At 42.7% G+C, this 124,493-nt stretch overlaps 1 protein-coding gene across 1 annotated transcript; it reads right to left on the bottom strand.

Annotated features, from left to right (window-relative positions):
• Nucleotides 1-10,289: 10,289 nt before the first annotated feature.
• On the bottom strand, nucleotides 10,290-103,931 carry SMOC1 (SPARC related modular calcium binding 1). Its single transcript, XM_054400217.1, has 13 exons — nucleotides 103,911-103,931; nucleotides 99,280-99,451; nucleotides 91,801-91,913; nucleotides 81,930-82,029; nucleotides 79,366-79,413; nucleotides 58,409-58,498; nucleotides 52,914-52,994; nucleotides 34,208-34,400; nucleotides 33,229-33,311; nucleotides 29,642-29,747; nucleotides 19,555-19,802; nucleotides 11,030-11,100; nucleotides 10,290-10,295 (listed from the first exon to the last, which is right to left on the bottom strand). The coding sequence occupies exons 1-13, from the start codon at nucleotides 103,929-103,931 to the stop codon at nucleotides 10,290-10,292; spliced, it is 1,332 nt and encodes a 443-aa protein (XP_054256192.1).
• Between the last annotated feature and the right edge of the window lie 20,562 nt (nucleotides 103,932-124,493).

The following is a 124,493-nucleotide window of genomic DNA, read 5'->3' as shown; positions in this document are numbered from 1 at the left end:
TACATCTGCCAGTGCTGCTTAGCACCCAGCAGGAAGACAATGCTCCCATCCTGCCAATGAGTTTGTTAAAGTATGCAGATAATTAGCACCATGAATAGATTTACTCACACCTCCCTCACACACACCATCCCTGTTCTTGCCCAAGGGATCTGTGCTTTGCCTGGCAGTGTGTGGTGTCAGGGACAGACCAAGCCTGCCTCAGGCCCATGGGGCATCCCAGCTTAGACATGGAGCCTACAGACATGATGTGAGGTTGATAAGCTCATCAAATGTTCCTACTGCACCTAAATTCACCACTGTCCCAGACAGTATGGATGTGGCAAGCAGAGTGGGAGCTGTGGCTAAAGGGAAATTCATGACCTACCTACTCCTCATGGCTGGGCACACACTCAGAAACTGTCTCAGTCTGAAGAAGGCAATAACAAAAATAACACAGCTTTAGGAAATACTTGGAAACTGGTGTGAAAAGTAGGTGAACTGAAGAAATAAGCCATTAAAGCAAAGATTATTTTCTTTTAGGGTGCAAGATGAGAAGCTATAAACTGCCTCCCAGGAAGGTGCCTCTGCCGCCTAAGAACAAAAGCTTGCATTACAGAAACAGGGCTCTCATTTTGTGGAAATTACTGATGTGCAGTGTGGGTGCATGGAAAAGATGTATGGGAGAAAAAAAAATCTCCATACAAAAGCTTCAACACTCAGCTCTGAGTCCTGTAGGCACATCCTTGGCACTAAGACGTATTGTATTGAGCATCTCCATGCCTCTGTCAACAACATGGTCACCCAGCAAGCTCTTATAAAAGCTATCAAAAGAGATCTGATTGCCTCCTTTTCTTCAGGAGCATCAGACAGAAGAGGCAATGAGTGCAAGCTGAGGCATAGGAAGTTCCATGGAAACAAGAGGAAGAATTATTTCACTGTAAGGGTGACAGAACACTGGAACAGGCTGTCCAGGAGGGTTGTGGAATCTCCCTCTCTGGAGATATTCAAGACCCATCTGGATGAGTTCCTGTGTGATCTGGTATAGGTGATCCTGCTCTGGCAGGGGGGTTGGACTAGATGATCTCTTGAGGTCCCTTCCAGCCCCTAACATTCTGTGATTCTGCGCTCTGCAATTGTGGGTTTGGTTTTTTGACTCTGTTTTTTAACTTCTTCTTTCATTCACAAAAGGCACAGAAAACAAGCAGTGACTATGCTTGCCATAAGAGCACTGTGTATGTTTTACAGCCTTTCAGGTTCCACGTTTGCTCCTTTTCCAGCTTCCAGGAAGACATTGCTGTTGGATTGCTGCCCGCTGGGTCTCGCCCTGTGTTTGTGCACTCAGGCCAGCTGCCTCACAGCAGGTCATCACACACTCCTCTGCTGAAACTCATCCTGTTGACCTGCATTATTCCTTCAATCTATCAGGCGTTCTAGTCCCACCCTCAGTTGCTCACAGCCCACACACCGCACCCCCACCTAGCTATCACCCAAAAATTTTATAGCAAAGAAACTTCCTAAAGCTGCTGCTGAAAATACTGAATAGATCTCGACCCTGGACAGCCCCTAGATACAGTTCCACAGAAAGCTCTCTGAGGCCGACCTCAACATATTGTGAGTCCAAATAGGTTGCATTTCCTCAGCTCGCCCAGAATATCTTCTGGGACAGCGCCAGAAGCCTTACCAAAGTCAAGACAGATCACATCTAGTGCAGCCCTCCCTAGCCATGAGGCTAGTTATCCTGTCAAAGAATAAAATCCAATCAGTTTGATATGATTTGTCCTCAGAAAACATCAACAGACCCATTCCAGCCAATTTTTTACTAATTTATAAATACATCCAGGGGATTAGAACACAACTGTTCAGTAGCTCACAGTAGCTCTTTCAAGTTTTCACATCAAGACGTTAAGACATCAGCTCTATAATTCCCTAGGTTTTTCTTCATCTCTAGAGAGGTATTGCCATGCTATCCTTCAGCCCCTTGGAAGCTCACATGTAGTCCACAATGCTCCAGCCCCTAGCCCATGTTTTGTATTATTCTTTTTTATGCTATGGGATGTTAAAGAGCTCTTGATCCTTTTTATTGCTCTCTACTTACACTCCCTTCATTCTCAGGATAGCTTCTTACTGTGACTTTGACCACAGCTCTCAGAGCTGTTTTGTCTTTTAGGACATTTCTTCAAAGATCCTGCTCAGCAGTTTTTTTGGAATCCATTGATACTGATACTTGACATTTTATTTTCTAGAGTAAGTACTTTAACTCATTTTATAAAGGTCTGGTATCCAACTGCAGTTTGAGGACAACAAGCTTGCAGCAGACATCAGAATACTTGAAACAATCCTAACAGCTCAAGAGATGCAAAAAAGTCATATTCACATGGGCTGCAGGTGAAGAGACCCAAGTTAAGCCACCTTCATACAGCTTTGTCTGTTAGAACCTGCCAGCTCATAGTGAGAACATCCAAGTCACTTCAGAAATAGCTCTATCTCTTCAGCCAAATGCTGCGTCAACTCTTTTCTGACACAGTGAAGTCAGCAGGGAGTACTTCAGTGGTCCCAGCCAAAAATCATGATTGAGGGATGCAGCAGTGCTACTTTGTGCTATGCAAGGCCAGAGTTGCACTTTATAATGGGACACTGGACATTCAACCTCTGCAATTTTTATTGCTTGAAGCACAGCACTGAGATACTAAAGCAGAATTCGTTTCACCCTTCATTCATTACCAAAAAGCAGAGAGTTGCACTGTTTAGTACTAGGACTGAATTTGTCTATTTTTGTAAGAATTCATCTGTAAGCCAGACTCCCAGACCTTGCACTCTGAGCTTCAAACTAAGGCCACTTAGTTGTGAATTACATGCAGAAAACCTCGGCTTGCTACTTGTGCTGGCACTAGAGAAGAGACAAGGTGCAGAATCCTCAACCTCTGCAGGAGCCACAACCTTCTGCCTCCCTCATCATCCAAACAAAGACCTCGTGTGCTCCTCTGCCTGGAGCAGAGTGCAGGTCAAGTTCAGGAAGGGAGCAAAGAGCCACCCACCAGCAGTGCTTTGTCTTCAAGGCAAGGCCGACTAGCTAAGGACACAGCAGGGCTGTCGCTCCTCTGCCTGGGCTGAGAGCCAGAAGACCCTCAGCCCAGCCCTGATGTGCAAGCATAATACAGGCCAAACGTTCATTTTTGCTTTTGCAAGATGTTGGGATATAGGTCTGTGCCACAACAGGTAGCACAGTGGTGTCTTCTGAATAAAAGCTACCCACCCCTTGGTGTCAAACACAAACCCAGTCGTTAGAACCAGTGAGCAGGTGCTCGGATACAGAATGATGGAAAGCATCATTGCCCCCAGAGCAGCCAGCCTCAGTTTTCCAGCAAACACTCTACACAAAACACTTTCTGTTATACTCCTAGTCCCTGAAGTGGTCCTATTTAACCCACTTTGTTTCCAAGGTGTTTTCTAAACTAAGCACCACCACTTCTGTAGATCCCACTGTCCAATTTAATATCAACTTTTGGAGGGCTGCCAAGTTAATTTTCCTGTAATGGCTTAATGGCTTGTGAGGGCTGGCTGCTCAGAAGTCAGAAGGTCAGCATTCTGCATGCTGATTTTGTTAATTGCCAAAGATAAGGGGGAAGGAGGCAAGGGCTGGGGGGGGACAAGAAGTCTTCTGGCAGCATCACTGCTGGAAGCAGAGGCAGAAGCAAGCTCTTTGTAGTTCTTCAGGCTTGCTTGCACCAGGGAAAGGTGAAGGCCTCAGAGTACCTCATGATGACCCCCAGAAACAGGATGCATGACCAAAGGATTACTCTTAAAAAAAAAAAAAACAAAATCTTTTCCTATTTTTAAGTCTTGCAGAACTCCAGAGATTACATCTATGGCTTCTCCCCTAACCCAAAGACTTGTTACCTTGGTAATACGAGTCAATTTGCTTGGTTTGCCAGTTTATTCTTGACAAATCCACACTGGCTGTCACTCATTCCTGCATTTTCTCCTTCCATCACTGAAATTCTATCTAAAGACAATGGTCTTAGCAGGCCCCTCTCTGCTTATTGACATACAAACTACTACACAAGCAGAAAACACAGACACAGCACCACACTGAATGGCAGGGGCTGGAATGGACCTCAGGGGATCATCTGGTCCAAGTCCTCTGCTAAAGCAGGCTGCACAGGAATGTGTCCAGGCAAGTTTTGAATCTCTCTAGAGAAGGAGACACCATAGCCTCTCTGGGCAGCCTGCTCCAGCTCTGTCACCCTCAAAGTGAAAAAGTTTCTCCTTATGTTTAGGTGGAACTTCCTGTGTTCTAGTTTGTGCCTGTTGCCTCTTGTCTTGTTGCTGGGCACCACTGAAAAGACTTGGGCACCATCTTCTTGACACCTGCCCTGTAGAAATTTATAAGCAGACTAAACAGCCCCAGGTCTCTCAGCCCCTCCTAGCCCCTCCTGACAAAAGAGATGCTGCAGTCTCCTCATCACCTTTACAGCCCTCCATTGGACTCTCTTCAATAGCTCCCTGTCTCTCTTGAACTGGAGACCCCAGAAATAGGCACAGTACTCCAGATGTGACCTCACTAGGGCAGAGCAGATGGGGAGAAGAACATCCCTTGACCTGCTGGTCACACTCCAGGATGCCACTGGACTCCTCAGCCACAAGAGCACACTGCTCTTGTCCATCATGCTTAACTTGTCCAGCAGGACTCCTAATTCTTTCTCCATAGAACTGATTTCCAGTTGTTTTCCAAACCTCCCTTTGGAACTGCAATTGTCTCCCTTTCAATAAATGAGTTAGCTCATTAATTGCTAGAGATTTACACACAATCAAGTGAAATGACATAGACAGTGTTGAAAAAAATGGTCATACCTGCTTCATAGGAAGGGTGCATGGTCTTCTCTGTCACGACTTGGTGCTGCAGGTTCTGATGAATGTCACCTACCCTGCAGCCTAGAAAAATCATGTTTTACAATAGCAGCAGCTTCCCAGCATAGCTTGTTACTTCTCAGCTCAGAGGTCGTGGACAACAGTTAGCAGATACTATTCCAGGCTCTCATGCTTAGCCTGCAAAAGCGAAGCATGAAGGCTCCCATGTGAAAGGGGATAAGCAGATGTGAAATGCAGTTTTTGATCCCTAGTTTAGGGAGACAATGCTAAGAAATTGCACTTGGCTATGGGCCCCACAGAAGGTGGGGGCCATAGCTACGCTCCTGCTGAAGCTTCAAAGTTTCTCTAGGCAGCCAGGAAAAATTCAGGCAGCTCTCATCAAACCACAGAGAAGCACTCCAGGGCATGTTTTCATTCAGCCTGGAGGCTTACACACAGGAGAGAAAAACCCAAGGACCACAGACCCCCACTAAAGACTGACACATGATTGTGAGCAGGGAAGTCCCTTTCCTTCTCCCATGGCTCTGTGTAGATAGCAGAATATTACGTGGAAGAGAAGTTCTGGAAACCGCGATTCAGCAAGAAACCACCACAGGACACTGGAGCAAAAGTTATCTATTTTATTACAAAACCAAAATCAAACAGATGCCTTTCAATCTAACAAGCAATGGCCTTGGCAGAAACACGCTGGGCCAAGGTAAGTTCAATGTAAACTCAGGTGGCGGAAAGCGGCAGCTTCACACCAGTGAATCCCACCACGGTGCAGCTCCCTTCAACACACTACGCTCTTGGAGGATCAGCCAAAAAAAGAAAGGCTTTTGCTTCTGGCAGGAAGAGCAGGTGACTTGCACTGTGGAGTCCTGGTTCTCTTCTCTGTCCCAGCTGTTTTCAGCTGTCATTCAAAGTAGAGCTGAAGAAGCTCAGGAGGACTTGAAGGATTAAGAAAAACATGCCTTGGATCTGCTTGCAGGCACAACACTGACACTCTGGCTTTTGGAAGATGCTACTAATGCAAAGCAGAGCAGAAGAATGCTCACCACCACCAGATAAAGACATGTTTGTCCTGACAGCCAGGTGGACTGGTCAGTTATCTGGCAATAAAAGCAACAAGGGAAGAGAGGAATTAAAGCAGTTCTCTCTTCTGATGAATACAGCCCGTTTGGACAAATTGTAGAATGAGTTATATGAATCAGAACCAGTACTGCCTGCATGATCTTCCAACACACAAACTCTGAACACATAACCTAACCTCTATTTGGATGTTACATAATCATGCTGGTTGGGTCTTGCATGCTAATGTACAACTGTTGCTAGAAGCTTCTTATAGGCCCAAGCAAAGCCAGCAAGCCAGATGAAGGGACTTGGACTTGTCTCTTGAAAGTAAGGAAGAAAGCAATATAGTGCTTGGACCCAAATCCATCCACAAAGTCAGCATTAGCCTAGCAACATGAACGCCCACCAGTACCAAAGCTAACATCAACAGCCACCTCTCATTTGGCTTCCTTGAAGAACTAACCCAATTTTAATTGCAAAGTACATGTGAATGCAGGCCTTTGGGAGGGGAAGGAGACAAGCATGAGAAAAAGGTCTGCAGATGGATTTATGGGACAGGCAGAAACACTGGCTGTTTGACATTCCACATCAAAAGAAGCAGGGACTTCAAGCAGCTCTCACTGCCCCTACAACCTTGTGGGGCACTGCCTAGTCCCAGTGGCTGGCTGGCTCACAGAGCTCCTGTAGGCACCCAACTGGCTGATTTTGCTGGATACAACTATACATTAAAAACAAAACAAAACAGAGAAACCCCACACACACAAAACAACCAACCCAACAAACCAAACATCAACCCAGTAGTCAGAGCTTTCAGTTCCTAAAACTAGCATATTAAGAAAGGAGAGTTGGGTTTATTGCTATTATTTTCTGCATTTGAATTAATTCTTTACTCCTACGATAGGATTAACGAGCGGCTGGAATATTTTTAACTATACACTAAGCCAAACCATTTCAACACCAAATATTGCCCTGGGCATTTAAAAAGGGAAGATGCAATCGAGTAGATGGGAGCTTGCAGGCCTAAACCCCACATACATTGCATGTGAGAAACCATGAAGGTCCAGCAGCACAGTCTGGTCTGCCCAGGGTGGTGGTGGAGCCTCATCCCTGGGGCTGTTCAAGCAGCATATGGACCTGGTACTTAGGGACATGGTTTAGTGTTGACCCTTCAGTACAGGGTTGAAGGTTGGACTGGATGATCTTCCAGGTCTCATCCAACAAGATATATTCTGTGATTCTGATCTTGCTAAAGAGACAACCTCTTTATATTATGGTGGTGCAATGAACACTTTAGAGTTTACCAGAGGTGTTTTCAACCATGCCAAATGCTTTAATTAGCTCAAATCTACTCCCCAGAGGAAGTTATGACTACTCTTACACAGTTATTTATGGTTTGCTTTTTTATAAACTTTCCATGTTGTCAACAAAGAACTAACTAAACTGCACCAGATGCTCCTGCTGTGATGTGTTTATCTCACGCTATCATCAGGATGACATGGCACAGTGAAGATGCTGTTGCAACCTCTTTAACCAAGGCAGTGGGACAAGCCCAGTCTCTACAGTAACACAGTGCCCTTAGAAACAGTTGTTGGTGTGTGATCTTGTATTACCACAGCATCTCATCATCTCTGACTGCAGGTTCTTAGTCCAGAAGCAAGTGGCATGACCATAGCCAGGTCTGAAATGGGAAGCTGCTCAGGACACTTCCTATGAGCTAATAAAGTACTACTACTGTCTGGAAATACACAAAGCAAAATACTGTCCCACTGTACTCTGCCCAAACCTAGCACTCATTGCTGATGTGGGTGTCACCATCCTACTGCTGTCTTTACCATGGTATCTGAAATTAAGTAAGCAACAACTTTGGAACATGGCCCTGTGGCCTCCAAGAACAGCAAGCTTCTCAACCCAAGCCTTCATGTTATTGTGATGTGACAGCAGTGTGTGATTAACACAGGAGGTTCTGATAACAGTGACCTGGGTGAAGTGGATGCTCTCAGCTTGCCCATCCCACTGTGCAGGAAAGGAGCTTGGGATTCACAGCCACCAAAGACACAGTCATTGCAGACACACCTTCACCAGTAAGCATGGCCCAAGCTGTAGTGGTAAAACGTGAGTAAACCATACTCTCGGAGACCAGCAGCATGATTGTGTCTTTCTGCACTGACAAAAATGTTCTTTGCTCTTCAGCAAAGCAACAGGCAAGGCTAATGCTGCTTTTAGGAGGCTTCTCAATATCTTTTATTGTTGTACAACATACAGATGGAATGCTTTATAAGAGAGGAAGATGCAAGACTTCACTCTGCTGACACTACTAGGCCTGTGGCTCCCACGTCCTTCCCACAGTGTTGGATTCCCAAGGCATGGCACATATTTGCTACACATGTCTTCTGAGCCTGGATAGCAATGAACTTGCAATTCATTTCTGCCCAACTTGCAACAGATGCAGAAAGTACTTTTGTATAGCCTTAGTACAACCCTTTTCTACCCCTACTTTAAGAAGTGCACCAACACTGAGGTGAAACCAGCGCTCACTCAAAAGCCCAGTGGCCTGTAAGTAGTACAGGGCTTTGCAGTAAGAAAAGAAGGGGTTCAGCTGCTCCCAGGAAGCATTTGGTATCTGGGCCACTATGTGAATACCTGCAAGCACAAGTCACACTGATATACTTACTCCTTTCTGCATGGGGTGTTAAGCTTTGCAGCTGATAAATGGTGGCAGAAATGAATGCATTACTGTAATCCACTAAATGCAAAGTGTCCCTCTAACCCTAACAGCTTTCAAAAGCAAAGGGAGGAACAGAACAGTGACTCCAACCCCTATACAAGACAACTGTACAATTTACATATATATTTATATACAGTATATAAAATTCTCTTTGAGTCCCAGAGAACTCAGTTTTACTCATCAGTAGCTGTTCCGATTTTAAAAAGTCACGATCCTGCTATCCCTTCCCCCCCCCCACTCTCCAAAGTATTGGATAATGGCATTGAAAAGCAATTAAAAACAAACCCAAACCAATTATTAAAAAGTGCAAACGTTCTGGGTGCCACTTCTGCTACGCTGGATGTTGCTGATGCTGCATGCTTGCTCACAAGCAGCAAGGTGTCTGTCCGTCTGTCGCTGGATCTCTTTCCTCTGAGCTGGCTCCTGCCTTCCCTTCTTGTCTTCTGCAGCTACACCAGGCGACCTACTGAAAGGGTTGGGGAGGCAAAGAGTCAAAAAACAACAAAACAGAAGCAGGGACAGTGAGGAAAAAAAGGCAAATTAAAACCAGAAGGGCACCTAACTGATAACAATACAGTACAGCCTGTGCTGCAGCCACGGCCCCAGAAGGCTGAGATTGCAGAGTAAGCTGTGAGGCTGGAAACAACCACGGGCTAATGAGACAGCCTTGCTGAAAAAAACCCTTCAATGAGTCACATGCAGCCCTAGGGATTGACTTATTTTTAAACATAACTCACCATTTTCCTCTCCCTCCCTCTCCTTGGAAATAGGCATGCAGTCTGAGGAAACAACAGGTGCAGCATCTCTTCCTCTGCTCTCCTGCCTGCCACAGCTGGTGCAGAAGCCCACCAGGCTGTCCTGCCACCATTTCCTCATGTGCTGCAGCCAGCAGCCAGCCTCCCCTACATGGCAAGCAGGCCTTGAAGGAGGCTGGCATCCAAGGCAAGGATAAGCCACCTTTTCCCATCTCTGCAACAGCACAACAGAGCAGTCTCCCGGCTCCATGGTTCTTAAGAGACCTGCCTGCACCAGGCACTCTGAAGCCTACCAAGCTACTGAATCTGCAGACAAGATACAGCATCCTGGGAGCTGGAGATCTCAGGACCTGCTGAGTTATTAGTGTCCCAGTGGGTGGTGTAGGGGTGCTGCCTGGTGTTTCAGATAATGCACACACCCTCACGCTCATTTCTTCAGAGAGCTTTTGTTAAAACCCCTATCAAAGGATTTTAAAGAATCAAAGCTCTTACAGGATCAGAGCAAGAGCTCTGTGGATTAATTACAGGTGAAAACATGCTGGAGAGAAGACAGAAGTATGGATTTTGGTTTTGGAAAGGAGAAAGGTTAGCAGACAGGCCTCAGAGGGACTGATGCTAATTGATATTCCCTGTTACAGGGGGTGAATACTGTCAAATGCAAAATCATTCCAGATAGTCCTACTTGAAACCACAGAGCTCTGCAGCAAGCCTGCTCACAGTACTCAACGACCAGCTCATAAAAATAGTGGATTGTCTTCAATGTCTATACATGCAATGCAGCAAATGAGCAGGGATTACCTGTCCTACACTGGCTTCTGAGTGACTAGGAAAGAAGTTGAAGCCACAGTACACAATTATTTGAATGCTTCCACTCCATTGTTAGCAGTAGACAAAAATCACATACAGGCTCAGAACTGGGGACACACCAGGAAACATCACAACATTATTGCATGAGGGTTAGCAGATCTTTACTTTCAGTTCTTTGTACCAGATAAGGTACCCAGAAAGATAAGGAGGATAGGAAGAGGTATGGAAAGCCTTCTGTCATACAGAGCCTAGGTCTTTTCAACACAGAAAGAAGTCTAACTAGACATGTTGGAGGGCCATAGAACAACAAATGGCAGAAGAAAGATAGGCAGAGGAGAACTGCTCATGTTTCTCACAGTCCAAAATGAGAAGCACCCAATGAAACCATGAGGCAGCAGTAGGTCTAAAAGCAAAACAAATAAAAGCTGTTCTTCATGCCCAATGAAAGCATGATGTGATTCACTGCCACAAATGCAGAGGGGAGCAGACTTTCACCAGGACAAAGAAGAGTCTGCATGGGAGTCCAGGGAGTCATGTAAACACAACAAATCACCTAAATCATTGCTTGCTAGAAGCAGAGAGAATAAAGTTGGAAAGTGTTCATCCCATAGCTGCCATAGACTATTCTAATTCCTTGGCAATGTACTGCCTGTCTCAGGTAAAGGCAGTGCTGGACTTTGAAGTGATGCACAGAGCTGCATGTCATTATATTCACAAACACCTTTGGTTTCCAGCTGTTTCTATATTGTTGTTTGCAAATGGAGGAGAGCAGGAGAGAACCAAACTTGGGACATATGGTTATTGGAAGAGGGAAAAAACAAAAACAAAAAAAAAAGGAAACATTTTTGACAAGATACTCACTGAAAGGGTTAAGGCCTTGTCTTTTTCCATTGGGGAAACCACTCAGGCTACCTGTAAAAACCAAGAACCACATTAAAGGCAAAAAATGCCATAGCCTCCCCACTCTCTGCTGCTGAAGAGCAGGTTCAGAGCAGCTCCTCTAAGCCTGCACACAGTAAGCACTCCTTAAGATTCCAATCCAAGAATCAGACTGTGCTTGAGGTGAGAGATGCGCAATACCTAGTGAATGTCATGAAATCCAGAAGTTTGGTGTGGGCAAGAAGCAACAATTACAAGGTTAAACTAGACTGTAGAAGGAAGGAGAAAGGAAAGATGCAAGCAGTGCCATAAAGTTTCCCAAAACAGTTTTTGTTAACAGAAAACAAAACAATGCCATGGAGAAATGGGACAGCCAGAAAAGAGTGAAGGTGTAGGTAATACAGATAGCCCAAGTTTATTAAATCTTTAGCTTGGACCAAACAATCAAATAGGTGCTCAAATCAAAGACCTGAACTCCTACCTGGCAGAACGGCAGGGACAGGCTGCAGAGCTATGGCTGCAGCATGAGGTACAGACATACACACCCTTCACTAGATGGAGCCCGTGACAAGGGCTCACACTTCAGCAGGAAACCTGTTCCTACCATGTGCTGGGTACAGACAGCTCAGAGATTACAGGAGCTCTCAAAAGCATGCCACATCTCCTGCCAGCTGCTTGGCCTGATTTCAGATGAGGGATTAGCTGGAAATGGGAACTCCTGCTCCCAGCCAGAAGCTGTAAGTCTGTTGCCATCCTCCAGCCCAGCCTAAGACTTCTCTTTGATTTGTGCATGCATCTGATCCAACTGCACAGCTTGCTTTGCACATTAAGCACTTTGCACAGCCTGAGCTAAATCACACTTTGGTCTGCAAGAGCAAGATGAGCAGAAGCTTGGAGAGCAGGGGTGAGCCTGGGGAAGCCCTGGGGGATGGGAGGTTGGGCTGCAGGACAGAAACAGAACCACTGGGAAGGAAAAGAGAGGGAGAAAGGAAGGTGGTGGTGGCTGAGTTTGAAATGGCTAGCAAAACACAACCTGTTGGCTTCAGAAAAAGACCATTAATCAGAGAAGCTGTACAAAACACAGAAAGCTTCTTCAAGGGCCCTGAATGCCAGCCTCCTACCGGCCATCTGCCCTGGTGAGATCAGAGGAATCATCACTCACTTTTTTCTGCACCCACATATAAAAAAGCAGAGCACCATTGCCAAGAGGCAGATTCCTCCAGAGCTAATTGAGACTATTCTGGGAGCTGGCAATAAAAACCCAGGGCCTTTACAAGCCGTGGTGGCCAGGCTGGTCTTTCACCCAGGGCCCTGGAGGGCACAGCTGGGCCATGCCTGGCCAGGCTCTGGCTGGCTGCCTGGGTGAGCCAAAATGCATCTGAAAGAACCCAGTGCAGCTAAGCAGTGCATTGCTGTGAATGAGACCTACTTGTCTTTGGAAAGAGTCAGGGAGCTGCAGGTCAGTTGATTGAAAAGGCAGGGAACGTCCCTAAAATGGCAAGGAAGCTCCAAGCTGGGCAGGGCACACCTTTCCATCAACCTGGAATAGTTCTGTGCTTTCCCCATGCCGGGAAACTACCCTGAAGCCCAAAAGACAGAGAGCATTGTCTTCAGCCAGCTGCCTTCAAGATAAACACAGGTCATCCACCCATACCTACAGAAGACAAAACCTTGCCAAGACAACACTGCACCAAGCATAACGTTGACATGAATGAGGGAAAAGTATGGCAGATAACGAGAGCAGGTTACTAACATATACCTGGGAAGCTCTTGGGTGCCATAAGGTTCATAATGCAGAATATTTGCTCAACCTTGCAAGTACACTGTGTTTTGGGTAGCAGTTCTAGCCACACTTGATTAGTCCAGGTGTCCTTCAAAAGGCAAGGCCCCAAGGAAACCCTGGTAGTTTTTTATAGGTAGAAGCAATTCCTCAGACTTACCAAGCAAAGGTTTCACCTTTCATGAGGGCAGGAACACACTACAACAAAGCCTTACCTCTTGTGTTCTCAACACAATGCTGATGTCCTGATTCATGCTAACCATCAGTAACTTTCCTAAAGATTAAAAGCAACAAACTACAGCTCCTCTGTTGAGCTCCAGAGGGGATAATCTGAACAAGGCAAAAATACCCAAGCACTGAACCAGCAGAGCTTGTTTACATTCCAATCTAATTATATTCCAATCTAATTATCTAATTAGATGTACTCTGAATTTCCTTTTTCTTCACACAGCCACTACCTGGTTACAGATTTTATCTCAGACTGTTACCAGCTTTCTATCATTATTGATCCAGAGGCCTTTCCCAGGTGAATGCTCCTTGTTACCTGCTCCCACACAATTGCTTGCACAGCAGTGATGCAGAACAATTTGGATTGGAAGGCAACTTTAAAAGTCATCTAGTCTAACCCCCCTGCATTGAGCAGAGACGTATATAGAGATAGCCTCATTCCTAGAAGCCTCACAAGCACACAGAAAATCAGTTACTTATGCAGACACCAATAAGAAGGATCCCAAACACTACTGAACTAAAACTGCTATTTAGACTGTCCATTATTTGCTCAGCTCCAGTAGAAAGTGATGTACTGTTTAATTACACTCACAGACTTCTTAATTAAGACATTTTGATCCTGTTTCTGGACTGTGCTCTTGGTAGCTGGCTGTTGGCAGAGGCAGTAGAGCTGGGTTCCACCCCAGAAGTCCTCATGGTCTGTGAAGCAGGCCCAACACCTACCATCTGACAAGCTGTTGGATGGCAAAGCAATCACGGGATCTGAACTGGCAGAAGGAAGCTTCCTCCCAGCTGGCAGAGGGACATTTCTTCACTGCTTAATCCCTTAGCTCCTCTTTGGGCAGCCACAAAATGCTGACTTTGTCTTCTGAACTTGGAAGAATATAGAGGTAAAACTCAACTCCAGCATTTTACAGCCAGCACTAGTATAAGCCTACAGTCCTCCTCTCTGAGATCACTGAACTCCAATTAATCTTGAGTCCAGTAACTTTCCAGCAAAGCTTTAAAACGCATGTCCACCTTCTCTCAAGAATCCTGCCTTTGGACTAACAGAGAGGGTTAAATTTGTTCTTTGATCACAGATGGCTCTCCCCTTAGCCCAGGTTGTGCAGACTGCACTGATGAATGTTAACATTTAACAGGCAGTAAATCAGTCTGTTTTCCTTCCACAATTCCTCAAACAGACAATCTTAGATCAAATGATGGCAAAGACTCCTTCTGGCATACTTTGAGCTACAAGCCCTCTCATGTCTCTTCTGCCCCAATTTAAGAAATCATTTGCAGGGTTGTGCAAGTCCTCAAAGACTGCCTCTATGTGCCTAGTCCATTCTGAGATTGAGGAATGGCATTGTTCCATCCCCTGACAGAAACACATCTGGATTAAGCAAGTGTTTGCAAGAACTATGCAAAGTGGCCACTAGACCTAGCAGTTTTACTAGTAACTTTCTAGGTCACTGTGCTGGTTTTGGCTGGGATAGAGTTAATTTTCTTCACAGTACCTAGTATGAGGCCATGCTTTGGATTTGTGATGAAAACAGGGTTGAGTAACTCAGGGATGTTTATGACTGCTGAGCAGTGCATAGACACAATCAGAGCCTTTTCTGCCTTGCTTACCACACCACCAATGAGTAGCCTGTGAAGGGGTCAGGTGTCCCAAGTAAACAAAGGGATATTCCACACGATATGAGGTCATGCTCAGCATATAAAGCTGGGGGAAGAAGGAAGGAAGGAGGTGTGGACATTTGGAATGATGGTGTTTGTCTTTCCAAGTCACCAATACATGTGATGGAGCTATTCTTTCCTGGAGATGGCTGAACACCTGCCTGCTGATGGGAAGCAGTGAATGAATTCCTTGTTTTGCTTTGCTTCTATGCACAGCTTTTGCTTTTACCTATTGAACTCCCTATCTCTTGCTTCTGGTCCTCTCCCCCATTCCACAGAAGTAGCGAGTAGCTCTGTGGAGCTTAGTTGCCAGAGGGGGTTAAACCGTAACAGTCCTGCTTGGCACCCAACATGGGGCTCAAAGGGTTTGAGATAACAACAGATTTGACTGGAGCATACTAGATTGAATTTCCAGCTCTTATTGCCTGTTGACTGGTTCTTCTGCTTGCCATGGGGCTTGCTTGCCTCACTGTGTGCTAGAGTCTAGTGTTCATTAGTGCTGCTTTTAGCTTTCACTGCTGTGCAGCTGATCATCTGACTCTGACGTACCTGGGAATATTTTGATAACAGCACTGATGAGGTGTCTGGGCTGGCAAACAGCCAAGGCATTGCTGCTTCTGCGCTGCTGTACTGGCCAGGCTGGAACTCCAGTGTGAACTCCAGTTGTGACCTGTGCATGAGTCCACATGGGAGCAGAGGATCCCAAGGCATCTGCGGCCGTGAATGAGTTCACAGCACAGCAGGTATATCGTGAAGCATCTGTGGCTGGGGTTATGTCTGTGCCACAGCAAGTATACCTCTGATTGTGCTGTGGTCCAAAGGTAAGGTACACACCTTGAAGCATCAGTGACTGTGCACAAAGTCATGCTGGAGCACCTTAAAATGTATGGCCACGGATAAGGCAGGTATGCCTGAGGAGGGACTTTAGCCATGAGTAAGGCCATGTTGGAGCAGGTTCTGTTCTGAAGGGACTGTGGTTGTGGGTAATGCCACACCAGAGCAGGTATATCTCTGAAGGCATTCTAACCCATGGATAAGGCCATGCTGGAAGAGGTGCACCTCAAAGCTAGAGGGGCTGTGGATAAGCCTGTGCTGCAGCACATACACCCATGAGAAGAATATGGCTCACCGATAAGGCTCCACTTGGAGCAGGTGCACCCATAAGGGATCGCAGACTGTGGACAAATCCAAGCTGGAGCAGGCACAAAGGCAGGAATTCATTGCAATACTAAACCAAATGGTCTAGTCCAAAGGGACCAGGTGTGGAGACTGTAATGGAAAGATCTTTAAATTGTTGTAAGCTGTGACTTGAGTTGCATATTATGGGAATTACTAATGCAGGAACCACCCAAATGAATGGAGAGGAGGAATTATAAGATGCAATACAAGTGCTGACCTGAACTGGCTTTACTGCCTAGTGACTCCATGCACACCATTTCTCCTGTCCTGAGTGACCACCATAACAGAAAGAGCCCAAGGTGAGGGACTAAAAAGGCCTTTTTATGGACATTTGATACAGACTAAGGAAATATTATCTGTGTATTATATCAACAGATGGGACACAGGGTGGTGGTTAATGAGGTTTTGTTGGATGGTGTGATACCTGAGCATGATGTAAATGCAGTGGAATAAGGGGTAGGGAATGTACTGATTTTGGCTAGGATAGAGTTGCTTTTCTTCACAGTAGCTAACATGGGGCTGTGCCTTGGATTTGTGCTGGAAACAAAGGTTGATAATACAGAGATGTTTCTGCTACTACTGAGCAGTGCTTAGACACAATCAAGGCCTTTTATGCTTCTCTTACCACCCTACAAGTGAGTAGGCTGTAGGCGCACAAGAATTTGGGAGGGGACACAGCTGGGACACCTGACCCCAAATGCAGACAGAGATATTCCATATATGATGTCTTGTTCAGCATATAAAGCTACGGGAAGAAGGGAGAAGGTGTGGACATTGGGAATGGTGTTTGCCTTCCCAAGTAAACACAACACCTGATGGAGCCCTGCTTGCCTGGAGATGGCTGAACACCTGCCTGCTGATGGGAAGCAGTGAATGAATTCCTTGCTTTGCTTTGCTTGCACGCACAGCTTTTGCTTTACCTGTTAAACTGTCGTTATCTCAACCCACAAGTGTTCTCACTTTTGCTCTTCTAATCCTCTCCCCCACCCCACTGAAGGGAGTCAGTGAGTGGCTGTGTTGTCTACAAGAGTTAAACCACAACAGTCATCATAAAGATGAAAAGAGTAAGGCTTGCTGGAGGACTAGACAGATGTTTTCCTCACTGGCTGGCAACACCCACATAGTAGGTTACCACAGGCATCAAGAACCTGCTGAGGAGGGAAAGACAGAACTATGCATCTCAGACAGACTTTATCTTAAGCTGCAGAGAGCTCAGGTTCAGGTTTATCCTTATGAATATCCCAGCTGAATCCTGTCTAGTGCTCAAGAGGCAATACAAGTGTGAATTTACCTATGCCCTCTGACTCCTTCAAGCAACACTTTCCACATTTGGATGGAAGTGGCCACAAGAACAACAATACCACCACAAAACAACAAAAAAAGCAAAACTATGTAGAAGCCTTTACATGTACTTTGTTTTCCTCAGCATCTCAAACCCTGCAAAATTTGTATTAAATTGTACTTTCAAAATCATTACGAGTGCTCAGCTTGCCTAGCAGGAGGCACACTCACCTGGAATGATGACTCACTTCACTTTAGTTCTTATGCTGCTGGATATTCAACTAGGATTTGGAACATCTGAGCAAATTCATTTGTAATGAAGTATATCAAAGGGAAATTATGACCTTTCCTTCCCTCCCTCCAACCCTTCCTCATACCATACAGACCAGAAAAATCCTTTCTAGCAAACCTCTGTTGAAACAGAAACATTTCTATCAAAATTTTTGGTTTCACCTGACTGGCAAAAGTATGTCATCAAAAAGGCTCGCAACTAGCTCTTGGCTTGGACCCATAGTGACCTCAGCCCCTGCAGATGTTTGGAGGCCACAGTACAGAAAAAGAAACAAAGAGCAAATACGTGACCTGCATGCACCCATGACCAGGATAAGAGAAATCTGGAGAAGAGGTAAGCTACTGGTTATTTCTTAATGTGGAAGTTCTTCTGAATACAAAGCAGAGCAAATATATCATCTACTACCTCACAAATTCATGACTTCTTACACAAGACCCATCACAAATTTGCATACTGCACCTCTAGAGCAGTCTCCCTCAGTTCTTTCCTGCGTGTTCATACCTGCTCCCTGCACTCTCTCCTCTATTGTTTTTTAGCCCTCTTCATCCTTTAGCTCCCCTTGGTCCTCCTGCCACATAACTTACCCATTGATCTTTGATTCTCAAAGCCTCTCAAGCCTTTAGTAGTTATGGGGAGCTGTATGATAAAACAAGGTCAGAGCCCCTTTTTGCACACACCCTGTCCTCATACAATGGAAGAAACCATGAAAGGTCAAGGTTGTGTTCTCAGCAAATAGTTGGGCAGTCAGGCACTCATAGCAATGCCTCACTGCTTTCTTTTCCCTTCACATGGGCTCAGAGAGTCACATTTTATTCCTTCTCTCCTTTTTTTTTTTTTTTCCCATAAACTAAATTTTGAACAGTCGGTTGGCCAAGGCAGCAGATTCCAGAGAGTCTTATTCCAGGCCAAATAGCAATAAAACTCATTTGGCATATTTGTCTTGTAGGGAAAGTAATAAAATTAAGGAATAAGGTTGCTATTTTGGTATGTCATTCCTCAGCAAGGTACTGATGACTAAGAAAAAAAAAAAACCTCCACTGTGCTAGGGAAGCTGATTGCTTCTCACAGCTGACAAGTCATGCAATGTGCTTATTATGGTAACAAAAAATACTTGAGAAGCAACTAGAAGAGGCAACAGCCCAACACTCAAATGCACTGACTCCCTTTCCCACTCATGTCAGACCTGAGGAAAGAACCAAGGACAGGTTAAGAGGGGAGAAATCAAGCTCCCCACTCTTCCCAACTGGCATAATGGTTATAACAAGAGCTATTTGCACAGCCAAACACCTGCACAGGAAATTTAGACCCCTAGAATCTCCCTGTTGGCCTTCTCCTGCCAAGCAACTCTGCCTGCAGTCGAATATGGCTGATAATTATTGAACTTGGGTTGAGCAGTTTCAATTACTAAAATTTCCAAAACCATCACTTTAGTCCATGTCCTAGCAGAAGATGAGGTGAGGATGAAAGAGAGAGAAAAGGAAGGAGGGTGAGCTGGCTGCTCAGGTTCTAATAAGAAATGAAAATAATATGTTATTGTTATGCCCTGTTTCTCCCACAATCTTAAGTGCAATTTAACTCTATAAAGGGGCAATAAGAACCTTGCACTTTAAGTTGCTCCCTCTGTGTTATCCACTTTCCTGCATGCTGGATTTAGCAACGGAAATAAATATTATTTCTGTTAGCCAGCAGGGTCTCTGAAGAAGGACTGGGTCTGGCTCATACATCATCCAGACTACATGGTTGAGAGAACAGAATATTGTTAGCAGTGTAGTGCTCAGGACAGACCTGATCTGAACTACGGTTTCAAAGAATATCTATAGTACAAGCAGGGTTCTGGGCAAGGCTCATCCTCTTTGCCTTGTTCCTGCACAGGGCTTAGCTAAATGGTCTGTGACAAGGGATATAAGACAGAGCCATAACATGAATAATGAACTACATTTGCATGGCAGGGTATTAATTACACTCATTCTCAAACAAACTGTGGCACTTTTGAATCACGTGTGAGTTTGCTGTAACTCCATGTTGGTCTTGTATTTACATGCAGCAGGGAAGGAAAAGCACTCACCTCCTTCCTTGCTGACTCCCAAGCACCCCTTCAGCTCCTGAAGTGAGATTGACTTGTCTTTGTTGAGGTCACAGTAGTCAGTGAACCGCCGGGCACATTTCTTGGGCTTGGCTTTCTTCTTGACATAACGCTTGAAAGGCTTCAGCTCCCGCTTGTTGATGTCATTGCTGCTGTTGTTGTCCAGCTGACTGAAGTACCAGTGCACCACTCGCTCCTCCAGTGTGTGGCTGGGGTCTGGCTCAGAGAATCTGGAAGAGAGGAAGCACAGGCCCCTGACAAGTGGCTGCTCTCACCACCACCATCAAGCATACGCTGAGGAAGCAGAGCTGCTCACCCAGCCAGACATGCACTATGCCATATTTGAATCAGGCAAGATGTGCAGGTCTTACAATCTCCTCCTTCCAGCTGGGCTCTTTTGAGAGAGATGAACCTTTTCTTTAAATGTCCTTTAGCATTAACCAGTGGTACCAGAGATTCCTGGAGACTGATGCCCTCAGCAGGTCCTCACACCATTTGCTGAAACTCTGCCTAATCCTAGAAGGATCTCCGGTTAGAGGGCAAGAGGCAATCTCCATGGTTCTTTAGACCCTTGGACTCCCATTCAAGTTACCATCAGGAGAACCACTTAGCTGTCATGGTAGTTTGCAACAGCAACATCTAAACTTCAGAAAGGAAACAAATTCATTTAATGCAAGACACATTCATGATTTGAAAATGTCCATGACAAGATGCAACGTTCCTGCCGTATCAGTTTATGTGATCTGAACTCCTGTGCCTCATTTTCATCATGTTTAATGCTTTTCACATGGTTGATTTATACACAAGAATTCCACAGCAGACAAGCACCACAAATCCATTAAGAGCAATACTACAAAACTGGCAGCTTCAATATGTTTCATTTCTTACTCACTGTGACATTACAAGTTTGGCATTATTTGGCTCACATTCTCTTTCTGTGGGCAACAACAAGCAATCTCAGAGAGGAGAAGAGGGGCAGAAGGAAAAGCAATACTTAAGATTCACAGATACAAGATGCTGGCATTCGACATCAAGCCACCACTGTACAGGCACTGTTGTGGTGTAACACTTACATATCTGGTCCTCTGCAGCAGTGGTTAGGGCTTATTCCTCAGGGATACAGGGAACCAGGAAAGAAATTCTAAGGGATTCCTTAAAATTTCCTCTAACTTAGTCTTTCTTCTCTCCATGTAGTGACTGTGCCAACAGGGAAAGCTGAAATGGTGCTGAAATGAGGCTGAGACTTAAGCTTTTTTCCTCCCAAGAATAAAGCATTTCAGTACATGGAAATTAGTAGATAGTTAGTTAGGCACACTACACTGGCATTGGTTGGTCTGACTTATTCCAGGAGACACCTCCAGCTGCTAATTCCTTCCCCAGCAGTCAGAGAGGGATAGCTGCGTGCTGCCACTAGCCAGATTCTGGTGTGAATTTGGGGCGCTCTAGCTGATGGGGAAATACAAACCCAGGTACCTTACAAAATGCATTTTAAGACTGTCACAAACCTCGTTTCAGAAACAGGTAGGATATATATTTAATGATTACAGAACAGGTCTTTGTTGGGAATTAAAAGGGAGAAAATTCTTTTGACCAGTTTTGCCTCTAAAATACAGCTACAGAGCCTGAAAAATAAGAAAAAAAAAAACCTACTCCTTCCATCATGGTACTTTAAATCACTAGTAAGGAGGAGTCTGCAACATTCAAAGAGAAAGCACTGGAGTTTAGGTGGAGACCTGAGATCCAAATTAACTTTCTCTAATAGCTTTTAGAAATGAGAACACAATTTAGAACGGTAGCTCCTATACGGAGACATCTGGATCCTCAAAATCAGTAAACACACACAGTAGGGAGAGGCAAATAAACCATGCAGTATTTTCCCCAATGTTTTATTTGAAACTATCTCCTCCATAATTTAATTCTCAGCTGAAAAAAAGCCTGGCATTCAGTCACAGCATCTGGTCAGTGTACAAACTGGTCCCAGATAAATACTGTGAGGAAGGAAGAAGAGGTTGGGAGTATGTTTGGCTTACTATGGGGAGCCAAAATACAAGGCCATCCTGGAGCCACCTGTGGACAAGCAGAAACTGTAAAAATCTCCCCAGGAAGCTAAGGGAGTGCCCAGATTTTCAGAGCCTTGAAACTGAATGTGAAGACCAGGGTGACAGGAGAGAATAAAAACACATCCTGTGGCTTGTTTTTATGACATTTATGAACGCAGCCAGTGGCCTCTGCCTTTTGGAAATGAGCTGGCTATCATTTGAAGGCTAGAGTGTTTCCAACAGCCACAGGGAATTTCTGTATTGTAAGGGAAATTATTCTACTTTTGCTGAGATAGAAGAATAAAACCCAATATTTTTACATGCGAGACTCTCCTTGTCTACACCTTGGCCAGCCCCTAGTTTCCTGAAGGCCCACAGCTGGAGAGGCAGAACTGGAGAAAATAACAGAGCATCTTAGAACCAACAGCAGGAAGACAGACAGGGGCACAAATTTCTCTCTACCTGCTGCAGTGACACTTAGGAGGACCTAAAAGTGCCACTTTTTCAGAGGCACACAAAGGAGAAGGTCTTAAGAGTTACCAAGAGAGACTACATAAGTTTTGTTCAGCACTTCCATAAAGAAAATCAGAGAAATCCACTGGCTAATACAAATACATTGACTCATGAGGTGACAATATATCCATTTTTGCCATTACAAACATGAGAGCCCATGTTGAAAACTGCAGCATGCTGATGAAGCTAAAAGGAGTTAGTTTAAACTATTGTAGGAGGAAGGAAGATATTGCCATTTTGGAGTTTTTTTTCACTTCCTGTTGGCTGGCTTAGTGGGACTGCAGTTCCTGAGCTGGTTGCCTGCCCCTTGTGATGATCATCCATCCAGAATCCCAGAAGAAGGTGGTTCCACATCACCTCAGCACAGCCAAATCTCCCTGGCTTGTGAAATTACATGATGTACTAAAGAAGGCTGAGGTTACACCACCATACCCAACCATCCTGACTGACAGCTACCCAGGCAAGACACTTAAGCACCATCCATAAAACGTGAATTGATGCAGTTTCACAGCACTGCTAAGCCACCTAGCTTTGGTGATGTGCCATGACAACAACCATACCTGCTGGGTCAGCTGAAATCAATCTGGGGGCACTACTTGTGCTGCAAGCACAGGCTTGGGAGTATCCCAGGTGAATTTCCCTCTGTTACCTCTCCATAGCTGTTGCAAGAGAAATACACCAGCCTTCAAATGCAAACTTCATTTCTTGGCCGCCTTCTCTACTTATTTGGACCATAAAGGAGTCAGAAAGACCAAGAGAGAACAAAGCTGCTTTGTACATTCTCAATTGCCAGCACAGAAAAACATATCTAGTCACATAAAAATCCACTGAATTCCAGTCTCTCACTCCAATGCTGTTGCAGTTCTGTAAGACCTGGTAAAGACAGACATTACCAAATGCAGACAGCCTTCTCAGTCTCCATGTGATGACTACATGACAGCTGCACTTGCTTTTCTTCCTAAATTGTTCCTCTTTGGCAAAACAATCAGTTGTCAAGAACGAGTGCTGGGTAAAGCAAGGAGCTTTGTGCAAGTGGATTTTCCAAATATGATCTGCTCTTGCTGGATTGCTTCCATACAGAAGCCAGCAAGTTTGGCTCCTTCATGCAGCATAAGCCCACCCACAGCCTAACAATGAAGAGAAGCATGGACTGTCATTAACAGCCTAGGACAGGGAACTGCCCTCTCAGCTTTCCTATGCATTTATTGCTATCGAGCATATAGTGTGCTCTAATTAGGCTTTTGCTCCTCCTCCTGTATAACACGCTATTAGCTCCCTCATAGGAGGAGGATATTTTCCTAGGTGGCTTGTGCTTGGAGGTATGTGAGTTTAGATGCTGCTACTCTTAACAATACTATTTTCCAGTCAAGACACACGTCCACAGAACACTTTCATATCATCTGGTGTAACTGGGGTACAGGTACAGAGAGGCTGTGAAAAGAAACATGGACCTGCACTTCTGCAGCTGCACTGAATTCTGGAGCAGAGAGAGAAGAATATGCCAATATATCGAAGAGACATCTTGAATGTGCACTTTGCATGCAGTCTGTAATGCTTTCCAGCTCTGGAGGCTCCACACAAGAAAGGAGGTAACACGGTGGGAAGGAGCAGGGAAGAAAGGGAGGTATATAGGGAAAACTATACAAAAGTAGCAAATGTCAGACAATACTCACATACAGAACCATGTACAGTGTGCAATCCCATTATCCTGTACAAAACTGTGCCATCAAAGTGTAATATATATATCACTAAATTTTACTAAGTGAACTGTCCATTGGTCCTGGAACATTTGGAGGGTTGCAGTGGATGCTCATTTGTTTGAGGACCTTACAGAATCACAGAATTAACCAGGCTGGAAAAGTCCTTCAAGATCACCTAGTCCAACCTATCACCCAACACCATCTAATCAACTAAACCATGGCACTAAGTGCCTCATCCAGAATTATTTTAAACACTTCCAGGGATGGTGACTCCACCACCTCCCTGGGCAGCCCATTCCAATGGCCAATCACTCTTTCTGTGAAGAATTTCTTCCTAACATCCAGCCTAAACCTCCCAGGCTGCACCTTGAGACTGCATCCTCCTCTTCTGTCACTGGTTGCCTACTCTTTTGTAATACAAGCATTACGTAGCAGCAACAGCAGCTGAAGCAGGAGAAGGGCAGGGGAGTAAGGCCAGCCTAACATCACCTAACTGGATTGCAAACTATAAAACTATACAAAACTATATAGACTATAAAACAAAAGGAGCTATTCCAGGATGAAAGAACACTAATGCACAAGAAGCTGCCAGCAGATTAGAAAGAAAATTTAAAAATCAGTCCAGCTTCTAGTCCTACCACACAAGGTATGTTTGTGGTCAAGGTTAAAGTTGTGGGTTTCTGTGATTTGAAAATACTTTGCAAGGATGCACACCTTGCTTGGTGCTGCTGCTGAATAAAAAACAGATGACAGTGAAACTAAAGAAGGACTGATCTTGCCAGTCAACACCAATGACAGCACTGACCACGTTCATCAAGGTGACTACAGGGAGTGGTGGAAAGTGATGATTTAAATTGAGGTAAATTCAGAATTGTTCTTGTTCTGCTTCCATTTCTTACTTGTTTTGTTGCACTCTGCAGTCATGCTCTAAAGACTGTAACAGTGGAGCATGGCTTGAACCAAAGAGGGTTGCTCTAACAGAATTGTAAAAGGATCCTTATTTGTTTTATCATTCTTCCTTTCCTGTAACCAAAGAATAAAGAAGACAAAAAAACTATGCTATGTTCAGACAATAGAAAAGTGTACTACATGGTCCAAATTGATTACAAAGAATATATAGTTCCTCTACAGTTAGAGCTTAAGTTATCTTCCTATTACAGGCTCAGTCTCTTCCTCTCCTCCAGCTGCATATGAAATATTATTCTGAATGCTTTTCTGAAGATTGTGGGATAAATCATTTAAAAGGTGTGAAAATCACCTCTCTTTACTGTTCCAACATCCTCCTCTTACATGAACTCTCCCCTATTTTTAATTAGGCTAGAATTTCCATAGGAGCACAAAGAAGTTGGCATCCAACTTCAACTGAAATGCAACAGGAGTTGGGCATTAACTTCCCTGCACTGTTTGAAAGTGTCAATCTATATTAAAACATGGCTTGGCTTCAGAACATCCTGGAGATGTGCTGAGCTGTGCTTGCCTACTTCAAACTGCTCAGCTACAGCATGAAAGGGAACCTTGGGGGCAATTTCCTGAAGCACTTTTTAGGGATATTGCATGGGGTGTAATTGGCAACTTAAAATGGAGGGACACAACAGCTGTGTTACATGATGAGGGTGGCTCTTGGAAGCTCCCTTTTAACCCTAGGTTCCACAGGGCAGTAATATTTCTGCTGATAAGGTAATAAGCCATAGTGCACACATTTTGGCAACTAAAATTAATTTCTGGATTAGCAGGGACCAAAATGTTTCTCAGATCAGGGAAACTCAAGCTGGGATTCCCATTGCTCTATTTTAATTTAGGCTCTGTGTGATATGAATATGCTCAAATTAGAAAACAGACTAAAGTGTACTAAAGCAAAGACTAAAATCTAATAAGTGCCATTCTTGTTACACAAGACTTACACAATTTCAGCTCTGCATTTTTTTTTCAAAAAGGATAGCAAACACTGCTTAATAAACCAATTTCCTACGAGCGCTCCCTTAATTACTCTGAAAACATACAGAGTTACTACATAAACTTAAGAATATTCTTAAGTTTTACCAGAGATTTTCTGCTTCAAAAGTCTAAATGAAGTCTACTTGGCTGTTTTGCTATAATATAAACCAGGGCCATGAGGAAGGGAAGTTCTCATCTCATTTACATTATTGTAAAACAAGAGTAACTCAATTAAAGTCAATAGCTTTGAACTTGCTTAAACGAGACAAGACCTATAAGGGATTACAAGGTTGTTTTAAGCATGCCCAATAAAAAAAGTCTTATCAGGTTTTACTTACATGGCCTGCAGCAATCCAAGCTGTACAACCTTGCTTTGCTGCTACTAGACTGTTTTTGTGTGTGCCAAGGATCAAGTGTGTAATTTAACACAGCTCTGAGTAGTATTTTAAAGGCAAGTTCTCTATCATCTCTCCCCACGCACCTCCCTACCCTCCCCAGAAAAGCTATATGGACATTAATTGCAAAGCTACAGATGGCTTGGCAGCATAAATTGGTACATTCTTGAAGAGGAAGACACTCAGCAAATGCAAGAAGTTTTCACTCACACGTCCAGATTCCAACTGAAGGCAGCAGGGTAATCTAATCTGGTTTTCTGTGTGTCATGCAGAAAGTGAATCGAATTTCTCTTAGGACCACAGCTCGTGTTTGACTAAAGCAAGTCTGTCTGAAAGGCATCACACACACGATGAAAGCCTTAAAGAGAAGGAATCTGCAACCTCTCTCATGACTTCATTCTGTCTTTAAAGACATTTTGATCACAACTTTGTTTATATTCAGCTAATCATGTTCTTTCCTGCTAGGTTAAAGAGCCTGCAGAGCCTTTGTCCCTACGGAGATGATCAGATTATACAAAAATCATGTTTTCTTTAATACCCTAAGGAAGGCTGAGCTCCTTATGACACTGACCATTAGGCTTTTCCCATCCTTGCCACTTTGGACAGTCTCTTCTCTGTGTTTGGTCCTGTATTTAACATTGATACTAAAGATGCATAGTACAAGCAGGTATCATCTCTGCTGTCATGAAGAAACATCAATACTCCTCCTCTTCCCTAAAACTCCTACTTGCTGCTTCTCTGATTCTATGATTAGAATATATTGGACAATAAATGAGGCTAACTGGCATGGGGGTACAGCTTGCTCCTTGCCAGGCTTCCCCCTGCAACAGGCACGAGCTTTGCTGATGATATGTTAAGAATTTACCTCAGATCATTGGATGCATTTGTTCAAACTCTAAAAGAGGCCCACGAGGATGAAATGATGAACGCTGTAAAGTAACAGAAAGAGGCAGGCTACAGAGGGAACCAGTGTATGTTTAAAGACAGAACCTGTTCTGCCATCTTTATGGCAAAAATCAAACAGTCTGCAATAAGCAACACTTGCCTCAATTCAGAAAACTCGCATTAAGATGTTAAAACTGACATTATGAAAAGCCAGATAGCTGGATCCCCAGCTTTGCTTTCAACTTGACCTTCTCAGCAAACCTGGGCTAGGGAAATACAGGATAAGCACTGTCATAAAGTCAGTATTTTATTAGTTGTTAAGGTTGGAAATTATTTAGACCTATGATTAACCCTATAAGTAAATATCCCTTCATCTTGGAAAGCAGCTTTCATTTCTAGTGCCAAAGTCAAGTTAGGTCATGCAGACAACAGTAGATATTAGTGAGGAAAGGACTCAGGACATGCCATCCCTTGGGAATTTTGGAAATCAGGACTCATTGCACAGAGACAGCTTCCCAACTCTGCAAAGTCATATGAAATGAAAGCTGCACTGATTAAATTTTTTATGTAAGTACCAAAAATTCCTTGAAATGCCCCTTTTTTTTCTTTTTTTTTTCCCTTTTTCTTCAAAATAATGGCATGGTGAGATGGAAAAGCTTGATGCATGTTCTTTGGGATATGTGCTTAGCCTAGCTGATGTGCATGGAAGCTTATGCCAGAGCAGTTTCCTGAATTCAGTGACAGCTGTGGGCAGGCAGAGCATTTGGGTAGTAGAAGTCTTCTGCCTTACAAAGGACAGCCTGCTAAAAGATGTCTTTTTTTTTCCAATTGCAACTGGGCTTCCAACACTGGAGCTGAAAATAAATCAGCAGGACGACTGTGAGAAGAGCTGAGCAATGAAAAAACTCTTCCGGAAAGGCTTCTATTGCAAGTTGAGGAATACAAAAAGCTTGGACAATGTTAGGAAGCAAGCCTGCTGGTTTATAGAAGTGCAGTGGGAGCATACATCTCTGGTCTCTACAATACTGATTTATATTAAGCTTTGTTTTAAGAGTGATGATTACATTGACTGGGTTTCAGTGCCAAAGATGCCAAATAAACACCAAATACTCTCTAGGGTTTCTTGCTATGCCTACCCACTGCATTTGAACCATGCAAACTAGAAAGAATTGACATTGGAATGCTCATGGCTGGGAGCGAACGATGCATTTCCCATCCTTAGGGCATTTTTCATCCTGTTTATATGAATACAGACATGCTAAGCCTATACGACTAATTCAAAGGGTCACAGCATAGTCAGTATGCAGGCGCTCAGCTACTGGCCTGACTTGTAAATCAAGAGGCACAGAGGTGCCACCCAGAAAGTTTTTTTGACTTAGAATTATAGAATGCTTTGGGTTAGAAGTGACCTTTAAAGGTCATCTAGTCCACCTCCCCTGCAGTGAACAGGGACATCTTTAACTAGATCAGTTTGCTCAGAGCCCTGCCCAATCCGATCTTGAATGCTTCCAGGGATGGGGCATACACCACCTCCCTGGGCAACCAGGACCAGCATTTCACCACCTTCACTGCAAACCATTTCTTCCTTATAGCCAGTCTAAATCTACTGTCATCACCTCTTGTCCTGTTGCAACAGGTCCTGCTAAAAAGACCATCCCCATCTTTCCTACTCCTCCCCCCCAACACACACGTCAGTCTTTGAGTACTTAAAGATAACAATGCTTCATTCTATATTTTGATAAACAACAGCAGGGCTTCAACATTACTCTCACCAAGTTAGAGGAATACCCACAGATGTGCAACATGCACAAAGGCATCATCTCTTCACCTCCTTCATCTCTACACTCCTGTAAACAAGAGCACAACAGTTGTTGTGGCATCCCTGTGTGCTAAGCTAGCACTGACTCCTTATACAGAAGAGGAACCCAGAAGCAGAGAAGCTTTGCCTGGCTGAGGCAACACAGCACTTTTTATATCCCTCAGTGGCCTGTCCTGCCACAGCATTGCAGCAGCTGTGTAAAGGGGCTTTGCTGTTACCAAGCAGAAGGGGGAGACAAGCCCTCAGCTTTTCTCTGGTTACCCAGAAAGGCAGACTTCTGCCCACCTCTTGCAACAGGCCTGACCTGCTGCTGGTCAGAGGAGGAGAGGGCCATGAAAAACAGCTCCTCTCTCCTAATGGGCTGGCTCCAGCCCCACAGCAAAACCACAGTGCTGGTACTGCCAAGAATTTGGTTTGCATTCTTCACTCCCTATGGTAGCCACCAGGCCACACGGTCTCCTTCAATCCATTTGCATTTTATTAGGTCTTTTCATGCACCAAGGGACAAAAGAACAAGCCACTTCCTCCCACTGAGCAGTCATTTCACACTTCAAATGGGCTATACTAACCTTTATGGCAGAGCAGCTGCCAGGGAGGAGGGGTGGGAGAAAGCAGACAGGACAGAGCAGTTTCTGAAGATGCAGCTTCAGCTTCTTACCCAGCAGCCCAGAGGAACCCAAATCTGCACATAGCAACACCTTTCCCTCCTGCCCCCACCTCAGGGGCACCCAGAGCTCTGCAGCCACCTGGGTGGAATTCAGCTCAAGTGTTTTCTGGACTCACCTCCCACCCCCAGTAGGTGCTGCTGAGTTTATAGCCTGTACCATGTCTGTAGTCAGAGCATCCAGTAAGCTGGTAATAAATTCAATTTTCTTCCCTTCTGGGCAGCCTGTAGAAAGAAAAGAGGAGGTTTAATGCAAGAACACACGGGATCAGTCTCCCACCCCAGTCCAGTATGGATCAGCCAGAACCTCCTTTGTTTGTAACATGGTGGCCATAACCACAGTTCCTAAGGAAAGGCAGAAAAATCCCTCAGCGGGTTTCTTTGAGCAGAAATTGGTCCTGCTGCTTTTGTGCAGGCACACACAGGGTCACCAACAATATCTGGCAGGAAGACCATGTGGTTAGCTCTATAGCCTCTCCCACTTCTCTACCAGCATAACCACAGGGATGTGCTGGAAGTGCCTGGCAGACAGGAGTTCCCATGGTGACACTTACAGAGAAGCTCACAAAACAATTCATTACCTCCTGGGTCATCTTCCTTTGCAAACATGGCTGTCTGAGGTCATAACTGACAACTTAAAGCTTCCCAAAGCAGGAGCCAAAGCAAGGACTCCTGCTTGCACTCTCCTCTTCAGTCACAGAGAGTGTTGCCTGCCAGCAGCTACCACAATAATTCAGCTCTTTGCATGACCACACTGCATGGGAGATACATCAGTCTAAGTCAACACGTGGTAATCACCCCCAGTCACTGCTGACTTCAGCAGGACAAAGAGGACTGAAGACAAGCTTGGTAACCTTTTCCATTACTTAGTACTGAGGCCATTTAGTTCCCCACCATCACAACCACAGACTGTCAAGTCTCCCGCTCTTAACAGTGCCAGCCTGTTATGATACAGCTGTGAGGAAATTCTCCATCTCCTCAACTTTGAGAGAATCTATGCTGTTCCCTTGCTTCTTAAAGGAGCAAAAGCATGCTTCATTTATTACCATGTCAACACTGGAACAATTGCTCTAACCTACCAAAGAAAGAGCACACTGAACTTCAAGCCACCACCTCCAAACCCCATCACCTCCCATCCCATTGTCTTCTGACGTGATAGAGGAGCCATCACCATATTCCCCACCTCTTCTCTTTCCCCAAATCACCTTGCACTTAGGAGGCAGTCAGCCGACTAAGGCAGCAGACATCAGAAAACAGCCTCCCCAGCAGCACATAGCAGCGTCAACACTTTCTGCTTTTCTCAGACAAGCAGAGAAGCACGTGTACCCCAAACAGAGCACCCAAAACTTAATGTGATCCCTAGACAGCCAAAAGCAGCTTGCAAACTGACCTGACAAAACTCCCTCCTTTGCAGCTTTACAAGCTCTGTTGGTAATAGTTAACCAACAGTCCCTCGCCTGTCTCCATGCTATGTGCATTACACACACACACACCCCTCAGCACTTGTTTGGCACATGGTCCAGAAAATGTCAGCATTGTAATGGGTAAGCTGCTATGGCAGCCAGAGTAGACCACTCACTTAAAGGAGCTTTTTGTTGCAGTAATGAGAAGGCTGAAAAACCATTCGCTAGAAGTCATCTCCCTGGGGCCTCAGCATCTCACCGTCTGCAGGAATTAGCAGCTTGCCATTTGCTATGTGCAAGCAACACTTTCCCTCCTTCTTTCATTCTTTTGGCCACAGTTGTGACAGTCTGTGAAGAGGCTACACGTAGGTGTGCAAGGATCTGAACTTGGGTCTCCCCTACTTTGGCCTCTGCAGAGTGTCTTCAGGCAGGCCAAGGAACACACTGCCTGCAGTGCCAAGAGTCTGAAGAATGGGCAGACTTCTAGAAGAAGAATTAGGCTTGGGGTCTCCCTTACAGAACTGAGTGCAAATGGAATGATCAGTCTCAAATTGAACTAGGGGCTTTGCTTAAAATTAATTTCTCCTAAGAAATAAGAGTAGAAAAAAAAGAGTAAAGAAATATCCTTTCTTACTCTCTGCAGTTCTGGCTCACCAGTGAATTTCTACATACAAAGGGCAGCTAATGAAATAGACCCCAAGTCTGCATCAAAAGAGCATACAGCACAGCATCTCAGGCAGACAAACCAGGATCAAGTTCTCCATCTCCTAGTCTCTCCACAGATGAGGGTATTTTTCCTAGCAAGAACCATCACGCCAGCCAATGCGGCTAAGCACAGAGCTGAAAGTTTATTCAGACACAGGAAGGTGGTTTGAGCTAAGAGGGGAACTTGCCTGGAGTCTGATGCTGGGATCAGACCACTAAGCTACAGAGCATCATGTGTCCTCTTCTGCATCAAGCACTTCCTATCCCCTTGTCACAAGGGGAGGGAGAAGGCAAACAAAACCATTCTGTCTTCCTGAGAGATCAGAGAGTTCTCAAAAAGGCTGCAAGCAAAGAGTTTTTACAGAGGAGTTCTGGAAATGCAGAAGAAAAGTGCAGGGAGAGGCAGTAAAGCAAGGAGAGAAGGGGATGGAGAAGAAAAGATGTAAGGTTAGTCTATTTTAGCATGATTTCCTAAGGAAATGAAACAATGCAATCATTTAGCTGGTTTCCCTCCCTCTACCCCCTGAAGTAACACTTGAACCAATTGGCCATTTTCATTTGAATGTGAGAGGGAGGCAGACAGAAAATTTCTACTTGGCTTGTGAAAATGAGGAGCTGCTTTAGCAGCCCAGCTGAAGGCAGGGTTGCTAAGCAGAAAGCTATGGTGCCCAAGGTCAGAAGCCAGCAGAAGAATTAGGAGACACAGAAGGCAAACCTCAAACAAATCTCATTTGCTTTGCTAATCTGCTCAGGGAAAACTCACTTTATGCTAGCCCTAGAAAGGGCCATGAGAAGATGAAGTAGGCCTAGAGCTATCAGCTCTTTTTGCAGAGTTCTTGGTCTCTACCACTCCCTCATGGTGGAGAAGGACCCCTTGTAGATTCCTCACCTAGGAGAGCAATGGCTGACCTGTCAGCAAGGGCCCCTCACTCTACTCCTTGGAAAGGCAATGAGAAGGAAGAACCAGAGCACCTTTTCGAGAGCTGCACAGACGTCTATGCCCAGCACATCTTCCTAGCAGAAGGCAGGTAGGCAAACAGTAAATTATGTCACTTGTTACTGTTAAGAAGGAAAATAAGAACATAAAAACAAGCAGCAATGGGACATAAAGTGGGTCCCAGGTAGAAAATGAGGGATACCTTAGTGCGCCAGGAACTCTGCCCTGCCTGGTCCTTGCAGTGTCAGGGAGCCAGCTGGTCCATTGACAATGGACAGCTGTATCCTCTTTCATTGCTCAGGGAGCACCTAGTTGCTGAAAACCCCTGTTAAATGGAAAAGGCCCTGTCCTGGCCAGGCTTTTAAGAACAGCTTTCTCCCCCCAGAGGACTTCCAAGCACCCATGTTTCTTTTCTGAAAATTCTCATCCCAGACATGTTTTCAAAGGGCAGACAGGCTATAAACTGGCCCCAGGATACTCCCAGCCTTTTCCAGTTACTGCTGAAACTGGAGGTGAGCCAAAATAATATAGAATAAAAGCTATGGTAAAACATGCACAGTAAGGGAAATCCCCCATCTCCTCAGTAATATTCTTGGCCTCTTAAGAGTCCCAAGGTGAGACAAGAGAAGAAGGCAGAGACAGGATCTTGTTCCTCTCTGACCTGGAAGCTCTCTGTCCTTGAATGGATCATCAATCTCTGTGCTCTTCGATCTGGCATCGCTTTCACACACTGGGGTCTCATAGCTGAAAAAGGAGAATAGCAGATGCTAAACTATGTGATATACCTTTAGTGTCATCAGATGGTTGCTAAGGGATTGTGTCTTATCTGCTTACTGCAGGGAAAACCAATAAACCTGTAGAAGAAATAATACTCTCAAGCATCTGTCTGCTTATGGACAGTCAACAACAGCAGCAGAAGTGGAGAGAGAACTGAGAGCACCCTCTGGAGCGCCTTACCAGCTACCAGTCCAAACCCACAAAGAGCACAAGGCCCTCTTCCAATTCTACTGGGCACAGGCTGAGTTTATTTTCAAACCTGTCCATGCTCTGCAGAATCACTATCTAGCAGAGTAGAGGTTCTGATTCCTACTGGCCTGTTTTTATAACATGCCAGACCCACAATTTGTTTTCAAACCTGAAGGGAGAAAAGATTTCCCAGACAGTTTTAAGATACAGAGTAACTTAAAGCAAAATCTATCACTGGCATACAAGTCTATCAACACACAACCAATCAGCCTTCTAAATCTGTACTGGTCAAGGTCCATGTGGCCACAGCATGGAAATAAAAAGCAGAAGATAATACAACAAAGCCACTTGTCTTTTCACTGCTCATGCCCTTGACTTGTCCTCTTGAGCAAAGCTCTAATTTCTGCTACCATGCAAAAGCTGTAATCCTGAGAGAAAAAGAAGGTGGCTGTTTGGCATGGATGCTTAACACAGAGGCAACTAAGGGCAGTAGTTACTATGCACCAACTCCTACAAAGAGGGAGCTGCACAGTCACATTCAATAGCAAACATCACAAAGGGCATTGCTAAGCTCTAAGGAAGGTAGTACAAAGCAAATTGCTCTAGAAATAGGAACTTATCTGATACAGCAACAGTATTTTTCATACCACATCTTCTCCATGCAGGCATCTTACCGAGTGGAAGTACCAGGCAAGGGGCGTCCTGTGTCCACCAGGACACACCAGCAGTACCCAGTTGACTGGTGGCATTGCACTGGTTTGTAGAGCCCTCCAGGAGCACACTCGGGAATGACGATACCCTCGCGGGGGTTCTGTCTGGCCTCCTCCAGGGCGCTCTGCCTTTCCTGGTCACAGGAGTGAACTTTCTCTGGAAGACGGGATGGAGGTTGGAGAGAACAGAGAAAAGAAGTCAAATCAACATCACCTTCCTCACCTCAGCAGAATATGGGCATCCTTCACATCAGCAGAGCTTTGTGTCTGTTTCCTTCTCAGCAAACACAAGCACGTCTACATCCCTAGGAACCTGTGGACTTCCGGGTTGAAAGCTTTTTTCTGCATTTAGCTGTGACACAAGAAGATTATGGATTCCAGATACTGACTGCCAAGTGCACAGCAAGCCAGGAACAGCAGGAAAACCTGTTCCCATTCACATGGGTCTTGGAACAGAGCTACTAAATAACAATAAGCAAAACAAACAACTGCAGCCATGGGGTAAACACTTCCCAGGTGACATTTTTGCATCCTGAGAGACCCTAAATTGTAAATTCTATTTTCCAGTTAAAGAAAGGAGGCAAACACCCTGCACTGCCTAACCATCTCTTTCTCCAGACTGCAACATACTCTTCTCACTCACTAGCATCTCTCCAACATGATTCCAAGAGGTACAGAAAGCTATTTTAACACTGCATTATCTAGTGCAGAGAGCGCCTGCACACACTGCTGCAGGGAACAGAAAGGGATATCCCATTCGACCCACACTGCCATCATCTCTCCAGCACACTCCAGCCTTGGCCTCATCTGGAAAACAGTGGGCACCCAACATGGCTTCCTACCAAGGGGTAGGCAAAACTCTGTCCCTTAATAGCTTATTACACAGAAATGGTCATTTCCAAAGATAACATCAAGCAGAGAACAGAGTACACAGATGGCACGCACTGAAGAACAGGAAGTCCAGAAGTGGCTATTGCAGCTAGCCTGATACTTTTGACCCTAACACTGCCTCTTCAGTCACTGCCTGCAGAGGAATGATGGATGTACAGAGGTGCCAGAGAGGTTCTGCTTATTACATGGACCAGCCATCAAAAGGGGAAGATACACACAGACATTAAGACTTGTTTGGCTCAACAGCCAGAAGTCCTCAACTGCTGGTCTTCAAACATTATGGCTCTTTGAGGAGTAGGAAAACTATCTCAACTTTGGAAAACACTGAAGGTATCACAGACAGACAAAAACACATGCATATAGGACAGAAAGCAGTCAAGGCAGCTGATCAGAGGATTTAAAACATGTCTAAGTCTAGGGTAAAAAAAGGCAACAATATAACTCATAGGAGAGTGACAGAAAACAGAAACAGTTGCTCTCTCCTTCCCCAGTTTTCCACTCCCTCACAGATCATGGTTTTTTCTTCTCTTTTATAAACCAGCCACATTATCTGAAATTCCTTGCCACAGCCAAGAATTGTCTAAAGCTTTTGATACAAAAAATGCTTCAACACTGACAGGCAATGACACCATAGGTTCATCCCAGACCTGCAGATGTTTGCATGTTCAGCCAGCAGACACGACATGACCTCAGCATCCTGCCCCTGGGAGAGGCTCAGCACACGACTAACACATGCTCACTCTATGTATTTTGCCTGCCTGTCTTCTGTACCCCACATCTTATATTGGTGACAAATTGTGGTGCAAAGTGCAACCAGAATTCCTCAGCCTGGTACCAGCAGGTACAACACAAAACACTCCAACTGGTCTGCACAGCTTCATCTGAGTACAGAATGTTTTGGGTACCAGAAGCACTGGTTCCTGGTTTCTAATTGAACTATAGTAGTTAAAGAGTCCCAGAGATTCAGAATAGTCTCACTCTCCTCCATTTCAGATCACTGTTGAGGCTGGGAATGTGAAGGGCACCTGAGCTTTACCACACACAGATCCACACAACCGAAACAGAATAAAAACTTCTAAGTGTTGGCAAGTCTGACTCAAGCAGAGAGAAACTTGATCAGGAAGGAGCAGGAGGGGATAAAATCAACAAAAAATGAAAGAGAACTCAAGCCTCAGCTGATATTTAAGCTGACTTCACTTTGCTGACAGATTTCACATCACAAAAAAAGGCCCTGTGGCTGTTCCCAAGCTGTACGTGGACAGAGAAGCCATTGACTGAGAGGCCAGCAGGCTCCTTAACAGGCCACTTACATCACTAGAGGCCATAGCTTTGAATTGCTCTGCTGACAGCAATTCACACCTTGGCCCGCAGGTGAAGAGGATCATTCATGCAGCACGGGGAAGCAAAAACAGGGGCAGAATCCCCTATCATCATTTTATATAATAAGCAAAAGGAAAAGAAAAAACAAAACCAGAACAAAACACTTCTGATGAAGAGAACCACATTCCAGGAATTTTTCTATCTAAATCTCCAAAGCTTTCCGAGTGCACGAAGTCAAACCAAGATCTCTGAAGTCCTGCGAGTCTTGCAAAACTAGCACTAAAAAGTACTCTGAAGAAAAAAATAAAGCGTGGGAGGTGTGTGTGTAAGCACACACACACACACACACAAAAAAAAAAAGAAAATAAAAAAGTGCCACTATTATTCAAACCAAGGAAAATGGAAAAAATAATAAACGTCTTTCAGCATTGTTGTAGTGTGGTGGGCTGAAATTCTCCTCCCACAATAACAACTCCAGACTAGCTCAGTTCAGAAGCAAATGAAGCTGTATTTTACAAGCAAAACTGCAATCTATAATGAAATGCAATTAATATGTACAAATATACACTATTCATAACATTTACAAATATGCATAATTAACAGAAAAACACAACATAGCTCCCTGGCCCCGGAGGGGCCTTGCCTCTTCCCCTGCCTTCCCTAGACCCCCCTGGCAGAAGGAAGAAAGCCAAGAAGCAGAGAAGTTGTTAAACTTAGCTTTTCAAGGTCAGTATGCAGGTGTGTATCTTCGAAAAGCAAAAGGCCAGAAGAGAAACGCAGACTGCCCAGCAGAGAAACACCAGACAGACAGACAGACAGGGAGGCTGCCTGTACTTTGTTTTGAGTACTGACTCTTAAACATTTCTCTCTCTCCAATGGAAGTGTTTAGAATAACCATTATTTCTCTTTCTTACACCCAATTGTGATTTATTTACATTCTTTCACTTTTCTGCTCAAACTCTGTTAGAAGAAATTAAAGGCACAGCCTTAAAGCCATCACAAGCATGTACCTTATTTTACAGACACTTGTAGTTCGGTGTTCAAATCACACAGAATAAACAGAATAAACTCACACACACCTTTGTCCTATGCCACAAAATATTCTCTGCAAATAATAACAGAAATCTGTGGGAACTGAACAGTCACAGTATTTACCACCAGAACATAGAACTAATTGGTAGTCACTCCTGTTGGAAGGGTGTCGGAAGGCTGAGCAAAGCACAGCTCACAGGGTTTGAGCTGACATCGAACAGGTGTAATGATGCAAAATCTGCCATCGTCATCCGCGTTCAGTGGCTCTGCGGATGGCAAGGACAGCACTACAAGTGAAATAGCAGGGATCAGATTTTTCTCATTTCTAGCATACATCTAGAAATAGCCACTATGAAAGCCTCATCTATTCCATTACATCCTGAAGAATATATAAAGAGACATAGTGGGACAAACCAAAGGCCCAGCCTGTGTGTTTCACCTCTAGCTGTGGCCAAAAGCAGAATCTTAGAGAACAGAGGAACACCACAAGGAAATGCTTCTTTCCCCTACGGGTTTCATCTCTCAATCAGTTGTGGATCAGAAACTTGCGGATGGGTACAGAGTTTGTATTTAGTGAGCAGCCAGTTTGCCATGTCTCCCCTCACAAACTTTTATTTACTATGACACTCTGCAGCTAGTTCTGTGGCTTGACTTCATGCAAGTAGAACACAGCACATCCTTTGACTTGATCTAAACCTGACTCCCAGCTAGTTTGCTGACCCTAGTTTTTCTGAGGATGAAACAGTGAACAGTTTGCAGTCTCCCTCCCTGCCTCATTGCTTGACAGATTCCTACTTTGTATCTTTAACACGAGGAAGAATCCCAGCTGACCTAGTTCTTTCTCTGAACCCTTTTCAGTTCCACCATACCTTCCCCAAACTAGAGGGCATCAAAATAGCAAATCTTTGACACTAAGTGGATGCTCTGACAAAAGCCCTGTTCAAAGTTCCTCCAGTGACATATGTCTACTAAGCAGAGGAAAAGTATTAGCTAGCACTAGCCCCTGGAGAGGGTCGTTCCTCCAGGCTACCACTCTAACAGCACTTAATTTCTTCAAAAAATAAATATGAATACCAACAGTTGGGGTGTATTTCAAAAGCCAGCAAAATCAGCTGGAAAATCCATGCCATCAGCTTCCCTAGCATGGGACTTGGCATGAACTGCATACACTGTCACCCTGAAAGATGGTCTTGTAGGTAATGAAGGGACCATCAAATGCTAGCCCAGCTCCAGGACACTGAAGTCAGCCTGTTCCAGTCAGACCGCTTACTGGAAACTCTGCTGTTGTTGCCAAGGCCAGGTTTATGGAGGACAGTGAAAGCCTATGGCCAAGCTAGAAGTTTTAATGCCAGCTATGAAATTAAGCTGTCATCCTAGCAAGAAGCATGTATTTATTAGATGTGCAGGGTACTTATAAAGCCTGTTCCCTGTTGAAGTTAATAGGGGTTGCAGGCACAGAAAGACGGAACAGGTTTTCTTTCTTTCCATTTAAGCAGAGAAGAACATTTAAGACAGCAAGTCAGTGAGACACAAACAGCCTTCCTAGAACCAGCAATAACATTATACACTTTTTTTTTCAAGGCCATGTTGTATTGCCCTGTTTTCTGCCATCTCTGTTTTGACTTAAGACAACCATCAGCTAAGCAGCTGAGTAACACTTGTCCACTGGCTGTTGCTGGGGAGGGAAACCCTTGGAAGACAGCAAATCTGGACTACAAGAAGATGAAAGACAACAAGAAGATAGGGAATGCATGTGCACACAAAGGAGAGAATCACTGATAGAGAGATGCATTTTACCTTAACTTCTCAGGTCTAAAATTCTGTTTGTTCCCTCTTACTTTTCACTCCTCCAAACATGTCTTTAAAGTGGTGTCTCTGAAGCCATAAGCTATTGCAGAAAAACAGGGCTTGGACATCTGCAGTTGAACATTATTTATGCAACAATTTCCCCCTAGTAATGGCCTTCTGAGCAATACATGGTCAGATTCATAAAAAGGTCTCTCATTCCTGGTCCCTTAAGTACACACATTCAGGCAGACGTCTAAGTGCCTGCAAAAGAAGAATAAAAATGATGGATGAGGAAAGGGACTCATCTAAGTATCTGATAAACTAGACGGTTATTAAAAAGATGGGATGTTTGTTTACCTTACAAAGCTGAGAAGAGAGGATATCTAGCAGCATCTAACCAAAAGCGTGTGCTTAACACTTCTCATGCTCAGCTTGCAGGGCAAGATGCAATGTGCAGCTCTGGGGACAAGGCAGCCTCTCCCAGCTGCTCTCTCCTGACACAACACCTCTCATTACTATCAGAGCCAAAGGACCAGCCATCACTCACAAGGGCTGCAATAATGCTGTGGATGATTAGGCTGGGACATAAAGAAGCTCTGCCATCTAAGCACAGCAGATTATTTTTTTGAACAACACTCTTCTGCACTCTTTTTTCTTAAGAGGGGAAAAGCGACACCATAATCGACCACCACAGAGGGATCCCTGCACCCTTGAGAGACAGGAATTCTTCTTCCAAACCAGGCAAAAGAGAGGGTCTAACCTTCCTCTGTGTTCCTACTCAGCCCCAATGAATATGTGTGAATAGACTAACCCCAGAGCTACAGGCTATGCCAGACAGGGCAGATTTGCTTTTCTTTCCCTCTCTCATTTCTTCAGTTTTAATGAACAAGCATTCATTAGAAGGGGAGGAAAAGGTCTTTTACTGAAGGATTCTTGACCAATCCCAATTGTTAGTGATGCAAGACTAGTATGTCTTCAAAACACCATCTCATAAAAATCAAACACATGCCTCTGCCAATTTTTTTTGTTCCACTCCCAGCTTTTGCCTCTGTAAGAACTAGTGCAGCACAGAACAAAAGACAACAGTATGGATATCTAGTGCCAAGCTCCTATTGACATCCTGTGCCAATCCAAATGTGAGGACTAAGTCTCTTTGTGCCTCAGCTTTCCTCTTGTCAGAGAAATTGTTTGCCTGCTTTCTAGAGAGTGATTTTTCATTTTTATTTAGTCTGGCAGTGAAGGACAGCCTTAAACTGGTTATTTTATCATAGCATGCACACCAGCTTAAAGGCGTTTTTACACTGCATAAGGGAGCTCTAACATGAATAAGACCCTTAGAGAACAGATGCCTCATCCCAGTACAGAGCTTACAAAAACTGTAGCAGAAAGCACAACCCCATTCCATAAGGAAAGTTTGCCCAGGTTCTATCAGCAGTCCAAATCTGCAGCCTTTCCACCTTGGAGGGGAGAAACAGTTTGAAAAGCCTTTGGGTACTCACATGCACAAGGGCTTGCAGGACTAGCAAAGCAATGTGGTGAATAGGCACTAGCTGCCTGTCCCAGAGCAGGGCTGTGAGTGGAGGGACAGAAACAACCCCTTCTGTGTTTACTAGGAGCACAATAACAGCTGAGCAAATATGGCTCGTGGGGACAGCATAAATCTCTCTGCACCTCTGTCAGCCATCAATACTGCTACCAGCTCCTCCCTGCTCTGTCTGGGACTGTGGTCCTTCCAGGGTATTCTGGCTAATGTAAATGTGAAGAGAAGAACAAACACTGCAGGTGTTCCCACACTCTACCATTTGAGTGGTTCTTGCTTTACCTCGGTACTCAGTTTCATTTCTCAAGGCACAGGCTACAGAGGAAGTAGAGATTTCTACACATTCCAGTGATAAACAACTACAATGCAAAGGTTTAACAGGTGGCCTATAATTTAAGAAGAATGCATTGTTACAAGTGGCTCATTTAATTTCAGCTATCCAGGAACACATCCTTCCCCTGCCATTTCCCCTGCCATATCAAGGTGATAAAGCTGCACTGTACTCCTGCCAGTGTTATGTGATGAGAAGCCTACTCACCATCTACCCTCTAGGCTGAAATAAGGTGGAATGACTGAAGGAGGCACTGTCCCAGAAATCAGAGTGAACTTGCAGGGGGACTTTATGATGCATAACTTGTGTTCATGTTGCAGAACCCATGGGCACTGGGTGATCCTCAGCTAGGAAAGAAATCTTCTCCAGAGGATTTCCAAACCACAAAGGAATAAAGCTCCTGAGCATCTTGAAAGCTACCTGTCCCTGCGGGGCTTAGACTCTTCCTACCATTCCATCTGGTACCTGGGGGTGCTGGTCAATAGTAGGCTGAACATGAGCCAGCAATGTGCCCAGGCAGCCAGGAGACCCAATGGCATCCTGGCCTGTATCAGGAATAGTGTGGCCAACAGGACAAGGGAGGTTATTCTTCCCCTGTACTCAGCACTGGTCAGGCCACACCATGACTACTGTGTCCAGTTCTGGGCTCCTCAATTCAAGAGAGATGTTGAGGTACTGGAACGTGTCCAGAGAAGGGCAACAAAGCTGCTGAGGGGTCTGGAACACAAACCCTATGAGGAGAGGCTGAGGGAGCTGGGACTGTTTAGCCTGGAGAAGAAGAGGCTCAGGGGTGACCTCATTGCTGTCTACAACTACCTGAAGGGAGGTTGTAGCCAGGAGGGGATTGGTCTCTTTTCCCAGGCAACCAGCAGCAGAACAAGAGGACACAGTCTCAAGTTGTGCTGGGGGAGGTATAGGCTGGATGTTAGGAGAAAGTTCTTCACAGAGAGAGTGATTGCCCATTGGAATGGACTGCCCAGGGAGGTGGTGGAGTCACCATCACTGGAGACGTTCAAGAGGAGACTGGATGAGGCACTTAGTGCCATGGCCTAGTTGATTGCTTAGGGCTGGGTGATAGGTTGAACTGGATGATCTTGGAGGTCTCTTCCAACCTGGTTGATTCTACAATTCTGTGATCTCCTCAGCAGTCATTCACACAATTCCAGCCCCCCTAGACCTGTAGCCAGACTAGCTGAAGGATGGCAGAAGGAACAAAACCTTTTGATTATGGCTACAGTACATCATCCTGGCAAAAGAACTGCAAATAATTGCAAGGTCATACAGGATGCATTAGACTGGCTCTGATTAAATTCTGGTTTGTTAGAGTATATTGTAAGCTATGTCATTCTCATCAGCAAATAAGGAACCTGTAGACTACATTCAGTTTCTATGAGATAGTTACCTAACACTGGAGGTTAAGAAAAACATGCTCTCAGAGTAAAAGACTTTAAAAAGTTCTCTGTGAAACAGTTCTTCAGCATTGAAAGGAATCATGTGATCTGTCTTGTATCAAATTAAACTACCAATTTGGCTAGTGGAACACAGCATCCAATTTGCAGACTAAAATTCAGGAAAGAATTTAAAGTCATCTCGATAAACGGTTTTAAATCAGTGTGATTCAAACTTGCAAGTATGAATCATAACAACCAGCAAGCAGAAATCCAGTGCATGGAGAGGAAATCACTGCTGAGACAGTGAAACTCATTAAAAATAGTCAAGAGCTTAGGTAGACCACAAAAAAAAAAAAAAAAAATCAGTAATTTTACAACACTGTAAACAACAAGAACAACAAACTAGGTCATGTAGTAACAGGGTCCTCACATAAGAAACAGATACTAAGGTCTGGTGACCAGCTCTGGGCAATGCACTTCCAGGAGAGGTGGAATGTTTGGCAAGAGTGCAGAAGAGAGCAAAAGAAACAGGCAGAGGTCTAGGAAACTTGATCTATGAGAAAAGGCTGAAAGAATTCAATTTGTTTAGTCCAGGGATGAGACTCTGATACTCTGAGTCTTCTGATACATAAAAGCTATTACCAAAAGGTCAGAGATCCTTTTTTCCTTCCCCCATGAAGTAATTCAAGCAGCATTTGGCTTACTCAGAGAAAGGAGATTTAAGTTTGGTATAAAAAAAGCCCTGGTTCACTCACTGGAAAAGGTAGTGAGATCCCTGTCACTGCATTCAGAACAGGCTGCACGTGTCAAAGCTGCTGTTAACTGGATTATGACCCTGAGTTAGAACAGGGAGGAAAAATATTATGTGACCTCTTCAGGCCTTTTCCACTCCTCTCAACATAGACTGAGAAGATTCAGCAGATCTTAGGTGACTGAGGCAACCTCTTGGCAAACACAGCGTAAAACCTTGAAGATATTTGGGTTAAATTTCCAGTTTGGGGTTCTGATCCTCCTAAGGCACCTGGCTTCCACATTCTGTAGCTGGCCAGTACCTTCACAATGGCAACAGCTTCTCCATTCTAAGCAGAGGAAGTTTGTCACTAAAATGCAGCCCTCTTCAGTTCTTTACATCAGGACAGTTCCTCAGCAGTAGGAAAACTTTCAACCTTAGATAATGTCCATATGAATTTTATAAGAAGCTCCCCAGAGTCTGTGTTTTTTCTTCCCTAACTCCTCTTTTCTACTTCATGGTTTCTATGCACAGCTGGCTTGTGGCATACTCAGCTTTGATATAAGCTACCTGTCTTCAGACATGATTAGATGAAAAATAAATGAATGTTCCTCACCACACTTTCCACACTGAGAAATACTATTCAACAAAATGAGAAGCCATAGGTGCTTGCACTAAAGGAGTCTTAATATTGTTGGGAAACTATTTTCACTTCCACACCTGTTTTTAGTAGCGTTGGGACAATGAGCACAGCAATTGTTGGAGGTACTCTGCAAGGGACTCTGGCTAAAGCATACAATCATACTAATTTTACAGTACTGTAAGCACACAGTTGTAGAATACCAAATAAAACACCTGCCTGTCACAGGCAGGTAAAGTATTTCAGACTGGTCTTCCTAACTACAGTCACTTTGCTGTTTTTTTAATGCTACTGCTGGTGAGCCAGAGGGGAAAAAAGACAGGTTCACAGTGTGATGAGCCTCTTAGTGTAATGACAGACCAGCTTTTTTCCTGCAGGATTTAGCACTTAAGGAGGCAGAGGGAACTGCCTTGGACAGGAGTGCTAGCTGAATGCCCAAGAGTGAGTGCTGTCTCTGAGAAAAGCGTTCAGGCTTTGGAGATTCAACGATGTAACATACAGGATTTAGTCATCAGCCACAGCACAGAAAACTGCTCCCAATACATTAGTGCCATGAGATGGAGGTAACCCTCTTCCCCGCTCTAGGTTGAAAGGCAGTGACTACAAAGTGATTCTGTAGTTGGGGTGAGTGTTCTTCCCCAGAACCACAGCCTTACATGTGCAACAGTCCCTCCAGCTGTGGGATCCCATGCATTCTTGGGGTGGAATGGGGAGGGAATTGGGAAGGAGGGGGTGTCCCAGCTCTAGAAAGGAGCTGTAGCTTTGTGCTATCAGCCTGCTCAATTAGCCCATGGTGATGTGGGAGATACCAGTAGGATCTCAGACCAACCCCTGTTATAACTAGTGAAACCAGAGCAATGCCATTTCATTTACCCAGAGTGAGGGTAGCCAGCTGAACACATCTTCCTCCCTTGTGTGTTCCAGACTGAACGATGCCTTGCTTTTTAAAATGTACTTCCATCTCCCTGCTTGGCTTCAAAGGTAGCTTCTCTACCCAGCCCTCTTCCTTGACTCTTCAGAGACAGGTCTTGGGGCCTTCTACCAAAAGGTCTGTCCAGCTGTTTACACACCACTTCAACAGCCTTAAAAGCATGCTGTTAAGCCACCCTTGGAATGCACCACAATATATACCCAGCAGTTCTCATTGACCACTTATTTTGGTGGCCTGGCCACATGCAAAAATGAGATAACTACAAAGAGAAAGGGAGGGTGAAGATGGCACCTTTTACTTATGGCCTCTCTCCAAAGTGTACACAGGACTCTTGCACCATAGCTCACAGGTCTGGTCTGTGGATATCAGTTTGAAGGTAACGAAAACACAGTTGACACACAAGGAGGTTGCAGCAAGTTGGGTGTTGGTCTCTTTTCCCAAGTAGCAAATGACAGAACAAGAGGAAAGGGCTTCATGTTGCTCCAGAGGAGGTTTCAGTTGGATTTCAGTAAAAATTTCTTCACAAAGAAGGTTGTCAAGCACTGGAATAGGCTCCCCAGGGAAGTGGTGGAGTCACTATCACTGCATGTATCTAAAGGACGTGTGGACATAGTGCTTAGCAACATGGGTTTGTGATGGACTTGGTACTGCTAGGTTAAGGGCTTTCAACCTTAAGGGTCTTTTCCAACATAAATGATTCTACACTATCCTCAAATGGGCTGCTCCACGAGGCCTACGATATTCTTGCAGAGCCTCACACATTTCCCTTCTTATCTACTCACTTCATCTCCAAGACTGACCAAAGTGGAGAATGTGGAATGGAGCTCTTACCCCTCACAGCCTTGTGCTCTGCTAGGTGGTATCCTTGACTTCCTTGGACAATGCTGGGATGAGCAGACACTTAGGGATACACTGACTTGCATACCACTGAACCCTTTTTTGGTCAGTTGTCTCCTTGCAAATTACTTGCAAGTCCCATCAGGTCTTTTGGCTTGTGGAAAAACCTAGGAAAAAAAAATCAGTGCGACCCCTCCAATATGAACCAACTTCTGTCAAAAAGCAAAACACACTCCATAAAGCTGACTTCCCACTTTTCAGGTCCCTGGGCATCTAGGTAATGTCTGGTACTAGAGCTGATTTTCTTTCCTTTTCCCTCCAAATTCTCAGTGGTTTTAAATGCAGGGTTATGAGGTGGGGTTTGTGGTTGGTTGGGTTTTTGTTGGTTTTGTTCATTTGTGGGGTTTTTCTCTCTCCTTTTACCCCAACTTCTTGCACTTTCGCCCTTCTCCTATTTTTCCCTGTCCACTCACCTTAACTGGCAGCTGCAGAGCAGCAGTTATGACTCCAAGTCCAGAGTCATTTGTTTTCTGTCTTTGGGGGATAAGGAGGGGGACTGACTGAATTCTTTGGGAATGATTTATCACACAGCACTTAGGGGGAGCTTCATTTATTTACCTAGCTGCATGTGGTTTAACACCTATGGTTGCCTGCTGATTATTATACAACGTTATTTTTCCCACTTGTATACTTTGCACCTTTTCATAGAGCAGATTAACTGGTCCCCTATGGCATGTTATTTATGACTTTGTTTGCTGGCTGTCTGGGAAGGGTCCTGGTCCTAGATTCTTCCCTTCTCTCTGCCTCTGCTCCCTGCTACTTACTCCTTCCTTCACCACATAGACCATAGGAGAATCACACTTGGGCATCACCTATACAGTACCATCTCAGAACTTCCAGGAAGGAGGAAGAAACAAGAGAAAGAAGCATCAAATTCGGGCTTGCAAGGAAGGAGGAGCTCACCAGAAAAGAGGATAGAGATTTGCTGTGAATATGTAATGGAATTAGGAATTTCATATCACACTGAACAGGAACTTCTCCTGAGATAACTTTATTTGATATCAAGCCAGAACCGAAATCAGAATGAATTCAAAGCCAAACCAAAACAAGCCCTAACAAAAATAAAGGGTGGGAGGATTAGTACAAAGATCTGAAGATTAATAGTCCTGGCAGGTGAGAGAGTAAAGTGGCAGTTTTGACAGGTCAGAGGAGCACTGTATTGGCAGGCATTGGCTCAAGATGCAAGATAAGAACCAAGGAGGACACATTAACAGAGATGATAGAAGAAAACAAGAACTTTGAGTTCCCTCCCATGTACTCTTGCTCTTGACATCATCCCTGACACTTCTTTTTGCCTTTCCAGCTATTTGGAGGTGCAAAAGCCACTCCGGGGTTATGCCAGAGGAGATGAAAGCATCAAAACGTTCACCAAGAGGACTGCAATCAGCATTATGACAACACTCCAAGGCACCAAAATTCTCCAGTTCCAATGTCACTCTAACATCTTATTCAGAGGTTACTAAAGCACAGTTGTGCCTGGCTACTTATCCTTCTCAGTCTGCTGTCCTGCTAAGTGAGATCAACTTTTGCTTCCACCCTTCTCTTCCACTTGGGGTCCTGGATAATTAACACTAACCAAACAGAGTTTGGGGAGAATCTACAATCCTGTAATAACCCTTTGGAAAACAATATTAACTGAACTAGCATAGAGACAGCCAGTCAGTTTTGAACACAACTAGTTTAGTAGTAGGAGAAAGTAGGAGAAAAGTAGCAGAAGAAGAAGCAGAAGCCCATGGTCTCACATGTCTTTAACTAACAAAGTGGGGAGTGCTATGCACCAAGGGTAGGACAAGGCAGCTAAGAAATAAGTCTGAGAAGACAGAATTAAAGACAGATGAAAAACTGCCCCCATTCAAAAGTGCTTTGCTTTGAGAGACTGATCTGAATCTGCCTGCAGTGTTCCAGATTTCCAAGGCTAAGGAAATTCGCTCCAATTTCAAATAACTACCTACTCAATACTGTGCTATCTCCCCCCTTCTGAAAAACACTATAGGACTTCAAGCTCCTTGGGTTAATCCTCACTGTCAAAAAATGAAGTCCTAATAATAAACCCAACTTGCCTCTAATTTTGGCTATTGTTTCTGCATCCTGCCCAAACTGCCATACTCCTTTTTAAGAGCAAACCAGCAAGCCCTGCCCTGCTGTATGTTAGCTGGTCTCACCTGATAATGACTCAGGGGGAACTACACTGATTCTCCATGTAGATGGGCTCAAAAGGAGACACTTTGTTAATGTATGAGATCCTAGAAAGACTCCATACATAAGGCAACATACCATGAGTTGTTTCCCCCTAGCAGTAATCACCACTCCTGATCCTTCAGAAAAACAACAAAATGGTATCACTTCCTAGGTAATACTAGAAAGAGTATTCCATTCTGGAGTGCCGTGTGGGTTTTCTTGCCTTTTTTTTTTTTTTTTCCCCAGCCTGCAAGTGGGAAAAAAGGAAGAAACAGACAGAACCCAGGTCCTGGTAGTACACTTGACATAATCACATCCCATCTGACAGTGCAGATGTGTAGAAACTAACTGTACCCAAGAGCACACAGACTCTTTGGGATAAACACTGGAGTGTGCTTCTGCTACTTGCAAAAGCACACAGAGGCATGCAGCTTTCAAGCTGCTTTTTCCTTTAAGAAGCCCTAAAGTTTGGGCTTCAAGTGAATTCAATTAACAAAAAGAAATGTGAATACCACCATTCTTGTTTTCAAAGCTCATTTACACTTACACTCCATCTACTAAGAACTCTTGACAGCAGAAAGCTCCATCACTGGAAAGCTGTCACATGAGAACCCTTGCACGATGCTTGGGTGCCAGAGCTGAAACAGAATAGGCCACACAGAGTTGGCTCCCATTCAACAAGCAAGATTTTGAAATAAACAGCTATAGGTTTTTCTTCTTTTCTTTTCCTTTTTTTTTTTTTTTAATAGGCAAACACAAACCTGTCTTCAGCTGGTACTCTTAATATATTACTCATTCTTCCTTTCAAATAACGTCATGTTCAAAACCCCAGTGACTGCAGAATATTTACTTGAGGCTGCTACTGCTGGCTTCTCTAGAGCTGTTTATTTTTCCATGCATGAGCTCATTACATCATTCTGTGGTTTTCTTAAAGGTTGTCAGGGTAAGCTGAATACAGGCTGTGATCTCTTGCTAACTAAAACCAAATCACTAAGTAGCACAAATGGATTTGGAGACAACCCAGCTCTGGAAATGAGGAACAACCATGGATTCCCCAATAGTGTTGGGGGCTCCCAAACAGGCAGCCATTAGCTTTATTTTCTTAGAAGTGTTTATCAAGTATTTTCCTAGATTAATAGAACTGCCAAACAGTAATCATTTGGAGTGTTGCAGGCTGAAATAGGTTAGAGGGAAGAGGCTAGAAACAGTAAAAGGAGAAAAGACAGTTCCCACCTATGCTGATTATATCACTGCAAAAGTCCCACCTGTATCACCTCCTTGCTTTGGCAGTGTTAGAAATAAGTGACACATCACAGGGGGCAGTGCTAAATAAGAGGAATAGTTTGGGGTATGCATGAGTGTGCCCATGGGTCGTGCATGTTTGGGGAGGGTGAAAATCGATTCAAAACAAACATCAAAAAAGGTTTATGCTGCCACAGCAAACAGAACACTGTTGACAATCTGAACCTCTCACTTCCATGAAAACATGAACTGACTTTTGGGCTTTTAGGATTCCAAGTCAAAACTAAGTGTAGAAAAAAAACAGTAGCTTTTCTGCTACTCAGCAGTCCAGATGTTAGAGCACATGCATATTTTGGTTCCTGCCTCTGGCTGAGAAGAGTTGAACCTGCATCTCACCATGCTGAGAAGGATCATTTCAATTGTTTAAGGCAGGCTGATGTAACAGCACTAGCAATGCTGTTTTACTTAGCATAGAAAAATTCACTGGCAAAACGCCTGGAGACATACATTCTCGATCAAGTGCTCTTAATCACCAAGCTAGAGTAATTCTGCTTTTCCTGATCTCTAATTAATATTTACACATGCCAAGCAAAACAAATGACCCAAAAGAGAGAATTTTTCTGGAGAACTTCTCTTTGCCAACAGTAAATGGAAGGTGGGACACCCAGATCTCAGATGCAGCTCTTACGAGCTACAGGTGGTGTGTGCAATGCAAGGCATCACCGGCTCTGCAATGCTCAGCTACCTGCCGGCTAGCTCACAATGAAGCCTAACACTGACCAGAGAATGACAGCAAATTACAGAGCCTGTTTGTCTCCATACAGCAATTCATAAATGGCTGGTAGACTGATGGTGCTGGCTTTCCAGGATGTCCAAGATCAGTGCTGATGCAAGAGTAGCACAAGTACTCTGACAGTAGTACCTACTGGACCTTCTGTTCACCGCGCAGCACAGGGCTATACAACCACTGCAGGGAAGGAAAGAGATCAGGGTTAAGAGTTTCAGCATACAAACTCCAAGCAACAGAGCAGGCTTTCAAGGACTCAAGACTAATGAAAAAAAGACAAAAATAAAAGAGTTAGACTGGCTATCACAAAACGAAAAATCCTGAGATTTTGTTCAGACAGCAGAGCAGCTTCATGTGGGAAGAAGTGAAATCTTTATTGCCCAGTGAATTTATGCTACACTAGAAAATACTGCTCTTCATACACTGCATTCACTAGCCCTAAGACAGCAGATAAAGGTGAAAAGAGACCTTGTAGGTTCATCTGATTTCAGTGATCCCATTAAATTGCTGCAAGAGGATACCAGGCTGTATTTTCAAGATAGGAAGAGCAAACTCAGAAAATATAGCTGAATACCAAACAGAACACCAAAACAAAAAAATCCAGTCTTGTGCTAGCAAACTGATTTCAACTCTTCCAAAATAAATGAAAAAAACACCCCAAAAATCAAAACAAAACAAACCCATAAAAAACCAACCAAACAAAACAACAGCAACAAAAAAAAAAAAAAAATCAAAAACCATTACAATTTTAAGTTGTCGATGGCCAAAGCAATTAAAACCCATCCCTAATTTTGCATGTTCCATCTCATGACAGCATCATCTTCAGCCAAGCCAGACTTGAAGACACTTGAAGAACCAGATTCTAACCAGTACTTATCCTCCCCAGCTCTTTGTGGTTTGATCCCACCTACCCTACCTAGCCTTTTAACATATATGATAAGTTTGGAAGGAAGGAAAGTATCAAACAAGCAAACTGAGCTTCACTGGTAGAAAGAAACAGACTAAAGCAGCCCACACTTAGTATCAGCTCAACCACAACCTTCTTCCAGTGAGGCAGCATTTTTTGGCATCAATAATTCAGTGTCAGAAACAGAGATGTCTATTTCTTTGTGGAAATTTGAGGCTAAAAATTGCTAACCCAGTCTCTTAATAAGATCCTACAACAAATGAGTGCCTGTCAGTGCAATCAGTAAGACTGAATCAGATGAACCACACAGCTCCTTTTAGCTTGCTGTAGAAACCACCTCCTCCAGACTCCAGAAGATCATTTATTTTGATATATAGCATGCACCCACAATAAGCTTGTTTGAATAACAGAAATGACGTCTGAACCAATTCAAAAATAAAAAGTGGACAAAAGTAAACTCACAGAAGAACTCTTCCATGAACAAAACTCAGCTTTACATCAGACAGCTTCCTGAATGAATGCCTGAACAAACTGATTCCTTTCACAAGAGGAGAGTCAGCCTACTTTGTCTCTGAAAGGCCAAGAAACGGTGGCAAACAGGCTCTCAAGTAAAAGACCTTCCTGTTCCCAAGTCACTTTGTAGCATCCCAGAACCCACATCAAGTAACCATCTACTACTGCTACCAGGTTTGCTGCACTGGAAGGAAAGCTAATCTCCAAGATAGGTAAAATCTATTAACACAGGATTTGAATATTAAGCTGTCACCTTCAATTACACTGTGAGCGGTCCCAGCAGCTCACAAACCACACACTGCCTTTGCTGTCCCACAAAAGACATCCTTAAAGAAGAAGGACAATACTCCCACATCAGTCTGAAGCTTCTGGATGATTTCCACTGGCAGCTCCTAGACAGACCACTCTGCTACAAAAACAGTCAGGAGGTGAGGCACAGGCAACTTGCTAAAAGGGGTCTGAGCAATGCTGGATGTCCTCTTGGTATGAGCTCTCCTCCACTAAACAGCAAAAGAATCTCACCTAATCTAGCACTGATTTCACCCTACAGTTGGAAAGAAGCACAGGAAAGTTATGGGAACTGCTGAGTGCCATGAATGTTCTCTGGCTAATCCAATATAATCCAAACACTAATACCAAGTGGTGAGGTACTTCAAGCTATCACAATTTATCCATTCCAGGAACGAGAATTATTCCTAATAGCTGTTCTATGCATATAATATTTAATAAAATATCATCAATAGTAGCAACTCCTATTTAAACTCTCTAATAAACCCATGGTTTCTTAAGGCAATTTTCTTCTTTTGATATCCCCTTTACCTTCTTTCTTTCTCTCACTTCAATGAAATTAGATCAGACAGAAACCATTCTTACCAAGAACCTCTCACTGTCTTCTTCAGATTCTTCTAGTTTCTTGTGATTTCAGTGACCCCACCCTCATCTCCAATCTCAAATTTTACATCTTAACCTTACAGTTCTTTTCCCCCACTTGTGTTCATGATCTTCACTGGTTTTTATGCTTGGGTCTGCCTTTATTTTTGTAGGTGATAGTGTGGATAATCTCAACATTTACTTAAAGTCCAGACATAAGTAACCTACTTTCAGTTGTGAAATAATCTAATCCCCAGCAGAGAAGAACATTGAAGCTTGTACAAAAGAAGCCACTCTCAATACTTTCTCAACTTCTTAGACTGAAACCACAGCCCAGATCTCAGAGCAAAATACATCATCTATGAAAGACATCTGAGAAGCAAAGACAATAAAGATGGCAGATGGCTAGGATGAATTATTAGATTACATAATTTGAGGTTCCCCAGTTATGGTTTAGGGAAAAAAACATCCCTCATCATGCATCAGCTATGGCCTTGAGGACACAAAGGATGCGACAAGGAATTATTTTATAGCCTGCACTTCAAGCCCTGCAACACTGAAAAGCTGCAGGATAGCTACAAAGAAGGAAGAACAAAACACATACAGACAGTGGGGCACTGAAATATAGCTAAAAGAAACTTTATAGCTAAAAGAAACTTTATTTTTTTAGATGGAACATTACCTGAATTCCTTATACTGGAGCTGTTCAGTTTGGAATCTTTGATGACCAAGTGCTTAATCCAAAGGGTTGGTGCTGTGATTTCTGAAAGAAAAGGAAAAAAAAAAAACCTGTCCTAAAGAAACTACAGTAACCAGTGAATGCACATGACTGTTACTCAGGAGGACAAGATGCTACAACTTTGTAAAGATTGGCTGATGACGTCTTATGAGTCATTATTTGTAAATCTTTCCACGGGGTTATGTCATTATCTTCCTGTTCCAGAGTACCTTCTCTGCTGGCAAGATGTTTTTGGTGGGTGTTTTGTTTGTTTGGTTCTGTTTTATTTTGCTTTGGGGTTTGTTTGCCTATTTTTTTTTTTTTGTGTGTGTGTGGTGTTTTAACTCCCTCCACCCCCCTACTTTCTAGATTTGCAAATCTAAATCATTTCTCCTCGAGACATATTTCAAAGGCTTTGTTGTGTGCTATAGTATATATTGGTTTCCACTAAATTACATATGAAATTGAGATTAAAATCAAAATCATTTCAGACCTCAAATATTGCTTTAACAGCCCAGTAAGAGCTGACCACAGTCAGTTCCCCAAAACAAGCAACAACAAAATCTGAAATAAACAGGCAGAGAAATTAAGATATTTCTGGAAAGACTTGAAAGGATGTCTGTTAAAGAAACAAGATCTGGTTAGGAAAGCATGTCTGATGCACTAACCTAAGGCATCCAAACCTAAATGTGTGAAATAGTGCTGAGAGCACCTCCCTTAGGGTGTTAAAATCCACTTCAAAACACAGCAGAACCTGCCCTAAGACACTGAGATGACACCACATCAGTGTTTGATTAGAACTGAACACAGCAGTGCTCAGTACCATGGACTAAATCTCCTAAAGTCATATTTTCAGGACTGATACCTGAAATTTTCAGACATTTCAGAAAATTTCTGAAAAGTTTTAAAGTTTCCACAAAAGAATGCCTTAAATATTAGATCTGGGAGTATGTTCTAAGTTCCTCTAAGAAGTTTCACAAAAGTTTTCCTGCTCCCGTATTGACATCTACATGAATGTGATTCAAAGGAAAAGCTGGACAACTGCAAGAAAAACTGATGAAACATTTGTAAGAGCAGGAAAGGAAAACAAAAATGATTTTTTTCCTTCTTAAATGTTTTCAGCTACACTGATTGTAGGCATTACTGTAATCATGCTCAAGACATTCTTTTCACATGGAAATATAGGTTGAACACTGATATTCCAGCAGTAGCAAATCTAATTAACAAAGATCACCTTATCTACAGGTTTCATTAGACTATTTTCCTGGGATCTACCAGAAATTCTGTGGCCAGGGAAGTGATTGTCTTCCTACTTGGGCACTGGTGAGGCCACACCTTGAATCCTATGTTCAGTTTGGGGCCCCTCACCACAAGAATAGTATTGAAATGGAGTTTCTTCAAAGAAGGATAAACAGGCTGGTGAAGGGCCTAGAGCACAAATCCTGCAAGGAGTGGCTGAGGGAACTGGCATGTTTAGCCTGGAGAAAGGGAAGCTCAGGGTAGACCTTAATGCTCTCTACAAGTACCTGAGATGAGTTCTTAGCAAGGTGGGCATTGGTCTCTTCTCTCAAGTAACAAGCAACAGAATGAGAGGAAACCACCTCAAGCTGCACCAGAGGAGGTTTAGATCAGATATTAGGGAAAATTTCCTCCCTGAACAAGCTGTTAAGCACTGGAACAGGCTACCCAGGGAGATGGTAGAAATCACTTTCCTGGGAGGTGTTCAAAAGACAAGCAGATATGCTGCTGAGGGACACAGTTTAGTAGTAACCTGGTAGTGATAGGTTAACAGTTGGACTTGATGATCTAAAGGGTCTGTTCCAGCCAAAATGATTCTGAGTCTATGACTTCACTAAATCACGATGTGCTCCTATAAATAAACATATCTATTTACTTTAGGTTTTCTTTGAGGGAGAACTACATCAAATTAAACACTGGGTAAGAGGTAGGAAGAGGAGAAGCACAAAAGCAGAAAAAGTCCCTATCCCAAAATCCTAAATCTGGGATGAATTAGTTCTGGCTCTGCACTGCATGAACTGAGTATGTCTAAAGCTGAAAAAGGAGGAACAAAGACAACAGGTGCCAAAAAATGGATCAAGGCCTTTAGAAACACAACAGTATGTACCTTTAAGTGAGGCTCTAAGGTGCAGAAAGAGGAATTGTGGAAAAAGAAGAGAAAGAAAAATAATCCTTTGGGATCTACCACAAAAATGCATTTTCCATCTGGTTAACCTGGACCTGTTGTGGAATACAGGTAAGCAATATAGACTCCTCTGAATAACAGATCTGTGGAAAGAGTAGATTCTCACTGAGTTAAGAGCTGAAGTTTAACAAAGAAGACACTTGAAGAAATCATTCTTTAACAAATTAATACAACTCGCACAATGAAAGTAAATAGAGGATGGATACAAAGAAAACAGTCTAGATGTGCAGGAGGGAATAAAACTCTTTAAAATTTAAAACTACAGCAAGGACCATTAATGGAATCATAGAATGGTGTGGATTGGAAGGGATTCCATGATAATAAAAATACTCTTCTGCAGAAGAGAACCTTGTCTTAAGAGGAGATTCACCATAAGCATCACTGAGATCTGCATTGTAAGAAAGTGAAGTAAGTTTTAAATAGATGGCTCTCTTGATTCAAGCCTTGGACCAGGGAATTGTTTTGCCTTCAGAGATGACAGTGGGGAGTAGGAGGGGAACTTACTATGCCTGAAATGTGAATTTTTCATCTTCCAGTGTAGGTGAAAACATGAGAAAGGTGAACCTTCAAACTCGGAGATGTTGAGGCCCAAGAGATATCTCACATTTCAGGAGCAGTTGCGTGTATTAAACGCCCTTTGGAAAATGTCAGCCCCTTGTCGATTAAAAGTAGGCAGCCAAAAACAAAGTATGAAAAGAAATCCCATGGTTTTGTTGTCCATTCACATGGCTATCAGCTCCAGCCTGGTTGCTTGACTTCGAGGGCATGTATTTCAGGAGCCTGGCAGAACTCAAATCCACTGAAATTGAATGGGATTTGGACTTTAACTCCCTTGGACATGTATGAAGAGTTCAGACCTGACAGGTGAATGGATAACTGTTTTGTTCTCAGTGTCTGACACAAATGTCAGATGACAGTAAAGTACAAGCCATTCTTCATGAAGACCTACCCGAGACACTGGAAGAATATTCTAGTGAAGTACTACAATATCTTTTCTCAGACAGAATCAAGGGATTACTCAGGATGGCATCCTGAGATGTCTCGTCCAAATTTCTGCTCCAGACCAAGTTGTTCACAGCTTTAGCTGGGTCAGAAGAAAGGACAGAGTACCACCTCTCAATCTGTTCCACTGCCTCACTGTCCTCACAGGGTCTAAGTTTTTCCTTATATCCAGTCTAAACACTTTGTTTCAGTTTATGGGTATTGTCTCTCATCATGCATTACTGTGAAGAGCCTGGCTCCATCTCCTTGATAAATCTCCCTGAAGGTATTGGAAGTCTGCTCTTAGGTCATCTCTAAGTCTTCTCTGGGCTAAACACTTACACTCTTCCTGGTGTTTCCATTTTAAGCCACCTTTGGAGACATCACACTCAAAGGTAGTGGATCTGACTTATGGTCAGATCCAGAATAGATTTTCTCATACTTATTGCTACAATCATCGCTGAAATCTAGTTAGTCCTATTTTACTAAGAGGGGTGACAAATATAGAGTGACAAACTTTGCAGAAGTTATTCATTGATGCATAGCTTGATTAACTTGCCTGTCACATTGTCTTCTCCCAAGTCACAAGGGACACAGTTAACACAACAAGAAGCCATTGCATTAGTCATTCTGTAAGTCTAGGAGATAAGGTCCTGCATAATCTACTGCAAAATTTGTGAGAGGCAATCTTTTCACACTCTCCAAGCCCATTAATCAGACTTGATTTCACCTACACATCAATGCAAAGGTTTTTGATTGAAAATGCTTTTCATACAAGACTGGATAAGCTTTTTTTCCAGACTCTGCCTGTCACCAGACGGACCAGAAAAGGTCTCTTCGGGTCTGTTCACTGCACCATTTCACAAGAACTTTGCCCACTTCAATTTGAATGACCAAAACATTGAGTCACTCCTAGAAGGATCTTCTGAACAAGATGTATTAACCAGATCAGCTCACTCCTACATTTTACTAGTACATTCTTTCCTTTGAATACCTATGGGCACACTGACAGGGGAACTTACAGGCCAGAAGTTTGTGATTACAAACAGCAATTTAATACAACATCAGCTTGCTGCAAAGAGGAACTTTCTTTTGATATAAACAAGAGATAGTCAGCACAGCTTCAGTTTCCTTTGTTTATCTGAGAACGGTTTTTGCTCCAAGGGCTTTGTTTTGTTTCCTAAATCTCATGAGAAAATTCTTACAAATCTACAAGTGACAAGATTACAGCATCCTGCCATTAAATAAGCTTATTTTAACTACAAAAAACCACCCCACCCCATCACCTGATTTTTACAAGCAGGCAGGAGGTATCAACAGCAACACCTACTCTCACTCAGTAGTCTCTGCTTCTGGCTTTGATCCAGTTTAAAAAAGTGTTAAGCAGAGCAGCTCAGTATGAAAATGCACAGGGCTTTCCCTTCACTGCCTTATGGTCTGCAATGTCAGGTGGGTCACACAGTTTGGACTTCAGCCCACAACTTGACTATAACGGCTGTGGCTTTCAATCTGTAGAAAACCTGCACTACATCTAAGCAATCCTGAAGGCAGGCAGCTGCTGATAGCCCATTGACTACCCAAGGACCACCATCCCCACTGGTATTCATGCTTGCGGGGCTGTACACAGCTTGAGTCCTCTGTGCTGACAGACACTTTACCATTGCTTCAAGGCCTGCAATGGACTAAGGTCTGCTATTCCCTCTCCAAAATAATGTAATTGCAAGATTATCCCATTTGAGAAGGGAACTGCCTTGGTGGGCCACGGATTAAGTGGGCCCAGGACACTGACTTCATTTGCTTAAACAGTATGTGCGTCAATGAAAGTAATTGCTAAACAGAGAAAACTCCCAGCAATCTTCTTCCAAGTCAACATTCACAAGCTGTGGTTTAGCACTGCCCTCCCTTCCCTGAAGCTGTAACATGTTGCAAAGGTTATGAAACTCCAGCCCTGGTGTGATGAGGGTGGAAAGTAAGAGGGTAAATAGAGTCTAAAGGAAGTTGCCATTTCTGACTTGATGCATGACACCTTTTCCTCCAAAGTTACTCCAGGAATCTGGTCGGCTGGTGTTATTCTTGGATTCCAGGGAAGAGGGGAGGATGTACAAGGATTAAGGAAAATGCCTGAGGTCCCAAGGGCACTGTGAAATTTGGATAACTTATGAGATTCACTGGCTTTTCTGCTTTGCAGGATAAAGAAAGCATTAGAGCCATAAATCCTAGGGAAGAGGGAAGTAGTTGGGGGGTTTGTTGTTGTTATTTTAAAGAATGCTCTTACCTTCTCCATCGAAAATCGGCTGGGTTTCCATGGTAGGCGTTGGCTTGGAACCATCATCTGAATTGAGGGTTAAAAAGAATCGAAAAGAAACTACCATTATTGAGGTAAATACTATCTACTCTCCAGCACTGTTGAATGATTGGGATTTGTACATGGCCCGGCCAAGCCCAGAAGAGAAAGAAGACAGACAGAACAAAAATCGTCAATTAACAGCAGTAACACTTTACACAGCAAACTCGCATCAAGCACTACCCTCCCACTCTCGCCCCTCTCCCTCCACAAACCACTGGTGTGCATCACATCGCAGTCTCCCCTTGTTGCACTGATCAGGCAATCACCTTTTAGTTTCAGGTGGCCATTTATCACCCAGAGGCCATTTCCTGAGACAGCAGAGGTCTGCAGATTGCTGCCCCACCGTGTCGTTCTCCTTATTTTTGTTCAAAACAAAAACTCTTCTTCTGAAACTTACCTGTGCAGAACCTGGTACCAACATTCACTGAAGAGCTGTTAGAAAGGCACAGTCAATAGCAAATCTTTTGTCTTACAATGTCTGCATCAAGCTGTTCTCCAATTGCAATGCTGTGGCAATGTCTTCTAATTTTGGTTTTGTTTGCAATTTTTTTTCCTCCTTTTTGGAATGCAGTGACTTTTAAAACTGGCAATTTGTAACAACATTTTTTTTGCATATGTTACAGGCAAAGATGACACTAGGCATCAGCAAAGCAAGCAGTAACCTGAAATGTAAAGTTACATAGCAAAAGTCAGTTGTAGGGAGGAGTCTGTGCCAGAAACCCCAGGTTTGCCACTGTCTCCACAACTATCAGATGCACAGGGTGGCCAGCATTTGAGGAAAGGTACTTGGGACAGCCCATCCTAGAGGGAGAAATACCTGCCTCTCCCTTATAATTAGTTCCCCATTGGATAGGGAAACGAAAGGCAGAGATGGAAAACAGGGGCTTGTAGAGTACTTTTCCATCCATAACTGTATTTGCAGTTTTACAAAGTGAGAGAAATCCTGAACACCTCTTCCACAGATCATTAATTTTGTGCATTTCCACAGAAAGAATTTTAATTCAGAGAAAGCAAAATGGTGCTGGTAACTCCATTTCAACTTCAGTGATTCACTGATGTAAAGGAGGTTGACAGCTATGAGCAATGAGAGATCCTGTTGTCATTTTCCCTTCTTCATCACTATATTTGTTTCTATGCTTGACTGCAAGCACAGCAAAAAATATTTGGAAGAAAAATACTTACTATGCCTCAGTCAACTCTTGTTCTGAGTTTTCCTGTTATTGGGTATTACCAGTAACATGTGTAAGTAGTATTTCCCTTTAAAAGCTTGAGCAATTGTTTTATTGGAAAAATTCCCTGAATTTTGCTTCATTTACAAGAAGGAGAATTTTGCTTTTTAAAAAAATGTTTGGATAAAAGTAAACAGTTGGTCTTCAGTTGTTTTTTTTTTGTTGTTGTTGTTTTGTTTTGTTGTTGTTTTTTTTTTTTTTGTCAGAATAGGTTGCTCTGCTTCTGCAATATCCCAGAAACCATAGCTATGGTGTGTTATTTATTTAGAATGGCACTTCATACCCTAGTGAAGCAGTGAGCAGTCTGTAACCTACATGATTGGCTTTACGGACTGAGAAACCCACTCAAAAAGTGCAAAAGATACTTGCAGAACAACTGGGTAAGTGACCAATTCTTCTGTTATATAAAGACAGGAAAATACCTGGCATTAAAAAACAAACAAACAAAAAAAAAACCCAAACAGTATGGTAAGTTTATCCCTATTGTTCTCATGAACACTTCTGCACCAAGTAATTACAGAATTGCTTTCAGATTTGAAGGAGCAACTTGGAAACCGACAATGGGGCAAAATTAGAAGTGGATATGAGCCACAGCACTTTATCCAAACCATTATGTGAACTTTGGCAGAACTCTGAATGCTCCAGGTTCAGGGGGTATTCTTTAGACTTGTGTGTGCGATGAACAGAGACTAGCAATTACAATTTGGGAAATGCATTCTTCTAATGAAAGAATTTTGTAGCAGTTTTTGTATAAATTAGCTATTAAGCTACCAGAAAGTATAAAACAGTGATGGAATAAATGCAGCAAATTGACAAAAACACCAAACCAACCTTTGAACTGAGGAGTTTAAGTTAATCTCAGTAAAGTGTCTCTGTGACCTAGACAATCGTCTTCTTGCTAGGTTACTAAGGCTAGACCATCACTAGACCCACACTGTAGCAACACCCAACACAGTATTAGCAGTTTTGCAAGTAGAGGGAAGTATAATTACCCTCCTGTTGTTCAAGCAAGCACAGTTCTTTTGTCACACATACAGGAAAAAACACAATAGACAAGAGCCCTGTAATTACAGTCATCATATTTCCAAAATCAAAAGCCAGGGATATTTCTGATTATTTTTTTAAAGGTCACGAAATAGTCACATAAAAGGCAAAAAAAAAAATCCCAAACGAACAAACAAAAAAAGCACTTTATTAAAAACATCATGGTCAGTTCCCAGCTGCCAGCTTCTTACTCTGGAACTACCAAATCCATTTCTTAAACTAGAGAATTCTCAGTAGGTATTTCAAATTAGCTTATAGTAAAAAGTTTCACTGCCATTCCCTTTAGGCAGAAGAACAAGCCTAATACTTGTCTACTCTCACTTAATGCACTGTTCACCACACTGAACGCTTGTTCCGCTGGCCTTTTTGCTTCTGGCAAACATGGAGTAAGCTCTATTTCACATCCCTAAAAGTTTGGAATAAGCATTTTTGTACCCCTTAAAGAAGCACTGTTAACACAGAACAGAAAAAATTCAAAGCTATTTCAGAGACCTGGAGTCTGTGACGTACAAGATGTACAGGATATTGTTACTTTGCAGCCAAAAGGTAATGAGGGATGTTCATCAGGTACAAATAATCCCTTTCTTCAAAAAGCATTAAATTCCACATTTTCCAAAAGAAAAAAGTGTAACTGCAATAGTTCCTCATGCAGAGCATGTCACAAACAGAGGGATCAAAGCAGTCAAACAAATGTTTCCTGATCCCTCTAAATGGCAATGCTTCTAAATCTGGAACTCGTGGACTCCAGAACGATCAAAGACCATTTTCCTTGGTTGCAGAATATTCTCAGAGCCTTGGTGCATTGACACGGCTCTCTATGTTTTGCAACCCAGCAGGAATACCCACTTTTTTCCCAAGACAACCACTGAATACAGACAGCATCACTCAACAGAATAGCTCCTGATGGTATGTCACACTACAGCCATAAAACTCCTTCCCAATAAGCCTGTTTTTCCTAGGGTACACTCACAAAATTTTAGCTGTTCTCTGGATCAATTTGTGTCCACTTAAAAAATGGCATTATCTTACCACCAGTAAGAGTGAAAAAGGCAGGCCCAAATAACACTCCCTAAGCCATTTTCACAAGAAATTACCAAAGCAATAAGCCAGATGCCCACCTGCACTATTACTGTCAGAGACTTGCAAATTTAAGAGCAATTCTTTTGATGTCCAGACCTACTGCTAGTAGTGGGCAACACTCACGCTTCTACTAAGACTCCCCTCCCTTAACTTTATCCTTGTAGAATATCTAGTAAGCATCCACATCTGGAATGACTACAGTGCACACTGGAACTAAGGGACAAGGAGCTTGAGTTCATGCAAACATGACCATTAAAGAGATCTTTTAACTCTGAATGCCAGGCACTGGGGCCATGCACAACTCGAGTTACATCAGGAGAAAAATAAACTCCTTGACACAGAAGCAGCATAAATTACAATGGAAAAACATGGAGTAACTGCCTGCTGCTGTGAATCACTGTTCTTGCCTCAAGCCACCTGACGGAAGCTGGAGAAAGGGGAAAAATTAGATGACAAAATTAACCTCCCATATAATGTCTCCTATCCAGGAAAACATATCAACTGCAAAAGCCATCTGTATACTTGCACCACCACACGAACACACCACCTCTTTATATGCAACCTCAACCTCCAGTACCTCATGTTTGTGTTCTCACTGCAATCCGTGAGTCGCTCTGTAAACACTCCTACCATTTTAAAGAGAGCTAGTGCTTGTGGGCTCAAGCATCCAGGCATCCTACACAACCTAGTCTTTTTTGTAAGTCTACAGCTTGAACATCACTGGTTCCCAGACAGAGTCAGCCTCATAGAGAACAAGAGGATGACACTCACCTGGAGTACTGTGTGCAGCTCTGGGGCCCCCAGCACAGGCGAGACAGGGACTTGCTGGAGTAGGTCCAGAGGAGAACCACAAAAACGATCAGAGGGCTGGAGCACCTCTCCTATGAGACAGGCTGAAAGAATTTGGGCTGTTCAGCCCGGAGAGGAGAAGGCTTTGGGGAGACCTTATAGCTACATTTTAATATCTGAAGGGGACCTAAAGGAAGTCTGGGGAATGGCTGTTTAGAAGGACTTGTAGCCATAGGAGAAGGGGCAATGGTTTGAAACAGGAACAGGATAGATTTGGGTTGGACATAAAGAAGTTCTTCACAATGAGAGTGGTAAAATACTGGAACAGCTTGCCCAGGGATGTGGTTAAGGTCCTGTCTCTGGAAACACTCAAGATCAGACTTGATGGGGCCCCAGGCAGCCTGACTTGGTTGCAGGTGTCCCTGCTCATTGCAGGGGGGTCAGACAAGATGACCTCTGAGGGTCCCTTCCAAGCAGATGCTCTCTGTCAATCTGCATAACAAATTGAAGTGCATAGCTCTGCCCTGGGAGAGGACAGCCTTCTTCTAGTGCCCAGTGGTTCCTTCACTTACCATCACCTTCTTGGTTTGGGGCGAGCCACTACAGAGTGTAGCTGAAGCTAAATAGGACACTTGGAGCACAGAGACAGGACAATGAGTGAATTCTTAGCATGCCCTGTTTGATGCAGCAAACCCCACCTTTAGTGAGCTGTCAGACTAACAGGAAGGGAGAAGAGCTTTTCTATGCTTGAGCCCTCCTGAAAGACTTCAGTCACACATACCCCTCTCTGTGGCTTTACTAACTCTGGTCAGATGCAATCAAAAGCTGCCAGGTCAACTCTACCTCCCTTTATTTGTGCAGTTCCTAAATCTTGAAAAATGCAATCTGACAACATTGACATTTTCTTGTACTACCCCCAGGCTTAGAGGTGTTGTCTTAAGTGTTAAAAGACAACAACAAAACCTGTGTTTGCACTACAAGGGATCTTACACAAAAGTCCCTCCCTGTATCGGAGGGGTGGAGCAAATTGTTGCCCTAATCAGAATCTTTCCCTACATCAAATGGGAGTTTCAGCAAGTCATAATTAATTTATTAGTCTACACAGCTTTTAGGCAGAGACATACTGCCAATATAAATGCAGAAAGTTAGTGCTCAGGACAAAAAAATGTGAACTTCTTACAATCCAGCCAAATCAAGATAAATTCTTGCCAAGCAGCTGAAATGGATAAATTCTTGCCAAGTGTACACAGACACTCCTGCCAAGTTTTCACATCCCCTTCCACAGAATCATAGAATCATTTAGGTTGGAAAAGACCTTTAAGATCATAGAGTCCAACCACTTCTACGCATGGAGATCCCACAGCTAAGAAAAACACCCAGCTTTTTAGACCAAATCAGCAAAAGCAAGTTCTCATTCTTTATTGCCTTCATTTTAAGAAACACCAACGATGCTTTCCCTATGGATATAACAACCCACAAACACTTGGACACAAACCAAAACAGGGAGTTCTGCTTTAAAAAAAAGTGAAAACGTACTTAAGTGCTGCACATGAAAGGGCCCTGTAGGAGTTGTTTTTGACTGCAGAGGTCCATTTGCACTGTCACTGCAGTGACTTTTCCCCTCCTAACTCAGCTATTCTGTGCAGCACACAGGCACAGGCAGTGTTTACTTCAACGCCGCATTCCAGGCATCATCCAGATCGGACGAGGAGCCTTCCCCTGTGCCTTCTGGAAGGCATTAGTTCCCCCCGCTTCCTCCTCACATCTCTCTCGCAGGTGCATCGACATGAAAAAAGCCACTCAAGCCCTGAGGACTTTGTGGTCCAGTGCAGTCAGTGCATTTGTATGGCAGCACAATTCTTTGCCCTGCAAGAAAGCCTGTCCCACGCACAGACAGCTGGAAGTAACTCTGACCCCCATGACACGATTCAAAGCCTCCTCTGTTTGGCTTTTTGATTCCTGATTGACACGTTCACTGCCAGGCAGAGATAAATGCTGCTGGGAGGACAATGTTGATCTGCTCTGACTATTCTTGTGAAGGACTTTTTCAGAATAATAAACAAAACACTGGTGTGCTTAAGTGTCTGAATAGGACTGGAGATAGACAGAGAGGGGACCGGCGTGCTTTACAGAGGCTGGCAAGTCGATTGAAGAGTTAATTGTCTGGGTGTACAATGAGTTTATTCTGGCCACAAACAAAGAGCTCCCTCTTGCAGGGCCTGGTCCTTCAAAAGCAAACGTGTCAAAGGGGTCTGGAGCAGCACTCTGTATTAATAGCAATGCTCTAGTCTCTGGGATTCAGTGGCTTTAAAACCATTGCATGCCAAGGTTCAGATAGCATCTCTCTAAAATCCGAAGTCCTCACTTACTGCTGAAGTTCTCAAGGTACTTCTACAGTAATTAGCCAAAACAAACGTGTTCTCTAACTTATCATTCTATGTACCTTTCAAACAGCTCCTTTTGAAAAATAAAGGCACAGCAAGATAATACCCTTCAGATATCTTCCCCAAAACGGGTCCCAGTTTTATATTATAACACGTATCATTTAAACAGGAGTTGGTTTAAAACAAGTGGTCCTAAATGGCTCACTCTTGGGAAGCTACAGAATCCCAGCCCACATCTGTACCTGCATTTCAGAGGTTGTGCTGTAACAGGTCAAACCAACACAATGTCCAAACACTCACCCTCCCTCTGGGAAAGTTCAGATCCAGATTTGAACTCTGCAGGTTGAACCAAGCCCTAATTACCACTTAAATACCTGACTCATTTCTGTGAGGTAAGCAAACCTTTCTGGGGAGAAAAGGAAAACAAAACAAAAAAAAAAAATCTTACTAGTACTACTGCTGCATGGAAGACAATGCATCTGAAAGCTAAGCCATTGCTCTTTACCACTTTGATGGCAAACCTCTTACAGATTTTTGTGCCAATACAGAGATAGGCATGTTATTCTAGGAAAAAAAACAGCCATGAAGGCTCAGAGAATTAAGCTGAGCTGGTTGTGAACTTTCTAGTGATATACATTTGCCTCAGTACTCATGAAAAGTTGTTGGTTTAACTTACTCATAGCAATGCAGCATTCCAAATAATAATTTTCCTCAGGTATATGGGCAGGCTTCCAAGCAGAAGACAAAGCAAGAACCTTAAAATAATTAAAGCCAGCCTTCAGAGCACTCACCTAATTCCAACTTGAGATTCACCCTTTGCTCTCCTGTTTCTTGGGCTAAGATCCCAACTAAAGTGGAGTCAAACAGTTTGGGAGGACAGCATGGAACCACAAGCTTGTGATCTCTCTTTTGTTCTACTCTAAGCAATTAATGAGGGGTTCAAAACCTTGACATCTCTGAAATAGGATGGTTTCAGCCATTTTTTTCTTGAAATCATGATTATTAAACTGCAGTCTTAACCAATTTTTCAGGCTTGAAATTTTGGCAAAGAATCATAGAATGGTTTGAGTTGGAAGGGACCTTTAAAGATCACCTAGTCCAGTCAAGAAGCAGCACTACCTCCTGATTAGGCTGAATACAGAAGTAATTCAGAATAAGGTACCTGCACACAGTCCTGCTTTTCTGAACTTAACTAGACTTTTCGGTTCATTTCTGGGCCACAGTTCAACGCAGAGATGATCTTTTCTATCAGAGCAATTTGTCCATAAGAGATGGGCAGAGGTGCAGATGAACAGATTTCAGTTTAACAGAGCACTTCTAAGGTCAGACGCAAGGAAGCCTGGATGGAGAAGACTCGTTGCACATAGGTTTACCTTATTGCAGTTTTACAATTTTCAGACTCCACAGACAAATTCCTATTCAAAAGGTAAAAGAGGTCTCTTCAAAGACTTGTAAGTAATACGAGCATAAGGCCAGACTTGAACCTTATCTACAAAAATAAGAAGCAAGTAATAAAGAGAATGGAAATGAGCTTGGCAATGGTTTTAACTGTCTTGATTTAAGGCAAAACTTTCAATTTACTCCCAGAATGGCTCAGACTGTCAGAAGAAGAAAATAAGGAAAAAAAAAAAAAAGGGAAGAAACCCATTCAAAGGCTCTTGAGGAAGCTAAACAAAAACATATGATTTGCATCTTATCTACTATTTCCAGTGTACCAGATTTGACTATTTCTTCCTTTGAGCCAAATTTCCCCTTTCCCTCATGGGCAAAGTGTCATAATTCTTTGGAATAAGGTAATTTTCAATTTTCTAACTATCAATTTTCCTGGTATTGATGCATCTTTTCTATCCTTGCTGTTGTTGCTGTTCTTGCCACCCTGCTGAGATAATCAAAAGAGTCATTTCTTAATGACTGTGAAAACCATGCAATACTTTTACCTTGAAAAACAATCATATACCAAATCCCATGGTGCCAGGATACCACCTCCTCTGTATTTTTCATATACCTCAGGAAATCTGCTAGTAGCAGAAGAGACAACACTAAAAATCCTTCTTCGGCCTGCAGTCCATTGTCCCCTCTGTACAGCTCATCTAGAAAGGCTACACAAATGTCATGCATTTACATGTAGACCTATTTATTTCACAGTAGATAATTTCAGAAGGTAACTTTGCAGCACACAACTCGTGAGTCCATCCTCATAAGCATGGTTGAAAAAACCCCAACCAATCAAACAAAAAACAACACCACACACCAACCCAACCACTAGTTCAACTGCTTGTTGAGAAACGAGAAGTGGAGCAAAGCTCAGAGCTGCAGCTGTTTCCATCCAGGCTCTGCTTTGGTGATCTGGTAAATTTTCAGGCAGGATTGCAACCTAACTGCTGTTTCACAACTTCTAGCCATGTTCTGCAAGTCTAAAGGCAAGAACCTGCAACTACCAATAAGCATGGTTATTTTCCTTACAGCAATTTCAGTGGCATTGAAAGCTCACCTACAATGATACACAGGAAGGCTGTTGGAATACCTTCAAACCAAAGGAACCCATATAGGCTGCAAAAAGAGGCTCCTTATGGAAGTAAAGAATATTTTTCATTCAGCTGCATACTTGGCTGTCCTTCAGACATCTCATGTTATCCCCTGCTGATATACATATCCAAGGAGAAATGGAGGGACAGCTAAAATAACCAAACACAGATACACAGCATTAAAAATTACCTGTTAGCAAAAATCATGACACATTTTTATGAAGGACAATAGGAGCTGGCTGTGAGGATGGCACGAGTCTCCAAGCCTCATGCTGACCAGCAGACACCTTCACAGGTCAACCAGCATACACCTTCACAGGTCAACCAGCATAGAGCAGCCTTGCTGTGATAAATGCAAACCAGCAATTGTATGGCTGTAAATCCAGCAACTCTTTTTCTCTAGAGAAAAGGATCGAGGTAACAAAGAGGAGAGGATGAATAGGAAGAACCTCATTCTTCTTGGAGATAAACAATTGAAGGGAAATAAATCAGCTGTAATAAACAGCATATAAAGAAGAATTCGACTCTGTATCTGTGTAACAAAAATTGTATCCAAGTGCCTATTAATACTGGCTATAACCAAGTTACTTTAAAAGGTCATGCCAATCCTTTTAGTCTGGCACTAAGCTTCACAGGGAAAGTGGAAAGGACTGACTGAACACAGTAGAACAGGGCAGCAATATTATAAGGGCTGGGTAAATCACAGTCCCCCTTCAGCAGGTTTTGGTATACACTCTATTAGGAATGTTTTCTGGGGCTTTTTTCCAGAGCAGAAACACCTCCAAAGAGTCAGCATTACTTACACTGTGGAGTGAGTGATGAAATCAAGGAATCAGCAATAGCCAGCATTGGGAAACTTAAAAGTTGATTGAAGGAAGGGGGAGCAGAGGAAGAAAGGCTGTGGGTTTTTTTTACAGCTTCTTACTTAGTAAAAGAATACTTTATCTCACTCTGTTAGCACTTGAATTAGGATAGATACTGCAGGATTTTGAACCACAGAATCTTAATTTTGAACCATCTTCCATGTGGCTCACTGCCTTGAGTGACACTTGAAATAAAACAGGGAGCAGAGGAGTTTCTGCATGAAGAAGTGTTTCACTGAAGACACTATCTCATAACAAGATTTTAGCACTTAACATTGCACCAGACTGGAAGAGAAGCTCACAGAAAGCTCTATAGCTCTATCAACAGCTGCCTAATCCCTGCTGGCAAAAGCAACACCAATCACATGATTGTTTAGTTTAGCCTTCCTGGTTTGAATCTACCTACAATACCTCATATGCCTTCTTTCAGGAGCCTTTGCTTTGATGTGAAGTACTCTGTTCCCTGCCTCCCCCACCGCCCCAACCCAACATGCACACCCCCTCCTTTGACTATTCCTCCCAAAAAGCTACTCAGAGCCCCATCCCAAGGCACAGGGGCTCTACCTTGCCATTTCTAGGCTGTATGAGAGGCCAGATACCTGCAGCCGTGGAAAGGGAAGCACAACTGAAAAAGCCCACAAAGACATTGTGATTCTGCTCATAAATTGTTTTGCTGAATGAAGAGAAAAATTAACAATTGTTATGCAAGTCTCATATGAGCGATGATCAGATCCCTAGCTGTGAAACGTTCCAGAAGCTATCTAACATACAAAGCAGCCTGGGGCTAGGGGCATGAAAGGTGTGATTGGAATCTCACAGTCACTCTCTCCTCTCTCACCAACATCACACATTCCCTTTCACTCCTCTCCTTCCAGCTCTGGTCTCTTCAAGACAAAGGCTCTATAAATTCCTCTATATCTTCAAGAAATATGGTCTATAAGTGGGGGGTGGAGACGGCAGCAAATTTCCCAGATCAATGGCCATTTGAAATTCAGACATATGGCTGAAGCCCTACAGCTGCATGTGTTAATTACCACACGTGTCCCCTGTAAAGCAGTCTGTTAAACACAAAAAGAAAACAGAAGAGAAAAGCTGTTCCAGGGGATTAAGTAAATAGTCTAAATTTTTGACCGTGCTTCCCCAGACACACACCCGTGAAAAAGAACACAAGCCCCCTTCCTTTCTCCCGACACCTGCATGCTGAGGAAGCACAACACCCCTTCCATCTCTAGCCACGTGCACTGAACCTATCTCAAAGGCTGCTTTCCCCCTTGCAGCTCCCCTTCCCAGCCTCTTCTCTTGCCAGCCCCTCTCCCTTTCTCCTTTAGAGGACTAATTCCTGGCTGACAACCAGACTACCCTTGGGCTTACAATACGCCTTTTCATTTCCTCGCAGGCAAAGAGAATGGATACCTCACTGCTATGTCTGTATTGCATGTGTGCAAATGAGGGAAAGGGGGGGAAAACGCCTATGTTTTTTCACCACTTGTTTCTGCAGGTTTCCCCCACCAGGATCATTAAGAGTAGAGGTTCAGAGCTCTACTGAGTGAGTACAGTTCTGCTCTCTAACCCAAGATCTGAATGTAGCCTAAAAGAGTTGTTGTATTTGATTATGAAACTGAAGGAACAGGGTTTTTTCTATATGAATTAAGTAATGGAGAAAAATGGAAGGGAGCAGAAACACAGGGTAACTGAGCAATGCTGGAAGGACTTCCAAAGCATCTAACATGCTTCAGAAGGAGATCTGTAAATACAGAACAAAGTATATCTCAAAAATATGCACAGGGGTACAAAAGCGACAACCACATTCTCAAAATTAAAATGTTTCTATTTTAAGGGGAGAAAGGTCATTCCTCAAAGTTATGGACCGCCAGATATCTATAGACTGACTGTTCAAAACAAAACAAACCCCAGACAAATCATCTTAACTATCATCGTTTAACAGTGTGTTTGTGAGCAGCTGAACAGTTAAGATGAAACTTGTCAAGCCTTACACTTGAGAACTGCTTTGCTGCACGACCTAAAGGCCTCATCAGCATCCGAGCACCAAGCTTAGCACAGTGACATAATAAAAGACACAGCCCAGAGAAATTAAGTCTGTTCAGAAGGCTTTGCCCATCCTTAGCCTTTATCAAAACATTCTGCAATACAACTTCCTTGTTGTCAACATAAAACCCCACATGAGCACATGGAGGCAAGCTATTATTCCAGGTAGGTCTGTTCTAAAGAAGTGTTAATTCCCACAGATGCCATCTCAGGATCATCAAAGAAACATCGAGGCTGCCTCTCCAGCTTCCCTTATTTACAAGCATACATGCTCTGCATGCATTCAAGCTTTTGCAATAACAATTTCATAGCTTATCTCACTTAGAAACCTTGACAGCGCTCATGGGACAAAGGAGTTGAAAGGAAAACAATTCCAGTCCTTCAACCAAACCACTGCACCCATGACAAAATGTATCTTCTGTTGCACCACAGTGATTTGAAAGAAAACAACACTCATGTTCAGATGTCTAGATACTTCTGCAGGATACAAATACCCCAGTAAAATAGGGTCATGTCAGGCTGGTACAAGGAGATAGCTTCTAGTTTCACTTATCTGCAAACCCAGCAATTTCTCCTCAGGTTTATTTTTAAGAACGAGCTGCAGAAGACAGGAAGTCTTGGACTATCAATTTCAACGTTATAATGATGCTGTTTTAAAGGATCTAGAGAAATACACAGCATAATAGTATAAGGTGTTGGCATGCTGAGCCAGATGCTCAAAAAGCATGAAGAATTTTTTTAACAATTCTTGTCAAGGCCACATATCTAGGAAGTATTTCAATGACAAAAACAACACACAGACCCCAGAACTATTCCATTTCTCTGCACACTGTAATTGGTCAGACCCCAGAAATCTGTATAGCACATAAACAGTTAATACCTTAACAGATGTTGCTTAATCAATTGTTAGTCTGCTTATTAGTGCTACTTACCCAGCTGCTCAATACCATGATTTAATCATTTAAAAACTTTTACAGTTGTCCTTAAGACCTTGGGTAGTCTGTAGATTGCTATAATAACACTTGTAAACTCCAATTTTATTAAGTCATATTATATAGACTAACCTACCGATTAGAACTGTTGCTTTATAGATGAAAGCAGAATTTTTGCATTATATCAAACAAAACATACCTCAAACCAGAATTTGCCTTCTGTTTAAACTTGCCAGTGAATCTTTCTTCAGCCCCAAATTTGATACATATGCTCTGAAGCCCACAAAAATGTCTCGATAAAAACTAAACAATTTTGGACATCTCCATAACACAGGGACAGAAAAGGATTTTTCTTTTTTATTCCAATGTTTATGTAGCAAGTTGCAGTTTGAATTTTTCCTCCTAGACTTTTGTATTTCTAAAATCTGGTTTATATGAGATACAACTGAATGTTTCTTAGAATGTTGCTGTAACTGTGGAAAATGGATCCAGTATACACAATATTGTAAAATTACATTCCTCTGTTCTCACAAAAATTGATCACAAATCCCAGTTAAAAGCTGGGTTCTCTCTGATAAAATCTGCAGGATTGGCAATCTACAATACCCATGAAATTAATTTGCTTTCTACAATTACATTTGACTGGAATTTAGTAAACAATTTTCTAGATTATGTGCAGTATAGGGATAGCAACAGCAACCCAACAGAATTCTGAATACCTCCAAGCTGACAAACTTACTGATTAAAGCAATGGCATTTTTCACAGCGGTTATTTTTACAGAAGAGAAGTAATCTTCAATTCCTCCACGAGACTGGCTCAGAAATATGAATCAGCTAGCCAGAAATCTTGTACTAGACTTTTCATCTACAGAATTTTTCATTCACAACCCACTCCAGCCTTTGTGGGACAGTGGTTTTATTGCACTAACCTCGCCCAGGTACTTATTGGTCACCTGAGTTTTTTATCAAAGCTTCATGAAAAGCAGCTGTCTTCAGTTTAGGGAGCCAGACAGATGCTCTTTACCCCTCCACAAAGGAGTAAAACAACACTCCACACAGGAGGGGGAAGAACTGGAAGTTTAAGTGGAAGTACTATTCACAACTATATACAACAGCACAAAAAGCACAAACCCATAGTCAACCTCAGCCCAGTGCTCCAAATCTGGGCATACCACAGAACCTCATTAAGCCAAAGCTTTCCACAGTCTCCCCCAAACCAGGCCAAACCCCCAAGCCTCAAATGCACCCCACTACCATACCAGGGCCAAATGACACAGCTAAAAATCAGCTTGGTGGCACCAGGCGCCACTCCCCAGCGTAGCAAGGGACAGCAGTCCACATTGAGAAGGGAGCAGGGAGAGGAGGGAACAAACAGCCTGTGCTGTTCATTTATAAAGGGGAAATAAAGATTCCACATTATGGGATGGAATAACATCATTTCCTGTGTCCACCCACTGGGGCTGGACTGTTCAGCTCCTTGTACCCTCTGGAGGAACCATCTCTATAGTTAAGACCTAGTCCTCGACCTATAACAGTGGCACACATTCATGTTTCTGCAGGAGATGACTTCCTACCTCTGTTCAATTTTACCAAGGTATGCTTGGACACTGTCACCATCAGTGTGATAAGACAAATGGGATCACGTCTGTTTAACATCTGTATGGATGACCTTGATGAAGACAGAGCATGTCATCAGTAAGTTTGCAGATGATATCAAGTTAAGTGGGAGTGCTGATCTTCATGAGAGGCTCTACAGAGGGACTTGGATAGATTGGAGGGATGGGCCAATTGTTAATGGGATGAGCTTTAACAAGGCCAAATGCCAGGTCCTGCACTTGGGTCACAACCACCCCAAGCAACACTACAGGCTTGGAGAAGTGGCTGGAAAGCTGTCTGGCAGAATGGGAACTGGGGGCTCTAATCGACAAGCAACTGAATATGAGCAAGCACTGTGCCCAGGTGGCCAAGAAAGCCAAGTTGGATGCTGTGTCCAGCAGGAGTAGGGAGGTGATTGTCCCCTTGTACTCAGCTGTGGTGAGGCCACACCTGGACTATTGCATTCAGTTTTGGGTACCTCAAAACAGGAGAGATGCAGAGGTGCTGGATCAATCACAGAGGAGGGCAATGAAGCTTGTGAAAGGCCTGGAGAATAAATCTTATGAAGAGTGACTGAAGGAGCTGGGGCTGATTACTTTGGAAAAGAGGAGGCTGAGGGGAGACCTCATTGCTCTGTACAGCTACCTGAAAGGATGTTGTAAGGAGCCTGGTGCTGGTCTCTTCTCACAGGTAATTAGTGATAGAACAAGAGGGAATGGCCTCAAGCTATGACTGGGTAGGTTTAGACTGGACAAAAGGAGAAAAATTTTCACAGCAAGAGTGGTCAGGCACTGGAATGTGCTGCCCAGGGAGGTGGTTGAGTCACCAACCCTGGCTGTGTTTAGAGGTCATTTGAATGTGGTGCTTGGGGATATGGTTTAGGGGTGAACTTTGTACAGTAGGGTTAATGGTTGGACTTGGTGATCCTGAGGGTCTTTTCCAACCTGAACATTTCTGAGATTCTGTGAAGTCACCCTTTTGCACATCCAGAGCATTCAGGTAGCACATGCACAGCAAATCTACTGCTTGGAGAAAGCAGACTGAAATATTCATACCACTCTGACTTTCCACATAGCTACACTACACACACAGCTCTGTCCAGAAGCATCAAATTGTTTGCACACACTTGTGTACATTTTTCTCAAAAAAGACCTAACAGAAATGTGTCAGCCCTGGTCTGGGAATACTTTGTGGCAAAGTTAAACCATTCAGAACACAATTTTTTACATTAAAATTCTCCTTCACCCAGAGTTATGAACTGGAATATTATTTATTTTAAAAAGTAAATACTTAAGTGATTCAGAAGAACGCTTTGGGTAGCACTGCAGGCTTACTACCTGCTAACATTCTGCAAGAAATTCATCATAAGATGTGGTTCACCACCTAGATCCATCACTTGACATCATATTGTTCCAGAAAACTTTCTTTCACCTTACTGATGAAGGCCATACAACAGTTGTCTACCTTTCCTGTATCTTCACCAAGCTGCTAAAGACATCGTAGAGCATTTTCATCACATTAATGAGATTGGTGATGGAGGAATAATTGGACACTTGAAGCCTGGTTTGTGTAATATCACAGCTCTGTTTCAGATTTGATCAGTATCCAGATGAATCCAAAAAGCACTGGAGACAGTAAAGACCGAAGTCTCAGTCTCAGGTTTTGGTCACATTTCAAATTGATACTTCTGTCAAGATATTATCTGTCTTCTAAAACATGCTAACCACTGTGGAGTGTGCTCCCCTCCGTGTGAGCAGACAGCAGGTGAATTAGTGCCAGCTGCACCTGACTTCTTACCACCAGCAGACAAAGCTTGCAGATCATCTTGCACAAATGGTTCCATTTATTTACATCAGCACAAGCCCACTTGGGTTTGCCTGAGGAGAGCCCTGACCCTTTACTGCTTAGTCTAATTACTGGCTCCGACTAATGGCTCATTACTGATTCAAATTGCTCAGTCTACTGGCTGCACAACTAGGCCATTAACATTTTCTAGAGGCAAGACTCTTGGAAACCAGGAGCAAGAAAGCCACAAAATGGGCCAACTTACCCACAATTGCAGCAGAGAATTTCCCTGCAACAAAGCCCATTTCTCAGAATTAAGCCCACAAAAAAAGGAACCCAATTCTAGAAGTTTAACTGACAAGAATTTAAAGTTGTTCATCTTAGGTTTCTCAAATGGCTTCAGTGTTTTCTTGAAGGCTGCAAACTTACAGGGCAAACAGCATACAAGATCCATGTCTACATGTAAGATTATAAATGTAAAATGAGCTCAGCGCAGACTTTGCTTTCTGTGGGGCCATCAGACCTTAACATTTCACCAGCATCTCTGTACCTGGCTCAGGTTCAGGGAATTGCTGATGCTATTGCCAGCTTCTGCAATAGGAAAACAGAAAGTCAAAACAGGCCTGGAACTTCATGCAGCACAAAAGACATGTATAAAAGAAAAAGGGATTTCACACCACTCAAAACTCTTCATGACCTACACCAACAGTTTATCCGGCCCATGTTTACCCTGTACTTGTGTCATCTTTTAATCCCGGATTACAGAACCCAGCCTCCTTTCTCATTTCCTTCTTTCAGTTGTTTTTGAAATGGAATCAACACCTCTGGTCTAGAACAGTTAACAGATGCTAACAAAGCAGGATCTTCACTTAAGTGTTGTTCCCCTTCCCCCCCACCCCCTTCACTCATCTCCAATCTCCACTTTTAATTCACTCAGTTTCTAGTTTTAAGAAAGGAAGACCAAGTGACTTAGGGAAATAAGTGATGACATTTCTGCTTTTCACATCACTATCTCCTGACCAGCCTGCTTTTTGAAACCTGATTGGAGACTGCAAAAGACACTACTCACGGCTGCAATGTACTGAATCTGCAGCTTTGTGCTCCTAAAGGCCCAGCACTCCTCGAATAAAGAAAATAAACCCTTGTTTCATGTTTGTTTTGCTTCAAATGTATCACACAATTTCCCTTTGGCTGGAAAGTTTTGCATTATTTAGGGAAGAAATCCAGTCATGTTGGCTCCAAGGAATCTTTCAATGCTTCTTAAAACATTAACAATCCTCCCAGTGGGGGAGAGGGAAGACAGTGAGCATCTTCCAAGTCTCTCAGGGCTGTCAAACTAAGCAGCAACTGGAGTAAATTAGTGCAAGAAGCTTCTTATGACAAAGGATTGTCCAAAGAACAATCCAGAATAAGGAACAGACAGCAACAGAAATCAGCAGGTTCTGGATATCCTAATCCCACCCAAGAGTAACTACATTCCCTGTCAAAGGTCCTAGAAACTTGTTCTTCATTTGCAGGCTGAATTCAGCACAGAAGTACGGCGGTAAATGTCTGAGCTGCAAAGTCCATACACCGAGCATGTCCTGGAGGACCTGTGTTTCCATTCTACCTCATACAAACATGCCTCCATCTCCCCAGGCCCAGGTCGGCTCTGCCTTCCAGCAACAGAGCACTTCCCAGATGCAGAACAAATCAGCATGTCCTATTTTGAAGTTTTACTCTTACTGCCTATTTAATCTGACTTAAATTACCATACAGGACAAATTGTATGAGTAACTGGCATTGAATCATACAGCAATATCAGCAACATAAACAGGGGCAACCAGAGCATGGACTTAAAAGTAAAAAGGATTTCTTGCCAGCACTCTTGCCTGTTCTATGCAGAAAGCTCCACAGAGCCACTTCTGAAGTTCCATGCCAAGGCACATGACCATAAAGATGTTTCATTTTCTTTCCATTCGTAGCGAAAGACTCTTGTCAGTGGAACTGCATCTTACCTCACAACTTCTGGTGACTCCATCATACCTACTGACCCCCAGAAATTAGGACTGAGCAGGATGAAAACAAAGGCCAAAATATTTGAATAATCATTCTCTCTCCTTCCAACATCAACTTATCTCATTGAAAGGAGAGCTAATACAAAGTCTTCAGTTATTAACCAACAGCTTAAGCCTATCCATTTGCACTGTTTCTAAGGCACTGCAGCCTCTATTCAAAAAACTATCTTGTCCTGAAGACTTAAAAAGGCACAAGCATCACACAGTTTATTGGCTCCATATTTTATGTTCCTGCATGAATGGGACAAAAGAAATTACTTTTGAGAGTCTTAGCTATTCCTTTTCCTCCTGAGAGTATCTATTCTGCGATGCATAATGCTGTTTGACTCAGACACCCACATCCAAGGACGGAGCAAGGAATCTGCTCTGCAGCGGGAAAAGCTCAAAAGCTCCTAAGTCAGATGGCAGTTGCCCAAAGTGATGTCAATAGTTCCCAAGAACTGTTTCCCAATTTCTGTTTCTCTACAACAGAGAATTCATCAGGGAGCCAGTATCGTCTAGATCCCTCCCTATCCTGCCCCTCACCTTCTTGCAAAGGACAATCTTTGCAGAAAGCTTGAAAACACCCAGCTAGAAAGGATGGTTATGTGTACACCAGCTAGCCACTAGCCTTCAGAGAAGCCAGGCCTCCACTGACCACCTTTCTCCAAGGAAGCCAGACTGTTCTTGGTTCCATCTTCCTTACAACAGATACTGGAATTTTCAATCATGGTAGCATAAGTCCCAGAAAAACATTGGTAAGAAAACCAAATTAATTTTTAGATTCAGTATTCACCACTAGTCGAAAGTTATTTCAGCTTCTGTAAGTCTTCTTTATTTTAAAATACTTAATTTCTCAAGTATTTTTCGAACATGATAGAGAAAGGCTAAAGTGGCTTGTGTGGGGGCTTCCAACAGATATGAACAGATTCAGAACTGGAAGGGACAAAGTTTGATTGTTTGAAGCACACTGCCCCAAGGGGAAAGATTTTCCTTGAGAGCTACTGCATAGGATGTATCTGCATCCATGTGACCAAATTCTTGAACTAGGATGCCACAAGCAGCACCAAGGAGAATAAATTTATGCTACAAATCTCAGATTAATTCATTCCATTTACATCCATGTTCCAACTTGTGAGTTAATAAAATGAGTGAAATGGGAAAAACAAGTTCAGGTGTTTTCCCCTTTTCCTCATGTTTCTTATGAAATCCAGTGTCAGCTGCTTCCAACTCTAGAACAGACCAGGACTACTCAGATAGGAAGCCTACAAACACCACCACTCAAAAAATAGTGCAGATTTCAAGAGCTACTTGATTTGCTTGTACTTCAAGACTAGCAATGATTGCATTAGCACAATGATAAAAATGTGTTCAGATGGTAATTATACATTAACATGTCATTAGGGGTTTACAGAGACATATCCTTAGCTAAAAGAGGAAGCAGGCTTCAGCATTCAATATTAAGTAAGTAGTTTTCTTTGCATCTTTCTTCTACATTTCCTAAACTACTCTACACAACCAATAGTCTGGAAAGCAGATATGCTTAAAGTGCATCACAGCTCTAAACTCAGCAATCTGTAATTCATGGACTGCACTGACAGGCCCAGTATGGAAGATGTTCCTCAAATTGAAGTGTTAGTACCAAGGTAGACATTTCCCTGCCTTTTTAAGTCAGAAATAACTGGTATAGATAGTCAGAAGTAAAAATCCTGCTTCTCCCAGGAAACAGCCTTCATTCTCAGCAGTAGGCCTAAGGATGCATTCAGCACAGTAGTTCTGTAGTAAGATAAAACTTAGAAGTTGACTTTGAATGGGGGGTGGGATGGGAGGTAGAGGGGAGAAGGGTTAAAAAAAAATTAGTGTGGAGAAGGCCTAAACCCAAATTTAACTGTTTTTCAATGTATGTACTTCAGTGGCCACCCCTACCACCATTATTGAAATAAAAAAAAAAAAAAAAAAAAAAAAATCAGAGGGCAGAGAAAAGGGCTACAAATACCCACAGGGAAAAGAACACCACCATATCTAGTGCCTTGCTCAAGAAAAGCAAGAGCTGAAGATTAAAGTGTAAAGAAGGAAGACCAATGTCTAATGCACTGGAGTAAGACAGGGTTTTAATCAAGCACTGCTCCATTTGACCAGAGGAATTTATGCTCTTTTAAAAAAATTCTCAACTTTCATTCCATGCGTTTAAAGCCACAACCACAACATTAGCCACTCCTGGTGTGCTAGTCATACTGATAGCTTCCTAATCTCCAGGGGTTTTACTGAGACACACTCAGTAGTTAACTTCAAGGTGAACAAGCAGAAGTTATTCTGTGCCAGTCATCCCTTTGGGAAGTTCTGCTTTCATGTACTACATCTCAGCAGATGTGCACAGAGCAGAACACACCATCTTCTACTCCTCAGGGTGGTTCACAAACAAACTGGCATCTTATTCCTCCTATCGAAGGTTTAAAGGCACATAAGGTTTCTGCACACCAAGCTGGTTAGGAACCAAGGTTCTGAGTTATCTCAAGTGACTTGACTGGGTAGCTGCTATGACAAAACAAGTTGCTAAAGCACAGGACTCCACTCACCTTTCCTTCCTGAATTACCCTGGCTTGATGGCTTATCAGTTACAGAACCTAAAGGGGAAGAAAACAAAAAAGGAAGAAAAAAAAAAAAAGACATTTCTTTAGATGCTGCATGATCACACAGAACATGTAATGTCACATTAACACACCCAGTATCTCAAGTGTCTGTTTTACTTGCCAACAGCTTAGTTTACGATTCAGAGAGCATGTGGCTTCAACCAACTGGGACAACATGAGGAATTTTTATTCATTAAGATGAAGGCAAACAAGAAATCTTTAGTAGCTGGACCCAGTGATTTGAAAGAACTCAGCAGTGTGCTAGTAAGGAGCCCAGAATAAATCCCCAGAGCAAGAAGGAAAGATCAGTAAGAGTCACTTCTCTTATGTGCAAGTGTCAGGAAGAACAAATCAAAGACAGGTGGGGAGAGTGTGCAGGGAATGCAAAGTCAGTGTTATAAAGGAAAGGAATTAAGTGGGACAATTTGCAGAAAACAGATTTCACTCAATCCCTGAACGTCCCCAGCTCCTTGAAAAGGGAAACTGAATTCCAGCATCTACTTGAATTGAGTTTTTTACTGTATCTTACATGTTCATGTAATACATATGGTTCTATACTTGTCTCTACAGTGTCTCACCACAGAGTTTTCCACTAAATCTTGAACTGATAATGAAAGTTTAACAAAGCCATTATCAAAGAGTATTAAAAAACCAAAACAAAACCAAACTATGACAAGCTTTTTGCCCTTTTTTTTTAATATCCTTTTTTTTTTTTCTCCCCACAGGAAACTGATTCTTCCATACACCATCACTAAACAGTTCCAGTGATTACTGATACTTCAGGAAAACATGAATCAAAAGTCAGCTGCAAAGAAGGCAGCTCTGACAGCTCTAAAGGCAAACTCTGACCATAAACTCTGTTGCCCAGGCACTTTCACTTGCAGATCAGTTTATCAATTATATCTACTACTGTATTAATAGTAGGAAGCACATACTCAGTATTACTCATCATAGGCCTAACATCTGTCCTACAACACACCATGACTGTAATTCTCCAGTAACACAATTTTGTAAACAGCTCAAGACTAAAATGAATAAACCAGCACAATGCTAAAACATGCCCTACCAAAATCATGTACTGGGAATGGTAGAATAAAGCATTAATCTGAGGTTTAAGTCAAATTACTGTAACATTACGCCTAAAAGAAAATATTAATCCTATTTTCTTTCCACATACCTGTGAAACATCAAACATCCCCTCAAGCTACACTGACTCAGTGGTTCCCAGAAAGTTCTCCCACTCGATTCAAACCCTCATGCAAGTCACTACACTTGCTTATCACCACAAAACACCCTTACAGCCAAGGGGGCATAGAATAAGGTGAGAAGGGCTAAGAAAACCAAAGGTTTGGCTGTTGTCATGTTCCCATCTAAAGGGTTCAAATATGGCAAGGTGTGAAAGGAGAAATATATTATACACCCATGGGGTGCAGACTGCACAGGCTTCCATGCTTGCTGTCTTTCCTTTCTTCTTTTTGTGGGGAGGGATGAGGGTGGCAGCACAATCCTAGTGTTGCTCCTGGATTCTCCTAAACAGCACAGAACAGCTTCCCACCCCTTCTCTGCACCTAGTGTGCTGCTGCTAGAGCAGCTCTTGGCCACAGCTCACAAAGCAGACCGTACATTAGTGATCAGAGCCACAGGAAAATCTAGAATGCAGTCTTATCCCATGTGATTCATGGGCTGCCATATTGAACCCCAAAAAAATCCCACTCCAAACCCCAAAAAACAACCCTATTTCTGCCCCCCACCCCCCGAAGAAAAGGCCACCAAAAAAAACCCAAAACACCAGCATCACACTGGTTTAAGTACAGGAAATTATGGATTTGGGTCCAGTAAACCATAGAATGGCAAAGTAGTGTAGTGTCACACCCAGTGCCCAGAAACATGTCACTTAATAAGCCCATGAGTTTCTGTTTAAACCTGTAAGTTTGTGTCCACACCTCCCTCTTGTGAGTTGTGGTGCAAGCCCAGCGCTGTCCATCTCCAGGACACAAACACGGGTATCCTGGAGCCAAGCATCAACCTGAAGACCCAAATCCAGTATAACAGCAGGTCCCCAGATCTGGGGGCTAGGAGTCAACAGCTACCTGTTTAACTGACGGGACCCTGAAGACAAAACGTCTCCTTGGCCACTAAATACAGCTTGAGAATGTCTTGTTTAGGATATAGTTGACGGGAAAAGATTATCCTACCTATTGCAGAAATCTCTGGTTTCTGGTGTACACAGCAACACTGGAACTTCTCACCTTCACTACCACTGGCTGTTACCTTAGTGGTTCTTACCAGTAAGCCTTGCAGGAGCGTCTGCAGCCTAACTGCAGAGTGGACATGCCACAGTCCAACTCCCTTGCAGCTTTCAGTAAGCTACAAGCACAAGTGCAAGTGTTCCATTGGGTAAACTGGCCAACTCACCTGAAAAGATTAAGTACTCTCAACAGGATGTATTCTCCCCACCCAGCTGTGGTTATCATATTCGTATTTGTTGAAGCCATTCCCACATACAGTACCTGAACATACAGGAGTTTTGTTCTGTACAGAAGAGCCGCTGATAGGTTTGCCATCAGGAGTCACACACCAGCAGTATCCAGTGTAGGTATGGCACTGCACCTGTTCCACAAAACAAAGAGCAAGCATTTCATTTCTCACTGTCACCTGCAACTTTTACCTTAATCCAGCATCTTAGTGGAAATCACAACCCAAGCACATCACAAACATATGCCTTACAGTGAGAAGGTCACACAGAAGAGTATTTTTGGTATTCCTGTCTTTTCTTTCTCCCCTAAGAAAGATTTCTCTTCCCAAAGAAAAATTATTTCTCCTGTTCTCTTAGCTGCAAAGCAAGAGGCAAAGGAAGTCACAGGCAGTCAGTTAAGAACACTTCAGTTTGGGGGTGCAACAGTTGTGTCTCAGCTCATTCCATCCTCTGTTAAATCCCATTTATTATTTACCATTAAATAGTTGTCCCACTGCATCCCAGCTGGGGTGTGGAAAGGCCACTCCAGCCCAGTTCCACAGCTGATGCTGGAGAACAACATCTGTAGGCGTTTTGAGAGCAGTTTGTTCGGTAAACATGGCTAGAAAAATGCAGCACTTACGTTAACAAGCCTTCTCCAGACAGATTGAAACTCTCTCCTGTTACTATGTCAACCTAAGCAGCAGGAGCAAGATCCAATATGCATGCTCTTCGCTAACTGACAAGGACTTAAGAACATTTGATGAAGGCTCTAAGGAGTCAAAGGTACACAGTGTAAGATCCAGCTTGCATAACCCTAAAGCTCTGCTTCTGAACTGAAAATGTTGAGTAGTCAGTTCCATCCTTCACCACAGAAGGACACCAGAATCACTAGTTTAGATGTGCACCTCCTCAAGTCAGAACAGAAAAATCCCAGTCTAGCAGACTAGTCTCAGTAACATTTATGCAGATATTAGTTTAGTGGCATTATAGTTTCATCCACCTTAATAAATCAAATTACAGCCTTTAGAGCTTTTCGAGTGCTCAGCATTCGGATGAAATTCAGGATGCCTTTGACTTCCCTTGAGACAAAAGCAAATGATCATCATACAAGCATCTGTACAAATACTAACAAGTTCCAAAATCCTTTTTCTAACAAAAATACCTTGTGGCTAGTATGCACATCAGTACTGCCAGCAGGGTACAGAAAAGCCTACATTACTGTAAGTTCCTTCAATATTTTTTTTTTAATTTAAAAAAAAAAACACCATACCATACCAACCAACCACACACAAAATGAGATCACTACAGAAACTGCCTTTGCATTCTACTTCCAAAATGAATTATGTCTATTTTTTCTTTTTTCCAAATAAACTCATTGAAGCCAGTTTCCCATTCCAGCCCTTTCCACAGAGAAGAGTGATGGGGTGTTTACACTGTTCCCCTCATTAGGGATCCTTCAGAGCTGAACCCAGTCATTCCCCCTTGCTAACAGCTGGCTTCGATTCCCTAAGGTAGTAGAGTTTGTTCAGAGACTTAACAACAGTCTTTTTAAAAGGCTTTGAGTATCATATAAAACATGATCTAAGAGCAACTATAACATGGTACCACGTGTTTATCTTGGATTTTACTGAAGTGCAAATCAATCATTTTGCCTCAAGCAAATTCAATCTTAGCAGCCAACATTAACAATAGTCTCAGGTACCCACGTTGCTAAAGTCACTGTCATCTGCACGCTTTCCTTTTTATTCTCTCAATATATCACAAAATTGATTGTGCATTGCTCAAAAGCACTGTGAATAAAATTAGCAATAATCCAGTTGCTAAATATTTCCTTTTGCTCAATCTGATCAACTGCACATTCAAAAGCAGTGTGATGGAACTGCTTGGGTTTCTGTGTTTAGTGCCGGCCTTTGCTGATCACACACACATTGCTGCCTTCCCAACAGCACAAGAAGCTATCTGTACATCTGGGTGTTAGTTGTAAAAATCTTAGAGAGATGAAGCCAAATTTCAGAATAGGGTCTTGAATTGCTAGGGTAAGACCACTCCCTGTTACTTTACAGAAAAAGTCCTGCATACATAGTGTTCTAAGAAATTCAAGTGTTAGTGACTTGATAGTCCTTTAGTCAAGCCTTCAGAAAATAAAGTGCATGGTAGAGGACTCCAAAAAAAACTGCAGTGACAGATTTGTTATCAATGCATCCACTAAGAGCATGTTATGCCTCTGATGCCAATGGAGAACTACCAATTACATACACTCATTTCTGCAAGCCAAGCATATTGCATCCATAAAAGCAAAGCACTTTTGTAAGTAATTAAGCTAAGGAATGCTGGTCTTCCTTGGACTTGTATCCAAGACCTTTTCTTCTTTGTGCCCATATTCAAGAGTCCAGACAACTACACATGAAGAATGGACAGGCAGAAACCTCAAAAATCACTACAGCTGGCTTTCCTGAAGGTCTTCATGTTGAGAAACACTATCTTTCACCATGATGCCTGACCAGGTCTCAGCATATTCAAGTATCATAACAGTGGCCTACAGCTTGGACTTTGTAGCTTAAAGGCAAAAAAAACCCAACCAAACAAACCAACCAACCACACAAAAAAACCCCAAACAAACAAACCTCCAACAAAACAAAACACCAACCTAAAAACACCTGATATACTTATCAGTCACATATCACTGGTATGGCATTCAAAAAAAAAAGTAAAGGCAGTTAGCTGAGGCACTGCCACTTCTAACAGCTATGTGCAAACAAACTCTGTAAAGTGTCAACTATTCCAGAGCACCTCTAGTAAAGGAATCTCAACAAGTTGGATTTTGACTTTAAATTAGTCCAATGAGCTTCCAATGATCTTAGCTCCCACTTAACCCATCTACCTGAAATTCAACCTTATTCTAATCCTACCCCCATAAGAGCAAGATTTTTAAATACTGATATAATCAGTAGAGTAACTGTTTACTGCACAGATCTAATCTTCAGCTATTGAGTTAATTTGGGCTCTAACAAAACACATGTTAGAAAAGGTGTTCAACTGTTTTTGGCTCAGTTTTCTAAAGCGAAGCATTGTGTCAGAGAAAACACATTATCAATTTTTAAACACAAAATAAGCTTGATAGCTAACCAAGCCACAGCTACAGAACGCTCACTACTGCTGGAAAGGCACATGACAGATAGGGTTTGACCTCTCAAATTTACATACACTGTCCAACAACTGAACATTGAGTTAAACAAAACCTCCAAATCAGTTGAGCCTTCCAACAGATTCCCCATTATCACCTACACTTCTCCTCCCCCCCCCCCCCCCAAAAAAAACAAACAAACAAACAAAAAACCCCCAAAAAACAAACATCAAACTGCAGTTGTGCAGGAAGACACTGCTCCTGTTTTTAAGGGGTGATAAATATGCCATCTCAATTGTGCCTCAACTGAAAGATGACAAGACTCAGGGACAAACCCAACCCAACAAGAACTGCTCTGCCACCACTGCCCAAATTAAGAGCCTAGTAGCAGCTTCCCTATCCCCCCTGCCATTTAGATGTGTGAAATCCAACAGCAGCAAACATACCAGCCCCTAGTCACATGAATAAACACCTGCTCTCACCAATATGAAACCATTAAAAGTGTAGTCACTGGCAGATGATTCTGCCTCTTACTTCCCTGAGGGAAAAAGTTGTCATTGGGGTTTCTTCAGTATCTGACTGGCAATGCCAGAATCACATTCCCAAAGAGTCCAAAGATTTTCAGCAAGCAAGCAGCAGCATCTCTTTACAACCATTTGACAAAGGAGGATCTAAGGCTTGATTCCAGTTATAAACTGGAAATTGCATGCACGTGTATGAGAGGAGAACAGGGGCAAAGCAGTAATTCTGTAATAGTGAAAACAGTCTCTACGAAGTTATAGAAAGAAAGTTCACTGCAAGAGGCTTGAGAGCACCTTGGACAAGCACTGGGCTGAGCAGAGAAACAGCAACACCCAAACCAGCCTTCTGCTGCTGTTCAGATGAAGAGTTTGGTAACTAATTGCAGATCAGAAACATTTCCTGGCTCCTTCTATAATGGAGGACAGAGAGGAGAAAAGGGGGAAAAAACACCCCAAAACAAAACAAAAACATTCCTTCTGCATTCAAAGCAATACTTCTATAAAACAGAAGGAAAACACAGCCAGTTGTTGAAGTCACTGCTGAATATGAGGCAGCAGAGCTGCTGCCTGCACTCACAGCACCAGGCAAGGCTCCAAACTCTGGCTGTGCCCAGGTGCTCTTGTAAACAAGGTATAAAAGCTAAAGAAATTGTACCAAGCCAGGTCTGACCCAGAGTAGAAGCCAGTGTCACACTGCAATTCTTTAATCAAAGCCTTTATGGTTAGACCCATCGAGGTTCATCTAGAAAGTCCTCTGAACCCATATTAGTGGTGCACAACCAGCACATTGGCCTGATGGTTGATTATCCTACCTCTGCACTGGTTTAAATGTCTTGCTGTGCTACCTGGATCCTGAGTCCTGTCATGCTTTCTGCTAGATTGGCTGACTCCTAATTAGCAGGTTGCCCTGCTTTTACTGACAATTTTAAGGAACTGTGAATCAGCCTGCATCCTAAGTTTGAGCTTCTTTGGGAGTGCAAGCCTTCAATTTTTCCTGTTCCCTGCTCACATTCAATTCCTCCCAAATGATCTTTTGCAGACAAATATTGCCACTAGTGCTTCACCCAGCAGCCACCTCCCACAAGTCTATGCAACATTCAAGAAATGCTTGCTCCACAGGAATTTCACTATTCAAATAACCAGGGAAAGAAGTGATGTGTGGCAGAGGAATCTCAGCCATGGTGAAAGGCATCCCCAAAACACTCTCTGGCACAGATAATGTTTTTTTGCTCAAGGGAGGGCTAAAACTCTCATGAGAGGCTCTCTGATCCCTTATTAACAGAGTTTCTTTAATCTAGCAAGACTGTCTTCTTTTCTCCTGAAAGGAGAAGCTAAGTCCTTGAGAACATAGCGTTGCTAGAGTATAAGCACTAAATAATGGAATAATAGCATTCAGGAAATGCAGGACATGTCCAGGCAGAGCCTCACAGCACCATGCTGCATTAAGAAATGAGTTTGTAATTCTGCCCAGCATCATGCTACACTAGTCAATGCAGAGAAAAAGACTTGGATCATGAAGTCACACTAAAAGCTGAGAGGGTTCTTCATATGTCTTTTAGAAAGGAATCTGTTTGTGGGATTTGGGAGCAAGCAGTACTTTGTACATGTATCAGCATAGCACAGAATGAAAGTATTGCTACAGACCATAACAGAGATCACTCTTTACAAACAGACTTGTACTACCAGATGTGGGAGTGTTCTGGAAGCTATCTGATAAGAGCAAAGTGCTCCAACAAATTTAGCCCACTCCGTGATCCTGCCATAAGACAACAGGTTTGACTGATGCACTCTAAGAGAAATCTCAGTGCTGATTTGGAGCTGCAAGAGCAGCTACAGTTTTGAGCCCTAAACTCAAAAGACTCTCCAAGGAGACTTGCTCTCAGCCACTTGCATGCAGACTTGCAAGCAAGTCAGTGCCAGACAGTAGAAGGTGGCAGCAAACAGCAAGACACACCACAAAAAGCCCCACAAGACTACATCCCCAAAGTGAGGTTAACATTATTCATGATCATATTAATCTCTCTGAAACAGATCCCACTTAAAATCTCAACAACCTTTTCTAAAACACTGCTTGGGGGGAAACTATGAAGAAACTAAGTCTCTCTCAGCCCATGGCAACAAGCCCAATGGCATTAGGCAGCAAAAGAGTGTGCAGATTACCCAATAGAGCGTATTAATGAAGAACAGATCACAGCAGGTTAAGTGCAGCATGGAAAGGGAACAGCATTTATGCAAAATGCAGCTTAATAGCAAAAAGGAGAGAGCAAGTCTTGGGAACAGAAGCTGGTTTTAGTCATGTCCAATTTTGCACAACAGTACATGACCTCAGTTTTATAAAATTAATCAAATTAGTCACATAAAATAGACATTCTTATGTTGTTAACAATTCAAATTTTATCTGCATGCTTATATTACTGTGGGCTAGGTCCAGAGAGTGTTTGTTATAGGAAGTAATATTCCACACAGACTGAAATATAAAGAAACAGCAATTCCAGAGCAGTTCCAGATACCCTCCCATTTACAGTCAACCCATCACGTCTACAACACCACCCCCTCTTCCATGCTGCAAATCCACGACACACTTTTAGATGTGTATGCAGTACTAAAAAGGGCTTTGATTAGGATCCTTGCAATACACAGCTCCCAGAATAAAAGGGAAGCAGCACACATGGTGCAACACTTGAAACTCAGTGACTGAGGACAGGTATCTGCTCCTTTTCATGCAGTACACAACCCCTATTATAAGTAGCCATGACTAGGAAAACTGGCATCCCAGACACAGAATCCATGGCAACACTTCTTTTTGGTCTAAATTATTTTACGATTACAGAGTCACAGAATCACAGTGTTAGGGGTTGGAAGAGACCTCCAGCACACAGGATGTCTCTCTAACACAGGGTTTAAATGTCAGCCATGCCTTTGCCTTCAGGATCTCCTTTCACCCTTCTTACCACTTGTAACAGTTGGGCCTCAGAGCCAGATGCCCTGCAGGGAAGGAAGAGTAGATACATGGAGCATGGTCTCCCCTGTGCAGCCACTGCCCCATCAGCACATGGTGGTGGTCACAGAACAGCATAGTAATTCTGTTCTCTTCTTCACCCCACAGCCCTATGCAACTTGGTAGGCATCTAGCCCCAAATCCTCAGTTTGGTACTGCAGGCAATTCCAGGAGCTGGAACGGGCAGTCTTGAGCAGCTTCCAGAGAAACAACCACACTTAGTTGTGCTTTCACTGTTTACCCATACTGATTGTAGTTTAGTTTCTAATCAAGAGGATGACAAGAAATCACAAGAGCAACAGCTCAATGTGGTTAAGACCAAATATGTTCACAGAACCTGAAGTTACCATCGCTAAAGAGCTCCCAAACCTGCACTGGTCCTGTTTATTATTCCTGCAAAACTTTCAAAAATTTCCAACAATTAATTACACACAGCCTGAGATGTTTTGAAATCTGATGGCAAGGATGATGTGGGCCTGAACACCTGTGTAGGCATCTACAAAAGAGGTTCAGCTCAAGACCTGTAAGCAAGTCATCCAGTTCTGGAATGATGCAACAATTAAGGCATTTGGTATTCTAAACGTATGCCTGCATCTTTCTTTCACCCTCTGATCAGAATTTTACTTCTACCCAAAATATTCCCCCAGTAACAGTTACATAGAAAAGGGAAGTTGTAGAGAATCTTCCCTAGCCAACTCCACATACAGGGTATACCCCGAAGCATACACATCTGCTTAGATCCTTGCTAGGATGGGGATTCAAGATTGAAGAGCATGGTGGATATTTCACCCAGGAAATTTGTTGAGAGATGCTGCTTCTCTTCTGGACTTCCCAACTGAGATTTTGGAGTTTGGAAGGAGCAACTCTGAGTATTGAACCAGAATAAATAACAGTTCAAGAGCTGACTTCAGCAAGGCCTCACAGACTTTAAGAGCTGGCCTACAGCTCCTTTGCAGAATAGAACCCAGGCATGCCAATTTTCTGCACAAAGGAGGCAGCATCCAAACCACCTCCACCAGATGAGATCTATCCTCAAGCTGCTGGGAGCAAAAACTGTTTAAAACTGTTTACTAAAATACTCATTTTTATACATCCTTTTAAAATCAAAGTTTAATTGATTTGGAACAGAAGCCAAAAGGAAGTGTTTGTTTCAGATGGAAACCAGCTAGATTCCTCTGATATTGTTTCTCACTCACATCCTATGCAGGGACAATTACTTTAAATGCTACAATAGAAATGATGAAGCTGGCTCCTGAGGTCTGTGGAACATGGGGTATTTTTATCATCCAAGGAATAATATGAATTCCAGTTAATTCCAGCTACAAAGGGATCAGAGTCTTCCTTCATCATGCCAGGTAAAACAGAGATAGGACTAAAAAGAGGAAGAATGTGAACTATGGCCCAGTTGCCAGCTGAAAACACACCGTCTTTGTAAGCTGACTGTCCACTGACAACCCAGGCTGGCCAGGGAATGTGCAGGAAAGAGGACCAGCAACTGCTCTGCAATTCAGACATTGGTACCAACCTTCCAGACAGACCTGTCTGAAACGAACCTTTATCCACTGCACTCAATCCAGCTTACTAGGACACACACAGAAAAACAAACAAACAAACAAAAAAAATCAACCGCATGGATAGGTGACAGGGACATGAGAAAGTCAGCCTTCCTCTGTCCTTTTTCCTTGAACTATAAAGTTTAACATGGAACACTTAGTCAGCCCACTGTGCTAGGTTTTGTAAGTATTCCCCTCTAGTGCCAACATAATCTGAACAGCTCTACATAAAATCAGATTTCAACAGCTGAGTGTAGTTAGACTGCAAGAAAATGCAGCCACCTTTTCTCTTATGCTCACCTTCCCAAGATGGTCCACTCTATACATATGCTACTGCTCCAAAGTATGCAGAGTTGACAGGATGGATAAAAACATTTCCCACCTCACCGTTAAAAAACAAAAACAAGCACTCCTACACACCAGATAATGGGAGGGTAAGGCTGACGGAGGGAATAAAAATTTTTGGTGGGTTATCACAAAAAAAAAAAAAAAAAAAAAAATCTTTCCTCTCTTCTTTCCCCAGGCACCACAAAGTGCTTGAACCAACCCCAAAGCCTTCTGTCTCTCATCTTTTTGAAGCCAGTATTGATTATACTTTTGATTTTTTTTCCCTTCAGAAGACTTTGCAAACAGTAGCTAATGAACTTAACATTCCTCTGAGGCACAAGACCTCTAGAGTAGTAGTAGATACAGAAAAGCTAAGGCAAAAAACATTGTGCAGTTTACTTAAGTTCACAAAGAAGAGGTCAGAGTTGCAGGAGTTTGGCTTTTGAGATGTGTGCCAAACTGGGCAGAGAGCATAACCCTCCCACACATTAGAGATCTGCATATGAGCCATTTTTAACATCCAGTTCAATTAGTATGGGGAACACTACTCGATATGCTAGTGGTAACAGAACCAAGTATCACTCTTCATTTCTGCCTTGCCTTTGCAAACTACTCCTCCTCCCAAAGTCCCAAACTTCACAAGAGCTTCAGTTTTGCAGTAACAATTTCAAATTCTCTGGAATTCCATAGGACCACTTCCAGCCCAGCTGTCCCTGAAGTGTGCCCAGCAACCAGGACTACTCAATTCTCACAGATACTTTAGGCCAACAAACCATAAGCCTCCTCTACTACCTGTGCCTAGGATAACTGCTTCTCAAGAGAAGCTGCATTGTGAAACAGCTCCAGCACATCATTTAATTCCAGCAAGTGAACAGAGAAGAACCAAAAACCCAAACAAAGCAGTTTCGTTGCTTCTCTGTCAGATCAGGAAACTAAATCAGGGCATAGAACAGGACAAAGAAGCCTGCAACTAACAATTACCCTGAGGAGGTAAGAGGCTCAACAAGACCACTCTTTTGTGGACAAAGCACAGGTATCAGTAGAAGCAGCATGGTCCACCCTGTTCTTTGTGAGCTTAAGCTCTTTTTGCAGCTCATCTTCAGGGAAAAATTGACCTCCCCTGCAATTTGTTTTTTTTTTCTGTGCCATGCTGGAGGCCAATGCCATTTCTGTTTCTGAGCTGCTCTGCAGGTGGATGCCATTACATGTACATACATTTTTTTTAGGTATGGTGACCTACCAAAGTTTCCAGTTGGGTTAAACAAATCCCCAAGCTTTCAACACTTTTGAATAACTAAGAGTGTGCACCTATGATGCTATCATCACCTGGTTCATCCCTTAACAGTGAGGCTCCTGCAGCCACTGGGATCCTGGCTGAAGGAAGCCAGTGGAAATTTTACCTGTGTGAATGATCCATCCTCATTGCATTCTGGGATGAAGACTGCTTCCTGAGGTTTCTTTGCCTGTTCCAGCGCTTGAGTTCTCTCTAATCGACACTTGCTTTGGCCAGCATCTACAGAAAGAAAAGACAGACCCACTTAGACTGCACACACCATTTGGCCTCTTCAAAAGCTACCAGATGTCCCAAGCAGCTGCCGGGGTGGGGGAACCCAAACAAGTATAAAGGCATCAAGGACCATTACCTGCACGTCAATGAGGCAGACACAGAGTTGGCACATCCCACACCCAAATATGAACCTAGTCAATCAAACTGGGAGCCAGCTAAGAGCTGCCTAATCTCCTAGGCAATACTTTTTATGGTTATCCAAGAGCTCTGAAAGTGTTTTTCCAACAAGTGCTGGAGCACAGAGTCCACACAGTGAAAGGCTATCCAGGAAGCAATTGTTTGTGTTGACATTAACAGCCTGAAATTGAATGGCTGAGCAAAAGCCAAGTAACTTGGGCCCAACAGTGAGCAGTATGGAAGAAGGGATTGCCCAGAAAGTTTGTTCTGTCAGCAACTCTCCCAGTAAGATAACATAACCAGCTACCCATCTGAACTTCCCCCTTTGTGTGGTTCAGATAAGGTAGATCTACACCTGTGCTTTCCTGAAACCCTGCTTCTCTATCCAGTCCAAGTGCTTACAGCCAGGTGTGCATAATATTTTCTCCTATCAGTTACTCAGCTGCAAATAAAAAACATTGCAAGCAAGGCTTGAAAGGGTTAAGATCTCAGCTCTGCATTCATTTCAGATGATGGCAGCATGTAGCATAACCTTCCAGGTCCAGCTCACTGTTAGAGAGTGCAGATCTATATAAGCCTAACATCCATGACTGATGGGTCAAAGGGGAGAGCTCTGCCCTGCAGAGATACAGATTGACTCAGTGTTTATATTTTAAAACGTGATGTCTAGCAGTACTGCTCTTCAATCTATAAAGAGAAGAAAAACAGTAAACACCTGTTTCCATGGGAGTTTGACTATCACCTTCTTCATTTTCCCATGATTCAAGTGGCTGAAAGACTTTCAGTACAGAAACTACAAAATATGATCATCAGAATCTTTCAGCATAGAAAGTGATCAAGGTTGAATCTCCATTTCTACAGGCACAGAAATCACACTGGTTAACAAAAGCCCCACTGGCTCCCTGAAGGTCCCATACTCTACTTCACAGATCACATAGCTTCAATAACAGAATCACTAAAATCAGCACTGAATTAGAAAGCCAGTTGTGGTTCTCAGATCAACTGAATTCACATTGCATGGCAACTCAGGCAATTTCCATCTGAGCATACCTAAATGGAGAAAACAGTGACAAGGCTGGAAATAGAATTGATAAAGACAGACCAAAGCTTTCAAACAGTACTCCGTTCCCAGTTTGCCAGCAGAGGTTCAGTTTAAACACATCACATTACTTCCCACGAAGGATTTCACAAGCTTTCTGAAATTCTGGGAAACAAACCTCTCTCTTTGGAGAAAGTCACCATTTATAGCAATAGCATTCAGCACGGATGTCTGTAGCTTAGGCACTGAGTCACAAAGCAAGAAGGCCCATAACAACTCTGTCACTGACCCACTGAGTGTCTCCAAGTTGGTCACCTTTCCTCCTTATGACCTTGTGTCCTTTCTGATCCTGTCACTCTCATCTTTAGACTGTAATTTGTTTGTGGGGTATCTGCACAACACTTAGCACAAGGAGCTTTGATCTCAGGTAGACCTATTATGAGCTTGTATAAAGAATAAGAATGTTACAGAATGAAGAGACTTCCTTGAGTAAAGCTTACACTGAATTTAGAGAAGCAGCTGGTGTGGGTTTGTCCTGATTGTTTTGATTGTGTTGGTTGGTTGTTTTCTTCCTAATTACCCTTCCTACAACCTTCAAGCTGGAATTCCTTTTTACCCCTTGCTTGCCAAAGTGACCAGATGATCAGTCTTGTTGCACAGCTTCATGGGAGGATGGTCCTGCCAGGAGTACAGCCCCTTCCAACACCTCATTGTTTCAGCCAAAAAGGAAGCACTGGCAATGCTGTTAACTGGAACACCTATCACCTGCAGATCTCCTGTTCAAGCTTAAGAGCCTAATCTTGCTTGGCATGACACAGGATGTTATTACAAAACCAGATGGTGTGGCTGCACCACCTAAAACCACCTTCAAGTTCTGCTTCAGAGGAGACAACTAAGAAGCCATCTGCACCCATAAGGAGAGGAAACTAAGAGTTACAGATCTCTCAGGTGACAATCAAAGCTCAGATTCAGAAATGAAAGTGTGTTTTCTAGTCCCTCCATCTGAAGCTACAGGGCTGCAGACAGGCATATTTGGTTCTCCTGAAGATAAGACAGAAGTATAAAACACTTCCACAGAATATCTAACTTTAGTACTGATGCACTCACAGTTGGATGACTAAAGCTGGATGCTTCACCACATGGCTAGTAGGAACAAATGTTCCGTGGCATTTCCCATAGTACAAATACATTTGCAGCCCAGGCAGAAGGGAGACTGACTCAGATCTTTGTTCAGTTTGACTAACAAGCAGACATGAACACGATCAAGTCCTTACTATAAGGATAATGTAAACATGTAACTGCCAAGCTGACAATTTTAACTGGCCTTTGTAGGTTGAACCCTCTACTGCCAGCCAGTAGACCACACTGCACAGCACACCACCACAATGCTGCATTTAAGAGCTCCTCTTGTTGCAGCATCCTCTTCTGCCATTCAGCTCTTGGCTCAAGGGATGTCTCCTCATCAATTGCTGCTGAAGTGCAGCGAAGACAGATAGCTTTTCTTCTGTTCACAAACACTCAGTCCTAGTTACTTCTTCCATCCTCCCTCATTGATTTTCAAAAGGTCGTGACAGTTCTTTTACAGCCTTGACTTGGAACCACCACCTCCACTGTGCTGGCTGGAGAGGTGTGTGCATACCACTGTCTTTTTTTTGTCTGTTGTTTCACAGTTCGGTTCCAGTCAAAACAGCGCCATTAATATCAACATTTACCAGTTTGTTTTTAAAAGGGCTGTCAATCCTCCGCTCTCTCACTCCACAGGCTGTTATTTTTATAATCTTTGCATCAACATGTGATTTCAGGGGGATGACTTCACCTTGCTATTTTTGTTAATTAGAAAATGTGAAATATTACATAAGTGCCAAACATTAAAAAGTAGCTGCCAAATAGCTCACGCCAGATAAAAGAATCATTACAAGTTTCACCAGAGCCTGATGTTGTGATGTAGGCTTATAGATCCCACTCTGCATCTTGATTTTTTTTTACCTGAGCGTTGAGCACTTCTTCTTCCATCTTGAAAAGGTTCTCTAGAATATCAAACACCATGCTCAGAAAACAGAATGGTATTAATGCATTCTAGTTTCATGGTCCAGACAGGCTAAGTAGGACTTTCCTCTCTTACATAAGGTGAAAACCCAAAACTGGATGACTTTTTCAAAAAGGAGAACTGTTTAATAATTTGGCTTGCAATATCTTCAAACTTAGGACAGATTTATTGCAGCTCTGAAAGCTGCCTTTTCAAGAAAATTAATTCACAGGTTGGTAGCTGGCGACTAGGAAATTGTGAACTGCAGGTGATGTTTTTGACATCTGTAGCCTAATCTGCAGAATGCAGGCACACATAATTGTGGATTTTGCAATGAAGTTGGCTAGTTACCATGGTTGATCTTATCCATGAAGAGTTTATTCAAATGAGACCACCATGTCCCTCATAATATACACATTGCACTCCTGAATAAGCCCCAAAAATTCCAGCGCCCTCTCTTCAACAGGCAGAGGCAATTTTGACACCACATGACAGTAAAACAGCTCCAGGCATAATACTAGCAGCAAATCTATACAATGGAACCACAAAAAAATCTAGCCTTTTAATTTTAATTCAGTTAAAAGCTCAAAGGGCAAAAATTGATCCATGGAGCTTCTGAAGTATTTCTAGTTCCACACACAGGCCAGATCCTCACCAGGCATGAAGCAGTCCGGCTCCACTGAAGTCAGCAGATTCGCATCCATTTACTCCAGCCAATGATCTGTGCCTTTGCACCAAATGGGCAAAAATGGAAGCTGAGCAAACTACAAAAGCATGCCCAACTGTCCCACAGGGTGTTAAGCATTCTCCACTCTCCTCACTGCTTTCCATTTAATTCTGGCAAGTCCTACACCTGGAATATCCAAATTGTTTCCTTTCATGCTGATGATGAAGGTATCACCCCCCTCAACCATTTCTACACCAGAGTCACATAACCTATTTGGAGCATGCTGAAAACATGCCTAAATTTGCAAAGTGAATGGAAGTATAATTTCAGTTTCCTGACTGTTGTTGAGGAAGGACCCACTTCATCTTCCCTCAACTAAGAGCAAAAAAAGTTCAAAGACAGAACACGTGCATCTAGCACAAACTGAAAGAAAACAGAAAAAAAGATTTCAAAATATCATCTCCTGTCCAATCAGAACAGTAGGGAGAAGACAAAAATTACCCTTTAAACAACTCCACTCCTAGTCAGGAGACTTTCCTTTCCAGCACATCAGCCAAAATTTTATACATCCACGTGTCTCAGGAGGGCAGAAGTTCTGTTAAAATTCCCATCAGTAATTTACAGAGAGGTTCATTCCAGAAAGTAGCTTGTGGAATGAACCAGCAGATTTTCAAAACTGACCCTTACAAATCTAAAGGGAGTTTTTAGACTATTTCCACCCTTTTTGGGTGGTTGGGGTTTTTCTCCAATTAAATAGGCCAAACAAGTTCCTAGAAACCAACCAGTTAACATAGAACTTAAATGTGTTTTAAGCCACACGTATCCAACACACCCCAACACCCACTGCATAATCTTGACAGATTGCCAAGGCTCGTTTCACAAGTATTTGTCCTTCATCCCTGCAACCCTCTGAAATAGAAATCTCATTTGACATCAGATCTCAAGATGCCTGCTGACAAAAGATGCAGGTAGGAGTGCTTGGCTGTGTATGTTGTGCACAGCTATGCCATCTGGAACTGTTCTCTGGAATCTCAATGCAGCTCCATTTGTCATGGATGTCCCAGTTTGATCATCTTAAGCTACTCATGACTTTTAACCCTTTGTGATGTGCAAGTAAGGGTTCGGAGGGAGTTCAGCACTGAAGGAATTCCATGGAAAAGCACGTGAGGAAGCTAACAAGGAGTGAAAGCTGAGTAAGAGTTATAGTTCCCAAAGGGCTGCCAAGATTTCATCTTTAAAGGTCCTTAGCTTCTTGAGAGAGAGCAGAGAGCTAAGCTGAATCAAAAAGGTTCTGTTCTCACAATCTGTTTGTCTTGGCAGAAGCACAGTTCAAGCTATCAGTATATGAAATTAGAAACTTGAGGTAATCCGGGGTGCAGAACCATGCCTTGCTGTCCACAACATACTTCCTCTTTCCCTTATTTTAGTTACCTGGGAGGTTTTTACCCCCCTCCTCCTCAAAGGAAGCACAAGCCAAAATTGCTCGTTTCATAAAGGTAAGTTTTACAGTATCTATCACAATTCACTGGGCTCCATGGCCCATGGGATCCCTCTTCCAGGCAGTTCCCTTTCAGAGTTTCTGTCATGCAGAAGAAAATGAAGGCTGTTCAGAGTGAACCTGGTGCCCTACAGCAGCAGAAGGTGCTCAAACACTGCTAGTGATATCTTGTCCTCAAGCAAAGGAAGGAAACAACCTGGCTAAGTGCCTGCAGTTAGGCATACCAGTCTGTATTTGTCAAGAACAGTGATCTCTAAGCACAACTAGAGGTCATAACCCCAACACAATTAGAAAAACAAAACACATTCCAGTAACACACCCCACACAGAAATCACCAGAAAGCTTACATTTGAATGGGATAGTTAAGAGTATTCCCAATTCCCAGATATTCATGGGAGTCTTCGTGTGTAAAAGACTCATAGTTGTCCAACACTCCCAGGTTATTAGGTGATGTACAGTACCACAGGGCAAGAAAAAAAAAGAACATGAGTAGCTTCAGCTAAACATTTCAGTTGCATCTGAGTGCAGAAAGGAAAGAATGTTACCTGTGCTTAAGACAAAAGTCTTTAGTTAGTCACTACTTTGGGGCTCCTTACAGTCACCATATACAGCAAGCTGTGTAGTTTGGCAATCAACATTTTCTCCAGTTCCAGAAACAGGCATTTTTGCACACAGATGTACCACATTCCAGTTCCCATGTTTCAAGTGGCTCAACAGCACCAGTTTATATGCCAGTATCTGCCACAGAGTTGCTTTATCTAAGTCACTCTGTTCAAGTGATGAAAACAAAATCAGGACTCCCATGACACTGCTTCTTATTGTAATGATATTTTAAAAGGCATCACTTGCAAGAACACTCCAAATAAATAAATAAAATAAAGCTTCTGGATTTTCAATACTCAGAAAGCATGATTCAAAGGCTTTTTTCTGTGCTATGGAGGAAAAGCTGCCATAAAGCAACACAGCAGTGGTGAGGAAAGGAAAAAGAATTCAATTTTTTTTTTTTTTTAACTAAAATCATACAAGTAAGCTTTTTTCCAAATGAGAAATTGTTGAAAAGAGTAATATTTGAGGTCATGCTCATAATTTCCCTAAACTATAAAGCTTGTCAATACATTGAAAAGAGATTTCCATTTTAGAACAAGTAATTCTGACAAACATACGTTTTCATAATGGTAAAAAATCTTTCATAAACCAAAGCCAGGCTTAAAGACATGCCTATTTATCCTTCTACAGGGATTTTAATGAGTTTCTCCTGTCACTTTAACCAATTGCTAAAAACATCTGTGGCCATCTGCCCTCTGTGTCAATTGTGCTCTTAAAAACTGCACTTGATTTTTACTACACTACAGAAGCAAAACCATTTGTGTGGCAAGACACTAATATTCCTTAAAAAGTTTTGACTTCATCTTTATGCTCAAGAAGAGCTGAGTTGATAGAAACAATATTCTCACTTTGAAGTAGATGTGTAACAGCAAACAGGCAAAAAAAAAAAAAGGCCATGGAAAGCCTTGTATGCATTCAGCCTTCTGAGTTATCTCAGTGCAGAAAAGCTCTGTATTTCTGAGAAGGGACTAGATACCTCATGTGCACTGCACATTCTTCCCTGCTCCACATTCTTACCACTCAAAGGTATCTCAGCTTCTCACCAGCACAGGTGGCAAAGAGCTCTTCTTTCAGGATTTGATTTTGCATTTGCTTGGAGCCGGCTCCTTCTGCTCTGCCCACAGGTATCTCAGCCCTTTTTCAGTGATGTCTCTGGCTCCTTTGTCTTCTTTCATTCATAATCTGCTTGGTTCTTGCTCCTGCTACTTAAACCCAGACTCACATACCCATGCTCACATGAGTGTACAATTTCAACCAGATTACTCAAGAGTGTGGTACTAAACTCGAGAGTCTAAGAAATCAGTTTCTTAGGAGGTAGGACTCCCACTGCACCCTGGAAAGCATTTGAAGTTCACCTACCTTTGCAGCGGCCACGATGCGTGACGCTCAGACTGGGCTCCCGGCATTTGGCTCTCTGGTAGTCACACATGGACTCGTACGTCCTGCCGTCGGAGGCACAGAGAGGCTTGGACTGGGACCTGGAGCAGTGCAGGTTACACTGAGGGTCTCTGTCACGGTCACTTATTAAAAACTGAAGGAAGAAAAAACAAAACAAAACAAAATAAACAGGAGGGAGGGAGGGGAAAAAAAAAAAAAAAAAAAAAAAAAAAAAAAAAAAAAAAAAAAGGAAGAATGTTGGTCTGGTTGCCCAAAACAGAGCAATAGCAGTAAGGTCTACAGAGCAGTGTGAGCTGCCTACCAAAGCTGACTTTGCCTGAAGGGAACTCGAAATGAAACACGTACGTGTCGAAGAAAAAAAAAAAAAAAAAAAGAAGAAAGAAATAAAGCTAAGGGTCTTTGCCATTCCATTTTCTTGAGCAGAACAGGAACATTACTCACTCTGCCTCACCTCTGATGTGCAAAGCCAAACGCAACCCACATGGGAAGAGCAATACTGAGTCACAGCAGCCCAGCTTGCCCAGTGCCTTGCCGCAAGCAGTATAATGGTACCAGACAATTTCAGTCAGAGGTGCAAGAAACTTATCTCCTAGGATGGAGGAATCCAAATAACCTATCAAGATTGGCCTTGGCAGTTGAACTATGGATGTGGCCAGCTTTATATTACCAGTTATTTGGTTTTTCAATTATGTCATCTGCGGATACCACCTGTAACAGCACACAAACACACCCCCAAAGCCACATTTTGTTCCTTCCCAATGACATCCTGCCCAGCTGGATCTGCTGTCCTTTTGAATACCTCCTCTTCCCAAGCACTCAGTTCAGATGTAGCCTGTTTCATACAAGCATGGCATTCCTTCCTTGTCTCCATGTGGACAACCCCAGTGTCCCAATTCCTCACCCAGACGACTTTTCTCCATGCCATGGTCACTTGGGTTTCTGTTCTAAGGACAGTGTGGTTTCTACCATATCTTTTGGAGATGGGGAAACCCACAATGCACAGGAACGAGTGCCCACACTCCTTGTTCCCTGCAAATCCCTGTGGGTCACTGCTGTACCCACAGCTGTACTCTGAGCTGCCTATAGAGATACCCAGGTCTCTCCCAAGTTCATATTATTTCACTGAGCACCTTGACTGCCAGTCTTCTTTCCATGACCACTGTCACAGTTCTGACAGAACACAATAGCAGCAGCCCTTTTCATATCCCATGCTACCCCACTTAGTGGTTAAACAGGCCTTTATTACCCAAACCCAACCACCTGCTCACAGGAATATTTCAGGGGACTCATGAAACGAGTCCCACGAGAATTAAGCAGAGAAAAGGGAAACTAACCCTGCCTTTCACTTCCCTTTCCCAAGCTCCCACCTCCTAAGCATCCTGCAAACCTTGGGGGGACCCAGTTGCCCTCTAATACATCAACATCCCAGCTTGCTGTCAAAGCAGTTATGAGCTCAGTGGCTCAGACTGACTGACACCCTGCCTGCCTGCACAAAGCCATGGCTCTCTAAGTGTGTTGATATCTGAATGCCTTACAGGGAAGTGCAAGTCATTGCCATAATCACCTGGGTGTTACAGTTGCCTACAAAGCTGTCTGCTCTATGCTTTGAGGTTAAGCTGTTGAAAAAACAAAACAAAACACATTGCCTGAAGCCAAGTTTGGGTTGGTTTTTAAGCACTAAGAACACACATCTCTGAAATTTGGGGTTTTTTGACATTAAAAAAATCCTTCAGTCCCTTTTTCTCCACAATTAAATGAGATAAAACCAATCCATTAGTTTCATATTTTCATATAAAAACATTAGCTCTGTACTGCTGGATGTTTTGAAGATTCATGCATTACTAAAGCCCCTATTTAAACATGACAGCTGTGAAAAGTAAGCAAGGTCTGCACTTGTCTCACTGTCAATGGGGCAAACCTTTTTTCCTCAAATCTCATCTGTCAGAGACTTGCCTAAGATTGTAACAGCACGGTTTTTAAAATGTTTTTGTTCCTTTTCTGCACCACTTTCTATAACCTGGCAACACCTGTTCCAAATAGGAAACTGGAAGGCAATTTTAAATTGTTTATAGAGACTTGGACTAGACTATAAAAACACTGTAAAGCTGGACCAGATTTTTGCCCAGTTCTTGTCAGGGGCTGAACTATCACAAGGTAGCTTGGAATTGCTCTGGGTACAGTAATCTTTCCGTAGACCCCTGAGGTACAAAGATGCCTGGTAACTGAAAGCACACAGCAGAAAGCAGCAGACTGAAGGCCCTGAATGCTTCATCCTGGTGTGATACCAGAGACCCTGAAAGACTCTCAAGGCTTTTCAGCTGCCTGTATAAACAGACTTTAAAAGCAGAGCTGCCCAATACTGCAGCATAGTGCACAAACACTATTCACTTAAACGTAGAAGCCACTCTGGTTCAGAAAGGGCACATGCAGCTGCCATTTATCACAGCTTTCAGGGCTTGAGCTACTGGCATGAAACTTTTTGCAAATTCTTTGTCAGAAACAGATCAGAGTTATCCAGAGGTGCACCAAAAACACTAAAATACTGGGTCCCAGCATCAAACTGTTATGAATTCACTGAAAACTCATGCATCATGAAAATTCACCTACATCTTCTGCACCTTGTGTAAAAATACTTCATATAGGGAGGCCTCTCCTTCCACAAAGGGCATCTCTGAAGAAGTTCTCTCAGGGCTGACAAACAAGCTAAGCCTGAGGCTATGAACAGCTTTCCTCCAGTGCCTCCTTGCAGAGGCATGGGGAGGAACAGTTCATCATTGATTAATTATGAGGGCCTGAGGAAACATGCAGAGCACCCCAATGTAATCTATGGAGTTCTTGCCTACTCAAATTAAGCCAAGAACCATGTTATAGAAAAAATAAATTAAAAAAAAAAAAATCAAAGCCTTTTTAGTATTTGCAATTTGGATTACAGTAGGGAGCCCACACAGCATGTTAGGTGCTTTCCAGACACTGAAGATGCCACACCTGCCTTGCCAAAAAAAGTCAAACGGTTTACGTAGCTGCACAAGACGGTGCTTGTTTTGTTCGACCAGATTATCGTTGTAAAGTCTGCATTCATTTCCAGAAGGATCCAGCATCATGCCTTTCTTATCAAGATTCTTCTCATGTGATCTGACAGCTCTGCCAGTAAAGCTGGATCTCCTGGAATATTATTCAAGAACTGCCCTCTGCAGTAGGTCACCTGCTTCACTGTAGCTTAGAGTTCTTGGCTTGGTCAGCAGCCCTGCCAGGTTTCAGACAGTACAACGGTGGTTCTTTGTCCTCTTTCTACCTGGTAAGCATTCATGCTATAGAAATGATCAGCAACACAGTCCATCCACTGCCTGTTTTGAGTGTCCATCCCCTACCACCCAGCACAGAGTTTTGTTCCTGTCATTTTTGCCTGTCCAAGAGCCCAACTGCCCTCCTTTTTAAGTGGCCTCAGCCACTTGAAGAAATAAACACTGGATAAACGCTGAAACATGTCTGCCCAAGGGGAAAATGCTTGAATTTATCATTTTAACCACTAGGACTACAATTCATAAATTAATCCTTCCCAGTTCTTTATTCCCACTTCAAGAAAGCAGACTTTTCCAAGGAGCACAGCCCTGCTCTCAAAAAGCACCTTGGTTGCCACAGCAGATATGGCTGAGCCAGGCTGAAGCTTGCGAGGAATACGCACAGAGTGCCCTGACACCTGGCTACCCATCCTACCCTGGCACAGCTGAGGCAGTGACACAATTCTCTGGTCCCTTCAGCAGAAGGGTAGCAAGATAAAGTAACCTGCCTCTTACACCAGACATCCTGTGGTGACTCCTGAAGTTTGAATCAAAGCTTGATGTCCAAACAGCCTCAGGACATCAACACAAGCAGGCTTTCCAAACAACAGATTCAACAGCCACAAAGCAGTGCCTGGTGCTCTACACTCAGACACACAATGTGAACAGATCCAGACTCAGGGGAAAAATAACCCTGCAAACACATGCAGCACCAGCAGGTTTCCAAGCTTCATCTGGAAGGGAGAGAGAAATAATTATCTTAGCCTTGAGATTTCTCAAAGCTTCTTCTTGACATCTCTGCTCCCATTTGTTTCAGGACAGACTACATCCAAAACAAATGGGACTGCAAACAGTGCCACTCATCAGTTCTTTTTTCCTCTGTCTTTTACCTCCATGACAGCAGAACTATTAAAAGCAGAATAGAAAAAGAAAAAAAAAAAACAAACAAACAAAACCGCACCACACACAAAAAACCCCACACCAACCCCTAAACACTCATAACTCCATTAATGAAAAAAAGAGCTAAAAAAAAAAGACCCCACCCAAAACAAAAACTATCATGAACAATTTTTCAGGGAAATGTTAAAATTGACCAGACTGCAAATGAGATCTCTTGAATGAAGGCTCAACACTAAAACAAGCATAAAACTACTATAAAACAACAGCATTTTTACTTTCAGAACATTTGCTTACATTAAGGAAGCCAGCACAACTCCTAAAGATTTAAGTCCCTGCCCTAAAGAGCTTCCAGTTCAATGCAGCTCTCAGAACATCTTTTTATGTCAAATGTTGCATCTGTTTAAGGACATAAACCTTCTCCTTTAGCAAATACATTTACACAGGTGCTTGCTGAAACCACTTCCCAAACTACTTTCTGCTTCTTCAGACTTGAAAAGAAAAAGGAAAGATAAGAGGTCAGAATGAAGTTAACTTTGCCAACAAAGCATATCTGTTCTTTTTCTCCACACCTCAACACCACTGCTGACAAACAACAAACACTGATTAAAGGGTTTTTAATGCCTGTGAAGGAAAGCAGACTCCCTGCAGCTGCACAGCAGCTGGGAATGCTTGTGTTATTTAGCAGAGAAAGGTCTGACCCCACAAGTGAAAATGAGCTTGGTGGTCACTCATTCTATTCACCATCTGGATACATTATAAGCACAAACAGAACAGCACAGCCCTTTGTGATGGAGGAGAGGGGAAATGGCCAAAGCACCCCGATGCTAGAGTAATGTGCCTTTGCCAGGCTTCAGGGGAAAGAGGGAGCAAGGGACACAAGTGACATGAACATGAGAAAGTGGAAGTCTATTAAGAAACTAATCTACAGGACAACAGTCCTGAGGTGCCTCTGCGGTCTGGCAGCTTTTCTTTCACATACTACAGCCTACTGCCCAACAAAACTGAGGAGCAGAGAGATCAGGCAAACAAATGTGCATTGCCTTGAACTTCCAAAGCTCGAAGACTCTCAGAACACATCTTTGGGGGGGGGAAGATGAATCCAGCTATGTTCATATAGCACAGATCACCCACCCATTTGTCTAAGCACTCAGATTGGCCTGTCTTAAGTATAAATGGGCAACTCCATCCTGAGAATTCCCCATGAAAGCCATACAATTTCATACATCAGGTGAGACTATACACTTCTGGACATTTTTGTTGCTGTTGGAAAGCATCATTTCACACTTCCTAGTTTTTAACCTCACAAATTTATGCCCAGGTTTCAGGCTTAAAACTGGTGCAACTAGACACAGTGGAGGCAGAGTGGGGACCAAGTCCCAGTTTTTATCACAGATAAACTCAGCCCCATGGGAAGTTGCCTACAGGGCACAAGGTCTTTAACTTCAGCCCTAATTTTGGGACTTGGGACAAGTTTTCTGCCATGGAACCAGAAGCCTAGCAGGCCTCAAAGTGTCAAAGATCCCAGCTCTAAGCCAGAGACCCAAAATCCTTGGCTTCTAGGAATACAGAGAAAGAAATAGAAAGCTTTAGAAACTCAAGATGGCTCCCAGTCTTCCATGTGCAGAAAGATATTAATCAGCCAGAGCTACCACAACTCCCAACAGCCTGCCAGAGTGTCCAGTCCCTCTCCTGAAAGTGCCCATGCAGCCTCAGAACCTTAGCAAAAAAAGGCTTTCAAAGTGTGCTTCTTCAGAAGTCTGTCATGTTTTGGGGCAGGGAAGGAAATACATTTATTTTAATATTCCCTTTTTTGAAGCACTCACAAGTTTGTATTTCACTTGCATCCAGACAACTTTGGTTAAAGACCACATTTTTAAACCAAAGTTTCTCAAAGTCCTCTATCTTAACAAGCTCCAGTTCCTGTGTGGGTGTTTTCTAGCATCCTATAGTTCTATACTGAGACTTAAGACTTTCCCAGCAAAGGTCACAGGCACTTCCCCCAGACAGAAGGAACTTACAAGAAGGATATTGTAATGCTTCTGTTCCTTGAGTCATCCCACCTGCAAAGTGAGGAGTCTAGCCTAAGTTAAAGCACCACTTATGTTTCAGCCCCAAGCCCCCAGCTGTGCAAACAAGAATGGGTTCAAAGCACACAGCCTGTGCTTGAGGATGGTGAAGGCTGGGCAAACATATGGGATCACACCACAAAGCAGGCAAACTCTAGAAGTATTTTGTATGAGTTGAATTCAAGAGTTTTCTGCCCTGACAGGATAGAAGCCTCAGTTTTCGACAGTGATTCTCCCTTCCCCCCACCATCCTCCCTCAATCTGTTTTATGTAAGCTACAACAACAAAGGAGAGCACTTCAAGTATTGCATTTCATCTGCTCAATGACTTTTAGGAGGGAAATACTTTGGTTTTCTTCACTAACTGATCCCCAAACATGATGTAGCAGCTGTGCTCTGCTTTTAGAAGATAAGGTACTACTAGATCCAAAGAAATTGCCTAATGGCATATTTGAAGAGTCCACCTACAAAAAATGGTTCATGAAAAGCCCTTAGAATCTGACCTCATCCCAGAGAAGCTCTACTAGGGGTTTTTTTGCTTGTGTTTTTTTTTTTTTTAACAGAAAAAGTCATTGCATGCAGGGAATGAGCTTTTAAAATTAGCTTTTTTTGGTTTTAAGGTACAAGCTTATGCAAGTGCTTAACTATAGTTTACTTCAGGAGAGAATGTCACAGAATTTTTATTCGTATATCAATATCACCTTTTTAAAAACACAATTTTATAAACATCAAGCTTATTTAAGCATCTCCTGAATTCAGTATACCAATCAACTGAACAGAAGAGGAAATCAAAACTCTAAAACACAAGTCTCACATTTCTAACACAAAACTCCTAAACCTTTCTGGTAAGTTTGGCGATATTAAAGTAGAGACTGATTTAATTCCTTTGAATTAACATTACTGTAGCTTCTTTCAAAGCTCACTCTCCTACTCAGATTATTCTTGCAGCCAAGATGACATGTAAACTTAGAACAAACTTGAGATTAAATTCAATTTGTCAAGCACATCGACAAGAGAAGGCACGTTTAACTTGGACTGTTTCTTCTCCTTAGCTTTGCCACCATACATGTTGAACCAGATAGAAAATCCAGATGTTTGCACAGTCAGGCAATGAACTTCTTGTCCCAAAGAAAACAGAAGCAAACCTTTCATTGACATAAAAGGTGGAATCTTGTCTCTAGTAAATTGTATTGTTTAATAACTTGATCCAGTCTTTTTGGCTTAAGGAGTCTTCTGCTTATTCAGCAGAACTCAAAAACAAACTCTAAACATCCTTTTGTATAGCTTCAGCCAAGTTAGTCTCCTTTTAGTAACCATATCCCCTGCTTTAGTTTGTCATAATAATAGTTGAGGCTGTTCTGCCCTAACAAATGTAGCAGGATTCTATCTTCATGCTGTCACTAGAAGGTGAGAAGTCAGCTATTCCATTGTAAAATGGCATGTTTTTGTTGAAGTAAGCTCTCAGGTACACAGAAGGGTTGAAGTAATGTCAGATGTATACTCTTAACAGTTAAAGGATGGTATCACAAGCAACACTTCCAGGAAGAGTGATCCCCGTCCTTACACAAATGCTACCATGGTGAATGCTTTAAATCATCCCATGCATGCTTCATGATTTGGAGCAAACCCTCTTGGCCCCAGTTCTCTCAAATCATGGAAGAGACTGTAGTACCTGCTTTTTATCCCCCACTGTAAACCACTAAAATCCAGATACAGGATTTGCAGAGTTCTGCCCGCTCACAGGGGAAGTTCAGCTACACAGGAAGAGGCTACAAAAGAATACTTTCTTCAGCCTATTTTCCCCTTTGTCTTTTAGTTGAGCCTATTTTCCCCCCTCCTACCTTTAGTAGGACTGGCTATGCCGTCAGCCTAGGAAAGCTTCTTCGCTTTTCACAAGAGCTTGAAGTATTACAAACAGAATGGGTAATCTGTAGGGCCGGTTTTGAGCTCTTGAATTGTCAGAAGATGAAAGTTGACATAATTATAATCCACAATAATTTTCCCCTCCATTTATTTTTTAATTCCTTCCTAAGAATTCCACTAGAACCTCTTTGGGGCCTATCACTGCTCAAGAACAACAGTGCAAGACCCATCCCTTGAATGTCTTAAAACTTCTGCTAATGTGATTTTGCCAGCACTACAATAATACCTGTCACTATGCTGTGTAATGAATACCCTAACACTTCTTCCTTGTTTTGAAGGGTAGGAAAGTCTTCTTATCCAATAAGCTTCTCATGTAAGTCTTTGTTCTGTAATATGGGGATACATATTAACTGCAACTAAGTTCTGCTGAAGTGTTCTCAAATGAGTAATCTGATCAAGGAAGTACAAATTCTGTTGAGTTGCCATCAGTAGTCTGATAGTTATATAGCCCTTAAAATATGGCTTCATCACCTGACATCAACTCATCTAGACTCCTTTCTCATGCAGGGTCTCTCTCAAGAATTCAAAGTACTTTGCCCTTTCCTTCCACAGCGTTACTGCTAATGAGCAGGGCACCTACTTTAAGCAGAGTCTCCAGGTCAGTTGCTAAGCTTTCTAAACGTCCCAAACCGACAAGATGATAAACTCTGTATTTTCTCCCCCAATGAGGAATTCTCCCCAATAAGACAAAAATGTTCTGTATATATCAGAGGCCACCCACTACCAAAAGTGGATATCTAGTCTTACCAAAGACAGCTGTGGAACCTCCTGAACACTGTCTTCTAGGTCACTATCATCAACTGCCTTTAGCACAGACACAAGGCTCATTTTGTAAGCATATACAGCAAAATAGGTTCAACTGAGCTTACATCAAGCCAGATAATCTTTCTCCAATGTCTAGGCCATACCACAGCCAGTGTCTCACTTCAGTCACAGCCACAGACATTAGACACTATTATGGTTAACAAGGCAGGTGTATGAAGAGGACTACTCTCTCTGGAACTGCTCTACTCTGCAAGAAGATCCTCACATGAGGCAACATTATGATTAAACAGTTTACACAGTTCAGTAGCTCTATCTTCAGATTTGAGCTCCAATGGAAATACAACTGTACAAAAGCACTCTTTCAAATACAAATGCTTTGTTCTTATAGAGCTTCTAGGATGGAAAATGTTACCCATTAAAACTCCATAGCTCCACAAGTTTGACTCCTTCTTAAATCAATTCTTCTAAAACACTGAAAGAGGCATTCAAATTTAAGCTGGTATCCAGCCTTCATTATGGGGGTTGTTACTGCTGCCAACAGCAGAACCAAGAAGTAGATATTAGAAGTAGCTGAGCTCATTAGTTCAAAACCCAGCAAGGGCTGGCTGCCCATCAGCAGAGGTATACTAACTGAATGCCAAGACTGAAATTCCATTGCACAGGAGGGATATTAAAAAAGGAGGTACTGCAAACATTAAAGGATTCTTAACTAGATTCTGAGCCCTACATGATCCAAAGACAATGATTAACCAAAGATAACTCTCAGGGGAAGATGGCTGCATCAGGGGTTCTCCCCATTTCATTTGGCTTTATGTGCACAATCATCAGAACTTCAGCCTCAGAGCTTCTGGAGCACTATTACCACTACTCTCTGGGAACACAAATATCTTGACATATCTCCTTCAATAGGTCAATCTCACCATCTCCAGAGGGATGTCCAGAGTTGGGTTCTGGGTCCATCAGCCACGCAGAGTAACAGTGGAGGTTGCCTGTACTTACTCTCTTACTCCTCTAGTCTCAAAGACAGTGAAGCTAAGTAAAAAACACAGGAGTTTATCCTAGTTCACACATAATATCATGTTCCCATATTACATACAAAGTAGCTTGTACTGCCAGTATTGTGAAAGCAGCAGCTTTCTTATGTTTTATGGATAACATTAATACAGAGCTCTTAAAAAGAAAAGTTTTCCTAATATCATGGAGGTTGCTTCTTAAGGGATAACACAATAATGACAACACTCTGTTAGCTAATAGCTGAGGTACTCTTCACTGCCCCTACAAAACACTGCAGCAGTGATATCCATCTACCAATACATGCACACATTTTGCATTAGGATTGCTCTGTCTGAAATGACCTGCCTGCAGATCAGGTTCAACTTCATACAAGTTAAATTTAAAGACATCATTTATAAATCTTGTTTTAGTAAGCTAGCAGAGACTCTTCAGAACAGCTCTTCAGTAGGGTATTCTGGTTATCATAAGGGCCCCAGGCTTGGTTTCTTAACACTCAGAGTCAAGTGCCCAACCCACCTTGGTAGATTCTACAGTGACCCAAAATGACACATTAAGTCTAAAACAAAGTTTAAATTCAGAACAATGACATGCACAAAACAAACAAAAAATACACAAAAACCAAACAAAACCAAAAAACACCACACCCCACCAAACAAGAAAGGTAGTCCTGCTAACCAAGGAAAGAAATATGCCAGCCAGGAATTTAGAGCAAGAGGGAAAGAATCAGGAAAGGAGGTACAAAACGGAACTCAAACTCCTGTCAAAAGTCAGGAAAAAATAAAACTTTCCTCCTCTAACTCCTTAAGGGAAAGGGTCACTGTCTCATTACTTTGTTCTGCAGTTCTGTTTGCATTGTATTTTATTACGTTTGTAGTAATTCTCATCTTTCTGCTTATACTTAAACAAAATGCTTCCTACAGTTTTGTAGGGAAAGCCAGCCACAAAGTTCAGCCCTTTGTACAAATTAAGTGCTGGGCATTGCTTTCTTGGACTGTCAGGCAGTCAAAGATTTCTTGGACAGCACAAGCAATAGCAGTACAGCTTTCCCCACTACCAAAGTCTTTCTGGATCACAAGTAGGAGAACCTGCTGTGCACAGAAGGCTCAGGATATAAGCTTCAGTTCTGCTGGTAGGAATCTAACTCTTTGCCTGCTGCTCTCACCTCAAAAAAAAAAAAGTATTTTAACATGCTAAATGGTGAAATATGATAAATACATGATAAAAACCTTTCCATAACAGACAGGATGTATGTACTAGTTGCTTCAGGAGTTGGGAAGAGGTATAGAGACAGTCCTAAGATAAAACGTGCATGCAAGACAAGAATGAAGGATCCATGTTAGCTCCACCAAAGTTAGCTTTATGCCATCCTCTGCTGCCAGTGACAGACAACCTTCAGAAGACTGTCGCTGTACACACTGAAGAATAAGCACATTTTCTGATTTCTGCAGATAGGACTCCTTTACAGTAGAGTTCTTCAAAGTTTCTTCAAAATTGCAGCACTGACCTAGATACTGATTGCTGAACTTGAAAGAGAAAAAAGAATAGGTCAAGCACCACTACAGCATTGCCATTTACTGCAGAGTTAAACTACCCAATACCACTTAAAAACCCCAAATTTCTACTGTGTAAGTTTTTCTAGCCTATTCAAATAGAGTTCACACACCTTCCCACAGCTTCAGAGTAAGAAGATGCATTCTACTGCTGCTGAATGACCCAGTAATATTACTACAACTCTAGCATGAAAAATCTGGTTTAGCATAAAAATCTGTTTATGCAAGAGTATTTTCCATACTGAAGTGACAGACATGGTTTGTATGATGTTCTAAACAGAATCCCTCCTGCTAAGACCTACAAGGAATCATAAAATCATTTAGGTTTGAAGACCTTTAAGATCATTGAGTCCAACTGTTAACCTAATGCTCTCAAGTCTACCACTAAACCATGTCCTTAAGTGCCACATCTAATAAATCTTTTAAATACTTACTGGTATGGTGACTAGACCAGTTCCCAGAGCAGCCTGGTAAAGGGCTTGACAATTCTTTTGGTGAAAGTTTTCCTACTATCCAACCTAAACTTACCCAGCACAACCTGAGGCTGTTTCCTGTTCTGCTCTCACTTTTTACTTGGCAGAACAGACCAACCCCCCACCTCACTACTACCACCTCTGAGATAGTCTGGAGAAGGAGGAGGCTCAGGGGAGAGCTTACTGCTCTCTAAAACTAAACAACCCCAGCTCCCTCAGCTGCTCCTCATAAGATTTGTACTCTAGACCCTTCACCATCTTCACTGCCCTTCTTTGGACATGATCCAGAACTTCAACATCTGTCTTGTAGGAAGAGGGAACATCCCTAAACTGTGAGGGATGCTGCCACGAGGTCTGCAGGTTTTAGCATGTAGAAAAGGAAGCAATGACAGGGGTGCCTTCAAAAGAGAAACACCTACAAGTATCTTGATGCTGCACCAGGCTGTTGGTACAAATTTCCTCAATCTGTAAACTCCTTTCCTGTCAAAGTGCTTCCCTTCCATCTCACCGTGTTATACATACACTTAATCCCCATATCCAAGAAGAAAGATGCTAGTGACTGATCTTCATACAGGCTGTTCACTCTCTCAAGCTGACAGCTTTTTCACAACATTTTCTACTACAGAACTGTTTTCAGTGTGTTTATTTTCAACTTGCAGAAAGGATGATTTGAGCTACACTGAAGTGTTTTTTTTCCCCCCAGAGTTTCAGTGGGGCAGCTGCAGAATATTCTTGCTGATTCCTTGTTCCTAGAGACAGACATGCATTCCTTATCTTCTGCAGAAGTAAGTTTTAGCACAGTTCTAGTTCTACAGTATTACACCTTAAACAGAAGGAAAGCTAACTTTCATTGTCACCAAGACCCTTGCAATTAAAAGCCATCCAAGTCAGTGGGGTATCTTCATACACCTGGACTCCCCACACAAGTTTCCACCTCTAGTCCAAATTCACACAACATTCCCCAAGTTAACTTCCCTCCAATTGTATTCACTGGAGTTCTGCAAGTGCTCAGCTAACTTTGTGCTGCAATTCATATGCATCTCTCTAGTGAAAGCTAAAAAAAGAAAAAATATATAAAAATCTAATATACATATTAGTCTGGCTTTGCTATGTGCCTCCCTGAAGGGAACAGGGTATCAATCTTAATATAAGCAAACATGAGACCTTTACACCATAAATCTTTGTCACAAAATTGCCAAGATTATTGCAGTTCCTCATCTTCCTTTTCAGGACATGTTATTGAGTAAGCTGTGACAAAACAGTTGTGCCTTTATCTGGATCACTCAGATTTTCTGAGTCACTTTCTGTCTGGGCTAAGACCTGGCCTCAGAACAAACACATGCTCAAGCTAACTGGTCAGGTTTCTCACAGTGGACAAAGACTGAGCTGACATTTTTAATGGACAGAATTCAAGGGGGCTGTGATACCAGCTTCCACACACAGTTTTTTGTGACTGCCTCACACCATCACTAAGTCAGCATGAGCACAGTGAGTTTCTGCACAGGGTTAAGCAGTTTTCTTTCTTTATACTTTCTATAGCATAGAAGGCTGTTGGGTATGATCTCATCTGAAGATGACCCCAGTGATAAAATTCCTCTTCTCCTTGGAGGCCACTGCTCACCTCTCCATCAGCTTGGATTATGACCTATAAGATGAGCCCAGCAAGAAGTGGAACCAGAAGGGAGGATAAGAAGCAGTCCTTGGTTTATCACCAAGCAGCACAAATGAAGGATAGGCTGCTTACTGCTCCTGATGGTATACTGCTGGAGGGAATAGCAGGCAAGCTAATGCATTGACAGGGAACAAAGAGATGAAAGACCAGTAAACATTTGTCCCCATCCACCTGTGTAGGAATGATAGCATATATTTCTTCTCATCCCGAGGAGACAACACTAGCAAATCAGACTCCCTGCTCAAATGTAACCCTCAGGAGAGCTCTAGTCACTACAGCTAGAAAGTGCTGCAGATGCTGGTTGAGGTTTGTTTAAAAATAGGAAGATAGCAACAACAAAAGCCTAGGCTGTGGGGGCTGGCATCCACCTCCCAAAAAGCAGCTTAGTACTATCTAAACAAGCAAAAAATACTGACAGCAGCATTCAGGGAATCAGCTCTCAGTGGGCTTCTGGTTGAGGAGGAGCTTATTCTGGAGAAAAAGACCCTTCTCTCCTCTGAACTCTGAAAAGTCATCCCAGGCACTAGCCATCTTAGCAAGCATTTAGAAGTCCTAGTTTCACCTGAAAATAAATAATAATTAAAAAAAAAAAAAGTCTTGACATGCTGTATCATCCCACTTTTTACAAGACTGTTGGTTCATACCATGTGGCAAGAGATAACTGGAGGGGAAATGAAGTTTAAGAAATCTAGGGAAATTCAGCCTTACAAATATGGAGAGAAGAGTTGGAGGGAGCGGGGGGGGGCAGGGAAATATTGTTTGATTGGGCTCCAAGCAAATACTAAGTCACTTTAGGTCAACTATGACCCAAGACTAAATGTTGGGTTTAAGAAACTAGGCTGACAGACATTAAAACTCATTTTGTAGGTGCATGAGAAAATGGTTGTGTACCTGGCCTAGCTGTACCATTTCATGAACTTCTGACAAATGGCCACCATTTGAAGATTCCAGCCTAATTCTGTCCAAATCAACCACGACTGTCTGCTACACACACTTCTCCAGTCAAGTCTCCTTGTATCCATGCACTCACAAGTTCTCCCTTTTACTTCCTTTCTCTTTGTCTTTTTTTCATTCCAGTCCTCTTAAGGTTCATAGATGTCCTACACATTTAGCAAGCCCTCTTCCAGCACTTACTTGGAAAATACTGAAACTTTTGAAAAAAACATTAAAGCCAAGAAGAGTCATCTCTGCTCCTCCCAGCTGAGGTATGCCAGCTCTTACACACAAAGACCACTCCTATAATTGACTCTGAAAGACTTTTTCATCTAGCAATTATATTAACATCTTATATACACAAATATTGTTACCAGCTCACACACCAAGCATCTTCTTCCCAGCTTTATTCACATGCCAGGTTGCTGGTTCATTCCCATCCCTTATGACTGTTCCAGCTCCTCCCCTCCCATTCTCAATTTGTCCAGCCTCCTAGACTTTTTCCTCTCTTCCCAGTACCTCTTACAAACCCATACAACTTCAGCCATTTCCTCATTTAGAATTCAAGTAGAAAAAGGAAGTTATTAATTAGACCCTCAAAACCCCTAATTATACTCAATAATCCAGTTCTGTTGCTGGATGCTATTTCAATCCCCAATTCTCTGCTTCTAGTTACAGCTCAAGTACCAGCATGTTCCTTTGCTTTCACAGAACTTCTGACTCCAGACTACAGAGAAGTCAGTCAGTTCAACGTTGCCCTGTTTCTGATCCATCAACCCAGATGACAAATTTTACATCTCAACAGCAGATTTTATTCCTATTAGCTTTCAGTGACAGAGGAGGATAATCACAAGCTTAGTTTCTATTGCTGTTAACTGGATATCATAGTTGTAGGCCACATGGCAGTGAAGCAATAGCTCAGTTTCTTGCAAAGATCTTTTAGAAGCACCACACTACAGTTACAAGTGGGTACCAAGGCAGGGCCAAGAAAGCATTAGTGTTACCTAAAATAAAAGTGGAGTGGGGAAGAGGAAAAAAAAAAGTAAACTCAAATTTTCCTCATGAAAATACAAACTATCTGAAAACAAACACTCACTTGTCCTCTAGAGACTCCACCTCTAGATTCATCTGCCTTCTTCCTGAGTACTCAGAGCCTGCTAAGAGCACAGGGCTTACACAGGACTAGTACTCATAGTAATTTCCAGGTCTGGCTGGGAAGTCTCTGCCAAGGAGCTTCCTTCTTCCCCCACCACTGCCATTTCCTCATTTGTAAGAGGAGCCCAACACAAATTTCTCAAAACAGTCTGCAGGATAATTTAGTCATCCTTAATCTCTCGGTGAAAGGGAGAGAAGTTTCAGTAGGTAAAACCAGAGCCAAATCTTGAACACCTGCAAGCAAGGTTTAGGGGAGGGAAGATCTGAAGTTTGCATGAAAGAGATTGATAGCTGTATTTGGCTCCAATACACAGATCTACACCCCCTGCTTATTTCATCATTCCCTACATTCACACTCAGAAGTGGATTCTGTTAGAGAGCAAGACTGAAGGCTGCCTCAGAGCAGAGATCTTCAGCAGAGCACTATTCTTAAAATGGAATCACTTCAAGTCCTTGTAACAGGTTAAAGTGCCTGTGTCCTCCCAACACAGAAGGGAAAAGTAATACACAAAACCAACTCTGGGTTGAGATAAAAAGAGTTTAATATAAATGTGATAACATAATGCACAATTACCTTAGCCTGTTTGCAGAACACACACACAGAAGCCAGTGAGCTAAAAACCCATGCCAGGGAGCTACCCCCTCATCCCTCCCTGCCCAGCTGCCATCCCAGGGGATGAGAGCCAACAGTCCAAAACCCAGAACCCAAAAGCAGCAACCAACACAGGAAGCCACTCACCTTACAATCTGAACTTCAAACCTCACAATACCTTGCTCCAGCCAGCACTTTCATTTTGAAGCTGACATGAGGCAGGATGGTTTTTGAATAACGACAGCAAATTTTCAACTTAACCATCCTCTAAATCAGATGAGCCCCAGGTTTGCAGTCAAATAGACTACTTCTGTGTAGTAACTAACAGGAGAAAGCCTTGAAGCAGGACCTACATGGAAAGAAGTTTCTTCTGAAGTGCCACAATGTAAGTATGGATCCTTAAAAACCTGCTACTGAATGAATAAATGAGTTGCTAAAGAGCAGGAAACAAAGCTGGTGTGCCCCAAACATTTTTATTCAAGTCAGTTCTGTGAACTGTCAAGCTCTGAAGGTAAGCAATGCTTCAGGTGGCTAAGTACTTAAAACAAAGGCTCAGATTTAACTGGGATGAGATCATGCCACAGACTGGAAACAGGGCACCCTCACAGAAACTCAGTATAGTTTGAATTTAGAGATGAGATTCTTGTTAGAAGATGGTTGCCTTACTGTTACTTTTCCAGGAAAATCTAAAGATCAGAAGATTCCATGAACCGATGGCAGCTCTACTCTTAATACTTCTATGCAGAAAGGAGGAGCTCTTGTCCAGTACTTAAGACAACTCAGAGGCAGAAATAGTGTACCTTCCCCAGAACAGCACTCTGCAAAGAAGATTTCTTTTTAGTTCAATACCAGGAGATGGCTTTCTTAGGAAGAAGCATAAATCAGTAGCTAGCCTTTGCAGTATTTTACAGACTAGGCCATATTGCTCAAGAGGTAGCAGTTAACCCAGATTCATTGGGTACTTCGTAGTACATAGGGGAAAACCACACTGAGTCACTCTTCCTAGTTAACCCTTTTTTTCTTCCTTTTTTTTTCCCCCCTCATTAAACAGAAGTCATCACTAGCAGCAGAAGCAGCCCATGACAAACATTACTACTATGTGGGAAGAATTTTATGGTAAACAGTTCAGGCAGAAACAGTGTTACTGGTTTGGAGTAGCTCTGCTTCTGCTGGTGGTGCTAGATGATAGCTTCACAGCTAGGCAATTCTGGAACTGCTTACCTTCATCTCAGTACTTGTTAGCCAGGACTCCCCAGAAAAAGGGAATCAGCATTCATAGCAACAGCTACTCAAAGGTGCTTCTACCAGGTTAGATTAATGCAAGCAATGCAAGCAATGCATTAATCTGCCTGACAGGTTGACTCTAGCTAGCTAGCTTGACTTCTATTTGTCACCTTGTCCTTGGATATCTCGTGCCATTTTCTGCTTACAATCCTTCCCCCAGCACAACTGTACGTTCTGATACAGCTTGCCACTCCTAGGCTTACATCAGTCATCCTTTGATACCATGAATAAGAGATTCCCCCAACCCCTTGATCAGGACCAGCCCACTGAAAGCAGCAGCACCACAACCCTGAACACGTTATTTTTCCAATCACACAGTCTGGTTACACTAACTGGAATACCAGGTGCACGAGTCACAAGCCATCTGTCTCACCACAAATATATACCACACTTGCACTGCAGAAGTATCACCAAAGGTCTGTTTCAAGACACCCAATAAACAATTTATCATAAGCACCTTTCTTCACACATGTTCTGACTACTGAGCCATGTATTTATATTACCCTTAAGCCATGTCCATGTATGCAGAGGATGTTTATACAAATACAGAGGTTACTTTCATTTTTGGTAGTCACATATTAAAGAATTAACTAGTGGTCAGAAAACAGTAGGTAGTTTCTTGGAAAGTAATTCCTTAAGTCATTCATCAACAAGAAAATTTAACAAGGGAATCTGTCTGAGGTTTTTCCACCAGCTTGCTTGTGGGAGGACTTAGGCATGGTCATCAGTAGCAGAACTGTTCACTGACCTCCAGTCTTTGTCTCCACATGACAAACTGTCTGCACTGGGTTCAAGTGCTGGAAGAATACCTGCGTCCTAACCACAGGGCACTGGGATTCTGAAGTCTATTGAACAGCTCAGTTGACCAAGCTTAAGTTCTCCTTAAGAAGACTAGGAACAGTGTTGTCTGAGAAAGGTAAGTTATTTAGCCCTAACAAAGTGATACTGCTAAGAAACCAGGAACACCAGAGATGTTCTGTAACTTTTGACTGTCTTCAGACTTGTTTTATATGGTGATTTGAGGCACCAGCTTGGTAATGTGGATGAGTTTCAACTCCTTTTAGGGAGAAAAATAATCACAATACCTACAAAGAAAACTTGCAGGAAAACCAAACTGAGTGTCAGGACAGATACAGACAGATGTTTAAAGGACAGCAGGCAGAATGGCAAAGAAAAGGGTCAAATGAAAGCCCAGTACAAAAGTCACAGACTGTTTAACTATGAAGATCTTTCCTAAGACTGCGTGAGGTTTGAAAAGCAATGTTCATCATGAAGGTTGCTTTAATTACTCTCATCTCTAAACAACCCAAATAGGGTTTATTAGGAGTGATCTCTACCTGCTTTTTTCAGCCCAAGCCTCCTGTTCAGTCTTCTGTAAGATTTAGCTCCTTGCACTTTACAATAAAGAGGAAACAATGGCAAGAAGAAGCCTTTTTCCTCCAAGATGTTTTAGAAGCAGTGAGAACAGCACATCTATTGCCAAGGCAGCTCACAGAGAGTATCACTTCTACCTCTTGCCTCCCTCCCCTGCCATAAGAGCTCTTACATGGCAAGCATGTGCTTCTGTGGCAAACCAATACAGCAATTAACATAAATTCTGTTTCAGACACTTAATGCCTATAAATAAGCAGCCCAAAATAACTGAGGATTACAGAAAACAATGAGACACTACTGCCATCTCAGGCATTTAGATAACTTGTCAGGACTAGTAGCCTACAGGCTGCATCCAGCTCTTGAGACAGCCAAGTAATCTCTTGCCACTCAGCAAGCCAACTGTTTGCAGTGAGGCTCTGGGGTGCAGAGGCAGTGTTGAGAAGGGCAAGTTCTACCATAGTAGCCTTGAGTAATCAGCACCTCTGAGTGAAAGCATTGCTCTATATTGATGCAATGGAAACTGTTCCCAGTAACGGTTCCAGTACCCCAGAAGCAAAGGGGAGGGACGTCTACACTTCTATCTCAAGGCATTGCTATTTCAGAGTGTGTAAACCAGCCTCAAGGCACCACCATGGGACTTCCTGAAGGCAATCAAAGCCTCATGCATCACCAGATATTTTTCCCCTCCTCATCCTCAAGCCCTTCACTAACAGCCAGTGGCTTCACCAGACTAGCACTCCAACAGCTTTCTCCCAGACACTGCCCTTCACCCCCTCTGCCACGGGGTTCCAGCCTGCCCAGCCCACAAATCTGTATTTGCTCCCTGAACTACAGACAAAAGAACACACTTGCTTACATCAGCATCTTTATCAACATTCTTAAACTCCAAGCTCACCTTTTATCTGAAATTAAATGGGCCTGACACTTTTACTCACCTACACCTTTTTTCAGATTTTCTTGTCACTCGTGATAATAAAAGTGTTTGGAGGAATAGATTTTTTTTTTTTTTCTATTGAGCACAACCCTTCTCTTAAATTTAAATTACCAGAACCTCTAGTGTATCTTAATGCAGGTTTTACCAGATTGCAGGAATGATATTGGAAAAGTTTCTTCTCTGAAGCTCCCAAACTGACACAGACACAAAAGTATCCTGGATATTCTTTGCCCTTGTTCGAGCTTTAAGGCAGGGATTCTCTTAGGTGCTATGCAACACAACCAAGAATCATTTGAGGTCCTCTATAAGAACAAGAATATCCAGGATCCTGTCAAATGCAACAGATACATACCTGGCTGCTTTTATGAAATAAAGATGACTTATTAAAAATATCAGTTTAAAGCATCACCTGTCCTCTTGGCAGGGCCTGAAAACATCCCTCATTAACTGGAAATTGCACGAGACTTTGCCAAACAGCTGTTTAATGGGGATATATCATAAACATACTGTGCAGCTTCAGAGGTTTTGCACTTCTAAGATTCCTTTTATCTGTTGACTACAGCACATGGACTAGAAAAGCAGCTCCTCCACATACCTGTAAGGGAGGCATTATCCCACTCTAGGTGAAAAGCTTTGGAGGCAGTAACTTGATCAAGTTCACAAACGAAGCCAGTAGAAAAGATGAGGGCACCAAGCTACCACCATTCTGCAGGCATTTACTGCCTGGAAAGCTATTCTGCCCCAGCTTCTGGGCATGTTCACAGTCAGTCACCAAAAGCATATCCAAGAAGAGAGAACAATAACACATCACTGTGGTAAGATGTCCTATGTAGTTAACTCCTTACAGCACAGAGGTCTTTCCTCTACCTCCAAGTAATTACAGTGGTGAAGGAAACAGGCTTCACTTAGATGCAATGTCTGAACGACAGAGCAGCAGTTGCTGATGCAGCCTGGCTATTTAGTATATGAAATGGATAAATAACATTGGACAGAAGTGGATGAAGCAGTGCTACTGCTTTAACCTAACCGGTACAGCAATCACCCTTCAGTGGGGAAGGCTTAAGCAAAAACCTATCACAGTTCTTTTATACCATTGCATGAATATTGCAGTGAGGACAGGACAGAGCACCACTATGCACTGTCTGCCATTTTTCACCTGTCAAGGAAACGTTAGGTACAAATATGCACAAAGTATTACCAAAGCTAGGATCAGTCCAGGTGAGTGAAGACATACCATGCATCTTGTGGAGCTACTTGGCTTCTTTGGGCTTTTAAAGAAGTTACATATATACCAATCCAAGTCCAACAGTTCAGTGCAGTTGCAAGAATAACATCCCATGGTTTTCCTTACAAGAAGTTATAGCTTCATTAGTAGCTTACTCAATACCCTAAGATACTAATCCTCAGAAGAAGGGGCAAGTCATTCCTTTATTGGCCTGCAAATGCCTGCTGCTTCCCCATCAACAGCTGGTACCTTTCCCTTCAGAGGAGAGGGGTCAAAACAGTAGAAATTCAACACTAACTTGATGCTCCAAGTTTGACAGAGACTCAGATTGTCCATGTAAGACTCTGGAGCTTTCCATCATATTTGACATGTTTACTCATTGTTTGAAAGACTTGAAAATCCTCTTAAGTTACCTAATCACATCCTGTGGCAAGCTGAAGATACTTGACATTCTTCCCTTCCCTTTCCCCATCTTTGGGGCAAGCTAAGTGTAAACATGGCACCAACCCAACTACAGCAGAGCCAAGTACCATTTAGGATCTCAAAAGAGTACCCTGTGCCCTCAGAGGTTAGCACAACACAGGAGGTCCAGGCAGTGTCCCTTCCCACCACCTAACTGCCCTGTGGGATAGAAAGCATTGGGAGAGGCAGTGAAGGATGGGTTTGTTCTCTGTTCTCTCAGCTGCAAATCTAGAAACACACGGCAGCTCCTTTGTAAAAGGAAAAAAAAAAGTAATTACTCATCCACCTAAATAGGAATGGTAAAAAAAGTAAGGCAGCCCAAAACAATGAGGCAGCACATGCAGAAAGGCAGAGATGCCCTTAAAATTCTTAATTTGCAAGTAGACAAGAAGGGAACCAGAAAAAGTATCCAGTCTGATGAGGCATTTAATTCTTAAAATGACTCACAGCATTAGAGCGTTCCCACTCTGCAAATTTGTGGCAGAATATGCACACTGCTGACAATCCAGCCTAGTATACTTAGGGTATGAGGAGCAGATCAAGCAGGACTGCTGTTAACATCATCAGTTTTCACAGAGAAACCCACTCAGCTGTTGACAAGCTCAGAGTTAAAACCAGCAGATCTAAGGCATGCACCTTTGTGGGAGACCAACAGCTATAGGCTTTGGCAGATGCACCTAAACCAACTGCTCAAAGAGGCTACAGAAGTTGCATGCCAGCTTTAGCAACTGTTTTGCCATCTCAGTATTGCTCCTCCCAATCCAGCCCAGGAATGTCCAAATTCAGTATCAAACAGGACAGCCTGGATAAACCAAGCCACACAACTGTAATCAAGTGTAGTACCCACGATAAAACAAGCTGAAGAGTCCAATTCAGTGCTTAATCATTGGAGTACAGATCTGCTGATACAGTGGTTAACAGCCTTAAATTATTTCCTCGCCTGCTAAATAATGATTCCATTTCCAGACTTGAGCAGAAGCCTGATGAGTTTGTCTGTACATATTTCTCACTTGGACAAGTCCACACTGTTCAGACTGAAGCAGTAGGCAAATACCTGCTTAACCCCTCAGACACCTAGCCATGGCTGTACAGAAGTACTACATGGCAAGGTAACTGTAGCTACTTTAGAGCTAGGAAATAAGAAGCTACAGTAGGAATTATGGGAAGAGAAGAACTACACTGAGTTTGTTTGGAATCTTTATTCTTCCTACTGAAGTAAACAAACAACTGAAGCGAAAAACAGTATTTTGTCAACAATACATCCACTGTATTAGTATAGGACAAAGTACCCTTAAATAAAGCTCTTACCAAGTCTGTGATTTACTTCATTCAATATCCTAAGCCTAGTGAAGTGAAATCCATCATTTCCTGGGACAAACCCTTAACACACTGCAGGAGCATCACTTCAAAAATAACAAAAGAGTAAGGACAAGTCTTACTGGATTTTAGGCTAATTTTTTATACCATGTTGCAGCTATTTAGGAGCTCTCCAACTTGAGACAACCTGAGTAAGTTATCAGAACACAGATTCTCCAGTCCACAAGCACACTTAGATGAGAACAAGTCTTCAAAAGCCAGATGCATAACCCCATCTTTGTTCCTTCACTACAATCTACTAACTACAACTTCCACTGCTTTTATTAGTTACTTCCAGAGGTAATTGCTCAGTTTCCAGTTCAAAGCCCTTTATACTAAGCATGCAAGAAAGCCATCTCTGAGACACCTTATCAGTATGCTGCACACCAATTCATGCACCTCCAAATGGCACAAATGCCCAATTAATTATATCATTAGGCAGGCAGACTATTCAAGTGGAATTAAAGCATCTAATTAACTTTCACCAACAACATACTGAATGGAAGTTGAACTACTACAGTGTTATTAGAAGCCATGGTATATTTAAAGATCAGATTTGAAGGCAAGAGCCTTACAAGCAGTTTTGATCTTGAAAATTCCTTAAGGCGTATTCCAGTTGTTCTTCTTGGCAGTAAGCAAGTGCAGAGAGCCAATCACACCACCAAACACATTTTTTACCTTCTCTAGCCATATAAACCCTAGCCATCCCAGGTTTTACTCCTCAAAAGAAAGTGTTAGATAACACAGGCAACAACATTTAAAGCCAAGCAGTTACCTTAGGACATGAACCTAAGTGTTAGGAGCTCACACCTGCAGCTGACTTGCCCACACAGACCTCCAGCTGCTCCAAGTCCCCAAGTCTGCAGAGTCTTCCACAGTTCTTGTGCTGTAGAGCAGTGTGCCTTTTATCTACACAGTGTGAGGTAAAACCTGTTTTACCTCATACTGCTGATGTGGTTCTCTACTGTGCAATTCTGAATGTGTCTTGGCTAGCTTCCCATTTTAGCATCAGAGTATCTGACTATTTTCTTAAAACCCAGGCTCTCATAGAAGGGGATGATCAAACTCTTCTGTAGTAGTCTCCTCAGAGAAGGTTTATTCCCAGCATAAAAAGGTAAAAGTACCCTCATACCTCTGGAATGCTTGGCATTTCCAAACATTTAAATCATTCAAGTTAAGAAGTATTTCCTGGATGTTTTCCATCGTTCCTCCTCAAATAGTTACAGCCTATGTCCCCAGAACACATACCTCCAGCTACCTCTTCCTGCAGAGCCAAACACCTGTGTTTCTTATCTTGAACAGAGATAATACACAGATAACAATCCAGCCATTCCTTGTGCAGTTGAAGCCACTAGAGGGCTTTGACATTTACTCCAAAAAAAGGAGTCAGTGCAAGAGATAGGCCTTGCCCTATGCTTATTAGGGAAGTCAGAGACTTTGGCACTGACTTCCTCCACTCAAACTTCTCTTCACATAGGGATCACATTACCGCTTGGATGCTCATGCATAGAACTAAATAAAAGATATTCCATGGTTATCATAATTGCCTTAATACAAGATCTAAGCCTTCAGCTTAAGTCAGCAAATCACCTCATCAAGCCACAAATGGTATCAACCTCTATCTTCCCTCCCTGGCACACCACTGTGTACATTGGTCAAGTTTTTGCCATCTCATTTCAATTTCAGGTTAGCTTGGAAGGCAAAAAGGATTTCTGAGCACTCTCCATCCCATGTGCAGGCAGCAATACTGTCTTCTCTTCTAGGCTAAGTTCAACACTGCTACACCACCGCAGCTACTTTTCTCACTCCCATCAAGTGCCTTGTTCACAGGTGCAGACTGCATGCTTTAACAGACTGTTTACATACACCCACGACAGAGTATCACTTTCACATGCTGCAGACTGAAGAACTGAAGGTGACTAACAATCCTGCATTCAGATTTAATAAGCAACGGATGAGCAGTGAAGCCTTACCTTCAGGTGACTCATCTCACTGATCCATTTCAAGCAAGTGCTTAGATATTTGACAAGGGTGAATAAAAAGCAGCTGTCAAGAACCTTATATATGGCCCTCGGACATAATAGCAAAGAGAACATAGATGTTAGAAGTCTAAATCACTGTGCCCCAACTAGGCTACATCTAGTTCATCACACCCAAGGATTTGGTTTCCTTCCCCTATTCAGACAAAGGCCTTTCAGGGTATACATAGAGCCAAACTCA

Source organism: Indicator indicator, chromosome 4 (assembly GCF_027791375.1).
Source record: "Indicator indicator isolate 239-I01 chromosome 4, UM_Iind_1.1, whole genome shotgun sequence".
NCBI classification, from domain to species: Eukaryota; Metazoa; Chordata; class Aves; order Piciformes; family Indicatoridae; genus Indicator; species Indicator indicator.
This window is presented reverse-complemented; position numbering and strand designations above follow the sequence as displayed.

Excerpts from the sequence above, each read along its gene's own strand:
- SMOC1 (XM_054400217.1), bottom strand. The coding sequence starts at position 103,931 with ATGTATTTGCTAAAGGAGAAG. Across the intron at positions 79,414-81,929 it reads CAAAACTCCTGTATGTTCAG|GTTCTGTAACTGATAAGCCA; the intron begins GTACTGTATGTG and ends CTTCCCCTTTAG. Across the intron at positions 58,499-79,365 it reads GGGTAATTCAGGAAGGAAAG|TTTCTTTTCGATTCTTTTTA; the intron begins GTGAGTGGAGTC and ends CAATAATGGTAG.